General features: G+C 47.6%; 1 protein-coding gene across 1 annotated transcript; it reads right to left on the bottom strand.

Annotated features, from left to right (window-relative positions):
• Positions 1-26,653: 26,653 nt before the first annotated feature.
• On the bottom strand, positions 26,654-104,046 carry LOC8043944. The gene is made up of 9 exons (XM_042290953.1): positions 104,043-104,046; positions 103,749-103,850; positions 68,814-68,911; positions 59,578-59,738; positions 55,542-55,696; positions 45,050-45,128; positions 40,130-40,280; positions 35,841-35,991; positions 26,654-31,445 (listed from the first exon to the last, which is right to left on the bottom strand). Exons 1-9 carry the CDS (start codon positions 104,044-104,046, stop codon positions 31,270-31,272), a joined length of 1,077 nt encoding a protein of 358 aa, XP_042146887.1. The 3' UTR covers positions 26,654-31,269.
• Between the last annotated feature and the right edge of the window lie 40,133 nt (positions 104,047-144,179).

The raw sequence follows: 144,179 nt of genomic DNA, 5'->3' as shown, positions 1-144,179 counted from the left end.
CTGCAGTTGTCGAAGCAGCCGTCCTTGAAAGGAACGCCCTCCCGCTCATTCTGGGAGAAGACTGGTTCTACGCAGCCCAAGCGGAACTGCATTTCAAGCCTCCGCTCCTACCTGTGATCTGCCAACCGTCAAACAACATTATCGTGCAGTGTAAGGAGGAACTCTTGCCAAGAATGTCGAATGCAGTAATCTTGACAACTTCAGCGTTGTCACGTTTTGACCCCCCGCACTCTACAGCAGAGCCACTCCAAGTCGAGCACGAGCCAGATGAAAACGAACCCTTGTGGAGCCAACTCAACAAGGCAACCTTGGCTCAGGTGGACACAACTCGCTCCACGAGTCACCTCGAGACAGGCCCCCCAAGACAGTTGCCTCCAGACCAACCTGCTATCATTCTTGATGACAATGTGACCGATATCTGCCTAGGAGCTCAGCTAAGTCACGAAGAACAAGAAGCCGTAAAGAGCATTGTACAACGCCATGCTGGTCTTTTCAGCAGCAGCCCTGAGGATATTGGCCTCTATGAAGGCATTGAACACGAGATCAAGCTGATGCCCGACGCCAAGCCCTACGGTCGACAGCCATACCGCTACACCGCCAGTGACAGACAATTCCTCGAGCGTCAGACAGCATCTCTGCTCGAGTATGACATCATTCGCCCATCCTCTGGACCATGGGGATTCCCAGCAATTGTCGTGACGCAAAAAGACAAAAAGAGGCTATGTGTGAGCTACATACCTCTAAACCAGATGACAGTAAATGTCCTGCAGCCACTCCCCCGAGCTGATGACATTTGTGATGACCTTGGTGGAAGCTCCCTTTTTGCGGTCTTGGACTTATGCTGTGCGTACTGGCAGATAAGAGTGAAAGATGAAGACCAAGAGAAAACCACATTCATCACTCATCAAGGGACTTTCAAGTGGACGCGAATGCCTTTTGGCTTGAAGAATGCACCGTCCACCTTTCAAAAAACGATGCACAAGATATTTTCTCAGCTGAAGCCCCGACAGTCCAAATCGGGTGTGCGCACATACCTGGATGACATCATCATCTTTGCCGACACCTTTTCGGAGTTCCTGGATCTTCTCGAAGAGGCCCTGTCTCTCCTGCAGCAGGCCGGCTTCAAGGTTTCCTTGAAGAAGTGCAAGTTTGCAGTTCCTTCTGTGAAGTTTCTTGGATTTGTGATCTCTGAACAAGGTAAACAACCAGACCCTTCAAAGATCGAAGCCCTCCTGCGAATCCCAGCGCCAACAACGTCGAAACGGCTGCTTTCGTGGCTCCAAACGGCCAATTTTTACAGACGCTTCATATGTGACTTTTCGAAGATTGCAGCGCCTCTTCAAGCCGCCATTCGGAACGTCGAGTTCCACTGGACACCCGAGTGCCAGCAAGCTTTTGAAACTATTCGCTCTGCACTAACGTCATCACCAATATTAGGCCACTTTGATGCTGACGCGCCTACGACAGTCGCCACAGACGCATCTGCTACAGCCCTTGGAGCAGTACTCGCCCAGAAGCAAGACGGAAAAGAGACTGTGATTGAGTATGCCAGCCGATTGCTCACGGAACCTGGACGGAAACTGCACAGCAATGTTTGGGAAGCCATGGCCGTGCATTGGGCCATCACAATGAAATTTCGACATTACCTATTGGGACGACGGCTCCATCTTCTGACTGACAACTGGTCAGTCGCCTGTTTGACCTCGAACTTCAAGCCATCGCGACGCTTTACAGGAATGCTGCTCGATCTAGCTGAGTTTGACTTCTTGGTTGAGCACCGACCCGGACTTCAGAACCACGTGGCTGACATGCTTTCACGATACTCATGTGCCACGGTGTCCCAGGTCGACACACTCATCGCAATGCAAGCTGAAGACGAAACATGCAAGGCCATCCGTCCAAAACTTCTGTCAGGACAGGACACCCAGAACTTTGTTGTGGTCGACAAGACTTTGTGCAGAGTTGTAAATCCAGAACTGTGCACAATTGTTGTCCCGGCCAAGATGCAACAGCAGGTCCTTGAACTTGCTCATGACGCCAATGGACACATGGATGTGTCAGGCATCCTCACAAAGGTCAAAGACCGTTATTGGTGGCCGAAGATGACGGCTACTACAAAAGAGTATGCCGAAGGCTGTCAAGTTTGCCAAGCGCACAACCGACCCACCACGCGATCAGTTGGCACAATGTGTTTCATGCCCACTACAGAGATCCCCTTCAGTGCAATAGCCCTTGATCACATCACAATGCCAGGAACAGAAGAGAAGTACATACTCGACGTCATCGACTTCGCAACCAGATACATCGTCCCAGCAGCAGTGCTTACAACTTCAACAAAAGATGTGCTGAAACATTTGCATTCGCTGTTCTACAGATTCGGAGCCTGTGATGACTGTCTCTCCGACCATGCCAAGTCATTCGAGTCCCACCAGTTCAAGAGCTTCATGCGCATGCATGGTGTGAACATGCACTTCTCAGTAGCATACCGTGCTGCCAGCAACGGACTTGTTGAACGTGCCAACGGGACGCTTGTGACAGTACTTCGGAAACTGTGTGACGGTGATCAGTCACTCTGGGTCGCTAAACTGGAAGAGGCCGCCTTTGCTGTGAACACAACCCGCCACCGAAGCACCGGATTTTCACCCTTCGAACTTTTGTTTGGGTTCATACCAAAGCTGCCACACCAGAAAGTCCGCCCACATCAAGCCTCTGACCTCAGCGAAAGACTTCTAGCACTACCAGACCTGCGAAGCGAAGCAGTCAGTAACTCTGAACAAGCTCAGGAAACACGGAAAACGATATATGACAGGACCCACCGCGATGCATCTTATGACATCGGTGATTTTGTATGGATACGACGACAAGAGCCTATCCTTCAGGGATCGGAGAAACTTGCTCTTAAATTCAAAGGATTATATCAAGTCACACGCAAGAGAACTCCAGTTACGTATGACGTGCGACGTGTGACAAACTCGACGACGACTACAGCAGAGTCCCGAGTCGCTCACGTAAGCCAAATGAAAAAAAACCGGCCCCCATATTTCGATCCAATTCTGGCCGAGTCGACCACTGAAGATCAAGCCCCCGCACACAACTCCGTGGGACTTGAAGCTGAACCTGACTTGGTGCCTTTGCCCCAAAGTGAGGACCCAGGCCACCCTCCAAACCAAAGACCGCAGCGTCATCGGACAAAACCAAAGCGACTACAGGACTATGACCTGTCGCTGCAAGATTAGGTTGTTCTTTTGTTCCAAGAGGACTTGGACTTGCAGGTGGGGTGGGATGTGAGCTGAGGTGACCTCCAGACAGCGGACACTGAGACCAGGTCTAACAACCTTGGGCAGCCCAGCGCAAGGAGCGTGAAGAGCCGCCATGAGCCTCGTGTGTTGACGAACTTGTAACCCAGCCCTTTTCTACCAAATTAAAGCCTTTTTACCCCTTTACGCCCGCTCCACCGCTCACAGGAGGTTCACGAACCCCACTCTAAGAGGTGTAGGTTCTTCACGCTTGCGTCTCTGTCGTCTGCGCCTTACTCTATGACCCCGCTCCACCCTTTACCCGTCTTCAACCACTTGGGATCGGAGTGGGCCAATGCCCCCTACCACTGTTCCCTGTCCCTCAGCTGTTGACGCACAATCTCTGTCACCATTGCCTGCAGGGTCAGTTGGGGACAGCGTCGGTCCACAAACTTGCCTGGTATGTTGCGTTGGTGGCACTTGTGGTAGCATCTGCGTGATAAACCCCGGGAATCCGCCAGCTTCTTGTCGCGGTATTCTCGGCGAACACACTGACGCCAGTTGGTCCATCAGTCTGGGGTGCGAGAATCCTTCCGGAGGCGGAAGCCCCTCTCTGCCAAGAAAGTGAGCTCGTAGCGGCGCTGCGTACCCTAGAGCACTGCACGGGCCGGAATTTCTAGGCCCGGCCCGACCCGGCCCGGTAGAGACACGACCCGGGCACGGCCCGAGCCCGACAGAATTTTTAATTTCTAGGCCCGGCCCGACCCGGCCCGGAAAAGACACTCCCCGGGCCCGGCCCGAGCCCGACAGAATTTTTAATTTCTAGGCCCCGCCCGACCCGGCCCGATGGCTGTAGCCCGAAACAACCCATTCCCGTTTGAACCCATCCCGTTTAGACCCGCTCCCGAAACGAGCTCCCCATTTGAACCTCGTCCTTTTTCGACCCATTCTTTAAACGCCCTTCCCATATGAACCCGTCCCGTTTCGACCAGATCCCTAAACGCCCTTCTCGTTTGAATTTGTCCTGTTTCAACCCATTCTCTAAACGTCCTTCTTATTTGAACCAGTTTCCGAAACACCCTTTGCGTTTCAACGCGTCCCGTTTCAACCTATTTTTATAAGGCCCTGCACATCGCAACCTCTTCGCAAAAAGTCTCCATCGTTCTAAGCCTGGTCTGCGCACCTTTTCTGTTTAAGAATATGTTCTGAAGTAGCTTTACATGTCAACGCGTTCTTAAAATATACAACCCTTTCAGGCAACCTTAAGTTTAATATATTCCTACTTAACCCCTTTAAACGTTTTTTTTTTTTTCAGGATGGTTCCCAAAACGTGCAAGCGTGGAACGGACTATGTACACTGCGCGACACTGATACCGCGAACACGACGTTGGCTCTTTTTTCGAATTTTACTTCGAAATGGTGTTAGTAGGCACCAAAATACACCGCTCAAGTCTGTGGCCCAGATGAGCACTTCTAAAGACACTAATAGTTTTGAAAACAGCGTTTTGATTCTGAGATAAACATAAAAACACGACGATCGCTTGTTCGCGCTAATATAGTGTCGCGCTCTGTGCAATAAGGGAGTCTTAGAATAACGTACTCAAGCACTTTGGGCAATCTAAAATTAGCATCGCCATAGGTTTTACATCGCAACGCTATTTTTACGGTACCCAAAGCGTTTGCGTACTTTTTTCTAAACCTTCCTAATAGTGAACTAGATATTTTTGAGAGTGATGAATCAGACAGGTTGACAAGCATATGACTGGGACTTTATTTTGTTTACAATTTATAACACTGAACCCTCGCTCACACGGAAAAAGCTTGAAGGCTTTCTTGCTTCAAGACGTCTTTTAGTTATTATTTTTAACGACGCTGTAGTGAATTTGCACTTCGCTTTTTTTTTTGTATTTAATGAACCTAAAAGATTAATGAGCAAACTTCTTGCTATCAACAACAATTTATGATTTACAGCACAAAATTGCCCAGGCACGGCACGGCCCGGGCCGGCCCGGGCCGGCGCGGCTTGAGAGCTTTTTCGTTCAAGCCCGAGCCCGACCCGGGCCCGAGAATATACGTGCTACCCGGCCCCAGCCCGGCCCGCGGGCCGGGCCGGGCTCGGGCTTTCGGGCTGGCCCGGGCCCGTGCAGTGCTCTAGCGTACCCATCTGCCCGGGAACAATCTGCTGAGCCGATGTCCTGCATCTGATGTCTTGGCCGTGGAGGCGCTGGCAATGCGCCCGTTGTAGAGAGGAAGAGAGTGCCATCCGGCACCCTTTGTTCGTGTAATAGAACCGGAGGCGTCCACGACATCGGTGTGATTCCTTGATGCTGCCATCTTTGATGGTGAGGCATTGTCTTCGACTGATCTTGTGCACTCATCCTGCCTCTCTACGTCTCGCTGGTTCCATGCTCTTTTCCTCTTTGTTTTCCCGTATCGGCGTACCATCGCCCTCTTCGTCTGTCTTAAAAAAGGCTTGCCATCTCCGCTATGCGATGACTTACTAGACTAATAGCCTTATGCCCATAGAGCAGTCCGTCTTTCTGTAAGCCGTCGTTAGCAGCTACGTCCCTGCTGAGGTCCACGAACTTAGCATGAATCTTTTTGCATAATACTTTTAGCTTGGCGTTTAGCAACATCACGCTCGCTTGCACCACCTTGCCTTTGCTGGTGACTTCTGGGACAGAACAGATAGCCAGGGATGCTTTACGCCTGGTCCACTTTCTTCTGATGATTTCCACAACTTGGTCAGGTTGGTCTCCTCGCAGTATGTCATTCAGGCCAACGTGCAAAATATACATGCGGGAGATCATCCGCGCCTGGCGTTCGTATCCGGCAATCATGCTGTGGGCATCCTCAGTTGTCGCCTTACTGTTGAGCAACACCTCAACGCTTCGCTTATCGTCCATCTTTTTGATAAAAGCTTGGGCAATTCTCTCCACATTGCTGTCCCCCACAAGCAGGACTTCTCGTTTAACTCCGCGAGAAGGTCTGTCCTTCACTTTTCCAGCATTTGTCGTTCCCTTTGTCGCCGGGCTGCTTTTATTGCGCGAGCATGAGTTATCCTGCACTTCCTCTGATTCTCCTTGTTCCGAAGTTGTGACGTTTTCTGCACTTAGTTTGCAGACAGTCTGACTGCAGTCATCCACTATTTCTGAACGTGTCCTGTTCACTATGTCGTGCTGTTTTCCATCCTTCCTGAGCAACGGCAAGTCTTTGTACTGTGTCAAAATTGCAAGGTCCTCCTGATCCTCCTTTCTTCTATTGTCTCCGGCGTCACGTTCACTGTTCTTTTCACAATTCACTACAGTTGTACTCAAACTAACCCTATCAAGAAGGCTGTCCAAGGCTTTTTGAAGCTCTTGCACGCGATGTTCTAATTCGTCCACTCGGTCTTGAAGTTTTCGGATTGTGGTTGTTTCATTTGGTTCACCTTGAGGAGTTGCATCCTCTAACCTCTGGATAATCACGTTCACACTGTCTGCCAGCTCATCCATCATTGTCCTGTGTGACTTGTGTATCTCATCTATGGCCTTGCATGTTCTGCAGACGAAATGAGCATCTTCAGCCTCTTCATGAGTTTCAAACTCAGTCTCTGAAATGTAGGCCCACCGTCCACACCTGTCACAGCTTATGAGGAGATCCTCGTTCGTCGCATCTTTCCGCCCATTTAGTTGTGAAGCCTGCTTGGGGATCTCGTCATTCAGTCAACGCTGCGTAACCTCGACCATCGCCCATTCTGAAGTAGATGAAAGCGGTCTGTCCTGAATCCCAGCAGAGGTAGACATTGTCTCTAGGGGTGTTACAAACGCTCCCTCACAGTCATTGAGCATGCTGGCACCAGCTTTGCCGTCGGTTGAGGAAGGCAGAAGGCACACCGGCAGCACCGCATCTGCGCTCAGCTCGCCGTCGCTGTCCCGTGATGTCTCCTCCCACTGTACAGCTGTGAGCAGATCGTTGGAGATTTCTGTGGAAGCTTGTAGTCGCTGTAATAGCTCGTTTTTAGAACCAACCGTTGAAAGTCCCCTTGCTTTAAGCTCCTGTTTAAGATCTGCGACCTTCATCTTCATAGAATCTCAGCAACTCGCAGTGCCATCTCTCAGTAGCTATATGAAGCAATTTTCATGTTTTGACTCGCCGCTTAAGGGTGGAGCTGTAATCGTATCCAGTTTGGTCTAGGTGGACGCGAACGGTTCGGGTTTCAAGGGTGAGTTTCCCAACCGAGTGTTTTAGCAACGTTGGCGGTTATAACCGAAGGAGGATTCTTCGTATTCATATGCATGTTTAAATTTCTGGGAGGGCTTAGTGGACTGCGAAGCACACCAGTATTCAACCAACACTCCGACAAAACAATTCGTGGAAAGGAGGTTTGTGTAGCTCATTTTGAGCAGGTCAACTTCACGAGCCCGAAGAGAAACCGACTCAGGAAGAACACGCGCCCCTCTGTCACGATTCTTTTTCCTGTCATGATTGCTTCACCTCTGTACGTCTGCTATAGCGTACAACTGTAAACGCGCAATAGGATCGTTAAGTCATCGTATTTGTTAAGATGGATAACTCTCACGATTGCTTCTTTTTTTTTTACCTTCAGTTATTGGGCACTTGCTGAGACATATTTTTGTAAATGTGAAATCAATCTTCGAAACCTTGCATTCATAAACATGTATAGTTCGTTGTTGGTTTTTTCACCTCTTTCCGCTTGAAACTTGTTCGTTGTTTCATACTCGTGTAATTCCCCTGTTCTGCAGGCACGCAAGAAAGGCCGTCAGAACGCACTTCTTCGAAGAATCAGCGAAAAGCTAAAGGAGGTAGGCGATCTTGGTTCTAATTCTCCGATTCCTTAGAGCCAGGAGTTCGTTCTGAACGACTTTAACGTGCCCTAAAATTGCATATGAGTGTACATATTTTGTCCTGTTATACTTGAATCGTTAAAAAGACAACGAAGTGCTGGTTTGATACGGATGTTCGACGTGCTGACTTTCATTACGTATATATATATATATATATATATATATATATATATATATATATATATATATATATATACGGAACAGCACCTGGGAACAAAAGACGGCACTCGAGAGAAATATGCTCAACAAAATATTAGCCCTTAAAGGAGTTAGCCGAGGAGGTTGCCAAAAAAGTGAGATTGATGAAACGTTTCGGGCCTGGTAGGCTCTTCGTCAGTCAAGTGAGAACACTTCGTTCTGCTTTTCTTTCAATCAAAGAAAAAACGGCCGGAAAAAAGAAGTTAATTGGAAAAATGCTTACCGTTTAGCGGGTACCTTTTCAACTAAATTCTCGCTTAAAAGTTTAATATATCCCGATATCAATGCAATAAATACTATGGAAATAATTAAATATAATATTATTACTGCCATTCTTATCATAAAACCAGTTTTGGGGACATGTGGTTGGGTATAGCCCAACTATACCTGGTGTCATGTGAAGCCAATGAGAGGCCCAATGTTACGCGTTTGCTCGTGTCACATTAAACAATAAAGCGAGAAAAAAAAACCAGTGCGGTATTGATTAGAAGATCTCAATTAAATGTCCATAAAAAAAGACGGCAATGATCCTTTCGAACTGTTAAGGCCCTTCGGTTCTAAAGTATTAAATCTATAGATAAAATCAGATTCTTTATTTTTTCGATCTCTGGTGGTTCGAAAGCCCCCCTGGAGTATAATAAAATTAAAATCAGAAAGTCCGTTATGTCCTGCGGAGTTTAAGTGACGGGAAGCCGGTCCGGCAACGTGTTTACGTATATGACTTTTATGTAGATTCATGCGTTTTCTTATGCTTGTTTTAGTTTCTCCAATGTACCATACTTAATCCAATGAATTAAAGAATCCAAGTTTTCAGGAACCCGCCGAAAGCCAAAAAACGGCGGAGCCAGAATTTGAACTCTGGGCCTCCCAATGTCCGGTCGGGTGTGCTAACCACTACACCACTCCTTTTTTTTTTTTTCTTTATTTCCGGTTAAGACAAATTGAAAAAGCATACAGTCATTCACATACGTACAGTTTGTTCAAGAGCGAATCAGCACTTAGCGGCGGTTGCCAGCACATTAAAATCTTTTTAAACATACCAACTCATCTAGTATTGGCAGCCATTCAGGGGGTTCAGGAAGTGCACGACCTCACGACTATATGCCACACTTTCAATGAAATTTTCTCTTACAGTTTTGGTATTAACATCAGCATTATTAACACTCATTCTTGTCCTCCAGAGACTGTGGAGGCCGAGGAGCATGAACATATCGTAAGGAACTTCCCCCTCGTTTTCCAGGGGCAAAAAGCGGATGCCGTGCGCAGTTAAAGGTAGATCTTTCTTCAGTGTGCGCTGAAGAATGTCCCAATGGAACACGGCGTCCCAACACTTAATAAATGCGTGCTCTATCGTCTCGGGTTTTTTGCAGAGGATACAATTTACTGACCACGGTACAAATATACCTTTCTTTTCTAACCACACCTTTAGAGGGAGTACGCCGCAGTGCAATTTAAAGAAAAAAGATTTTACCGAAGATTTCATTGGCATTTTCTTTACCCTTTTAAGCACATCTAGCCCTGGACGTTCACAGTATAATGACCTATAGAGAGGTATTGGCAACAGTACATCTATTAAATCTTTATACAATCGTTTTCGGGTAACTGAACTAAGATACTCTAAGGAAAAGCGCACCTTGAGTATTCTGAAAGAAAGCACAACTTCACGCAAATAACCTTGTACACTGGATCGCATTTGACTACTAGATGACACCACAAACTCAGGGAGTGCATACTGCAGTCGCACTTGCATAACAGTACGCAAAAATGAATCTTTCTGATCGCGTAAAAACATGAACCTAGACACAATTTGTCTTAGAAACAAATGGGACAAACCTAGACCACCATTACCAACAGATCGGAACAAATTGGTACGAGCAGAACGCTCCCAGCTCGAATTCCAGATGAAAACAGCGAAAACTCTGTGCAGTCTTTTCACGTTGAGGCGCGGCATGCACAGCACTTGCAAAACGTACCAAATTTTCGGAGTTAAAAATAAATTACAAACGGTAGCGCGTGCAAACATGGAGAAGTCCCTACCCCTCCAGCTCTCCACTTTAGCCTTAACCTTCTCCGTCTCTTCACTCCATAGTTGCTTGCTGTCGCGGTAGTGCTGGAGTGGCACCCCGAGGTACTTCGCAGGTAAATTTGTCCACTGAACATTCACAAAGTTACCGGGTGCGGTAGCCCAATTACCGTGCCAGAGACCTACGCTTTTGCCCCAGTTGAAAGCACTACCCGTTTTCTTACAGAAGGAGGAAGCATTGCTGATTACCTCACGAACGCTGTCTTGGTCTACACAAAAAACAGCAACCTCGTCTGCATAAGAAAGCACTTTGACTTCGCAAGAGTGCAACCTAAAACCATGTATACTGTCATTGTTAATCTGTTTTAAACAAAATGGTTCTAAGTAAATTGCAAACAGCAAGGGAGACAGTGGACATCCCTGTCTTACAGAAGATCGAACCTGCACACTTTCACTGACGTTCTTATTTACAATGATGGACATCGAGCAGTTTGCGTACACCATTTTTAAACCTAATATCACAGACCCTACATTAGCATGCTCCAAATTAAGAAAAAGAACCTCATGCGACACACGATCGAATGCTTTCTCCAGGTCTAGCTGCAACATAGCAACTCGTCTGTCAGAGCCATCAAAATATTCTAGAATGCTCCTTACTATATGTATGTTAGTTAAAATGGTGCGGCCTTTAACACCGCAGGTCTGATGCGGTCCCACAAGGTGTTTTATAACATTTTGCAAACGTCTAGCCAGGACTTTTGTGTAAATTTTGTAGTCGACATTAGTCAGACTTATTGGCCTATAAGAGAAAACAGACAATAGTTTTACAGGGTCATCGACCTTAGGAATGAGGACAACATGGCTTTTCAAAAAGGATGGCGGTAACTTATGTATGCAATACGCTTCTGTGACTACCTCGTACAAAGCGTCCGCTGCCTCCCTCTTAAATGTTTTATAAAATTCGGCACTGAGACCACCCGGCCCGGGCGTTTTTCCGGCAGTTAATTCGTCTATGGCATCTTCAAGCTCGCGGACGCTGATCGGCGATTCTAAACTTTCTCGAACATCCTCTTCAAGCGTGGGCATAAGCGACAAAAACTCGGTGTCAAAACCGTTATCCCTTGGTAGGCTGTGACCCATTAAATCGTTAAAATATTCAACGAACGCTCGCTCGATCGTTTTCTTATCGCGAGTTATCGTATTTCCGTAGCGAATTTCTTTTATTTCGTTTCGCTGCGCATACCTTTTCTTGTCGCTCAGTGCTCGCTTCGAAGGTCTTTCGCCCAACCATAGCCTCTGGGACCGCGCACGTACAATAGCCCCTCTGTATCTTTCACAGTCGATCACTTCAAGTTGGTTCTTGATATCCCTTATCTCTTGTACAAACTCACCCGGTTTCGCGCTTTCTTCGATCAAAGAGAAATTCAATTGGCGTCGTAGCTCTTTTTCCTTCTTCTGTTTTTGATAGTTAAGACTGGTGCTCCTTTCAATTGCGTTAATTTTTACCTCTTCTTTGAAAAGTTCCCACCTAGCACCCCACATTGTCCTCTCGTCTTCGAAAAATTTCCTAAATAAATCATCTACGTTAGATTTAAAAACGTCATTCTTCATGAGGCTAATGTTCATTTTTCAAAGCGACCATTCCCATCATGCCTTTTTTAATTTTTTACCGAGGGTGAACATAACTAACGCATGATCGCTGAAAGAAACAGGTTGAACGGAGTAGTTGTCGCACAGCGGGACAAGACTAAGCGAAACGTAAGCCCTGTCCAGTCGAGCTTGACTAAGGCCCTGAAAGTGCGTGAAATGAACGCTACTTTTGGCGGAGACGTTTGCGACGTCCTCTAACGCATTTTCAGCGACAATGTCATTCAAATAAAGAGCACTTGAGTCGCGAACCCGGGTTGCATTAGCACGGTCCTCTGGTGCGCAGACGCAATTGAAATCTCCGAGAAAAATAACAACTCTTTCACTCCTAAGGAACTCACTCAGTCCCTCAAAAGTTTGTCTACGTTCACGCTCGTTAGTCGGAGCATAAACAGAAATAACGCGCCAGTCTATACCTGAAAAAGAAAAATCGCAGAACACAAAACGGCCAGACGCACAAGAAGCCATGGCCGTCTCAACGACGCCTAGAGACCGGCGGAAAAACAAACAGCAACCGCCGGAAGTTCCAACAGCGTGTGAGACACAAACATTGAAAAGAGTTCGAAACGGTTGCACCTTGCGGTCTGTCTGCTCTAGGCTTTCGATCTTCGTTTCCTGCACGGCCACGATGTCTATCTCGTTCTCGGCTAATAGTCGGTTAAGTTGATATTGCCGGCGTCTCGCCGTAAGCCCACGGACGTTGATCGTGGCGACACGTAAAGGAGCTTCTAATGTCACCGCCATTCAGAGGGAGAGGGACCCCATGGTGCTTACCTCGGGTCGTGCGCCCATCTGTTCCGACAAGCGCGATGTTGGCTACTGCACTTTGATTGCACAGACTCCGAGGCCCCCGTCAAACTCCGGCTTAAGCTATCACGGGGGGGGCTTGGCTGTCTCCTCGTCGTCCACAGTTGCATTCGCATTGACTGTTGACCGTCGCATCCAGAGGGGGCCCGGCTTTGACGGCGGCTCTTCCTGCTCCGAATCCTTGGGGCCTGCGACGTTTTCCTCCCGCGTCCTTTTCGCCGTTTTCTCTGCGTCGTTCATGGGAACGTCGACTGCCGGCTGCCCGTTGACTTCATTGGAGTTGATACCCTCCACACCGGATGGTGTAGGCGCTTCCGTCGCCACCATCTCCTGCTGCCCAGCGTGCACCGACTCGCCAGCACTTGGCGATGCATCACTCATGTTCGTCTCCGCCACGTTCTCGGCCGTGGGGAGAGCGTTCGCTACAGGGCTTCTTTTGTCTGTAGAACCCGCGGCAGCCTCCTCGGCGTCGTCTTCGTCCATAAGGAGCTCGGATTTCTCCAGGCCCCCCACAGGCGCAGCAGCCGCCGCATACGTTCGGACGCAGTGAGCGCCCTCGTGGCCGAAACGACGGCAGACGTTGCATCGTGGAACGCGACACTCCTTGCGGATGTGCCCCGTCTGCTGGCACCGAAGACAAAGCGGAGCTCTTCCAGGCACGACGACGAGAGCTAGCTCTCCGCCCACCCGCAACTGGTGCGGGATGTCGTCGCAGGTGATGCCCGCCTTCAGCCGAAGTACTGCCGTGCGCGTCATGGTGCCGACGCTCTGGCAGCCGTCGACACGCCACTTTTCTCTGGCCACTTCGATGACCTTGCCGTACGGCGCCATGGCCTCTCTAACATCACCGTCGGCGACGCTAAAGAGCAGCCAATGAAGTTTGACGCGAACGTCCTGGTGGCTGGGGTCGATAACGATGCATCGGCGACCTTTAACTGTCAGCTCCGGCGTTCCCAGCATTTTCTTTTTGCCTTCGTCGTTCTTAAACGTTACTGCCCACACGTGATTCATCTGGTAAGCCCCGAGGGCCAAGACCTCGGGAAGCAAAGCCAGACTTATCAACGCGTCGCAAAAGTCCTCGACGCGGTACGGCCGCCCCTTCACGTCCGCATGAAGAAAAACGGTGTTTAAGACCACTGACCCTGTTGGCAAAGGAGGCAGGATGACGTTGCAGTCCTGGGTGTTGTCTTCAGCCCTGTTACCGCGGCCGGCGAGGGCCGCTGAAACCGCTTCACGGGAGCTCATGATGCCACGTTCGCTCGCCTCGGCGTTCGAAAATGGAATCCCTACACCACTCCACCTTGGCTTTCTGGCGTTTCCTACCTGTCTTATTAATGCACAAGAAACGAAATGTATCCAATCGGAGGTGCTCTGGAAACACACGCCGCCGCGTGGGACGCGGTACGACGATTAGTGTCACGTGGTACGTGCTCGTTTGTGCTCCAGAAATCCTCCCACTGTTTGTCTCGCCCCGTGTACATGTAGCAGTATTCTTTGTTTATGAGCTTTAGAGACACGGTATCATCATCATCTGCGAGAATCAAGAGCCACGTTATTGAATATACAACACAGGCACTTCACATCATTGTACGTGGTCTCCGAGGAGGATATAAACGAATTTGTGCAGATGAATGAACCATACTTAATCCAATGAATTAAAGAATCCAAGTTTTCAGGAACCCGCCGAAAGCCAAAAAACGGCGGAGCCAGGATTTGAACTCTGGGCCTCCCAATTTCCGGTCGGGTGTGCTAACCACTACACCACTCCAATTTTTTTTTTCCACTACACCACTCCACCTTGGCTTTCAGGCGTTTCCTACCTGTCTTATTAATGCACAAGAAACGAAATGTATCCAATCGGAGGTGTTCTGGAAACACACGCCGCCGCGTGGAACGCGGTACGACGATTAGTGTCACGAGCACGTACCACGTGACACTAATCGTCTAAAGGAATGGGTTCTTCCAGACGGCACCCCCGAGCACAGAAAAGCAATTTTAGACTCGCTGATAGAGTTCATCAGGTCCGCCGGACTTGATATTTACATTTAAACCCAATCCCTCCTTCCCCTCCCCCTGTAGCCAATGACGAGTTTCAAGGGCAACAGGTACCCCACCTGAAAATAAAACATTTTCTCACTCACTCACTCCGATTGGATACATTTCGTTTCTTGTGCATTAATAAGACAGGTAGGAAACGCCAGAAAGCCAAGGTGGAGTGGTGTAGGAGATTCCATTTTCGAACGCCGAGGCGAGCGAACGTGGCATCATGAGCTCCCGTGGAGCGGCTTCAGCGGCCCTCGCCGGCCGCGGTAACAGGGCTGAAGACAACACCCAGGACTACAACGTCATCCTGCCTCCTTTGCCAACAGGGTCAGTGGTCTTAAACACCGTTTTTTTTCATGCGGACGTGAAGGGGCGGCCGTACCGCGTCGAGGACTTTCGCGACGCGTTGATTCGTCTGGCTTTGCTTCCCGAGGTCTTGGCCCTCGGGGCTTACCAGATGAATCACGTGTGGGCAGTAACGTTTAAGAACGACGAAGGCAAAAAGAAAATGCTGGCAACGCCGGAGCTGACAGTTAAAGGTCGCCGATGCATCGTTATCGACCCCAGCCACCAGGATGTTCGCGTCAAACTTCATTGGCTGCTCTTTAGCGTCGCCGACGGTGATGTTAGAGAGGCCCTGGCGCCGTACGGCAAGGTCATCGAAGTGGCCAGAGAAAAGTGGCGTGTCGACGGCTGCCAGAGCGTCGGCACCATGACGCGCACGGCAGTACTTCGGCTGAAGGCGGGCATCACCTGCGACGACATCCCGCACCAGTTGCGGGTGGGCGGAGAGCTAGCTCTCGTCGTCGTGCCTGGAAGAGCTCCGCTTTGTCTTCGGTGCCAGCAAACGGGGCACATCCGCAAGGAGTGTCGCGTCCCACGATGCAACGTCTGCCGTCGTTTCGGCCACGAGGGCGCTCACTGCGTCCGAACGTATGCGGCGGCTGCTGCGCCTGTGGGGGGCCTGGAGAAATCCGAGCTCCTTACGGACGAAGACGACGCCGAGGCAGCTGCCGCGGGTTCCACAGACAAAAGAAGCCCTGTAGCGAACGCTCTCCCCGCGGCCGAGAACGTGGAGGAGACGAACACGAGTGATGCGTCGCCAAGTGCTGGCAGGACGGTGCACGCTGGGCAGCAGGAGATGGTGGCGACGGAAGCGCCTACACCATCCGGTGTGGAGGGTATCAACTCCAATGAAGTCAACGGGCAGCCGGCAGTCGACGTTCCCATGAACGACGCAGAGAAAACGGCGAAAAGGACGCGGGAGGAAAACGTCGCAGGCCCCAAGGATTCGGAGCAGGAGGAGCCTCCGTCAAAGGCGGGCCCCCTCTGGATGCGACGGTCCACAGTCAATGCGAATGCAACTGTGGACGACAAGGAGACAGGCAAGCCACCCCCGTGATAGCATGCGCCGGAGTTTGACGGGGGCCTCGGAGCCTGTGCAAGCAAAGTGCAGTAGCCAACATCGCGCTTGTCGGAACAGATGGACGCACGACCCGAGGTAAGCACCATGGGGTCCCTCTCCCTCTGAATGGCGGTGTCGTTAGAAGCTCCTTTACGTGTCGCCACGATCAACGTCCGTGGGCTTGCGGCGAGACGCCGGCAATATCAACTTAACCGACTATTAGCCGAGAACGAGATAGACATCGTGGCCGTGCAGGAAACGAAGATCGAAAGCCCAGAGCAGACGGACCGCATGGTGCAACCGTTTCGAACTCTTTTCAATGTTTGTGTCTCACACGCTGTTGGAACTTCCGGCGGTTGCTGTTTGTTTTTCCGCCGGTCTCTAGGCATCGTTAAGACGGCCATGGCTTCGTGTGCGTCTGGCCGTTTTGTGTTCTGCGATTTTTCTTTTTCAGGTATAGACTGGCGTGTTATTTGTGTTTATGCTCCGACTAACGAGCGTGAACGTAGACAAACTTTTGAGGGACTGAGTGAGTTCCTTAGGAGTGAAAGAGTTGTTATTTTTCTCGGAGATTTCAATTGCGTCTGCGCACCAGAGGACCGTGCTAATGCAACCCGGGTTCGCGACTCAAGTGCTCTTTATTTGAATGACATTGTCGCTGAAAATGCGTTAGAGCACGTCGCAAACGTCACCGCCAAATGTAGCGTTCATTTCACGCACTTTCAGGGCCTTAGTCAAGCTCGACTGGACAGGGCTTACGTTTCGCTTAGTCTTGTCCCGCTGTGCGACAACTACTCCGTTCAACCTGTTTCTTTCAGCGATCATGCGTTAGTTATGTTCACCCTCGGTAAAAAATTAAAAAAGAGAAGATGGGAATGGTCGCTTTGGAAAATGAACATTAGCCTCATGAAGGATGACGTTTTTAAATCTAACGTAGATGATTTATTTAGGAAATTTTTCGAAGACGAGAGGTCAATGTGGGGTGCTAGGTGGGAACTTTTCAAAGAAGAGGTAAAAATTAACGCAATTGAAAGGAGCACCAGCCTTTACTATCAAAAACAGAAGAAGGAAAAAGAGCTACGACGCCAATTGAATTTCTTTTTGATCGAAGAAGGCGCGAAACCGGGTGAGTTTGTACAAGAGATAAGGGATATCAAGAACCAACTTGAAGTGATCGACTGTGAAAGATACAGAGGGGCTATTGTACGTGCGCGGTCCCAGAGGCTATGGTTGGGCGAAAGACCTTCGAAGCGAGCACTGAGCGACGAGAAAAGGTATGCGCAGCGAAACGAAATAAAAGAAATTCGCTACGGAAATACGATAACTCGCGATAAGAAAACGATCGAGCGAGCGTTCGTTGAATATTTTAACGATTTGATGGGTCACAGCCTACCAAGGGATAACGGTTTTGACACCGAGTTTTTGTCGTTTATGCCCATGCTTGAAGGGGATGTTCGAGAAAGTTTAGAATCGCCGATCAGCGTCCGCGAGCTTGAAGATGCCATAGACGAATTAACTGCGGGAAAAACGCCCGGGCCGGATGGTCTCAGTGCCGAATTTTATGAAACATTTAAGAGGGAGGCAGCGGACGCTTTGTACGAGGTAGTCACAGAAGCGTATTGCATAAATAAGTTACCGCCATCCTTTTTGAAAAGCCATGTTGTCCTCATTCCTAAGGTCGATGACCCTGTAAAACTATTGTCTGTTTCCTCTTATAGGCCAATAAGTCTGACTAATGTCGACTACAAAATTTACACAAAAGTCCTGGCTAGACGTTTGCAAAATGTTATAAAACACCTTGTGGGACCGCATCAGACCTGCGGTATTAAAGGCCGCACCATTTTAACTAACATACATATAGTAAGGAGCATTCTAGAATATTGTGATGCCTCTGACAGACCAGTTGCTATGTTGCAGCTAGACCTGGAGAAAGCATTCGATCGTGTGTCGCATGAGGTTCTTCTTCTTAATTTGGAGCATGCTAATGTAGCGTCTGTGATATTAGACGGTTTAAAAATGGTGTACGCAAACTGTTCGATGTCCATCATTGTAAATAAGAACGTCAGTGAAAGTGTGCAGGTTCGATCTTCTGTAAGACAGGGATGTCCACTGTCTCCCTTGCTGTTTGCAATTTACTTGGAACCATTTTGTTTAAAACTGATTAACAATGATAGTATACATGGTTTTAGGTTACACTCTTGCGAAGTAAAAGTGCTTTCTTATGCAGACGACGTTGCTGTTTTTTGTGTACACCAAGACAGCGTTCGTGAGGTAATCAGCACTGCTTCCTCCTTCTGTAAGAAAACGGGTAGTGCTATCAACTGGGGCAAAAGCGTAGGTCTCTGGCACGGTAATTGGGCTACCGCACCCGGTAACTTTGTGAATGTTCAGTGGACAAATTTACCTGCGAAATACCTCGGGGTGCCACTCCAGCACTACCGCGATAGCAAGCAACTATGGAGTGAAGAGACGGAGAAGGTTAAGACTAAAGCGGAGAGCTGGAGGGGTAGGGACTTCTCCATGTTTGCACGCGCTACCGTTTGTAATTTATTTTTAACTGCGAAAATTTGGTACATTTTGCAAGTGCTGTGTATGCCGCGCCTCAACGTGCAATGACTGCACAGAGTTTTCGCTGTTTTCATCTGGAATTCGAGCTGGGAGCGTTCTGCTCGTACCAATTTGTTCCGATCTGTTGGTAATGGTGGTCTAGGATTGTCCCATTTGTTTCTAAGACAGATTGTGTCTAGGTTCATGTTTTTACGCGATCAGAAAGATTCATCTTTGCGTACTGTTATGCAAGTGGGACTGCAGTATGCACTCCCTGAGTTTGTGGTGTCATCTAGTAGTCAAATGCGATCCAGTGTACAAGGTTATTTGCGTGAAGTTGTGCTTTCTTTCAGAATACTCAAGGTGCGCTTTTCCTTAGAGTATCTTAGTTCAGTTACCCGAAAACGATTGTATAAAGATTTAATAGATGCACTGTTGCCAATACCTCTCTATAGGTCATTATACTGTGAACGTCCAGGGCTAGATGTGCTAAAAAGGGTAAAAAAATGCCAATCAAATCTTCGGTAAAATCTTTTTTGTTTAAATTGCACTGCGGCGTACTCCCTCTAAAGGCGTGTCTAGAACAGAAAGGTATATTTGTACCTTTGTCAGTGAATTGTATCCTCTGCAAAAAACCCGAGACGATAGAGCACGCATTTATTGAGTGTTGGGACGCCGTGTTTCATTGGGACATTCTTCAGCGCACACTGAAAAAAGATCTACCTATAACTGCGCACGGCATCCGCTTTTTGCCCCTGGAAAACGAGGGGGGAGTCCCTTACGATATGTTCATGCTCCTCGGCCTCCACAGTCTCTGGAGGACAAGAATGAGTGTTAATAATGCTGATGTTAATACCAAAACTGTAAGAGAAAATTTCATTGAAAGTGTGGCATATATTCGCGAGGTATACCGTGCACTCCCTGAACCCCCTGAATGGTTGCCAATACTAGATGAGTTGGTATGTTTAAAAAGATTTTAATGTGCTGGCAACCGCCGCTAAGTGCTGATTCGCTCTTAAACAAACTGTACGTATGTGAATGACTGTGTGCTTTTTTACTTTGTCTTAACCGGAAACAAAGAAAAAAAAAAAAGTGGAGTGGTGTAGTGGTTAGCACACCCGACCGGACATTGGGAGGCCCAGAGTTCAAATCCTGGCTCCGCCGTTTTTTGGCTTTCGGCGGGTTCCTGAAAGCTTGGATTCTTTAATTCATTGGATTAAGTATGGTTCATTCATCTGCACAAATTCGTTTATATATATATATATATATATATATATGAGTAGTCGCAAAACATCGACGTAAAACAAAAAAAAGTTTTGAGTGGCGCACGTTTCAGCGAGCGCGCGCCCGGGAGACATATCTAGCGCCATCTAGCGAGCTTTCCGAGAGGAAAAAAATAGGGAGTTTTAGAATAGCGCACGCTAAAGCTTGGCGTGCGCAAAGGATAGCGTCGTCGCCACTGCGCATGCTCCGAACGCAAACCAGGTTTTGCGCTTTGCGTGCGCAATTTTACCGCGCGCTATTTCTCGGAAATAGCGTGCGTACGCAAAGAATCTTTGCGCTTCTCCAAGGAGGATTCGTGATGAGAAGTTGGCTCAATCCAAGACGAGCACAGTTAAAAAAAATGGCGGCTTCCAGGATTATGTTGGCGGCTGCTTTGGCGGCGTCGTGAGTGCGACGTCGGCGGCATCCTCGCGACTGCAATTTTCAATACGGGACGACATTGTACTCGGTTTGGCAGCGATCACCGGCAACTTGATGCTTGCGACGCGCGAACATTTCACGGCGAAGGAACGATGTGCGAAGGTCAGTACACGAGACCTCTCTTGCCGAGGCGACGCAAGCGGACACGACCGGTCAACCGCTCGCGTCGCGTTCTCATGTTTAAACAAATTAAAATGCTACTCTGGACCAAAAAATAGTTTTTTTTCTAAAGTTACATCATTTCGTGTGTGAAATAAAAATTTTTACTGTATCTTGGTGCAGAGCCGTGTATTGTCTTAGTGGCGTCGCAAGCGCCAGATGTTTGGGCTTTTGCGTCGCGGCGGAGAGACGCTATTCTAAAACTCTCTCGCGTCGCATGCGCTAATACAAGCGCTAAATTTAGCACTTGCGTGCGCTAAAATTGCGTACGTTATTCTAAAACTCCCTAATGTCTACATTATATGCGTCACAAAATTATCGTCAAACGATAATATCACGTGTCTGGTACGCTTCGCCTGGGAAGGCTACGGCTGCGCACTCCTACCCAAGTTACCCAAGCAAGCGAACAGTCCCGATGAAGAAACAAGACGGGGCTATGTCCGCCACACGGCGGCCAAACGCGCATGGAGACCCATTTTTTTAGTTTCTCCCGACGAATGGAACGGCCTGAGAAGAGCCAACACCATCTAGAAGACAAGGCCGCAGTGCTGACATTTTTGCGTCCCCGGCGAAGGCCAACGCTGGACACAGATTGGAAATCAGAGTTGCGCTTGCGCTCGGTTTCGTGTGAAGTTTGAGCCGAAGGGCGTCACTATCAGCACTACGGCTTTGTTATCAATTAGGTGTTGGGACGGCCCTACGCGCAATATTCAAATGCGTGACGAAGCCCCGCCTCCACAGCTGCTCCTCGGTCCGCAGCACGCAAAGTCTTGGAATCCTCGTTCGTTGGAGCGCATCTTGCAGCTGACCGTCGGAAAAACAACGCACCCATCGTGATCTTTTCTCACCCATGTGCGGAGTCGTCCGCTTCTTGCGCAGGAGTGGCGGTGACGTCAGAACAACGCCGAGCTCTGATTGGCTTTAATAAAATGGGTGGGTAGACCTCAATGCTGAATGCCTCGAGGTCTACCCCCTATTTGTTTCATTCAGCCAATAAGAGCTCGGCGCTGTGACATCATCGCAATAATCGCGAACAGGGCCGCAAGCAGACGAAATTGCACTTCGCGTAATTCGCCTTCAATTGCTCGAGAACGCTTTTGGATGCATTTCAACAGGGATACTTACATATCAAGGGACGTATCTGTAGGATTCTTCTTCCTAGAATGATGATAGGAAGAATTGCGGTACCCGAAAGCCTGGTGGAAAGTGATCGATAAATTTTATCCAGATACAGTATTTTCTACTCAATTGAGCTATCAGCCTTATTACGACTAACATCGCTAGAGCAGCGATTGATCCAGAAAGCGGCATTCAAAAATAAGCATAAAACAAACAAAGAAACAAGTGTTGAAACACAAAACCAATGAAAGGTTAGGACATCTTTATTATTTTTCACACAATATGTGTCTTTTCCTTTTGTTACTATATTATCTCCAACATTAGAAATATGTGCATTAGTAACGCAAACCGCGGCTCTAGCAACCGTGTTCTCACATTGTTCCGTCGCCGGAATATTCTTGGCCTTAGGGTCGCGTCCCACTCGAGCGAAATGCGGCAAACATCGCCCGCGGAGCCGACAAACACAGCTCGTCGACAAACTTTGTTTTGCTTTCGAGCGTCGCCAGCTGTCCACAAAAGCGTGAACATGCGGTGCCGCAAAAGATTGCTCGGATCGCAAAAAAATAAAGAAATAAAAAAGAGAGCATATAATTTGTCATACGAAAGACAAAAATCGATATTTCGTCTCGAGGGATTACGCCCTATAGAACACACCTGGGAAAGGATGAACAATATTGTGCGGCCAGATGGCCAGATGGTCGGGCCAGCCTGTGAGAACACAGTTCGCATATGACTCCTCGGGTGAAAGCCAGTGGAAACAATAAGCTAATTAAATAGGCTATTCATTCAGACATACAAAACACAATAAACGCACATGCTTTTTTTTTATACATACACAATCCAACAATTGAAGTACTGGAGCAAGTTGGGCGCAGTATTTGACCTTTTATTTGAACACTCAGGCAGGTAACAAACAGATCGCGAAGGTAGATAAATCCGGTAAGAAGAACTTGAAAAGCAACATCCTGGAAGCCTCCTAGTAGCAGCCCAGTTTTGGCTAAAAGACCGAGCATTTTCTAGGCTTTTAGCGAAACCTCACCTACCTTTCTATGACATAATGAGAAACAACGGAAAAGGGACAGGACACAAAGTAGAAGAAGGACACAGGACATACGCTGGCTTATACCCCATTCACACCGCCGTAAAGGTACCTTTAGCTAAGGGACCTTTATTCTCTGCGGCCACTCAATTCACGATCTTCCGCACGTGGTGTGTGCTCGCGACACAAGAGCACGGGCTGATTCGCCGATAGCAAAGGGACCTATGTTAAAGGTACCTTTATGTTGACCGTGTGAATGCGGTATAACAACCAAAGGTTTACTATAACTTCCACGCGCGCACAGTGGCCCGCGCAAGTACAAGCTCTTCTTTCTCTTTCAAAAGAGATAAATGCTAATAAAGAAAGGAACAGCGGCACTAGAAGCACGTTGCAAAACGCGTGACCAGAATAAATGAACCCTGCTCCACAGAAACTCCGTTGCAGCACCCGCCGTCCAGCGGAACTCGTACCAGCGCTGCACCCCCGCGGGGCCGTTACCACACAACGAGAAGCAACTGACTCTCAGCCACTCTTGGTAGTATATAGTTATAGTATATAGTATAGGTTATAGTAAACCAATGTTGGTTTACTATAACCAAAGGTTATAGTAATCTTTAGGTTGGTAGTCAGCGTATGTCCTGTGTCCTTCTTCTACTTTGTGTCCTGTCCCTTTTGCGCTGTTTCTCATTATGTCGTTCAACCAACCAGCCCAGCAAGGTATCCTGTTACCTTCCTATACTACGTTTCAGCTTAGGTCCATACGCATGCGAAGCTACGAGGTAATGGGAGCAATCAACCAGCGCCGAACGCGCAGGCCACTAGGGATTTTCTCTTTATGGTTGGTTCAGCGATACACGTACAGAAACGTGACGAAGACCATGATGGTGTGTTTTTGAAGCTCTCTTATTGGTCCCATCCGCCTGAAGCGTCGACTGCGTCTGGATTTAAGGGAAAACGAAGTAGAGACGCGTCCGGTAGGTTCCCTCTCCAGTAAGATACATGTTGATTCCTGCTCCACGTGCACTTCAAATGACACTTTATCGAAGGCCTCTCGGGAGAGTCGGCGAATCAGCTGGCGATCCCGACTCTACGTGCTACTCGGCATGTGCCGGTTCGCCGTCTCCATAAGCCCTTGACACAAGTACCATTACAGATCGCCGTGAGACGAGGGTTACACTGAGCATTCGGCACCTTTCATAGATCGTAAGCTGCGGATTGCGGGTCTTGCGGGCGCGTGCTCGGTCCACGCTCAACATGTAACGACACGAGCTCCCGCTATCAAGGAAGAGCTCTTGCGAACGATCTACGGAAGGTCCCTGTTAAGCCGGGGTCACACTGCTCAACCATCATACGAAAGGCAGTCTGCAAACACGAGTCATCGCAATATCCGTGGTTCGAATGCCGCGTACCATGTTTCTCCTTGAACTCATTGCCATCCGAAATTTGAAGCACGGATCTCGCGGTGACTCTCGTACGAATCTGTATGCAGACAGTCCCTTGTATGATGTATAAGCAGTGTGACCCCGGCATTAAGGCCCAGTCACGCTAAGGTCACAGAGCACCGTTTCTTTACGTTGCGTTATGTTACGAGAGCTTACGTCTGCTAACGTCGAGAGTCACCGGGAAATCCGTGCTTCGTGCGTAGCAGCCAGTAGACCGTTTGCAAAATCACCCAGCCACCAAAGAGCATGCTGCGAGTGCAGTAAAACGCGCTGCACGTGCTGGCGTCTGCAGCACTAACTGTTCTAAAGCAAAAGCCTAAAACAAATTTTATCTTGCACGAGCGTTCATCAACGCCTTTTTTTTTTTTGGTTATTTACTTTGATTCTTTTATACGGGGAAGGTGAGCGCGTGCGGAGCGCAGACCTACATTCCCGGCATTCTCCTTGATCCTTGCGTAATTTGGCAATAGGTATAGTGAAGAACAATACCACGTGGCATACAAATCTCGGATGTTCCGGTGACTCATAACGCAACTTAAGAAAGCGTAAAGAAAAGCCCCTGCGTGAATGGGCCTTCATTTGAGAAATACTATACATAACCGGAGTTCTCTCACAAATCGACATTTTGACTAAAGCGTCCCTCTTGTTCAAAAGTATTCAACTGTAGCAGAAGTTTCAGCTTAGGAAGAAAAACAACAGGAACTGCGTTTGGTTTTGGGAAGCACTACGTCATATATCAATGTGGCTTTGGGACATTTTACAAAAATAACCAACTTCAGTCACACTGGGATGTCCTTTTGACACTTTTCTTGGTTCTCAGTACACGAGCTGCCGCGGCAAATCGAAGTCAAAATCCAAGGTAACCGAGAGCCGTGTCTCACCAAGCGAATGCCTCAATCAACTGCGGACGCAGACACGTAAGGAACACCTAGCATGGCGATCCGCGTGTTCGGTCAGGTTTTGTCTGTGCCGTCTTTTTGACCAACACGCTAGTGTGATTCGGAATGGTGACGCTGAAGGCCAGTTTAGAAACTTACGTTCGTTGCATTCACAAGAACTGAAACGACAGCGACGACGAGTCACCAGGATCAGAGTAGCTACTTCCAGAGTACCCGAATCAAAATAAACCCTTTTGGCAAGAGTAATTGTTATCCGCCATTTTTCTACCGAGAAGATACTGAGGTCGGCATCGGCGCTGCCGCTAATCGTTCTACCGAAACAAAATGGAGGTGTGGTAAGAATATTTATTAGATGAGTCGAAGGCGTTAGGAAGATTTGGCATACTTAAAAGTAGCATGGTGGTTTTCGCACAGAAATTACATTGCCCTGGTCTGTTCCGAGTAAGCGCAATAGATCGGAGAATACGTGAGTGTTCGGATTTACTTCGCTGTCATTCTACACGACAATCTTTTCCACACTATCCACGAAACGTGCAAAGGCGTACATCTTTTTTTCGCTCATATCAGCCGCAAAACTGCTGCGTTAAGCCGGAGTCACACTGCTGATACACTATACAAAAAATAGTCTGCCCACACCAGTCACCGCAATATCCGTGGTTTGAATGCCGCCGTGCAAAGTTTCGTCCCTGAACTCAATGCCATGCGGTATTCAGAGTACGGATCTCGCGGTGACTCGCGTTCGAATCTGTACGCGGACTGCGTTTATGTGTCATGTATAAGCAGTGTAACCCCGGCTTTAAATTTAGCGAGGAAGGTCAAAGGTCAAAGCTCAAAGATAAAGCTGAGCTCCTCGTCACGAAACGTCTCGAGGAAACTTGCCATGTCTAGGCTATAAAAGTATTCGACGGGCATCATGTGATTCTAATATGATATCGTCGTCACTGCCGTTTCTGCTGGTGCGAACGCAACCATCGCAAAGCTTACAGGGCAGCCCGTACTAAAGCGTGAAACATGTAAGCAAAAATCGCGGCACTTACCTGTACCTAGCGGCGTTACCATGGCAACCGCCATGATGCTATGATGTAGCCGAACACAGTGCCGCCATATCACAGTGTCAGTGACGGTTAGTATGGAAACGCCTCTTGGCAGCGCGACGCGAAGCAGTTTTCGGACACATGTGGGCCACGTTCAAAGGCAATAGATCGCGGCTATGGAAGGTGCTTTCGCGGCACGTGTGTTTGCTCTAGCAAGGCATGTTCTAAGGCAAGAAGCCCGCGCTGGCTCGAGCTTGTAGCCTCGCTGCCCTGTCAGCTTACATGTAAAGCGAGTAGGGTAACGAAGCGCCCGAACTGGATTGAGAGATCGCACAGTGAGACACGGCTAATCAAGATACGCTGGCAGCACGCCCACATCAAAAGGCCAGCCCGTGCATTGAGCACCGCATATGGAATGGCGGTTTCAGATGACCGTGTCAGATTATGACGATGAAGATGTGTTGTGTTCATGGCACATTTCTTTTTTCTTTTTTTTTTTTTAGGATCGCTTGTCTAAACGCGATTTCCTTTCCATGAATTATAACTGCTTGTGTCTCTTTTCGGCAGATTATGACTGCCAGCGAAGCACAGTTCAAAACACCTCGAACAGCAATGCAAGCAGCACCTCATCATCAGCACGCACAGGTCCCATTCAATGAAACCACACAAGCTGTGAATCGCGCTACAGGCTTGCTTGGAGCAAATAGAGCAATGGAAGATGTGAGGCCGTTTCAACGAGAGGAATGCTCAGTTGCACGCGCACGTGGGAACTGTCTCCTCCGTGCTATTCCGCGTGTGCCGAAGTCAACAGCACTCTACTTGTCGAGACGTTTTTAAGTTCGAACTTCGCTGATTTCAATTACGGGCCGATTGGACCACATGTCACTTGCAAAACTCGCATTCCAAAGAAGAACTTTGAGAGCAGTTGCGCTCAGCTAGAATAATATAGCTGTCGAGCGTTCTAATAAATATTATAGAACTTGGTGAAAGAATTTCGCCATTCAAAAACCATAAAATGAAACTCGAGCTTTACGAAACTGTTTCGTGGAGTATCGATCCAACCAGGACCTTAAAATGCCTCTTACTCAGTACGCGCCCGAGGTATGCTGAAGACAGTGCATACGGGCAGTCGTGGCGTCTTTGAGACAATGGTTGCATCATTCGTCCGCAAAACGCGTTCCTTAAAAAAAAAACGTTTTTCTTTAAACTTCGAAAGCGCGAAGGATTCAGAAACTTTGACCTTTCTTTAGGAATCAAGAAACACGCGCTCTGGAAACGGAACCTCGGTACCATGACAGGTTTACGAAATTATCGTGGTGCAAGAGGTACGCCGTAAAAACAGCTTCGGCGGCACCACGTTTGAGCGTTATACAAAAACTGTACAATGTCTTTGCCTGTATTTGTACACACATACGCACCATGTGGATGACTCGGAAAATAAAAAAAAAGTGCTTAAGACGAGAACGAAATCAACGTTGGGACCCACAAAATAGGGAAGTTTAGTAGATGACGTTTGCACCCTGATAAAAATACCCAATATCAAAACGAAACAATATATCTATATATTTCGCTGATACGCCGGGCAGCAAACCCTGGTGGAGACATAACGACTGTTCCCGAAACAATAAAGAGCAATCTATCGTGTGATAAGATACACTTTCAACCAATCCCTGGATATGAGAGGGGCAAACGTTTCGAAACCAACTCGGTTTCTTTTTGAGAGTTGAGGGCTTCCCTTCTCTTTTCTAGGGCCGTGGCTAGAACCACCGAATAAGCCACGTTCCAGAGTAACAGCCGCCTTGTTGATTAAAACCATTGTTTCCGGTTATCTGAAGATTGATCTGGAATTGCTCCAATTGAAAGAAACGCTTTTCTGTCCTCGAGAAATGTAAAACAGTCTGCAACACAGCAGGATGGTGTCGCCTGACCTACGCGACACCGCATGTGAAGCACAAGAAGTAGCAGCCATTTACTCGCAATGATCGCTTAAAACACCCAGTGTGCACTAGAAAACAAAACGGCGGCGCCCAACAGAAAATCTGGAGATGAAGTATCAATACTTTATAGCGTACATTATTTAGTGGTTCTAGTAAGGAGTATGAACGTTCAGTAGCGGCACCAATATTTTCTAACTTCGTCGGTTTCGAAACGCTGGGTCCTTTCACATTTAGGGAGTGGTTGGAAGTCTCTGTTATTCTAATTTTCACCCAACCAGAAAAACATGTGTCAAATACGCATACGTCTAGGAAGAATCTAAAATGTTTCCAATGTCTAATGTAAATGATCTCACTGGAGACACGACGAAAACAAGATACGTGATCAAATGCTTCTGCAAGATTGTCCTTTTAGAAAATATATGGAAATGCAAGCTACAGTCAAGCGTCAGCTGGAGTCGGCAAAGCTTCCACAATCCACAGCAGTCTCCCGATAGTTCCGACATCAAGACACGGTGCTGCCGAGAAGTATCGCTCGCCCACGTCTCCCCGCTCAGGATCGATGAAATCGGTGCGGTATCGGATATCGTTAGTAGAATGCCGAAACGATCTATTAAAACTCCCTAATGAGCCACGCGGATACAGACAAAACAAACTCTGGAAGAAAGTAATCACGAGACACAGACCACATATTAGGACGTTACTCTGTTAAAAATACGTAGCTGCCATCGTCAGCTCGCGGCGGGTGGGCCACGAAACGATCTGGAGTATCGCAAGTTCTCGTTCGACAGCAATCGTGCGCACTGCTACCGAACGAAGACGGCGATATGACTATAAAAGCAGTTTGTTACCAACGAAATCGCGTGTTGGAAGTAGTCTGTGCTCAAAAACTACGCTAAGAAATAAAAAAAAAAAACGTTCCTCAGGGAAATGTTGTACCGAAGATGGACACGCGTTCGTCTTTGCATGATCCTCTCGGTTGTGTCAACCGAGCCAGTTGCTACTTAAGGGGGGTGTCCTAAAACAGGGGAAGGCTTGCGGGGAGCTCCGGTTCGCTTATACGCTTGGCGTGGACGCGCACCGTGCAAAGGCGAGACAAGCGCCGTTCTCGGTGGGGGTCCACTAGCGAACGCGCATTCACTCCATGATATCGCAGAAATTTGGGAGCCAGCGCGCAGCGGTTCACAGCGCAGGGGGCTTACATGCGGGATATTCGATATTTTGAATGCTGAACGACAATGCGACAGATTATTGTCGATCAAAAGCCTCGTTTTTAAACGTGCGTAGTGAATAAAATTGACCATCTCCGGAAACGCGAGGTCACAACGATGGCATAACGGAATCGACAAACAAATCAACAACAGCAAAGCCCACCAGTTTTCGAGAAGCGTAGCTCTACAACCTCCAAGAATGTGGGGCCAGTCACAGCACTCCCCTATTCTATCAGTACTAGCGTGATACTTTGATTATTGACCTGCGTAATCCATGAGGGTTTTCAAATAACCTTAGCACGTTAATTCTCTGTCTTGTTGTGCTAAATATAGAAACGCCACAAACAAACCCTCCAACCATCTCGTAAACAACCGTAAAATATTAATATTTCTGTCCCGCTTGTGGAAACCAAAACAGGTAATGTATTTAGTACGTATGGTTTTGAGGTGGAGCGTTCTTGGAATTATGAACCGGGCCAAAACCTGTAAACTTGGTTCCATAATTACATACACGCGACACTCCTCAGCCGTTCTTGCTCGTCTATGCTTAGCAGTCGTTTTATTTAATCAACGCGTTTTTTTTTTTTCAATTGCTCATTTTCCGATGGTTAGCCAATTAAGGTAAATAAATTACCAGCTTACCAGCAAGAAATACTGCAATAACACTAAGCACACAGCATAGCCCCATTACACCAAATAAAGATGTACTTCCATATAAACCATGAAAACTCGATCACCACCTGTTTAACCCGCGAGAAAACTCGTCACCGGCTAAGAGTGACCATGCGACAAACACAATTGAGTCTAAACAGCGGCTATCATGTTCCACGTGAGCACGTTATATACCTTTCCGTGTTCAGGCGACAATTAAAAGTGATCTTATCAAGCCACCCGATCATTATGCTGATAGTATTTTGTGTCGTCACCTTTTTTTTGCAAGGTCAAGCTTCTTTTTTTTCGTGACGCCCAAATATTGACAATATACGGAGTGAATTATTCAATAATCTTGATGACCCATGGGTGAACCCTGCACGGAAAATGTAAAGTACCATGACGCGCCGAAGGAAGGTATTTGTAGCTATCGCCAGCAAAATTTTAACTATGAGATAGAATTAAATATTCCCTAGGCCCAAAATGCAGGTTGCAATAAACATAACTTCCAACATCAACGCCAACGGAAATTATTTCTTTTTTTCTTTAGTTGTAACACTAAGAACTTGTATCGCATTCGAATAGCCCCGGCTTTTCCCGGACTATCCCAATCCCGAGGTTGATGCAGACTTTTTGATAATGATTCCTTCAGGTGGGAGAATAGAAGGATGCGTTAATCTAATGTGCGATAAACCCTTCTACAATACAAAAAAACAAACAAAAAAAACGCTGGCGGTTTTGGTTTGTTTGGTCTCCTCAAGAGGAATTGTATTCTCTCTTGGAAATGCTTTCACGTAGGCTGCCTCAAAAAGCACTCGGGGAACGCAAAGTATTGGTTTTCTTTAGTTTGCTTAGCCAATGAAAAAGGCGAACGGTATCAATTTTCGAAAGTCAATCACTCTCAGTGCGAAGTGGCTTCCGCCACGTTTGGACACTGGATAACGTTCGCTTCTCAGTTGCTAAACTGATTAATTGGAAAGCAACAATTTGTTTCTCCGAGTTCGTCGCGGTGCGGCGTAGACTCGGAGATAACCGACAGTGAGTAGCCAACTGCACTCTAACGCAAATCAAAAACATAAAATCCAAAATCGGTCAACATGAGTCGTCAACATTGTGCGTAAACGGTCCAGCACGAAGTCACTCGCAGAAGCGAATTTCTCTCTCCTGGTCATGAGGGCTAAATGCCAAAAAGACGATGCTTCTTTTTTTCTTTTTCCTATCTTTTTTCCGGCTTGCCAGGGTGGCGTTTTTGGTGAGAGTCTCTCAACTCGCTCAACCAGATGGCAGTCCTTGAGCGGCACCGTGGACCACGGACTGAGCGCGTTCAGAGGACCCTTCGCGCTACCATAGCAACCACAAGGAGCGCGCTGGACAACTGGGCCTGGAGGTTCGGCGCCGCACTGGTCTCGAGCAGGAAGGACGGGTCGCCGTCGATGGTAGCCGCTTGCTTCAGCGGAAGCTGGTTCGCGTGCCGAGTGTCGAACTCTCCGGATATGGAGCCTGGAAAAGGAAACGACACATCACCGGTTAAGAATTCTACCACTTGTGACTTTGCAGAAGCATACCACTTCGGTTTAACTGCGCGATGACATCTTTACAGCCATTCGCGAAGTAGTTCCCCTTAGTTCAAGGGAAACTGAACCGAAATTTGGAGCTCGCAAAATAAGGCTGGAGCGATAGGCGGGGACCCTGCAAAACCACAAAACACCACTCATACAGCGATACCTCTAGCGAATGGCCGTATTTTTCGAAAAGAAATGCGCGACTGAACACAGCCGACAAGGCCGACAAGACATGTGACGTCACGATAGTGGTGCGAAACTATCGACAGCACTATCGATAGTATCGATAGTCGCCAGAAATCTGACTATCGATAGTAAAAAATCTATCGATAGTCGACTATCGAGTATCGATAGTCAATTTATTGATAGTTTCGCATAACTACGTCACGATTCTCATCCCCTCTCCCCCTCGCTTCGTCCCGTCGAGCGGTCCAGCTGGTGAATCGAAGCGAGGAGGAGAGACGCAAGGCCGCTTCCCCTCATTCTCAACTGTTCCAGGAGAACCGGGACGTCGGAGTCATTGCTTGATCGCGCCCTTCTTTCCAAAAATACGGCCCTCCGTCTGAGATATTGCTGAATGAGTGATGTTTTAGAATTCGTAGAACCCCGGTAAACACTTCTGCGGCCTTATTTTGCAAAATCCAAATTTCGGTGCTATATGCGTTTAAACGGGCAAAAAATTTCTAGATTTTGCGCAGCTCTACTCAACCGCTTATTCCGGAACAAAAGTGAAATCGATTAGATTTTAAATAGTGATGTATGCCACAAAACAGTAAAGACTAACCGGCGCATGAAGTAAGACAATGTTTGTGCCATTAGGAATAGGCATCGATGACATTTACAGGTGCACCGTGTCTAGAACTAATCCCCAACTTCTTTGTCCTAGGTTCAGATCTTTTAGATTCGAGGTTTTTGGTAGACCTCGCAACAAATGTCGATTCCTTATTGTTACGGCGTGCTCGTTGAGGTCGCCTGTTCCTACAAGTTGGAGTGGTTTGGCGTGCACCGAGGTGTATAGAGGAAGACATCCTATGTAGTTTGCAGCAAACTGTCGCAAGCACACACCTTCGGAGGCGCTGAGCGTGCGCTTGTTGTCGTAGCGGGGCTCGGATAAGCCTAGCGTCCTACGTGGTGTGCTCGATCTGGCTTGATCTGTTCCTTTGCGCGTTTTGATGCTGAAATGTGTGGGTTGCCGTAAAAGCGGCTCAAATACTAGCGAGTTTTAGTCGACCGTGTTTCCCCCTGCGCTAAACCCCTCCGCCAGCCGGAACTCTACAGCCAAGGCCATCGACGCGCAGGCGCAGTGGCGGTTTCTTCGTAGCGGAGGGTTAGCGGAAGGGGAAACACGGTCTACTAAAACTCCTTATTCTGAGAATCGTGCAGCTCTTCTGATGGTGACCCTGGTTTCAGTACTGAGAGGTAACCTACACAGATATGAATTTACGAGCCGTTTGGCTGAAAGAAATCGGGTGGTCGCCTCGCGTCCGGTTTGGTAAGGTAATTTTTTGCTATTTCGCTTCGGAAGGCACCTAGTTCTCATATTTTAAGCAGCACAACTGACTTGCAAAAGCTAATATTTTTAGGTCGCGTTTTAATTATTCGTAATGACGCTCGCCCACCTTGCCAGGCAAAAAAAAAAAAAAAAAAAAAACACGACAACCATCGCTTTTCTCAATTGCTAAACTGATTAGTGGAAAAGCCACGATTTCTGTTTCTCCGAGTGCGTCAGAATGCAGAATACAAGATCTGCATATTTATTTTGTTGATTTTTGTTAGTTATTTCGGTCGTTATTTACCGAACGCCGTTTCATGATGGCGTCTGGCGATCGTCGGAGACAAATTTAGACGGGGGCCTTCCCGCGAGCTCCACGGAAAGGCGTTCACCCGCTCGCGCACCTCCAGAGTCGACCAATGCTGTGCACGGGCCCTCTACGCTTCCGAAAGCCCGCAGAAAGGTGACCCCGAGAATGGAAGTTTCGCCCATCGTTATCTTCATCACTGTCGTGTACTCGCTCAGAAAGAACCACTGAACCAGCGAGGCCATTGTGTCGTCTGCTAGCGAGGCGAAACAGGTTGTGAGACTTTAGTACGTGCTTTTGTCATCACTTTATGGTACTGAGACGATAAAAAAGTCTTCGTGATTAGATATTCAGAAGACACGATGTTTACAAAAGATCATTTCAATTTTTTACCGGACGATTTGTAACCTCACGGTGTCCGTTACAACGGCCCTAGCAACGGTTTGTTTGGAGCGGAGCGCCATATTGCGACGTCTTCCCTTACGGGATCAATTAAGCTCGCAAACATCTTTAGCCGAGCAGCCGTGCCAATCCAGTATTAATGGGTGTGGCCAGCATTTCGAGGGGCGGGACCAAAAGGGGGCAGTGAACTCCACCTAAATTGAGCCTAACGCAATAAAAATCGCGCGCAAAAGTATAACAAAAAACTTTTACGAGGAAAATTAAGAACAAAATACGTGCCCCATTTAATCCCGGAAAGAACCAAAATTGTTTTTCTTTTCATTAGAGCGTTTTTTAAGCCGTTGTGCCGCTGCTGAAGCGTCTGCGGACACTGTGAGGCAGGTATCTTGCCTGTATGAAAGCCATGTGACAATGGGCATATAGAAACTGTCCGCGGACATGTCCGGAAAAACTTTAACGTACCTAGGGAGTGTCCTTTGTCATTTTCTTTGCATCGAACACCGATTCTTTTGTACCATGCATGAGCAGTGGGACTGCTCAACCAGAAAGCTCATACATGGCTCGGATATATTTTATGTATAATCATACATAAATGCATAAGTCGCCCTATATGGCCGTCATAGCCATTTCAATGGGGTCATATATGGCTAGGGGCAAATCATATATGGTACCAAATATTGCCACATATGGGGAGGGCCTAGGGAATCTGCGAGACATAAAACTGTTTGCACCTAACGCCCTCCAAGAGTGCCAAGGGTAGGAAGATGTTTGCTCCAGTAATGAGCTGCTGGGTGTCGGAGGGAAATCCACAAAGGCGTCCCTTTAAGAGCGATGTCTTCTACAATAATCTTATTAATAATAACACTAATAATAACAATTTATTTCAACAGACTAGCATATCTACGTAACGACTCAGATCCGTCAAAGCCATCCAGGGCTGGTGTGAATGAACCTAATACAGAAGTAAACTGACGAAAATAACTAATCCAAGTACTGAAGAACCTTTGAGTCAATTGCAGTGCGACTCGTGACACAAAAAAAATAAGCACAGGGAAAACACAGGTATGCTGACACCTGCACACAGACCTACTCACGCAAAACAGTCAATTGTCACCGTTGAAGATGGTCTTGAGACGTGTCATGTTCATAGTGTAGCTAAAGAAACGCAAAGAATTGTTAAATAAAATTTCGAAGGATTATAGGACGTCGTCGGGAAATGAGAGATGGCGAAGCGCTTTTTTAAAGTTTCTTTTTGGATGTTAGGTCAAAGTCAGAAGGCAAGGAATGGAATATCTAAAGGACATAAAAACACCGCTAGTTATTGCCATAACAGGTGTAAGAAATGCAAGGAACCGTGAAAACGTTCGCAGTTATCGTGAATTCGATCGAAGTGTTTTAAAATTGTTTGTCCAATATTAAGTTCGTACGACTGTTTTTAAAACAATGATTCAAAGTTGGGCACAGAGAAGGTCTGAGAAAGATTTACACTAGAGGATGTAGGTTTGGTATTAACCTCATGTACGATACTTTTTTTAAAATACTATTTACTGATGTGATAATCTAGAGCAGGGGTGCACAGCATGCAGCCCGCGGACATGGCACTGAGAGATGTGCTCAAAACGGCAACCAGTGCGATGATGATTGCTATTGTAGACCTGTCTGCCAGATGTTGAAAACCCGCGCAGTTTCCAATAAACATCTTTTGGCCCACTACATTTTTCAGCTCTGCACGCCTGATCTAGGGCATTGGCCGAAATCTGTTATGCCATGACGTAGTACACTATATCCTAAAGAGTAGGCTAAGGGCTTCGGGGCGCCAAATGGTAAACACGTCTTGATCTTGTGGGGTAAGTATAGGACGATGCTTAGCTTTGATCATATTATTGTCAGATGGGAATTCTACGAAAGGTCAGTACGACCGTTAGCCTTTGTTATTTAACGTGCATCGGCAATCAGTGACACGCGGACGCGAGCCAATAAGCTCATCCGGATAAAAAATGGGTCCTGGGTACGACCTAGGTTTCCTGGGTTCTGCAGAGCGGGCTTTTGTTTAATCCGATAAATGACACCTATATTACTTTGGCCCCATGGGCCTATGCATGACGTCGGAGAGTTGCTTGCCAGGAACTCACCTTTCTTAAGCGTGAAAAGCTCGTCCCTGTACTCCACTTTGAGGAAGGTGGTCAGCTCCACCTCGAACACTTTGTTGGGATCGTTGGGCAGCTGCGGCGGTATCGCCCGCTTTCTGCGCCCATAGCCGTACTGGTCGTTTCCGCACGGAACCTGCGAAAAAACAGCCAAATTCAGCAAACGCTGTGACGAAACAGTCTGCGCCGAAGAACCTATAGCCGCCGTCACACTTCTAACACACCATACCAAAAACAAAAAGTGTGCAGACAGTGTCTGAAGCAGTCCTTGTATGAGGTCACATTGGTCATACAAAAACTATCTGCAGACATGTTTATAACACGTATATTGAAAACGTGCTTCGAGAATTCTCCAGGCGTGTCCGCAGATGTTATCGCGCCAGCAGCGAACAAAGTCTCTTTTCTGGGATGTATGAGCAGTGTGAAAAAAAATTGGGTTGTGTGTGTTTATACAGCCTAGAACTTGGTCTGCCTCACAGGGGCGACGAGTCTCCCAGCTGTAGATGAGCAATTTAGCCAGTGCGGTACAGCCGCTAGCCTGGGGTCTTTAACGTGCATCACGCAGTAGTGATACACGACCGCACGCCGGTACGATGCTCATCCAGATCGAAACGGGCAGGGGTGGGGCTCGAACTATGAGCAGTGTGAGTGCGGCTTCATAAGTAAATACTCCATGCACAAACTTTTAGCGTGAAACGTTCTCTGGCTAGTTGCTGTGGATTTCGCGGAGCCCCATTTCGTGCAGCCGTGGCCTCTCACGTCCACAATGCAGCGCGTGCAGAGTTCCATTACGGGACGTCGCAGACCTACGCACCAATTCAGTTTATCCGTTAAAGTTTGCGGGGAAGTTGAATTCGTGAATAGGTCACGTGACATCGGGTCACGTGACGTTAATGTCCCCGCTAAATGTAGCGATAAAAATAACGACTCGTGACCTACACACCAATTCGTTCTCCCCGTTAAATTTAGCTGGGAAATTGACGTCGCATGACCTGATATCACGTGACTTATTCGTCAATTTAGTTTCCGCTCTAAAGTTAGCGGGAAAATAAACGTTACGTGAACTACACACCGATTCGGTTTTCGCGCTAAATTTAGCGGGAAAACTGGCGTCACGTGACCTGATGTCACGTAATGCTAGAAAGTTTCTCGTATGCAACACAATTGCCCCACCAATTTCCGTACAAAATATATATATATATATATATATATATATACATATATTGAATGTTGGTATAAGCACCGCAGGATCGTCTAATCGCTTTTCTGAGTTCCCTTTCCTCGGTGCCTAAGATTGCAAACACATGAATCATCGATTGCGTGTGGTATAAGAAAACGTGTGCTATATATATAAATATACGTACAGAGACACAAGGATCAAGTTGGTAAAAAAATAATAAAAGTAGCGGCATACTTGGAGCACATTAAAACGTTTGACCTGCGCTCTAATGTATGTGCGTAATCTATGGTCATCGGCATTATCTAGCAATGGTAAATTATCTTTGACATTAAATACCGCTCGGCTTACAACAGTGGCGTAGCACGAAGTCCAGAAATGCGATAGTTTAACATCGATTTTTCGGAGGGAATATTTGGAAACCTGAATATCTTCAAGAATGCCATACTCGGCGATCTCTGCGCTGACGAATGAAGGAACGTTTTATTCACGGTTTCCACTTTCAATTATTGGTAGTGTTATGGCTTTGTGACACGTCAGGGCACCAGACTAACTGATGTTTTTATTGGAAGCTAATATAGGACGTCATATGTCTCTAGTGGCTATTTACCTTCATCAACGTAACGATTATGAACTGAAAAGCTGCGAGTCTGACCTACTATATTACATGCAGCTCCAATCACTCGTGTTCCGCTTTGATTAGTTTAGCGAGTGAGAAAAGCAAGCGGTATCACATTCAGATGGGCATGTGGACTCATTGGTAAAAAAGTTGACCACCACTTTTAATGCGAAAGCATTAACTGCTACATGGAGCGAAGCCGGCGTTGTCTGTGAAAATCTGTAGCAGCGAAACGGCAGCTAAACTTCCATCGGCCAAAAGCACAGCAGTGCAGATGCTTCGCAACGGAAGCCGGCGGGGCGCTCAAGGTCAAAACGAACGCGCCTCAGAAATAAAACACGAAGAGAAGCACAGCAACGCAGATGCATCGCCACGGTAGCCGTGGAGCCGGCGGAGCTCGCCGCGCCTGCGCAGTGGGAGTGCGTGATGTCACCGCCGGAGCGCCATGTGAAAAATAAGACGTGGCGCGCTGCTTGTAGGAATGCGCTGCGCGTAGGGATGCTTTCGCATTCCTACACGTAAGCACTCTTGAGTGTCTCTGCCGAATTCTTTTTCGATATTAGCTTCACGGCATGCTACCGATAGCTCGTTCTAACCGACTAGAAAGAAAAATACAAATGAACGGCGACACTCGGGCACCGCGGGGATGTATACAACGATTAACGTTTTAGGGTGCAGAAGATAAGGCCTGCCCTATTACGCCATTGTCAGTAGAAGTCCCCAACCCGCCACATTAGGTGGCAGGAGCTCGACGAAATTTACGCGATGAAGCGGCATTCGTCAGTAAGCCGGCGTCGCAGCCCGACAGCATTGTTCCTGTTGTGAAGAGATGCCGCCAACGCACCTCAAGAATGCACTCGTGGTGACGAACATCCGAGTTTAGACAATGCCACCTAGAAGACAAGGCCTGTGCATCACGTCATCGTTAGTGGATCCCACCCCAAGACAGGCTGAAGTTCGACGACAGTCGCCGCAGGGCTTCCGGGAGGGGGGGCGGGGAAGGGGGGGGGGGGGGAGGGGGGGGCGGGGAAGGGGGGGGGGAGGGGGGGGCGAAGGGGGGGGAGGCTTTTTGTTTTAGGTAGGGCTCAGAGTTATTTCGCTTCTCGTTTTGTTTTTGTTTGTGACAACTTTAAATATCCTCTCTCTCTTTCGCATCTAGATCACCAGCAATTAAAGACGGTTCTCACATCTTCAGTACTGAATCTTTGACTCTAGTCCGTTTCCGTTTGAAAAAACTACCATCTCTGCTGATATGATGTCGAGTACACTTCTACGTCTATACGGAAATAGGAAGAGCACTCGAAGCACGACACAGAAATGATGTCGTCTACAAAAGCCACGACGAGCGTGCATTCATCAAAAGAAACTCGGCGGGAAATATCGAGTGCGGTCGGTATGCCATTAGTGAACCTCTGCTTTGGGTCCGTGAAAGAACTTGCTAAAAGTATGTATAAAAACGTATTTTTGCGCTCAAGCCCCTCTAAAAAAAAGGATCTTTTTCCGCCTAAAAAATTGCATATATACGTATATGGAGAGTGAGAGATAAAGAATATATATATATATATATTGTTACGAAGATGAGCGGCCGGCAGCAAATGACATTGACGCGTCCACTCAATGAGATAGCAAGGATTTTTATGGAAGCCAGGCCGTGCGCGCCGAGCTTGGCGCGTGATGGTCAGGTACGCTACCGCCCCTGCGTCGTCGTCTTCGTCACAATATATATATAAATAATAAAGAGCCACTTCAAAAACTTAACTCATTTACTTAGACGTTTCGACCATGATATATATTCCAGACTCGAAGTTAAACTGGCCTGGAACGGTTGGTAAGAAGAATAACCTTTTATTTAGTTAAGATAGGGCAGAAGAGGAGAAATATTCTTTGTAGTCTGGTGCGATTCTTTTGTCAAGTCTCCCTGTGCAGTCTCTCTACTGTATTCTTGTGCCGCATTCTTGCATACCCTCGTGCGTAGTGTTACCTCGCGGTGGCGTGAACTGGCGAAATCGGGAGGCAGCACGACAACCAGATGAGAGAGCAGTTTCAGCGGCGCGATGGTGAGTTGAGTCATGAGGTTATTATCCAATATTAAGCGATCTGGAGATCGCGCGGAACTGATGCAAGCTTGCGGCAAGTTCCTCCGACGACGCAGACCCTGAATAGGGTGTCGTATACATGCATATTGCGTCCTTAGATGCCCCCAGTAACACAAATCACTGGAACACAAATCATGAGTTTAGCCAAAGTGGAGAGCATCGCATTATCGCTCGTAAACATTCTGTTACGGTGGCAAAAAAAAGAAATAAAGCATTTATTTCTTTTTTTTTTTTGCAAGACTGCACGGCTATTCAAGGGACCATAACACAAAAACAGTTTTTTTTTTTTTTTTTCAATTGTTTCCTACTGCTAAATAACGGTCTGAGGGTTAGCGCGGTTTGAAGTGAGGGACTTGTGGGATTGCAGGGGCGGTCGACGTACCCCTTTGCACTCCTTGATGCAGATATTAACGGTGCCCACGAAGAGCACGTAGTTTGATTCCGGAAACTTGAAGGCCCGGAACTTGGCGGACAACGTGTCGCCGCCGTCCAGCGTCTCGAAGTTTCCAAAGATGTAGGGGTCGATGGAGCACCTGTGGGCACAGAAAAAGAGAAATGAAAAAAAAAAACTTTGATCATGGTCGTCCAAATATGCAGGCTGGTTCGTACACCTACGTTTGCTTACAACCGAGTTCTTGTAATTTGTTACGGCGAGAGAACAGACTGGCAGGCGGGCGCCCCTTATGAGGGGGCTGTGGAAATGCATTTCACTAGGGCGAAGATCGTGCAATATTTCTGAGATCAAATGTACGTAATATCTGTGAGGAATGTTCGAATGTAACATTGTGTGAAGATTTTCAATACAATAGTGAAAGAATGATGCGCGAAAAAGAGAGGTAAATAGGCAAAAATATGAGTTGTTCTACGGCTACCCGATAGATGGCGCCAAGGCATTCTCTCGCCGTAAGAGATCACAAGAGGCCGTACCGCACTCGGTCATAAGAAGTCGCAAGTGTGTGAACCAGATATTACGTCAGGTTAACACCCCTCGCTCTTATACTCTTTCAAAATTCCCGGAGTGCGTTGTGCACTCCTACGCAATGGTAGCAACGGCCTTCCAATCTTCGGCTCGATCAATGAGAGGTTCTAGCGGTATTATGCTTCAATGGCCATTTCGATGTATGTACACATTATTGAATAAAAAGTAACTCAATACCGTTAGTCGTTATTCATTTCTGTTACTTAAGTACATTACTCGTTAGAGAGGTTCTAAAAAGAACGTGTTCTTTGTGGTTACTCTAAAGATGTCGTTTTTCTGTAGCAGTAGCCGGCTTCCAGCGTTTAGACATGGAGATACTGAACTCTAACATCATGCAATATGTTGCTTGAATAACCAACTGAGGGTTTGTGTTACTGAAGTTGTAACCATATGTAATGCAGGTGTGTGGAAACGTAGACGAACCTATATATGTCTGAACTCTCTTCAATGTACTGGCTGGTTGCGGAAACTATCTGTTTATGTTTTAGAACACTAAGATCCATAGGTTGAGCTCCCTTCCTTAGACAAAAATCAAACTGCGTAGCTTGTGTTGTACGCGTTCCCCTCCACAACCATTCCACGTTACTCCATCAAAAAGAAACGAAAGGAGGTTACTCGTCTCTTCTCTCAAAGAGTAACTGAGGCGTTACTTCATTACCGCTAAAAGGGACTAGATACATGCAGTGTTGGCGGTAACGCGTTACAAGTAACGGCGTTACCGCTAACGCGCTACTTTCTCCGAAAACTTAGTAACGTACTCGCGAACTTTTAAGGACAGTAACGTGTAACGTACTGACGTTACTTATTTTGAATAGCGTGTAACGTGGTTACGTTACTCGTTATTTATTCTTCCCAAAAACGTAAAAAAATTAAACTTAATTTTTTTTTTCGTATTTTTAGACACCAAGTTATACAATTTGAACATGATTGTAAACCTGAGACTCGGATAGAAAAGAGAACACAACAGAAGGTAGAAAAAGAGGAGGCAACGTCTTTCTACCTTCTGTTGTGTTCTCTTTTCTACCCCAGTCTCAGGTTTACAATCATGTTCAACTTACACCAGCTCGCCTGCACTCTGACTATTTTTTCGTTATACAACTTGTTTTTTCGTTTTTGCGTTCTTTTTGCGTTGTTTTCTTTTGAGTGTTTAGGTGGGACCGTATAAGATATATGATACTAGTGTTCAGTTTTTAGATAAACATACTGTTTCTTTAAGTAACAACAAAGGAAAAGACGTTAATTCAAAATGAAAAAAAAACGCAACGTGCGTTACTTTTTGCGGTAACGTAACGGTAACGCGTTCCATTTATTCTCAATTAACGTAGGTTAATAACGCGTTCCTTTTATTTGCAAGTAACGAGTAACGTATTTCGTTACTATTTTTTTCGGTAAAGCCTACAACACTGGATACAAGTAACGCGTTACTTGTACAAGTCTGGCTATTTCCTGTTGTTGGCAGAAGGAATGTAACTTTTTTGCCGCCAAGGCTTGAAAGCTATCGACTCAAAATACAATTCACTATATTCATTGACTGTACTGATTACAGGAAGACAAATGAGTGGCGTTACGAGGAAAATATAGAAATTCACGAGACTTCAAATTTCAAATGTTCAAATGATAATTGCTCATACACCTCGACTTCAAGGAAGACAGGTCCCCAAGTGACACAGACCGTAAACTAAAGGATCTGTCAAAGGCATTTTGTTAGAACGCGCCTGGTGTATCGACAGGGGACTCAATTACAATAATTAGTAATTAAATTTTAATGACAATTCCGTAATTTCTTTAAAGCACAAACCCCTATCTTTGTTTCTTTCTTTTTTTTTACAAAATCAATGCGCGTGAAAGGAGGCATTTGAGGGTAGCCGCGTTTTTTACAGTGTAAGCCAAATAGACTCGAAGAAGTTATCGAGCGTACAGTGCATTGCCTTGTACATGAAACACCGATCAATGTTCATAATGCTACCACACTGTCCTACACTTAATATCACAAAGGAGCGTGCAACCATTATGCCAATTGAAATCGCCTTCCCATTGGAGCATGACAACCAGTTTCCTTTCTCGGTATACGATTTCCGTACATGGAGATAAATGAGTGGAGTTTTGAGTGAATCGCGGTAAAGAATGCAGGCCGGAGATAAGTGTAGACTTGCTTCAGTGTACCTGCATCTCCAATTTTCCAGTTAGTATGGCTTAAAAGAGAAATTACAGTTTTAGAATATGGTACCCCCAGGCATTGGGTCCCGACCAGCTGGGGACTTCGCACGATGCAAGCGCAGACGTTCTGAACATGTGCATAATTTCTGCGCTTGAAAGTGCCTTTAGCTGCTCGGGGAACTATGCTTAATCTGCATTCTGTGCACCCACAAATACATTTGCAGAATTTTGTTTTGTTTTGTTTTTTAGTATTTTTAATAAATTTCTCTCAAGCGTTGCTCAGACTTTATGAAACTGGTTGCGTTAAAAAATTACAAACCCTTTCTTTTTATTAATTGATAGGATAAAAGTCCCATTAGCGTTTAATTTAAAGGCTTCTGGTGACAGCATTTTTGTGTAATGCTACCTGTCTTTCATTTAACGTATTAGGTAATTGTTTTACAATCAGCTTGTTCTCTATATTGGTATAACTTATCTACCGTATTTTACGAGGGCAGATTGAAACGTTTCCGGAATGAAAAATAAAATATTATAAATGTGATTAAAATTATACTTTATATTTTGACATAATCCCACCAAAGGTCGACGCACTTGGTCCACTGTTTTCCCAGCACTTGATTCCCTCCCTGAAGAGGCTTTCTTCGAGATCCCAAAAATAACTATTCATATCCTCTATCATTTTTCATTCAACAAAAATCTCTTTCCAGCCAGGAAGATTTTGAGCTTCAGGAATAGGTGGAAGTCCGAGGGAGCAAAATCTGGTAAATACGGTGGATGCAGAAGCATTTTGAATTTCAGTTCAGCCAGTTTTTGCAGAGCGAGTACACTTCAAATAGGCAGGTGCATTGTCGTGGTGAAGCAGCACCTGTTTCTTAACCATTCCCGGGTGCTTATTTTTTAATTACTTGTTTTCGCTCGTCCAGAAGTGTTGCGTAGTATTGGCCAGTAAGATTTTTACTCTTTTCAAGACAATCAATAACCAAACTTCTTTTGGCGTCCCAAAAGACTCATGCATTCACCTTGCCAGACGAGTCAATGGTCTGCCTCCTTCGGAACCGATTCACCGGGCACAGTTCATTGTTTCGATCGACTTTTTGTTACTGGTGTTTAATGGTGGACCGAGGTCCCGTTCATAATTACAAATCATCGCTTGAAATCCGTTGGATTTGCCTGAAACATGTGCAAACTGACGTCTGACATTTGGGTTCGAATGCATTTTAGCTCCGGATTGAGCAAATGCGGCACCCACCTTGCAGAAGGTTTTTTTAATTCCCATTCATTGTGTAAAATATGAACAACTCGTTAAGGAAAAATGCCCACTGCTTCCTCGATTTTTCACGCACTTTTATGTGGCGGTCTTCCAAACCCAAATCATGAATTGTATCCACAAGTTTTGCTCGGTAGCTGTTTTTGGACGTTCTGAACGTGGTTCATCACTTGTGTCCGTACGACCGCACTTGAATTCGAAAACCCAAAAACTGATGTTGGAAAACAAACTATATTGCATTTTCCGCGGCTTTTTAAGTTTTGTTCCGTAGGGTGTGTACATCTTTAATCGTTGGCCTTTTTGAATGTATATGTATGCTTTCTTTCCACTACTTCAATGACCTCATCGAGGTCGCAGTATTTCAAAATAAATAAATTAATTAAATTTGATGAAGCCCCAAGACCAGCATTCAATCCGGATTTGATTTCCGTCGCAGTTTTTCCTTCTAAATAAAAATAATTTAACGACCGATGTATTTCGTTTTCATGCATAATTGAAAATGTTCATGGTTGCTCGATAAAAATTCTTGTCAAAGCCAGATTTTCTGAGATACCAATCTGACATTTGTGGTCATTTCATACGGAAGGTTTGCCAACGAAGCGACATAAAAATATTTTGGAAAGAAAAGCCTCCTAGCGGCGATTTCAGAAACATTTCCATCTAACCTCATATATTCGCGAGACACTAGTGGGTTCACTAAGCGTAAACAAATAAAAAACCATAGTATAAAATAATACGCGAGATCAGTCTCAAGACTCTAATAGCTCGATAAAACAGAACTTGTGTGAGAATTAAGCGAGGAGTTTGGAAATAACATCAGCTTATTCGTATTGTACTAAGCCTGATCTAATTCTTAACATTGTGCGGCACCAAGTTTCTTGGGAAACATTCATACATACCCGTTCATGACGATGATTTCCTCTTGGTTAGAAGAGCTGTCGGTCACCTTGAGGTAACTGGTGAGAATGCCGTAGGTATCTGGAACAAAAATGTAGATAATCGAACTTATCCAAAATGCAGAAAAATAATTATTAACTCGCTAACTACATTAGTATATAAAACCATAAACACAGTACAGAGCTGACCACCACTTTGCAAAAAGATCCACTCTCAAAAGGAATCGACTATGCAGCATTCGGAATGCCAATCATTAAGTCGCGGTCGTACTGCTCCCAGTCCAAATGTAGAGTTAAAAAACTGATGTCATCACCGGCGAGTGATTGTCTTCGAGACGAATCACACAGGACTCCCAGTAAAGCGATTTAAATCTAGTTTACAAAAAAGAAGACGGACTTCACAAAAAACGACACACGACGACCAAGAGAGAAATACAATAATTATACGATGACTTTAATCACTCCTGAGATATACAGACCTAAACAAAAGCGTATTCTAAGTATAACGATTTCGTCTGGAATTAACAAAGTGCTAATGGACTCGTTCAGTTTGTCCAGCAGGCACGGCATCTGCTGAGCCATCGAACCAGTCAGCCTACTTTCTGCAACACAAGAAGCTCATCATTTTGAACGTAGAGGAAACTGCGTCTTCCGCTTCTATTCCCGTTCATCGGAGGACGCCAAAGCGCCCCAGTCCAACAAGATCGACAACAAAGATTCCCACGCCAGCTTTCGGAGTATCCCATGTCACAACAGGGCTGCATGACCTCTAAGGATGATAACGCTCGCTTTTCTCATTGGTTAGACTTACTGATGTGAAACAATTATTGCGAGTGCATCATGGGGGTCAGTGTGCGTGTCGAAGCTTCTAAAAATGCACACTCGCCTTATCCCTTGTCATTCGTGACAATACTAAAAAAAAAAAAAAAGAATCTGGCCGTGCTTTTAATAGTCGTTATTGACCGGAATTTGCTGAAACGCTAGAAGAAATAAACAAAAATAGAAAATAACTTTCTCGAACAAGCGCCACGAAAGCGAGTTCACTAATGAACCGGCACGGACTGCAAAAACCAAATGCTGAGGGCACCGCTTGGCAGCAATCACGGCTGCATAGAATCGCGAGCGAATCATACCGACGATCACTTAAACAACTCGCACGGCACATGTAACCAACCCCCCCTTTCCCATACGCTCACACACAGACACTTACGCTATTTAGATGACTGTAATTACGGCAAAAAATATCGGACATGCTGCAGGCATGCGGGCCCGCCGCTCACACCCCGCGTCGAAAATGAACCGACGCGGGCTCGAATGAAACCAGGCTCGAATCACGGAATGCGCAGTAGGAACGAGGACGACGGTGGTTTCGTCCGTTTCGTTCATCAATTTTCGCGCACTAATTGTTACGGCGGCCTAACGCGCACCGTTGCCGCGCCGCGTAATAAGGGAGGTGCGAGATTAACGACGTGCCGGAGGGACGACGGGCCCAGACGAGCCGACAGACCGGAAGCCGCATCATGGCGCTACGCAGCGCTCTCCCGAAAAACGCGCCATACCAAACGATTTTCTCCGCAAGCATGGTAGCATCGCCGAGAATCATCAATTACTAGGGGAACCGAAACATTAACTGGCGCAAGATTAGTAAGACAGCAATAACTAAGCATGGGCGATTGGTTTGGGTAAAAATTATATTAATACTTTTTTGGGGGGGGCACTGTAAAAAATAATTTTTGAGGTGGAATGATGTTTGAAACAAAGTTTATTGAGGTGAAATGTAATCAAGCTACAAACGTGTCTCACTGCAGCTACAAAAAAGTAACCCAAATTGCGTCCCAATCACTTTTCCGCTGTCCCACGTTATCGAGGTGTTCTGCGACTGCTGACCAACACATCATTCACCAACATGGAAACGAGGGGTTGTTAATTATATCGATGCGATACATCCAATAACAATACCCGATTACGATACTACGCTTGAGCAAAGGCGGTGTTTAGGCTATTATAATTATTCGAGTTATCGCGACAATCTGCTAAAACGACTTATTGGCCCAGTTAGCTCCTGCTTCAGCACTTCAGTCACCTTAGAGTATAAGGCGCCGTGACAACATCGCTTGCGTACAGATTGAGTCAATATAAAGTTGTGCAGTTGGCCACACTGTTTTTTTAAAAATAATTGAAACTGGATGAAGATACGTGTTACCCCAAAAATGTTGCGAAGTAAAGGTTTCAGTTACTAAAGTTTCAGTGTAACTTAGAAATCATTTACTTACATAAGTTTCAGCAAGTTACAATAAATTGATCTAAGTAAGAATATTACTGCACACAGCTCTGCTCGATATTGGCAGGAGGAAAAATATGAGCGTGTTGTTCCCAGCTCATCCTCAAAACGACTACCCACTTTCACCAGCAAAAAAAAACAGACCCGGGGCCCTAAACTCGTCAAGCACAAAGTTGGATCCGAAACTTCGCGGAGCGTGCCGACTGGACGTCGGCGACAAAAACGCGAAGTCATCGTCGTGATTGCCCAATCCGTGCGTTTCCGTCAACTTCGGCCCCAACTTTGTTTTTGACGAAAAATGAACGCTGCGGACACGCTGCGAAAGGCTTGCCGTCACGACACGCTCAACAGCAGCAAACTCAAGCATCACCATCGGTGAATCACTCATTGCGTCGTGAGTAAAGAATAACAGAGTTGGGAGATTAGGATTTTTTTTTTAGTGATTGTATCCACATCTTTTTAAGTGTCAAAGCATTTAAAGAACAAAGGTCAAAAATCTTCTTTTCTTCCTTCGTTTAAAATAGTTTTGGTTACGTTTTTAAGGTCGTGAAATATCCGCTAAGTATTTCATTATATCTTCAACTGCAGCGAAGTCGAATAAAAGTATCCGAACTCTTATTAAAAGGGCGATGCAACGATATTTGTACTTTGCGCGAACACTGCTTACCACACGCAATCGAAGTCGCAGAAAAAAAATTAAAGAAAAACGAGCAGAGTTCACCGCCTTAACTCGCAGCCGGAACAAGCGGTCACGTGATCTGGAGACGACTATTTGCTGCCAATGTCGATCATAGCCACGCGCTGGGGTTGGCAAGGCTTAGGACGCGCTGAGTTCCACACATCGTTATGGTTCGGCTATTGTCATCAAGGCAGCGATTGGACACGGGCCATTACCCCGATGCTTCTCGAGCTATGGATTATCACGAGCCCAAATCGAGTGCCCACGCAATGCTCGGGTCCAATCTATGAGCCGCATTCAAATATCGCCACTGGAGGAGACTGCGATCCCCCAGTTACGTCATCAAGTTCTGCGAAGAAGATATTGAATGAAAACGCTCACCTTTGTCCTTGAAATTACACCGCAACAAGGACTCCATTCGCGACAGTAAGCTCGTATAAATAGAAAAATATTCCAATTGAAAATCGTTGCACCGTCCCTTTAACTGTTTTGGCCAATACCGTAGCTAGGGGATACTATGCGGCTCGTGATCAGTACCGAGAAGTATTTGCGAACACGCCCAAGCCGCTTTCGGCCAAAAGTACTCTCTCATCTGACTCTTAGTGATCCGAATAAATGGCCAATCCCTCTCTCTTTCTCTCTCTCTGGGGCTATCACTAGCAGGCGCCATATTTCTCGCAAGTTGCGGCTGCTTTCTGAGCTCCTGCTGCAGAGACGCGTGCAACAAGGACGGCATTTCAATCAACCGGTGACAATCATTCGAATAAACTCCAAGAGTACACAAACCAACAGGAACCGTTCAGGGGGGATATGCAAGCTGGCAAGGCGAAGGGACCGGGACATCGCCGTTTGCTGCGATTGCTCGGCGCCACGTCGCTGACCAATCGCAGCAGGCAGCGATGTCCCGGTCCCTTTTGTCCCGCTTCGTCCAGCCGTCTTGCATAGCCCCCTGGAAACCGCAAATGGCAACCGTCAGACGGTAGAAACCTTTTTATGGCTGTAGGCGCCCATCTTCCCCAAACAAGAAGCGCGCATAAAAGGGGCACTGAGACATTAAAATCATAATTTCTTTTATTATCCGAAACGATTCAAAACGATGCCGGGACATTACCCTCAAAACTCGAAACTTGGGAATTCAATATTTGTGAAGTAAAAAAGCAATTTCCGAGTGCCGAATTCGGAGTTCCTACGCGATCCGCGCCAGCGCGCTGACGTCAAATTTTGCGTTCTCCTGCGAGTCGACGTTCTCTCGGACCCCCGCTCCACGCTACAAAGCGAAGCGCCGTTGCCGCCTTGACCCGAAGCGCCGCGGCGGACCGACCGGGAAAAAACCTGCTTCTTCCTCCGACTCACCGATCATCATCTGCTCGAGCGCCGCCAAGTTATCCGAGGAAGGATACAAATCCAGGAAGCGACATCGCACCGGACTTTGATTTTTGGTATTTCAAAAAGAGGGGCCGTAGTGCGCTCGCAATTACGTTAAAAAACATGTTTTACGATTGCCGTTATTAAATATTATAGAAATTTCGCCTACACAGCTTCAAAATTTCATGATTTTGGATGTCACGAATCAAAAGAAGCGAGGAGGCGAAAAGCGGGAGAGGAGGGTGCCAAAAATAAAAAGGCGCGCTTGCGAGTGGAAAAAAAAATTTTTTCTTTTTCCCGATGCGTGTTCTTTTTTTTTTTTTTTTTTTTGCGTGTCTATGACTACAACGTGCATCGTTTTAGACAATAAAAAAACATACGACCTTTGGGCTGTCCGTGCCTTTTTTTTTTAGTGGGCACAGTGGCAGGGCCGCCAACAGGATGTCACTTAATCCACTTCTTCTGTCTATGCAGCTGTTGCTGCTTCTTGGTATCCCTTCCACAACCGGTCAGCACTACAAGCTCGTCAACGGCAATTTAACCTCTTCGTCATGTCTGCAAGATTGGGCCAACACGTGGAATCGGTTTATCTACAAAGAAGCGCCTCCCTTTTCGGAGTTTACCGTCCCTTGCATCGACGCGTCAGGCCTGGCCTTGGCATCATCATCATCATCTACAGTATTTTGGGCGCATATAAAGAAACGACCGTCGGCGGACGTCTTCAGTGGGCACAGTGACAGGGCCGCCAACAGGATGTCACTTAATCCACTTCTTCTGTCTCTGCAGGTTAGTAAATACAACGTCTCTATGTTTCGATATGATGATAGATGCCTTGTTCTGCTGCTGTGCCGAAGCAGTGTGTTTTGTTTTTTGTTTGATCGTGCCAAGTTGTTACTATTGCTTGATGGGGACGTTGAATCTAACCCGGGTCCCCTCACGGAATCTCAGGAACAGCTTATGTTGCAGAGTCTGGCTATTCTTCCTCAACTACAGGCGGGTCAAACAGAGCTTTTTAATGAGTTAAAGACAATAAAAAATAACCAGAACTCATTAGACGAAAAAATGGGAGAATTAACGAACAGACTTACGGCTGTCGAAGTCAATTTGGCTTCGCTACCACAGTTACGGGTTGATATGGATCACCTTAATATCTCTACGAGCCATATGGCCGCGCAATTTAAGAGTCTATCCTCGCAGTGTGATAACCTCGAAAGTCAATCAAGGAGGTCGAATTTCCAGTGCATTTCACAGTGTATCGTAAAGACAGGAATGTTTCAGGTGGTGGTGTCTTTTTGCTTATTCATGAAAGTTTAAAAAGCTGCAAGATTGATTTCAATGGCTTATCTTGTGAAACGGTTTGGTGCCGCGTCTACCTTGAAAATGGCAACTACCTTTCCGTAGGCTGTTTCTATAGGCCGCCAGCAAGTGATGCTAGCCCAGTTTTTTTTCTTTTTTTTGTATAATGCTTTGTCAGTGGTCGAAGACGGTTTTGTTGTTATTGGTGGTGACTTTAATTTACCTGAAATCCAATGGATAGATCACCGGCCTTTAACTGCTAGCTCTTCTGGTATATACGCAGCATTTATTAATCTCATTAACGACTACAGTCTTAAACAGTTTGTTAACGAGCCCACGAGAATTTCTCCCAGCCGCTCGAGTCTTCTAGATCTTCTTTTCAGTAATTACGATTCGGCTATTACAGCTGTAACAGTCATTCCTGGAATTAGTGACCATATGGCTGGGGTCGCTAATTTGGCTTGTTCTTTTAAACATGATTTTTCGTTTCGTCCTAAGAAAGTGCACTTATTCGATAGGGGTGATTATACCGGCCTATCGAATAACCTAAGTTCATATTTTCCGGCTTTCGAAGAATTAAGCGTATCGGGTGACGTGCATTTATTGTGGAACATTTTTAAAACGAGATTATCAACCCTTGTTGAAACTTTCGTTCCATCTAGAATTCTTTCGTCCAAGCGACGTCGTGACAAACCATGGTTTAATTCTGAATTGCGCAAATTAACAAATAAAAATAAACGTGCCCTGAAACAATACCGCACACGCCATGACTCTGCATCTTACAGAAAATTAATTGAGATAGGAGCTGCCCTCAAGCATGCGATAACTTTGTCCCGAGCAAATTACTTCGCGACGCTAAATACTAAGCTTAAACAGAACCGGAAGGAGTTCTGGAAGATCATTTGATCAAATCGTAACGATACCTTTGAATGTCAGTGGTGACATTGTCACCGATGACAACTTAAAGGCTGTCACTTTTAATAACTACTTTAGGTCTGTATTTTCCGATGTCATTACGTGTGATTATGATCATTGCGAAGTAGCGGTTAATCCTGTGGTTCGCGTGTCTGAAATTTATTTTGACGTGCATGGTATTTTTAAGCTTTTAACCAAAATAAAGCAAAGTTCAGCGTCTGGTCTCGATGATATCCCGAACACTGTTTTAAAGTCCTGTGCTGATGTTATCTCCCGTTACTTGACCATTATATTTACAGTGTCTTTGGAGACGTGTATTACCACATGACTGGAGAACTGCAAATGTTGTCCCGATCATATCCACAAAATACGCGAATATTCCACCAGGACGGAACTGTGCAAAAATTCTTTCTTTGTTAGGACTATTAGGGATTGGAACAATTTAAGTGTTGAAACTGTTTGTGCCGCAAATGCAGAAATGTTTTTTTCTATGTTGTTCGCCCCCTGCAATAATGCCTCAACGGCGCTGCAGGAGCTACCTGAATAAAGAATAAAGAATAAAGATTCACAAGTCTGGTCCCAAAAATCTAGTCGTTAATTACAGGCCAATCTCTCTTACGAGTGAATCTTGTAAAGTCATGGAACACGTGATTTACACCAGTCTCATGAGTCACCTTGCCCAAATCAATTTTTTTACTCCAGCTCAGCATGGCTTCCGTTCTGGTTTATCCTGCACTACTCAGTTAACTGAATTCTATCATGACTTGGCATTGTCATTCGATAGGGCAAAACAGGTCGACTGCATATTTTTAGATTTTAATAAGGCCTTTGATGTGGTTCCACATGCTCTCCTCATGTTTAAGCTTCGGAAACTAAACATTGATTCAGAAATTTTTTGCTGGATAGGTGACTACTTAAGCTACAGGAAACAGTCTGTAGTAACTAATGGGATTCAGTCCCCGTCAGTCCAAGTTACACCTGGTGTCCCACAGGGATCGGTACTCGGACCTCTCCTGTTTTTAATTTTCATTAATGATCTGGTCCAAAAAGTTCCTTCTAAAATAAGATTATATGCCGATGATTGCGTTTTGTACGCAGATGTTTCATGTAATGCTGACGCCCTTGCTCTTCAAAGTGATTTGGACAGGATTGAAGCTTGGTGTCTTCAATGGCGTATGTCTTTGAATATATCGAAATGTGTCTATATCAGGTTCACAAGAAAAACGAATTTCTTCCCTTCTTTATACACCAATGGTGGATTGCCCCTCATCCTTTTAAATGAAACTAAATATTTAGGAGTTATTTTTTCGTCATATTTAAGTTGGAATAAACATGTTGACCATATAACCGCCAATGCTAGTCGATCGCTAGGTTTCATTAAGCGTAATTTTAGATTGGCCTCCTCGTCACTGAAAGAAACCCTATATTTTTCACTTGTTAGATCAGTTCTTGATTATGCGTGTACAATCTGGGACCCCTATAGGTTCAACTTGGGGGACCAGATTGAAAAAATACAGAACCGTGCTGCAAGGTTTGTTACGGGAAATTATGATTTCAGGACAAGTGTAACTGAACTGAAGTCATCGCTGGACTGGAGGCCGCTGAGGCACAGACGTCAGTGCCTTCGTCTAAAACTTCTGCATAACATATTCCACAATAATACTGGTATATGTTGTGGGAACCCTCTCCCTGGCTCCTCCGCTCTCCGTGACCTTGCCGGTCCCCGCCGCCTTTCTGTCGGGCGCTCCTTCGTTCCCTGTGACCTTCCCGTTTCCAGTCGCCGTCCGGTCGCGGAATGTCCGAGCTCTCCGGGAGGAACGGGGCAAGCGCCCCCCTCACCCAGCGCTGACGTCGGAGGATCGGCTCGCGGCAGGTTCCCGATTGGACGGTCGGCGGGACAAGGACTTGGGAAGGTCTTAAGAAGGGCAACGGAGACAAAGGAAGAGGGCTTGGGCTGCCGACTTGACAAGGGACCGGTCATGGAGGCGAGCTCGGACGGCGCTGGACGCTGGCGCGGGGGAGTGCGGGCACTACGTCGAGTGGCGGACTCGACAAACGGACCGGACAGCGACCCTGGACGACGACGTCCCCATGTCGCGGTGTGGACGACCACCGCTGGGACTCGGAGAAGCTGCTGTGGCAGCGGGCTATCCCCCGGCCTCGCTGATGACCGTCCCCCGATCCCGAAACCCCCCAAGGCAATCAGTGAGTGAATAAACCCTTTTGCCGAGAGCGAAGCATTGAAGTGTCATATTCATCCGGAGACAGGGTTTGTGGGAATCGGAGCTGGAAGATGCCCGCAATGTAAATCAACACATCTTCTAGAACCTGCTTATGTGTCTTTAAGGGTTGACAATTCAAAAAAGATCCGTCCGTATAAGTGCAGAACTGATGTTTTTAAATTCTTTTTTTCCACGGTCTGTTGAGGATTGGAATAAGCTTCCTAATGACATTGTAGAAACTTTGATGCCAGAGTTGTTTTTTGAGAAAATTCAGTCAATTGTTTAAATTTTCATATGATTTAGTCTTTATAAATGTAGTAGTGTTTTCTTCTTTTTTTCCTGTATAACGATGTACATTTTGCATGTTATTTTTGTGCTCCCCCCCCCCTACTGTAATGGCTTCTAGGCGATGTAGGTACTCTAATAAATAAATAAATAAATAAACTCTAAACAGAATGGAAAAAAATCTGTTATAATTATAGTGCAATTAAATGCAAAAGTGCAAGCGAGCTGGACAAGAATGACGAAAATAATCCCTGGAGAAGGGGAACAAGAGGGACAAAGGATAAACACCAATCTCCAAACACAGCTAGGTGACTGGCGAGCGACCGAAAAAATCCGCCTGGTCCGGGTATCGAACCCGGGACCTCTCCATTACAACTGGAGCCCTCTACCACTGACGTCTAACCAGGGGTTAGACGTCAGTGGAGCAAACGGGTTTTATCAGCCACCACCAGTCTGACACCAACAAGGGTGAAGCTTGCAAATTCAAGGTTATAATTATAGTGCAATTAATTGCAAAGGTGCAAGCGAGCTGGACAAGAATGACGAAAATAGTCCCTGGAGAAGGGGAACAAGAGGGACAAAGGACAAACATAAATACCCGGACCAGGCGGATTTTTTCAGTCGCTCACCAGTCACCTAGCTGTGTTTGGAGATTTATGTTTGTCCTTTGTCCCTCTTGTTCCCCTTTTCCAGGGATTATTTTAGTCAAAAAATCTGCTTCGAACATCTAAGCGAAGAAGCGGTAGTAGTCAAGCTAGCAGACGATGCCTGGTAAAGAGTACTAGCAGTCTGGCGTTCTTGGCAAACTGAAACGTTAAATAATAAAAAAAAGAAGTAACGGTGCCGAGGTGGAGGTGCTGTGTTCTGAACTAGATTTTTACTGTTGCTACACACGTCCAATAAAACAGTCTGAAGGAGAGGGCAAACATTTCGCGCTCTATGTCAGCCAATAAAAAAGGGAGACGCGAAAGGGAAAAAAAAAAGCTGACCTTATGCACGCAGGTGCTGCAGGTTAAAATAAGCAGGACAGGCTCGCCCCGCGAAGCCCTCCTGCTTTTCCACTTTAGCGGAGCGAACCCCGGAGAGCAGGCGAGTCACTCTCCGCATCGTCTCGCCTCCTCTCCGGCCTCCCCAATCAGAAAGGGTGCAGGAGGTACAGTAACCTACACGGGAAGTGGGTGTAGAGGAACCTTATTAGAGGCATGCCGTCATAGCTGGTCTATACTCCGCGAAAGCTAACGGAAAGCCGGGCGAGTCGTAGTAGGATTACATTTTTCGCTACGTGATTCGTTCTTGGACATTTCTGTCAGCTAATGACGCCATCTGATTGTCTGCGGAGCATACGACGACACGTGGGTCTGGCCACGCCCTGAACTTCTTAGGCCTGCAGTGAAGACATACAGAAAGGATCGCTCCCGGCCCGAACGTGGCGACGTGAGCGCGACCGTGTACCTCTGCTCTTGGGGTCCAGGAAGACGAGCATCTCGAGCGGGGTCCCCGGCTGCACGTTGAGCGTGGTGTCCAAGACCCGTCCGTTCTGCCGGATGGCCACGTCCAGGTACGGCACCGGGGCTCGGGCCTCGATGTACTCGGTGATGTTCAGGTGCCTGCGACAACCCGTTACAGCTTACAATGCACTCTCGGAAGTTTCTGGAGATAATACAGCCCCGAGACGCATTCGGAACACAAATCGTTGGTCGTCCCTCAGCTGGCTCTACGAGTGAAAGGGGCAATCTAAATCATGCTCCAATGGCCACGCTGCGGCAAAGCGGCGATGCAACAATTTTTGTACTTTGCGCAAATACCGCTTAGAACGAATCCCTGACGTTAATGACCTATGAAACACCCGTTCGTTTTTCATCCTTTTTTTCTGGGACTTGTCCCAGAAAAAAAAAATTAAAGAAAAAGAAAACGACCGCATCTCCTTGTGGTGAATGATGTTGATTGGGGCGAAGCTCTGGTAATGCTTCTCTGCGTAGACGCTGAGCCGCAGCATGCCGAGCCTTTCGTTCGTTTTCATCCATGTCAGAAAGAGAACGTGTTGTATAGAACGTGGTTATATACGTATTTGAGCATTTGACCGCAGCGCCCTCTCGTCTATAAACATTGAGCCAATGCATGCAAAGTTCATAATTACTTACAGCGCGACAGGGACAAGGGTAGACAGAGGAGAAAGCACACAGGACAAGCGCTGAACTAAGTTCAGCGCTTGTCCCGTGTGTTTTCTCCTCTGTCTGCCCTTGTCCCAGTCGCGCTGTAAGTAATTATGAACTCTTACCAACTCGCCCAATTGTCCATTTTGCATGCAAAGTTTAACGAGATTATATACGAATTTGACCGCAGCGCCCTCTCCTGTATAGACGTTGAGCGGCTACATGCAACGCTTCATCCATGACATCCCCAGCTCTTGAGTTCCTACCACATCTCAGAGCCCCCTACTCGTCCCGCAGTCGTGGCCGAGTGGTTAAGGCGATGGAATAGAACTCCATTGGGGTCTCTCCGCATAGGTTCGAATCCTGTCGACTGCGCCAACATCCTTTCTGTTTTTTTCATAATTTTTTTTTTGCCTTACACGAGCACGTCAGCTCACGAGCACGAGCACCAGCAAGATCGATGTGAGCACGGACGCCGGACGGACGAGGCTAGACCCTAAGGAGCTTCGCCCCTAAAACGAGCAGCGTTCACCTTCTAAACTCGCATTCAGAACAAGCGGCCACGTGATATGGAGACGATTATATGAAGCCAATGTTGATCATAGCCACGCACTGGGGTTGGCAAAGCACAGGACACGCGCTGAGTTCCAGATATTATGATGGCTCGGCTATTGTCGTCGTTGCAGCGATTGGACACGGGCCACTATCCGAATGCTTCTCGAGCTAGTAATTATCACGAGGCCAAATCCAGTGCCCACGGAATGCTCGGGTCTAATCTATAAACCGCATTCAAATATCGTCATTGGGGTGTACTGCGATCCCCACGTTACGTCATCGAATTTTGCGAAGGAGAGATTGAATGAAAGCCATCTCTTTTGCCCTTCAAATTACACCGCAACAAAGGCGTTTCTTGGCCAGTGGCGTTGCGTGCGAGTATCCTTGAGTCCCACTAGTGCTAGTAAGCTCGTGTAAAGTGAAAAACATTCCAATTGAATATCGTTGCATCGGGGGTGAAAAGGCATATCCGAAGCCTTTTCACCCCCGAGACCAATGTGGTATCGGTGCCAAAAGGGCGCCCAAAACTTTCGCGACTGCGGCAGAAGGGCCATTGCATTGTGACACCAAACGATGCGCTCACTGAGTGAACCGATTCAAGCGAGAACAACGATCGGTACGCAGAAGGCCCAATGTGGTGGTAGACACTACACACCCGGGGACTTCGGAGAGCCCAGATATGCCGTCGTACGGAAGTGGCTAAATTGCTCCTCCATAGGGTGGAACTGGTGGCACCATACCTTAGAGGCAGATTCGCTTTTTGTCTTTAACAGTTACTGACATTTACTTTTGCGATTCAGAGCAAATTTGCACGACCGACAAACACGCCTCCCCATTTCTGCGGAACGAGGCGGTGGGGTTAAGTCCTCGAAGGTCGAGTCTCAGAGCCGTACCGCAGCCATAACTCAAGCCGGCGGGAAGGTGCATAATGCGGGGAGACAGCGAAAAAGAATTACGCAATGGGGACGAATAAAACGCCCAGAATCCAATTAGGCGCGAATAAACGAGGCGTGCCTGCCCAAGCAAGGTCCCACAAAGGGCAACTCGACTGCGTCTCACGGCGCGGGTTGAGAAAAGGAACACTAAAGCTGTCGCGTAATTGCCCGGACTGCAAATGTCTGGAGACCGCGCACACGCTGGATGCTTTTGCCCCCTTAATATTCGTGACGATTATTAACGGGAGAAGCGGCGCCCTGCAAACTAGCGCTACCTTTAAACAGTGTTACACCCCGAGTCCCAAAAAACAAAAAAATGCACGCGCCTCGTATGCATATTTCTGAAACTTCTCGCGACTTCAAGGTAGACTTTGTCGTGGCAACAGTGACACTTACTAATTAGGGTAAACTTGGGAATAAAGTTAGAGCGGAGTGGAGGTGTCTGAGAAAGGTAAAACTAAAACGCACGCCTCGACTTTGTCCCTGTAATTGAAGGCGTAATTCAGTGCGGTTGTCGGAAAACTTTTACCGAATCGGGACAATAGCTTAAGATGTTCGTAAAGTCGGACGCGGTGCACATAAAGAATACGATTGTTACCCTGAGCGGATCGCTCATCTGAAGGTTTGGCAAACTTTACCGAAGCAAGACTACCGAGCTGGAAAACCTAAGTATTTACATTGGCAAAAAAAATTTTTTTTTTTTTTTTTATATTTTACTTTTATAAACGAAAAAAGCACACTTCAAGTGTATTTCTAGATTGCTAGTATATATACTTTCATTATCCGATGCGTATCCTTACGTACTTTTAGTGTGTTTTTCTTGTTACAGCGGTGTGCTTAATCCAATCTCGAAAGTAAGATATAAAAACTGAGAGTAAATGTTTAGTCTACCTCTAGGAGCCTAAACACACACCATAAGGTGTTACAAATCCAGGGGCTTGTTCACGAATCTGCGGGAAAAACCGGCGCGTACTCGGAACGAGCTCGACCTTTCACCAAGGGTATATTTTAGTTACACATATGACCATGTGAGTTTTCACGGCGTAGCTCGGTTCCTGCGCGTAATTAGAACAATACCCTAGACGTTATCAACGGGGGGCCGGCGGTCTTGGACGTAGACGATCGAACTCACGAAGAGTTCTCCTTGTGGCGCCATCTGCTGAAACGCACAGCAAGCACTCGGTTGAAAGTAGGCGACCCCCTGCTTTGCTTGCGTCGGTTCTCGGGAGATGGCGCCATAAGTGCAACTCTCAGATAATTCGGTCGTTTGTGTCGGGGACCGCCGTCGAAAATGTCAAGAGCTTATACAGTGTGTTTCTCGAAACGCTGGCCAAATCATCCTGCGAAAAGTTCTCACTGCGCAGAAAAACAGTTAGGTGTATTGGTCTTTGCCAAATAGCTTAACTGAGAAAGTTATTAACGAGCAGTATATTCCGTTTACTAATTTATAGGGAGTAATTATCTTTTAGTAATTAATTTTAAAAAATATGGTTTCAATACGAAACATTCTAGGCATCATCGCACACCACTAAAGACGCAGTTGCACTGTTCGTATACCTCATACAAGAAACACGCTGTTCGCTGCACATCACGACTTCATATATGCTTCGAACATGTCTGCAGGCAGTTTTCGCACGACCAATAGGACCGTCATATAAGGAATGCCTCAGACAGTGCCTTTTGTATGACGTATTATCTGTGTGACCACGGCTTTCAAGAAGAAACCTCTGGAGCCCACAAAGTGGGCTCGTTTTTCTTTCGAAGCGCGCAAAGTACGGCCTGGAGTCGTGCCGGCCGGCGTCTAAGAGGCGCCGCGACTGCGAGGGCGAAGGGGACTTGGCTCACTCGGGCTCGATGAGGTCGAAGGGCAGCGATTGCCTCCGCGAGCGGCTGCCGGAAGTTGAGGTCTGGTTGAAGCCGCCCGGAAGCACGCACTTCGCCAGGATCACTTCCGTTTCCTCTCCGGGCGTCTCGATCATCACCCTGTGGTAGAAGATCCTCTGGCCCTGCGCACCGAATTGGACCGCGCCCAGTCAGCCCGTCGGTTCGTGCAGGCACGCTGCCTCGAGCGCTCACCAACGTGGCACGTAGCGTGCACTGTGGTATCTTTGCGCTCGCTTCGTGCTATCGCTTTCTGAAACCCACAGAGGCACGATCGTGCACCGCAGAGAAGGCTATACTCGGCGACAACTTTTCTTGGCAATGCAGTGGAAGGTACAGGCCCGCGTTCCCTCTCCCATTTTGAGTGTGCGAGGGCTCTCCTTCTCTCCCCGGAAATGGGGGAAGAGGAGAGCCTGCGCACACTCAAAATGGGAGAGGGGACGCGGGCCTGTACCTTCCACTGCATTGCCAAGAAAAGTTGTCGCCGAGTATATATGCTTATTATATTGCCAGTAACAGCTTAAAAAACACAAGGCGTGGCGAGTTACGGGCCTACAATTATATGACCACTTTCTCTAAGGGTTCGCAAGGGAGAAGTGTGCGTGCATTCTTCGTTGGCTCTCAAGGTGAGCGAGTGTGCCCCCGCGTATTAGCTCTTTCTCGCGTGAGTTGAAACGTGGTGGCGCCAGTGTGCAAATAGCCTCCCAACATTTCCGGTTCTGAACAAGACGCCCAGTTTCAAAGTATTTGCGAAAACAAACATTTATGCCATCTTCTGCAAGTCGCAACTTACAGCACTGTCAGACTTAACTCATTCTTACGATAAAGGAATGATGAGTACAAAGAATAGGAAATATGCGTTAACCGGAAGTGTGCCCGAGGCTACCCGATAGATGGCGCGACTGAGTTTGTTGCCAAACAAAAAAAGGGCGAAGGCTTTCGAGTGCATTGTCAAAGAAAGGTTTCATTTGGTATCTATAGTGTTTACGTTGCGCGCCGTAACCTAACAATGCCTCCTATACTTTGTCTCATCCTACAATGGACTAAAGGCCAAAGCCACGGGCCGCCAGGTCCAATCACGTTCTACGCTAAACTATGACATGCCTACCTTTGATTGGGGGTGGACGAATAACTCTCCGAACCGAAAAACGCTGCATCATTTCTATATCTTCGACGCTGCAAACAGCCTGTACGTCGCGGCTTTTTTTCAATGTAAAATTGTTGAGTCACTCACTTCTATTCGATTCGAACCACTCTCCGCCGATCCCCATCAGTGATCCGAGACGCGGGCTGATGCGTGCATCAAAGCGCAATACCACGCAATTTCTTAGTGGCTCGTGATTGGATCTGGCGGTCCGTAGCTTTAGCCCTTAGTCCATCGTAGGGTGAGACGAAGTATAATAGACCCTTTTCGACATTAAACCTGGAAACTCCCATCAATATCATCGTCTTGGTGTATGTACAGGGCACTGTAGTGTATGGCGTCTGTGCCAAACTAATGGAGGTCATTTGAGGCTTATGAAGAAAGAAGTTCAAGGTACAATCACGCGAAGGATATATGAGGATTGCACGTTCGAGACGCCAGTCCAGCATGACGCATAAAGTAGATACAACGGCGGCGTAAGAGTTCATTTCGGAGTATGGTTCAATGAATTGCATGGCGCAAGTGTAAAGGCCTGTTCACACATACAGCGGAGCGCTAAGTTAGCGCTACAGGAGCGCTCCAAGGAGCGCTCATGTGGCGCTTCCTAGCGTGTGACTTAGTTCTAACACAGCGCGCGATTAGCGCTTCTGTAGCGCCTTGTTAGCGCTTCAGTAGCGCCTTGTTAGCGCTCCAGTCGCGCCTTGTTAGCGCTTCAGTAGCGCTTCTTGTACCGCGGTGCTGCGGATTAGCGCGTGCACTGCGGTTCCGGTTCCTGTGGAATTGGGTGTGTATCACCTGCACCATGACTGACATGTGGGATGCTGAAATAGAAATGCGACAAAAGCTCTTTGATACGCAATTAGTGCATATGTGTGTGGACGGCTTGACGCTCAGAAGAGCCTCCTGGGTGCGCGAAATCTTTCGCCACCAAGATACCGACGGGTACCTGGTGAACCTTGTTCCTAGGCTGAGGGACCGAGACACAGAGCTGTTAAAAAGGCGGTTATTTTTAACTGCGTGTCTTTGAAACCAGGGTCACGCATATCGAATAGAAAGCGATGAGGTCGTACCCAATCAATAAGTCGCTCAATGTCCATGACTCTGGGTCGCCTGCCCGAACCTTTGCTTGGAGAGCGGCTGTTTTACTTCCTCTTCTTTCAATGCCAAAGGAAAAACAACAACAAAGGAATCGCCGTGCACGCGCTGCTCCGCAGCAGCAAGCACGGCACAAGGAGCATGAAAGCGCTAACAAAGCGATTCTGTAGCGCTAACAGAGCGCTAACAAAGCGCTTCTGAAGCGCTAACAGAGCGCTACTGAAGCGCTAACCGAGCGCTACGTCACGCGCTAGGAAGCGCCACGTGAGCGCTCCTTCGAGCGCTCACGTAGCGCTAACTTAGCGCTTCGCTGTATGTGTGAACCGGCCTTAACTCTAAAGCCTTTTTTTGATCGGGGAGATTTAGTCGAGAAGCTTGTGGATCGCCGCTTTCAAGTTCTTATGTTGATACCATCAAAGCTGAAACAAATCGAGAAATAATAACGAGCTAATCAAAGAGCCAATTCTCATCTGCCATTGATGTGCCAAAGCCACGGTGCCCGATGAGATATAGTTTCAGGACTGCCATCACCCTGTCGAAAGACTGTGAAACTTCTTTTCGAGTCACCAGGCGACACTGAATTTTAAAAAAAAGGCGTCTTTGTGCCCACGAGAGTGAAAAAATTTACACTTTCGTAGGCGCCTTGACTTCATCTAGAAGGAAATATAGTTTCATAACCTCAAGGGGAAAGTTGTAAGAAAGCTGATAAATTCAGCCCAGCGAAGGCTCTCAAGCGATTCACCGTCTTTTCCTGCTGGGTGAAGCACGTTGAAGGCCTCAAGTAAGCAGTCGTAGTGCACTGACTAAATTACTCATTTACAACTTTGGACCGCCATATACCTCAAGGCTAGACCCCGGCCTCTCGTTGTCAAAACCTTCCCAATCTGTCCTTTATGATTTTTTTTTTTTGTTGCTCAAAGTATTCAAAAATGACACAGCGCTTATACATAGTTCTGCAGCTGAACTTCACCGAGACCGCGAAATCATCAAATTTATCGCACTTAGGTGCCTACATTTGTGAGAAGAACAAAACAAATAAGAGTTCTGGAGGTCTACGATGTAGTTTTTTCTTTAATTTGTTTTCTTCCACTGACGAGAAACGAGAGGTTTTCCCCGAAACATCCCGCAATTACATCCTCCGCTCGTTGTCGCAAGCACCGCCTACATCCTTAACGTTGCCCTTGTCTTTAGGGTACTTTTTATCGGACGTAACAAACCCACTTACCACAATTCATTCTCCAATCCTGGGGCCCTAAGCTGATCCTTTGGCGAGAATGTCGGCGAGATTTCTGCCCGCCGTGGTTGGCCAGCGCTGCGCTTGACCTTGGGGCTGGCCAATGGCGGCCGTCACAAATCTCCTCGAATTTTTCGCCGAGTGTCCAGCTTAGAGACCCTGTGCTCTGTTTCACTTCGAGCACCATCTGACGACGCCAATCGAGCCGAAGGTGCGTCGGCACGGTACTCGCCGCCTTTGTGCGTGCTCCGACTCAACCTAATCAGGCAGAGTGAAGGCTTCTTTTTTTCTACGCGAGACTGGTTTATTTGGAGATAAGAAACCCATAAAGACAACGGCCGTCGTGACCATGACGATACACTTTTCGCTTTGAATCATGGTTGATCGTCGCGTCGGCTCCGGTCCAAATGAAACGGAGTATCGAAGTGTGCCGGATTTTCGATTATATATCGGCGGAATGGAGAGCAAAGCGCTGGATGGCTTCACTTCTCCAAGCACCGCCATCGTTTGATCCTGACAAGTGCGCTCCTATTGGATGCCGGCGACGCGTCGCCATTTTTGGGCTCGTGGCACGCACGCTCTTATTTCTCTCCTGTGGCTGCCGGTGACGCACGGCCGCTTGCGAGCACGCTCCCATTGGCCCCCTGCAGAGGCCGTCGCCGCGCAGTCGCGCCAAACTAGACTGGCGGCGACGCTTCGTCGTTTTTGGCTCATGTGCGTCCCAGCATGCACCGGCTTGGCAGTACTTGAATCCGTTCAGCGCTTTAACTGAAAGTGACGACGACAGCCTGCGCAGTGAGCGCGGCTCATTTCGGAACCGCAATATCCTTTCCTTTTTTTCTTTTTCGTTCGTTTTAGTTTTCAAAGGGCAGAGTCGAATTTACGTTACGGCGTGTGATTTGGGCAGCCCAATGTCAAATGTCTCCTTTCTAGGCCCGAAGGCCGCAACCTTCGATAAGTACAACTGTGCGCGTGCCCCACATTATTCCTAAACTGTCTGGATATCAAAGCGAGAGAAACGCGCCATGGTGTTCGTAAAATTAACCGCTGCCCCACGCGTGCGCTGTCTTCGTTATCCTGATTGCCACCGAAATCGAATCGGCCATCCGCCGGGTTAAATTGGCTTTAGTCCAGATGCAAAAGTCTGTATGTTTTTTTGTTTTTTTTTATCATTACGCCAGTTTCGCCACGAGCGCATACAGGCTTGCATAGGAGAATTTATCACCCGTTGTTGCTCCGAACATATTTACCGTTTTGTTCTCCGGCTAGAAAGTAACACGATGAGAACTGTCATACCTCTTGCCACTAAGGCAACAAATAAAAAAGCGCGCGCGCGCGCACGCGCGCACGTACAGACACCCCAACCAAGGGTTCAGCTAGAGCCACTAAATGAGCTGCGCTTAGAGTATCGGCACTCCGTTCCCCGACATTGTTGTGGGCGCCGCCATTTTGGGGCTTGTGCAGAACAGACGCAACTGCCGATCGTCATGATTCAAAAGTGCGACCTCCTCAGCATTAGATTCGGTATTAGGAAGCTCATGTAATATTGCTTTTCTCTGTCGCGAACTGTTTAAACATTTGTGGAGGACGGAAAAGCGTTTCTTGTGATTTCAGATAAAGCTTCAGATAACTGGCAGCCATGATTTTAAGACACAATATGGCCAAGTGTCGTTACTCTGAAGCGTAGCTTATTTAGTGGCACTAGGTTCAGCCGGTCTTTTAAAAAGAAAAAGGGAAATAAAAATGCGAACACCGCAGCCGTACTGTGATTGTCTACTCGGCACATATCGAACAAGCGGGGCTCCTAACGCAGCGCAAACACCGGCGCCCACTCAGACCAAGGGCCGCGTAATCAAATTTTGGATTGACGCGAACTCCTCCAACGGTAAAAGCGCGGGCGCCGTTGATCAATAAACCCCCCGGCGACGCGACCCCGACCGTGTGCGCGGTCGAGAGGAAAAACAAAGGGAAACAAAGCAGGGAGCGGCCGGGGGACCAACGCAGCGCTGGGCACCTCGGGCCCTGCGCAGGTTAGCCCTTGGCGGGGGCGCGAGAGGCGGCCGCGCCTCTCACTGCACCTTCCGAGTCGCGGCGGGGACACGTACAACAGCCCCGGTGCCCCCGACGACAAGCCCACCCGGAACAAACGCGCGCGGCGGGAAACACAATGGACCGTTTGCCGAATTACTCGAGCACAAAACAGACTCGTACGCGAGGCTTTACCTCTGTCTGGTCACCTTTTCCGGTAACGAAGTAACGAAGTATAGTTAGCGTTCGAGAGAAGAAACGCGTAACGTATTTTCGCTACCCTTTGACGGAGTAACCAGGAACTGTACATCGTTACTTCTGAAGGAGATCGTTTGCAAGTCAAGTTAGCCTGTGTGGTTCTCGCCCTGGCTCGCGCTTTGGCCTTTCACGGCAAAGAAGCGCCCACGAGAAAAGAATAAAAGGACGCCTAGGAATGCGTAAGAAAGCAATACCGATAATTAAGGGCACCGAATATCGCGAGGTGACTCCCTCTGCAGAACAAGCGACACATTCAAAGTAACGAGAAAGTAACTTGTTACTATTTAATCTCTATAACGAGTAACGTGCTTAGTTACTTTTGAAGCGACTAACGATATCGGTATCAGGTTACCTTTTCACTAACGTGTACATGTCGGGCATCAATGAGAATGATCGGAACGTAAATACACGTTTGCATTCCCTCGCCTTATTTGTATCAAAGATTCCAAGTAAATGTTCAGTCAGTAATTGACGAGCGCTCGTGCAAAGTGCCATTTGTTTTAGGTTTCTGCTTGAGAACAGTGCATCTGCCCACGCCAACACTTGAAGCGCGTGCAATAGACCGATCTCACTAAGCGTTGGGCGCATGCGTAAAGCAGCCGTAACTTTAGTTCACAGGAGGCAGAAGGCCGTGCACGCGAGGGCTCGTGCCTTCTCGTGCTCTACACGCGAAGAGCTCCAGCGAGGTTGTCGCACGTGCAATAAGACTAAAGTTCCTTCAATGCATCGCGACAGCGGTGGCGTAGTCAGACTGGCTGGTGAGATCGGTCTATTGCGGTCGCAGCACGCTCCTTCACGCCTGGGAAAACAAGACGAGTTTGAAGAAACGCGCATTAAAAAGGCTTTCACACCACAAAAAGGATACATATATAGATTAGCTTGGTCGAGGCGCTATGTTATGATGTTTAGACAACAATAGTTAATGTTATTTCGTAGAGCGGCGTATTTCCTGAAATAAATTATCAAAATTGAAACCCTCGCCCAGAGACCAGGGCGGATAAATGGGACGTGAGAGACGACGAAAGTCCCTGGAGATGTTTCACACCCTGCGATAAGCGTTCTAAAGGTCTAAAACAAAACAATGTCCTCAAAACTACGTTTTATGGGTTCACATATTTTTATTAGTTTACGTGTCACTCAGACGGCTTAATATTTTTCAAATATTGAAATTTCAATATCGTCACTGAACGTGGATAAAGAGTGGAAAGCGGAAATGCCACGAACGGCTGGCTGCTTCTCGACAGGCAGTATTGCGGCAAAAAGCGGAATCCTAAGTCGAGCGGATTTTTCTTTCTGGGAACATTTAGTCACGCGCCAATGCATTGTTAGAGGGCCTTTAAGGCTATGCTTGAATACGCTGATGTGGATTACGTCGAGGTACGACTGGCTGCGAGTTATCATGGCAACAGAGAGTGCGTCATTTGGTTTCCGTGGCAACTCGCAATCTTCTTTGGGCGTACGCCCCCACAACGTATTCGAACGTAGTCAAAAGATACCGCGCGAAGAAAACTTTACCTGTAGAAGTAAGAAAGCGTAACGACCTCGGGAACTAAGTGCAGCCAGGGCGAACGTCTGGGATTGCAATAAATCGTAATTATTAGCGAAATAAGTCACTAAAATTTACTAACCAATGTTTCAATTTCCGAAGATTAACATATGGTTACGATTAGAAACCTGCTGACCACTGAATCAACTAAATTTAAAAAAAGAATTATCAAGTAAATAAAACATTTACAGCGACTCAATTTGGACGCATTTTTAGCCTCGGTTTTCGGTCGGAGTGTATCTTTGCGATAGCGGTCCTGCCCTCTGGTGTAGGTTTGTGCGCGGCAACGAGGGAGGCGAGGCGGTAGCTTCGCGCCGTGGTCACGTGGGGACAGGTTGGGCAGGTGCGCTGGAGCAAACATTCGCTCCGATAGGAAACCAAATCCCAGAAACGCGACAAAATAGAGCGTTAATTAGGAACGCCGTAAAATGCTGTACACACCGTACATATTTCTAAAAAATAGGTTGATTTGGTGGTTTTTAATGGTGCTCAAAAAGTTTCTGATTGGAACCATATGTTTATTTTTACTAATCAAAAACGTAATTAGTTGAATTTAGCTAATTATTGTTGTTCTAGCTTTATTCTGTGACGTCAGCTGTGGCTGAAAGTTCCCAGAAAGCGTTTATTGCTCGCTCAAACACCCTATGTTCCGCTATTTTTAAAACACTTCCTCGGAACCCCCGGTGTAGTAAAGGTAAGCCACGCATGGCGGATAAAATCACGTCAGTGACAGCTACCTCGGGGACCGATGGTGAGAAAAACCTTTCAAAGCAAGTAAAGTTTACGCAAAAGACAACAAAACGACGCGAGAGCGACCCGTCTCGTCTCGAGGGTTTTAAGTACGGACCATTCCATTATCTCCTGTTTGTGAAGCGTCAAGCGCGCGTCAATGCGACGCAAAACAAGAAAGAGATACCAAATACTTGGATATCCGCGCGAAAAAAAGAAAAAGAAAAGGGAGCATCAACAAGGTTTTCAAGAGTGCCGATGAAACGCTCGCACAGTGTAAGCCCCTGGCGAGACGGAAGCCCACTTTAGTTTTATTCAATCTGGAGCTTCGGGCAGCTCTCGGTGGGTACGCTCTTGTTTTTCGGAGGACGCGCGACGGCGCGGCCGTCACTGGAACGGGACGCCGCTGACGCTTCTCCCGCAAACCCAATAAAGCCGTCAACAAAGCGCGAGCTGCTTCGGCAGCGGTACGCGTGTGTGTGTGGGGCCTTAATGCGACATTGGTAAACACGCTTTGAGATGCACCAACGACACACATGCTTGCGCTCCATGCGATAAGTATAGCTTCAACCAAACCTGTACGCGATACTTTAAATAAAAAGGTAACCAAGTACCGTTACTCGCTACTCGTAAAAATTGGAACGTTTTTCTTCACGGTGTCTCTGAAAAGAACGCTTTGCTTGAGGCTAGACGTAAATGGTTTTGCTTATCATGTTTAGAGCGCGGTGAGATGTAGCCTCCATTGATCTTCTACGCCAAAGCGCAGTGATGGGCACTTTCAGCGCCGGCATGTCATGTCAGGTTAATGGGCTCAAAAGACTCTTCTTCGAAGCCTTTTTGAATTACTTTGTTGGCAGAAGTATACGTAACGCAATACGTAGAAGTTAGAGCCTGCGGCTTCACGCTTTTGAAGTTGAAAGTATATTCATTTGTACGAGACAATTGCTATGGTAACGGAGTGTATATTCGATTCACTTGGATTCTGTGACTTTTTTTTCGACACCTCCATTATCAAGATTAAAAAAAAGAGAAGAAAATCTCCACGAGATTGCGCTCAATCGCTGAGAAGGCGAGTGGAGAGGGGAAGTCAGGTGCGTTTCTTTTGGAACATCTTGGACTCATTGTACGACAAGGAATTGGGCACAGTGGTGCCAAAATCGCCTTACGGTGATCTTGTTGTGCATCCGCGTGGTGCCGCACGTGTAAATATTGTCCAGGGGCAGGCGGAAGAGAGCCTTGCCCGGGGACAGCTCCGGTTGACAGCCTGCGAAGAGGGGAAAAAAAAGGGGGGGGGGGGGGGCATGTGAATATGCAAGTCAAGTGAGTTCGAGAGATTCACCCCCACAAATGATATTAGGCGACTGGTAGAATAGGGGATGAGATTACGAACACCGCGACCCGGTTTAGAAACACTGTGTGGACGGGTGAGTCGACCCCCTATGTTTAATAGCAGCTGGAAGTAGGGCGTACCATTCGACGCCACATATGTGTTCGTTGTTCAGGGCAGATGCTCAGAATGCCTTCGTATCTAATAGATAAGAAGGCGTTCATGGTCTTCATCATCCTCCGCCGAGCAGCGGTGGACCGATTTCAAGTACGCCTCTTGCAGAAAACAGAGCAAAAAAAAAAAAAAATAGACAAAGCACGAAAAAAAAAAAAAAAAAAAAACCGAGAAGGAAGTAAGGAATGATTTGATTCAAAAAATACATTTTTGCGCCAATTGTGTTCACGATGTTTATCCAAGTAGCCGAAGAGTACATTTTAATGAGTCCTGGATATGCATACGTGGCTTTGGTGATAATTGAGAGCATCACCAGAAAATGTGCCCTGTTTAGTACTAGCTATGCAAATAACAATAATAAGTCAAGCTCTAGTCGCCGACTCTGGGCCCGTATTGGACACAGCGTTCGATGTCAATTTCCTTCCAATTGTTACGTAGGCAAGCTCGTTGATTTCCGGACCAGGGTTCATATATATATGCGCCTCTAGTTTGAGAAGCCAAAAACATGACGCTGGTCAATGTCGTTTGATGGAAGTTCACAAGACGTCTAGTGTTTATACAAAACACATTCGATCGAAATCTCGCCATATGACTTCTGAAAACGCCTACTGTCTGCATGCTGCGAACTAACGTTCGAAGTGATTTTCTTTTCATTCCGTCTTAATTTAACCCTTCTGAGTGGCCTTGTAAGAACGATGTCATCTACTTCAGTTCTAAGCCTCGGGCGAAAAATGTGAAGGGCGTGAGACTAATAGCTTCAGTGAAGCGTCATCCTCATCTCATTTAGCGGTGAGAGTTTCCGGTGCTGTTACTCACGCCTGCACAGACTTAATGCAGCGCATAACGAGTAATGCGTTGCCGTTACTCATGATTTGTTATTTTTTGTAAGAAATAAAAAAGAAGGCGTAACCCTTTGCGAAGGAGGATAATCGTATTTCAGTTACTACTTCAGGAGCAACAATTTAGTAACTTTCTTTTTGCCGGGAAATGTGTTCAGCTACCAACATTGCCCTCACCGATTTTCTCGTACTCTATTTCATTACGATCTCAAAGTTCAAACGTACACACATATACACACACACATACACGCACACAAAGGCACATAAGGACAATCATTTTTAAGGAAGAACAGCGACGAACATTGCTCGGTCGAGAGTTCACATTTTTTTTGTGTGATAGGTATGGTCCGCCACCAATTTCTCCCCCTCCCCCCCTAAAAAAATATGAAATCTACAAAACTCAACGAAGAAAAAGTATCTAGATTTAAGCTGAGGTTACGCGTGCTTTTTGTGATTCGATACCAAATAAGTAACCAAGTGATTAAGTAGCATACCTGATTACATTTAACAAGTAACTCTACTGTCTCCAAATATTCTGGATCCGTGGTATCGCTATCTTTACCTTAAAGATCAAGAAAATTGGCCCCCTTTCATTCAGTACAGCCGATGAGAAGAGATGCGATGTACCAACAGCCATGAAGTCACTGTGGAGGGAAAGGATTGAGTCCACCCCTTTTGCCGCTGAAACATGCATTACCACTGATGCATTCTACTAATTTTGTTGGTGTGACTGTTGATAAAAAAAATAAAGACAGGTGTTACTAGTACATCGTGAAGCAGCGTACACTCAAGGAGCTCTTTCAGAGTGCTTACTCAGTCGCACTTTTAGCAAGGCGTAGGTTAGTGCCCTGTCAACAGGGCTCCTCCATTCCGAGACAGCTTTTTCTGGCATCTCCGAAGTAAAGATCACGCGAGCACAGCGGCGCTCAATATGCACGAGCACCCGGGTACGCATAGATTCGGCTTCGTTACAAAGAAAAGTTGTCCCCAAGTATAGATCCGCCGTCCCGTTGCTAATGCATCCTACACAAGACGGTCTGCAGACACTGGCTGAGGCATTTCTTGTATGACGGTCACATTGGTCTAACAAAAACTCTTTGCAGACATGTCCGAAACATACATGTGTATGGTAGGGTTGTTCGAATATTCTAAATTTCGAATAGTAGTTTTGAATAATGTACTTTTCGATATTGGCTTCGAAAAGGACTGTACTATCCGAGTCTTTTCAATTGCTGATTTCGGCGTGTTAGCCCCATTGAGGGCGCTTCTTACTGAGCACCGGTGCACTGCGGAGAACCAATACCCGCGAAGGCGAGCTCCGGGGGGTTGCTTCTCTGCATTACATTCGTGCTCGGTAAGAAGCGCACTCAATGGGATAGCCCGCCGCGAGGAACACTTGAGAAAGTATGAATATCGCAATTGTATGCTTGAAAGAAAACCATACATTCAAAGCGGGATGGTGCACGCGTGCCGGCTGTCTCTGGAAGAAAATGGAAACTTTGCCAATGTCTACATTGTAGTAAAAGTATCAAAATTAAACTGACTGTTATGCAAGAGTATAATATGTTAGACACGGATGCCCTTACAACCTGCGTTCATCATGCGCGATTCATTTTTTTTAACTCGAGATTAAAGAAAAAATATTTTATATAGCAATATTTGTAAATTCACTCAATTGCGTATAGTTGGCCATCTGTATAAAATTCATTTTATGTCAAATTCGTCGTTTACCTGCCATCCCAAGACATCAAATCAAACCTTCTGAGGTAACAGTTCATAAATATAGATAGCTGAAACTGAGCTTATAAATGAACAAGGGGAACAACCTTCACAAGTTTTGCTGGTTTCTCGTCTAAGCATTGTGCTATGGTAGTGAAAGACGTGGAAAAACTATTCGATATTCGAATAGAAAATATTCCGCGAAAACCACTAATCACTTCGAATTCGCTTCGAACTCAAAATCCACTATTCGCACGAGACTAGTATGAAGAAAACACACTTAAGGCCCGTTCACACAATTGCGACCTCTTAGAACCGGGTGCCCTGGGACCTCTTAATATCTGTTACAGCGAGAGGAAACACTGGCGCTATCAGTGGGTAGCTGTGTAAACTTGGCGGTCCGGCAAATTTTGTATTTCTCTCGCGCATTATCCTTTCTTTCTCGGCTAGAAAAACTTTAGTCAACGTTATAAACAAATCTTTCTTATAGGTATTACGCACATTTCACGTCAGAAATTCCGCAAAACCTTCGCTCCTGTGAAATGCAGTTCCATTGTCACCGCATAGATGGCGCCAGAGAGCCAGTGTGTTCTCTAGTCCTAAGAAATTTTAAGAGGTTTCAACAGGTCTCGTCTCTCTCGGTCGTACTCGGTTGCAAGAGTGTGAACGGGTCTTTAGAATATGCTTGAGACCTGTCCACACCTGTCACCATGCCTGCAGCGAACGCTGTGTTTTTTTGTATGAAGTATGAGCAGTTATAGTGCGCCTTTAGAGTATTTACTCAGTCGCACTTTTCGTAACGAGTAGGCATCGACCCGTCGACCGGACTTCAATGACAAAAAGTAAGGCCGGGAAAGAGTCAGTCTTCCTGTCGTCAAGGGGATACCCAATCCGACGCAGCTGCGAGGCCTCGACACATAAAGGCGCGGTCATTGCCAAATGAAGCCCAAGCGACTCTGAACACCGTCCAGCCCCAACCCGCTTCGTTCGAAGAGCCTGGCCGGAGACGGCAGCAAAGAAGGGGCTCCGATGGGAGGCAGACAGGCGACGCAAAAAAACCAAGTCCCGAAAGCCGCCGCCACTGCAGGAACGGCCGCTCTTCCTTCCAGGCCCGCTGTTGACACGTTCGCTTTAATGTCCCGCCGAGGATTTTCTCGGAGGGATTACCGCAACCTCGTTTCGCTCTGGGGATTGGGCACTTCGTTTGCGAAAGTTGGACGCGGCCCAGCGCTTCGTGTGAGGCGGGCGCGCGAGCGCAGGACCCAATCAGGGAGAGGCACAATCCGAAACCCCGATAACGACGGAGAAACTGTTGCCCTCTTTGCGCCTGGCACAGCAACCTGTCAACTTCACGCGTTAACGAGGTGAACCGCGCTTATACTAGGATATCTTCGGAAATACTAGCCGCAGTCCCGTTATAGCCATCCAAACTTCGATCAACGTGTTACCGAATAAGAGGCTCGAAAAGCGGGCCACTTAATGCTTTCCCACTGCAGAAATTTAGAAAGCATGAACGAAAGTTGACATCCCGCCAGAATGCAGGACGCTAGAGGTTGGAAAAAATATCACAAAGTTGGCGAAATTTACTGTTACCGGAGTACAGCGTAAAAAACTGTTTGCACACGAGGGCACGCGATCGGGCTGCACAACTTTTCTTGGCAATGAAGCCAAAGTTAAAATAATAATAATAATATAATTATTATTATTATTTATTTGCATACAAAAAACTGATCCTGGGTGGCGTGCACGGCTGTGCAGAAAGGTTAAAACCCGTACGCGAGTGGCCTGCCAGCCCGCCACCCGGGATGCGCTCGCATCCTGGGTGGCGCTTGCCGTTCAATGCGCTTGCGCACATTGAAAGGCGATCACAGTTGTGCCTGCGCGGTCTTCACTCCTTCGGAAATGCCAGAAAGCGTTGTCCCCAAATATAGACGCTTTACACACACGCCAGATTGAGCCGCCATAGCCGCCCTTCTCTTGCCTTACCGAGATGCCGAGCCACTGAAGCGGGCGTTGACGGGTCTTCACAAGGGCCTATGCTGGGCACAAGAACACGGTAGCATCTAAAATGGCAATAACCTGTCCTGCTGTGGTAATGAAGAAGTGAAGCGAACGGAATAAGAGGGAACAAAAACTGAAGGTCGGTTATGGCGGCGCCCATGCACAGCTGCTGTAAAGCGTCTATAGATGGTGTGCGTTTCATTACTGATGAATCTTTCACGGGGATCCTTGGCTGAGTGGGCTAGCGCACACCAGCTCGGAGCACGTGGAGCGGAAGCTCGCGCTGAAGAGCCCAGGGACCCTGGGCCCAATCCCTCCCCCTGCCCGTTTTTATCTGGCGGAGTGCGGTCGGTGTATCACTACTGCGTGGTGCAAGTTAAGGACCCCAGGCTGGCGGTTGTACTGCGCTGGTTTAATTGCTCATCTAGAGCTGAGACACCACACTCTAACAAAAAATGGAGGAAAAAAGTAGCAACGGCGCGTCTTCCTCCCTTCTACTGACGCGGCCCCAAGCTGACACGAGAAAAAGGGAGGAACGAAACGTTTTTCTCCTTCTTCAGGCAGACGGGAGAAAGCCCTTTCGACCTCCCGACTCATTTTCTTTCGACTTCGTTTTTCGAGCAGGTCGCGCACGTTGTTCAATAAATGCTGTTGCGTTGATTGAGCTTCAGTGGCAGCGAAGGCCGCCTGCAATTCCGTCTTCTAGTCCAAACGTGCAGAACATCTTGGTTGCATTGACGTTTTTATCACTAATTTCATCAAACGAGCAAACGAAGCCGCTAGAAACAGCAAAGTTCCGGAGCAGTGCCGGCAGCGCCACGTACACTGGGTAAGATTGCCAGCCGTCTCCGGATTGAGGGACTCACGCGGAACTACAGTAGCGAAAACACGCGGAACCGTGTCGACGTTGTCGACGCTATGGAAATCGCAGGAACTGCGTCCAAGACAGGCACGCCGATCGACATTAGGTTTAGTTTCGCTGAAGAGACGTGGAGCTTCGTGTTGTCCGTCCGGCTTTTCGCACTACCCCTTGGTCACCACGTCAGTATTCAACCAGCTCGCCGGTACACTAGTTACAGTGGCTTGCCTTGTCTTTGAATCAGTTACCGCCTGATAAAATAACAAGAAAAGTAGTATATTTACTGCATCGCATGCACATGTAGGTCAACCTATGAAGACTCGGCGAGGTACGCTGCGTTGAGGGGGTTGGTGCAGGTCCGCGGTGTCCGCTTGTGGCTGTTCACGGCCCGATGGAGGAAACCGAAACAAAAGTCTTCGTTCGCAAATGTTTCCCAGAATGCACCTGAGCCGCTAGGGGCACCTCGGTTTCGCACATTGTCCATTGAGCTCACACGATTCTACTTTTTTTCAGAGATTCATAAATATAAATCACATCTCTACATCTTGGTGGAGCAAATTCTATTACACACGCATACCACTATCACTCAATATCTTTTGCTCAAATTTGCTCGCAGGCGTCCACAGAAAGTCGTGGCTGATTCACCGAACGCGTCTCGACGTTCCCTACACGAAAAAGTACCTGCACCTTATAGTACAGCAAAGCAGAATCCACCCTGTGCCAACGTTGTTCGTTGCTTCATACCCTCGAAGGAACACTGTACCCCTGTGGAAATTTTAGATCTAAGAAAACATTTTTGAAAGCGCTTTTAACCATCTCTGCCAATGACCAAACAGCTACGGTGACCTTACCAGGTCCGTGGAAATCGTCCGCGAAATGTCTGAAGGCTACTAAGGCACTGGCACACTTTATACGAACAACTGGTTTTGAATAACCAGTTTAAAAAAAAAAAAAATGAATATTTTTTTCCTTGTGCGCTGACTAGTCTTTTTTTATGTAGTATTTTTTTTTTTATTTCACCGCAGTCAATACAAAGTAGCATAACGTGCTAATCTGAATTATTTGTCTTCCATTTCCGCTTCTACTTATTTATATATCTCTAAACTAAAAATAGTGATGCGGCATCCACCTAGTCTCTCCCGGCATATCCTGACACTGTCCTTGCTCTCCTTGACTTTCAGAACCCTGTTCCGCTCGGGGGCTCTTTCCTACTTGGTTTCTAGGTCAACGCTGCACGAAGGAGAGAAATGGTCTTTCCAGCGTTTTGAAACCAGAAACTGGCGCTATGTTAAATCGTGGGTAATCAGGAGCCGAATAGCTAACAATAATACTGGACGTTTATTGTGGCTGGGCCATGGCGGCCTTTGTGGATCGGAGCGTGCCGAATCGGCGTGTGCACGCGCTGGCACGGCACTGTATATAGTCTTCGAGTGAACAGGACGAAACCCGCAGTCCGCCGAGTGTCCCGTGGTACATAACACGATGCCTCCCCGGAGATTCTCTCGATACCGAAGGGGAAGGCCGTCCTGGGCGGACAGGCCCTACCGATCGCTCCCAGCGTGAACCCGGTGCTTCGTAAATCAGCTGCCACACTGCTCGTACATCATATACACAAGACACTGTTCACTGCATCCACGATGGCAGAACTTTCTGTGGACACGCCTCAAGCTGGCTCGCTCCATTCATTCAGGCATGCTTCGAACGCGTCTGCAGACATTATGACCAATGTCATACAAGGAATGCTTCAGGCCCTGTCAGCAGACTGTCTCTTGTATACGCAGTGTGACCACGGCTTAAAGAATCGCCGACACGTCGTGCAACAAGGTGCTTCGATCTTGGGACTTCGGGACGTCGGTTGCTTCTTCGAAGCTTCCCGCAGACTCCTTTTCGGGGTCACAAGTGGGATCGTGTCACGTACCCCGCTTCGACGATGCTACGGGTCAAGGAGGCCGTAGCGTCCACGCGCTACCGGGTCATCCTGAACTGGAGTATGCCTGGATTCCCCGCTTTACCTCATTTGTTTCCCGTATCAGACTGCAGACCTCGCACATTTCATCGTCCAATGTGCTCGATATCATCGCACTCCTTCGCTTCCTCTGTCAACGTCTCGTCCTCAACTACGGGAGTGATCGACGCCTATGACCGGGCTCTATTGTGTGTCCCGACTATATAGTATCAAACTCTCGAACGGATACGCATTCAAACGTAAATAAAACAACTCACACACACACAAAAAAAAAAAGTCTCTTTTTTGGCGCTGCCAAGAACAAAGAGGTCCGATAGCTACGAAGCAACGACAGCTAAGGCACCCAGCTTGCACTCAAGGTACTGCCTCCCCACCGCCTTTTAACACGTCACCGTAGCGACGAGCGCAATCAAGATTCTCCAAAGGCAGCAGCGCTGGACGGCGCGTGGCTCCCATTTCAGTTCATTAGACCGGCACTTTGGAAAAAGCAAAGGACCGAGGGTCCGAGAAGGAGTCAAGGATCGCGAGCTAATTAAGCGGCTAATGAAGTTTACGCGCCGCTCCGTCTGTCTCGAGACGTGTCGAGCCGATTGGAATCCGCCCCTCCTTAATTAATTTAAGACGGTCTCTGTCTCGGTTGCAATTACAACCGAAGAGGGTGGAAGGAGAGACGGACGCAGGAGCGGGAGTGCGGACTCGGAATAATTGGCTGGCTAATCTGTAGCGAAATGGCGCCGCGAATTAGGCTAGCGCGACGCCGAGAGAGCATTACTGTCATTTCTCAGTGTCAGGCCGTAACGGTCGCGTTCCTGCCGGGAGGAGAGCGGCCCGTCGGATCGAAAGATTGCCTCGATGGGACTCCCTTCCGGAGGCCCCCTTCTTCGAGGCCCGTCCCGCTCGTTTTATCGCGCTATCGGCGACTGCGCGCTGACAAGCGACAGATGAGGAGGGGAAATGGGAAAGTGGGGATGATGTTGGTGCCTATCAACACATTAGCGGACGATTGCAGGAATGAGGCGTGTCTATTTATACCTAACACCTTGCAAGTAAACGCCCACTCATACAAAACCGTTTGACGTCTGATTACGTTTGTGAGTGCGTGTGTGGTTACTTTGAGATACGGCTCGAAGTTACCCTGCTACTAGCCGATCGTAGCGTAGCTTGGTTGCGGAGCTAAGTGGCTCGATGCAGTTGCATCTCGATGCTAGCCACCGCGAATCGCAGCGAATTACGCGCGTAGACGATTCTGAGGGGAGTGCCATAACTCGTTCACGCTCTGCATGAGACGGCTGGGAGTCCTCAGCGTGCATCAAGCGCCCCCACGCCGGTACAATTCCCGTTCAGATCGAAACGGGCAGATTTTCATCCCAAGATCTAGGGTTCCGCAGCTTGTCCTCTATGTGCTCCGAGCTGTAAGCCGCCGCAACAGAGTCGAACATAGAAGAAAGGTACTGCGTAAATGGGCATCGACGCGTATCTCGGTACTTTGTTTGTTAACAATGTAAGTATACCTTGTTACGTTCTTGGCGGATAATAATGTAGCTTTGTTGCATATTTTTCTACAAAGTTGTTTTTTTACCCAAACACCTACAACCTTATCCACAATTCTGCCGCCCCTGTTTGTTTGCTGTTTTCTTTTTGCTTTTTTTTTTTCAATTTATAGGCGTTAAAAGCGGGAAAAACGGAGCAGTCCGGTCCCTATTGGCACAATTTTTTTCTAATAATTAACATGAAAGAATGAAAAAAAAAAAGTTCCATCCAGGTTTTTATTTAGCTACTATTCTATGTATTTATTTATTTATTTATTTATATGGTGCCTCCGAAGACGTTTTCACAGTTTATAAAACCCATTGTGCGCTTCCCTGCCAATCTAACAACTCCGGGTTTGGTTTCCGAGTGCAAAGTTGCTTGAGCATGAGCCAAATGCCTGCCTCCCGCGTCGTTCGTTAACGGCCAAATAGCGAAGTTTGCCGGCCGAAAAGATGGCAAGGCGCAGCTCTGATAGCGCCGTCCTGTTGCGCCTGCGTGATTACATCCAAGTTCCTCCACCACGTGCGCAGCTGCCGCCGCATACGTGGGAGTGCCGAGTTAGCCACCGGATAGAAGCGGGAAGGCGAAATGTTTGTCGCGGAGCAGCAGATAATTGCGGTAGATCGGCGCTAACACACGCTCGTTTTCAGAGGTCACGGCCATGCTCCAAGTCGCACAACACGTGTGTTACTTCCGTCTTGTCCCCGATCTTTACTCACGGCCAAGTCGAGGGAGCGCTCTTACCACGCGTTATGCGACAGTAGCGTGTAACATCGCCCAACCAAGACCAGAGAAAACATGCAGGTTTTTTTTTTTTTAAACATAATATTTAACTTTAATGGAATTGAAGTTGACCGCGGATATATAATAAGCACCATCTACGCTGGGCAGCACGGCAATCCATTTCTGCACTCATCATCAGTGTAGAAGGTAAAATCTTCATTTCGTGCAGCGCACCCCCACCGGCAATAGAGTAAAAACGGACGGACACGTGTAAAAAGTGCTTTGCATGCACACCTTCAGCGCGCGTTAAAAAACGTTTCGGACATTTCTCGACCAGTAAGTCTCAAGAGAGGTTGCACACGCCTCTTAGGGAGGTTTTGTTTTGACTCGAGAATTAGGTCGTTTTCCGTTCTCTGCTTGAAATAGGAGAGTTGGCACTGCTTGAAGATGATATTGCCGCGTGCATGGCCGAGAGGAAAGGCTTCTCCGAACTTCTAGAAGGTTCGCGCTTCCCGAGTGTTATACATAAGAAGGCCAAGATGACCTTGGAAAGTCAGTCACCCGAGTGTTCGACGCTCCAAAATTTTAGACCGAATACTCGAGATACCGAGGGTAATGGATAAGGAGCCCAGTGCGGCCTTGCCGACACTCTCGTCCTCTCGAGCGATAGCCGGCTGTCACGCCGACCATTCGACGCTTGGCGCTGCTTTGTCGACGCTCGTCCTTCCCTTTGTTAATGGCACAAGTTCGCCAATTAAACCGTCATTTTCAGCTATGAGCTCGTCGACCTGTTTCCACCCGCGACAAGATAAGTCAGTATTACAAACAATGTATACCGTACAACAACTGAACGCGAAGGGATCCTTCACCAATTCCTAACGACGGCCCAACCTATTCCGGACTGAGGAATTCACCCCGCTCGTTGATATTGTGGCGTGGGACGCACAATCGTCAGTGCGCGGGACTGCGCGCTGCTGGGGCTGGCACACGAGACTCGGGCAGCGCGTGCTGATCTCGACCAGGAAACAACCGGCATTGGTCTTCTTCTTGAAGCGACCGAAAACACCCTCACAACCTGGTGGAGGTGCGGGGTAGTGTTTGAGTTCGTAGCTCCAGGTTGGTCAGATGGGAGCGGAATTGAGCCGGACGTACTTTCCTCTGGAGTTTGGGAAGGAAACCCCGGCACCTCTACACGGTAGAATTCATAGTCTTGCCAAAATGTACGTTCGACATTATTCTTGGTTGTGACTTTCTTTAATCTGCACATGCCATCATTGATTACAGAACTTTAGAATTATCGACAGACGCAGATACGTATGCTCACGCGGTTCATTCAGAACAAGAAAACAAGCTACGCCCCATCGAAGATATAGAACTTCTGCCTCACCAGACGTCGTTTCTTTCCTTGACGACACCCCCTCACTTGACAGCCCTATTGGAAAAACCAGCATGAAAATCAAACTGGTCAAGCTGGTAATTAAGGTGGTCAAGCTGGTAATCAAGGTGGTCAAACTGGTCAATGTGGTAATTAAACTGGTTTAGCTGGCAATCAAGCTGGTTTAAGCTGGGCAAGCTGGAATTTAAGCTGGTCAGTCTGGTCTAAGTAAAAACCAGCATGGTCTCACTCGAATCTGGTTTTAGATTCAATCTGGTGTAGCTGGGAGCCAGTCTGGTCTTAACTGGTCAAACTGGTTTTCCATGGAGCCAATGTGGTCAAGCTGGGAGACGAGCTGGTCATGCTGGGAGACAAGCTGGTGAATCTGGTCGAAATAATAATCGTGGTGGTCAAGCTGGTCATGCTGGGAGCGCGCACGCCAAGGTCGGCTAGAGATAGCCGAACTGGCATTGCTGGGAGCGCGCGCGACAAGGTCGGCTGCTGGAACGAGGCCACGTCCTGTTCTTTGTCCTCTCGTTTTTGGTAGACCACCGGGCGCGTCAGGCGCGCTGCAAGCTACCTTTGTGTGCGAGAAAAGAGAGAGAGAGAGAGAGAGAGAGTGGTAGAAACGGAGAATCGAAGACGCGTTTGGATAGCTTGGGCAGAGGGCAGATCGAAGGGACGGCTGTGTGCGCGTTGTTTGGAGACTAGTTGAACGACGGTGCAAGCGAAGCGGGTTTTGAGGAGACAGCGAGCGGCAGTCCGTTCAGTGCGGGAAGATGTTGGACGTCCCGACTGAAGCGTCGCTTCCTGTCTTTGAACGTGTGTGTGCTCGTGAATGACGGTGGTGCCGAGGAGTATCGCCAATGCCAGCCAAGCCACACGGATTTCCTCGCCTCTGCCGACCACGCAAGTTGCCGCTTCGGCCCCATCACTGGCGGGACCCCAGGTTCGCTTCTCTCATCCGAGTAGTTTTTTCTTTAGCTATGGCCTGTTTTCGGCGTGTGTCTAGTATTTTTTGTGGTGAAAGATAAGCAATCTGGTTTTATTAACATTGTTGGCTTTGCACCGAGAACCAGTGCCTGTGCGTCGGTTAGTACTGTGTGAGAGCCGAGGATATGTAGCATCACAGTTCATGTGAGGTGGCCGCAAGTACGAAAATAATAAATTGGATGCCGAGTTGGCTTTTCTGAAGAGCTTGGCTTTTTATCCTGTGCATTTATTTAAACAGTTTAAACTGGTTGGGAATTCCACCAGCATGACCAGTATAACCAGCATGACCAGCATGCCAAATTGGGCATGCTGGGGCAAATGACCCAGCTTGAAGCTGGGACCAGATCAACCACCATGACCAGCATGCCAAGCTGGGCATGCTGGGGCAATAACCCAGCTTGAAGCTGGGACCAGATCAACCATCATGACCAGCATGCCAAGCTGGGCATGCTGGGGCAATAACCCAGCTTGAAGCTGGGACCAGCCTAAGCTGGTTTTTTCAATAGGGAGGGGATATTCTCCTGGCACCACACCACCAAGTCCTTTTGGGAAAGGGAATAATTGTACCCTATACACTCGCCACTGTTTCTTTGAGGCGTGTTACGCTCGCCGCCACCAACACGACAAATCAAAGCGTACTCTTACCAGTCAGCTTTCTCTTGCAAATGTTGAGTCTACTCAGAATGCAACCATCGCCACGCTCATTGAATAGGAAGCTGCGACATCGGCTAAAACGCCTTTCTCGCCATCTACATCAAACCTAGTTCAGAAACCAATTGATTGATCGCTATCCAGTGCAGAACAACACCAGCTATTTACTGTATTGAACAAATATACAAGTATATTTGACAACTCACCCCCTTATCTCGGAAAAACCAATCTGGTAGAACACCGCATTGAAACCGGAGACTCCGCAACTATCTGACACCGACCATACCGCGTTTCTCTCAGCGAGCGTAAGATAATTCAAGAACACGTTGACGAGATGCTTCAAAGAGGTGTTGTACGATATTCGTCAAGTCGATGGTCATCGCCTGTAGTTTTAGTCCGAACAAAAGACGGGTCGGTACGTTTTTTGCATTGACTACCGCCGTCTAAACAAAGTTACCCGCCTGGACGTTTACCCGCTTCCACGCATTGATGACGCCCTAGATTCCTTACAAGGTTCCTTATACTTCTCATCACTTGACTTACGATCGGGATGTTGGCAAATTCCAATGGCCGAGAAAGACAAAGAGAAAACTGCCTTCACAACGCCAGATGGACTTTACTAATTTAATGTATTGCCTTTTGGACTTTCTAATGCACCCGCCACATTTGAAAGAATGATAGATGCAGTTCTTCGCGGCATAATATAGAAGACCTGTTTGTGCTACTTGGACGACATTATTGTGTTTTCTGCTACGTTCCACGATCACTTGCTTCGACTGCCCCAAGTTTTGTCATGTCTCACTAATGCGGGTCTTCAGCTCAACACCAAGAAATGTAACTTTGGTGAAAAAAAAGTGAAAGTTCTCGGTCACATCATCAGCGAGGCAGGTGTTAGCCCACATCATAAAAAAATTCTTGCAGTTACCCATTTCCCTTGCCCAACAAACGTGAAGGAACTGGGAAGCTTCCTAGGCCTCGCTTCCTATTTCCGTCGTTTCGTCCGAGCATTTGCAACAATCGGAGCACCGTCGCATCGGCTGCTTCAAACAGACGTGCCATTTGTATAGACCGAACCTTGCTCAACTGCGCTTACTTCTCTTCAAGCCATACTCACATCACCGCCTGTTTTGAGCTTCTTCGATCCCACGGCCGCTACAGAATTCCACATCGACGCAAGCGGACACGGATTAGGCGCTGTGCTGGTGCAGCTGCAAAACAAGCCATCTCTAGAACAGGCCATTGTATATGCCAGTCGAACCCTAACGAAACCAGAAACTAATTACTCAACTACTTAACGAGAATGTCTTGCCGTAGTGTGGGCAATAAACAAATTTAGACCTTACCTATACGGCCGCCACTTCAAGGTACTAACCGATCACCACGCTCTCTGCTGGCTTTCGTAAATCAAGAACGTCTCCGGCCGTCTCGGGCGCTGGGTACTTCGTCTTCAGGAACATGACTTCGCGGTAATACATAAATCAGGGCGTAAACACAATGATGCTGATGCACTTTCACGCTGCCCTGTTCCACCAAGCACTATGCACGACGCGGAAGTGTCGACCACCGTCCCACCTTCGATTCTCGACACCATTTCATTTCACAACTTTCTCTCCGCCCGACATTCTGACCCCTGGATAGATACGACCAATACTTCAACACCTCAATGGAACCGTCCCCTCTACTAAACAGAGATTTATTAAGAAGACGCAAAACTTCAGTCTAATTGACGGAATTACATGCCCGAAGGTCGGCGGTGGTTACTGGCTGTTCCATCCGAATTCCTTACCGGAAATTCTTCATCATTTTCATGACGACCTCACTGCAGGACATCTCGGTATTTTCAAGACCTATGCTCGCATCCGCAATCGTTTCTTCTGGCCCGCTATGTACCGCACAATTTGCAATTATGCCCGTTCCTGCCCACAGTGTCAACGTTCATCATCGGCACCCACCGGTCTCCCGCAACCACTAACTCCACCGTCCAAACCTTCCGGCGTACTGGGCGTGGACCTTTTTGGACTTCTCCCCTCCTCCACCACAGGGAACCGTTGGATCCTCGTGGCCATCGATCACACCACTCGATTCGTAGAAACGGCAGCTCTTCCCGATGCAACTGCCAAGTGCGTTGCACGATTCCTTCTGCACCACATCATCCTATGACATGGCGCCCCCCAGGTCGTAATCACAGACCGGGGACACTCCTTCCTGGCACAAACAGTCGAAGGTCTCCTCCAAGCATGCAAGGTGGACCATCGCACGACATCGCTTTACCATCCACAAACAAATGGCCTCACCGAGCGCTTCAATCACACCCTAACAAAAAGTATTTCAATGTATATCAATTCGGACCATTCCAACTGGGACACTATTCTCCCCTTTGTTACGTTCGCATACAACACGGCAGTTGAAACAACGACTGGATTTTCCCCATTTTATCTGCTCTATGGCCGTGACCCATCCTCAACCCTCGACACAATCCTACCTTAGCCTAGCGAACATCCCGACAACGACCTCATGGCCCAATTCACGTGCAGTTCCAAAGCTTCTCGTCAACTTGCACGATCTCGCACACTGCAACATCAAGACGCATCAAAACGTCGTTACGACGCCGAACACCGTGACGTACACTACCTTCCAGGGGATCTTGTTTTAATCTTCTTGCCGTTCCGTCAAACTGGTCGCTGTGAAAAATTTCTCCCGAAGTTCAAGGGCCCATACAAAGTCATTCGTCAGACCTCCGCGTTCAACTACCTAGTTGAGCCTGTCAACCCACCATCTGATCGTCGAACCACCGGTCGACACATCGTACGTGTTGGTTGCCTCAAGATGTTTTATCCGCGCCCCCCTCCCTGCTGATCTCCTAAGGCCAGGATGGCCTTTTCTTCGAAGGGGGCATTTGTGGCGTGGGACGCACAATCGTCAGTGCGCGGGACTGCGCGCTGCTGGGGCTGGGACAGGAGACTCGGGCAGCGCGTGCTGATCTCGACCAGGAAACAACCGGCATTTGTCTTCTTCTTGAAGCGACCGAAAACACCCTCACAATATACCGAATAATCGCAAAACCAAGGGTGCCCTCACCCCTCTGGGGGAAACTTCGTGAACGCATTGGAAGAGGAAGTCCGCGGCTATCAAAATGTGCTGCGAAACCTTCCGCAGCCAGAAGGCGAAAAAGTAAAACACAATGATTGAGTCGCGAATATCGAAGCTGCGACACGATAACCAACGTGTAAGCGAGTGCCATTGTGTTTGGGTCCTTTTATTTTATTTCGCCGGACACATTCTTGAAGTCGCCTACGAAGCTCGGAGGGCACGAAGGTTTTGTTTTCGCAAGCTTGTGTTCACACCGACTCCTCGGCATCGGGGGTCTCACAAGTGGATTGCCGCGCCATGAAGACGAGGCTGGCTGGCATCAGGCCGGATGCAGCATCTGGCTACAGCCAGGCGAGACCAAGCAACACGAGAGAAGAACTATGCGGTAGTCTGAGTCTACGTGCGGGACTCAGAGCAAGACCGTTGTGCGATGGTGGTACGCGACCACCATAGTTTCCATGATGTAACCTAAATTTGCACTTCCGACTATATTAAACACACTGTTGTTGTGTTTTATTGCCAAAAGCCCAGTTGTCAAGACCTCGTATATTTTCCATAACATATTTTACATTGGACTATTTTAACCAATGTCCCCTGGCTACGCTTCCAAATGCTCTAACGCGACACACACTTTGTAGGAGCGGTCAACCCACGAGCTTCGTTCTTTCTTCCTACCGCTATCCTCTACGCTGTCCTCCCTCCACCTCGGGCGCCAGCATTTCAAAGGAAGCTCTCTCCATAGAGTTCGTGAAACGCTGCCTAATGTCGCAGCCACACTGCTCATATACATGGTAAAAAAAAGACAGGGTATTCACTGCAGACATAACGACAGAATGGACCTTTTCCACATACCGACGGCATCAGGCGTGGCTGCACGAACTAAAAATCGAGGAAGTGACCTACCTGCGCTACCGATCGATACCAGGAGCTACGCTACCAGTTTCTTCGCTCTCCGAGCTGCGGCGCGTGCCCAACGCGAGCTTAAAAATGGGCATCCGTGGCGTCCACCCAATCGTTGTGTTTTTGCTTCCGTCCACTTTCTTTTTTTGTGTAACCCAATTATATATATGCTGCAATCACCTGTTCTACTCGCTTATCCACAGGCTCATTCCGAATTTCCTCGCTTTTTCGTTCCGACTTCCGCCGCTTGGCATCGGGCGCTCGCGCGTGCGCAGAACGCTTCTCGGGGAAGGTCCATTGACTGCGGACGTTCGAAGCAGGTTCCCTTCATACATCTGTATCTTACGAACCTGTCTGCAGACCGTTTTTTGCGCGACCATTCCCGTACGAAAATGTCAGATATGGCCCTGATATATTTTATATACGGCCATATATCATAATATAAGGAGTCAAATATTGCCATATTCCGAAATACGTGGGAGCAAATAGGGCCATATTCCGCCATATAAGTGGGCAAATACTGCCAGATGTGGCCATATAAGTGCGTAAATAGGGCCACATATCGCCATATACGCGTGCAAATATAGCCCCTGATAATGATATATGGGCCCGTTCCGGTCGTGCAAAGCAATAAGTCCTATGTACTCGCCAAGTTGTGACCAGTTTACAAGGAACATCTCAGGCAGTGTTTGCCAACTGTCTTTTCTACGATGGATATTAGCGGTACGACTGAAGCTCAATTCTTGGCTTCCCAGCGGGTCATGGCGCATATGGGGAACACGCGCTGCTGCGCGTTCGGAACGTCGTCCGAGACGTTGGAAGGAGAGCGGTGGAAGAGCCGACACCGAGCTGAGCCGCGGAGCAGGAGGGAAGCCCCGGGCGGCCCGTTCCACCGCGGTCTCTTCGGACAGAAGCCGCCCGAATAAGTAAGGGCCGATTTCGGAGCGGCGTGTTCCCGCGTACGACTCGGCGATCCGAAGCAATGCGGGAGTCGTGCTGAGTGTGCAGCGCAATCGCAAAACCAGCTTAAAAAAGAAATCTGGAACGCTGGGAATGTTAACGGCAAGATTTGGGATCATTTTCTTCTCCGGGGTTTTAGCATTCTACACGAATCAGCGAAGGCGTGCCGTATGCACCTTTGTGAATAGTGAATAGAGCGTTCGCAATTTAATGGCGGACATCTCCCGTGCAGATTAGACGCACACGCGCGTGCCTTGCGTTGGCGCGTAACAAGGAGCAGCGCGGATAGAAAGGCGGAGACGCTTGCGGGCGATCAGCGCCTTCGCGTCCTCTCCCCAGCTCGTATTACGAACGCGGCCCATAAATCACGTGACCCCGATCGAGCAGTCGCAAACACTTCGAAATTCAGGCGACCTAATTCAGGTTGGCCCAACGTTACTACGACAACTCAGCTGGGAAACTGCCATAGAGCCTGCTTCGAAAAAGTGGCTCCGGTCCGTATTTGAGAACCGAACTAAAGGCGATCGCAACGCCGCCATTTCTCCCGCAGCGGCCACACCGGGAACTGCACGGCAGCCCGTATTGGTTCAGGTCGAGTTGTGCAAGGGCCGGTAGCGCCATCTTGCAGGGCCATTTCGCAGTAGCTATATAAATTAACTCTCATGTTTTGACTCGTCGCGAAAGGGCGGCGTTGTTATCGTATCCAGTTTGGTCTCGGTGGACGCGAGAGGTAAGGGTTTCAAAGGTACACGAGGTTCTCCACGGAGTGTTTTAGTAACGTTAGGCTGGCCAATACTTGCGCTGAAAGTGGGGTGCGTGCCACGCGCTCGCGGAACAAACTAACAGCGTCCCTTTCATCACCTGACACCACTATCTGCGGTATATAGCCTCCTCTATACTGAAAAAGCCTGGCAGATCGTCACGAGACGCGGCCGCCGAAAGTGAAAAGGTCGTAGTAGTAGGTTGTCGTAAAGCGGTTGCGTTCGCATGCAACCGAGACGACTGTAACGACAAAGTCACCGGGACAAGTGTTCGCCATACACAGCATGGCAAGTGATGCAAGAGGTAGCTTCGCGAAGCCATCCACGAGTCACGGTTTTTACGGTGTTTTGGTCGTTACGGTCGTTTCAGTTGCATGCGAACGCAACCGTTGCAAATGTGTGAACCAGCCCTAAGGTGAAAAGGTTAGTCTCGCAGTGGTGGGGTCAGCTTTCTCGCCTTGCTAGGGGGGTAGGAGAAACCAAGAATGGTTGTTGGAGAGGTGGCGCAACAAACACTATGATACACTATAATACACCATGATATACTATTTACAGTGAGATACAATAATAAACAAATTGCGTGAATAATTATGATATCGCGTATTACAGGCTGCTATAGCCTGCGGATTTTAAATAGTCATAAGGTGAAATATGTCATAAGTCATAAGGTGAAGCAAATAGTCGTAAGGTGAAAAATGTGAAACATCATAAGGTGAAATAGAGTATAACTGAGGTAGTCCAGCTCAGTTGAACTGAATGATCGTTGGCGGCTCAATGACACTTAGCGCCCCCGCGTAACTCAGGCCGATCGCGATTGAGCCAACTCTCGTTGGCTTAATGACAGTTAAGGGCGCCAGTGTATATCCTAGTTTCACTAGCGCTCTTAACTGTCACCAAGCCAACGACAGTTGACTTAATCGCGATCGGCCGGAGTTGCACGGCGACGCCGACTGTCATTGAGCCGCTAAACATATTTGAGTTCATCTGAGCTGACCTACCTCAATTATACTCTATTTCACCTCATGATGCACCGCAGGAAAGGCTACAAGAGAAGCTCCTTGCTATAGGGCAGTCTCGACAATACAAGCTCTCGAGCATTAAGGGCAGCTGCGACGCTAAGAGCTAGGGCTTCTAGCCTTCGCGGCGGTATAGACGCTTTACACACGCGCCAAATTACAGCCGCCATTGCTGACCTTCTCTTGTCTTACCGAGATGCCGAGCAACTGAACCGGTAGTTGAAGATCCTCTACAAAGGCCGATGCTTTAGAAAAGGACACAGTTGAATCTAATGTTGCAATAACCTGCAGCCTGCTATGGTGATGATGAAATGAAATAAACGAAATAAGAGGAAACAAAAACTGAAGGTCAGTTATGGCGGCGTCCATACACAGCTGCTGCACAGCGTCTATACAGCATAAGGTGAAACGGAGTATAGACCAGTGCCTGAAATCCCAGCCCCCAGCGATAAAAATGGGAAATAATCATCTTAAACGCAGGCTCTTGTGAAGAGAGGCACTAAATAAAAATACTTTTTTTTTTGCTTTTTACAACATCCTTGGCATCGGTGTTGTTTTTCGAGCTTCGCAACTGTGCATTTCTGACGTTATTGCACTACGATATGTGCGAAGGTTTCTAAAAAAGCGGAGTCTTGCAAAAAGGGCAGTGACTCTACTGTGTCATGACGTCAGCATTAACAAACATGGCGGCACCCATGGAACACAGCAGGCACTGGTCTTATCCCCAATAGAGCTAAAGATGGTGGCGTCCGTCGCATTGCCGCCCATGGCTAGCGCCAGCGAAGCACTTACTTTTGCGGAAGATTAGGGCAGGTATCTAAAAAGTATCGTAGCGAAAAATACTGTCGGAAGAGGTAGGATTCGGGGCCAGAGCTGCCGCTAGAAAGACCACGGCACGTCGCGGAAGTCAAAGATCGGCGATGGCGGCCATTATGACGTCGATGTCGATAAGTCTGTGCGTGTCTCTCTTGCCTGTATTCGTGTGAAACGCTCTGATTATCGTTTCTTAAATTAAGCGAGTCTAATGATTGAAAAGAGTGCATATAATTCATTTGTATCACTATATATTTTTTAAGGTAATGTGGCCTCGGTTTTGGTTTCGTTTCGGTTTCAACTGTGTCCCGCGACGCGCATCTTAACTAGGTTTGTTAGGCCTATGTGCCATGTAACACCAGACAGCTTAGTTGAGTTCAATGACAGTTAGGAGATGCCCATGATCGCTGGCTTAATTCCAGCTGAGAGCGCTATTGTAACGAGGGTATTATTCCAGAACTCGAAGCGCCTCATCGCGGTGTATTACCACGTTATGCAATGCGGGAATCAACAGGAAGCAAAATTCATACGCGTCCCGCTCCTGGCTCACAGATACCCAGAATGCAACGCGCGCGGTGACGGATTCATGTAAATAGTCTTTTTCCTCAAGGCCTTTCCAATAACGGCTTCTCGCCGGTGCCATCTTCAGCGTTCGTTTGTCTGGTCTGTGATTTGCTTGTTATGAGAAGCCACGAACATGCACGTGCTGGGCTCTGGATATCGCACGCTGGGCTGTAGATATGCAAGAATCGACATGGCGTATGCCAGCCCAGGGCGGACTCGGAGCCCTTTTATTACTTGTCTTCCTTTAATCAGCCCTGCGAATCTGAAAACCTAAATATAGATATCGCGATAGTTCAAGTGGCGAAAGGGGGTGGAAAATTTCTGCCATTCAGGTGTCACGAAGGTTGCTACACGATGACCCTCGCCCTTCTCTTTGTCTAAGCTGGTCAAAGAAAGACCAATGACGAAGGGGGCTCCGAGTGCAATGCGGGGCGGCATGCACCGGTGAACGTCCGAGAGTGCAGTGAACTCTACCATTGCTGAGCAATCCGATCAGCAAAAGCCTGATTTAGAGACCGCCAGAGTTGGCGGACAACCGTTTGCTCGAAGGTACCCTCCCCCTCCTCTTTTCGGACGGAAGACGTCTCTTTTTGGCAGATCAATCTTCGTGTCACCTTAGAACGCACGAGGTTCGTACCCGCAAAACGAATTGCAAGTAAACGACTCGACCACAAGCCGCGCATCGTCAATCATGGTAAAATGGACCGTTCTCGGACAGAGGAAACACCTGTCAAAATATCTCCGAAGCAAACACAAAAACGCAGTAGTACCATAAATAATGCAGAGTTGAGCCCGGGTCCCTTATACAAACATTAGCCGCGGGTACGATATACCCACGGTTTGACAGCGACCAACAAGGGATGGTCCAGGCGACGGCCACGTCCGACCAAGTTTTTTTCTTCTTTTTTTTTTTTTTTTCTTGCCCCGGGCGGGAATTTATTCCGATCCATAAGTCACCGGGGATCTCTAAAAATACGAAATCCGAAGGGAGGAAATCGAAAGAGGACGGCTTCGCCCGTGGCGGGGGATTCGGTGACGTCGAATCGCGTCGGACCAGCGACGCCGGGATCCTCGGATGAGCGATGGTTGCACGGCTCGCTAATCCGCAACGAGAGGGCGCACTGGAGCACCGCCGCGATTCTGAGGCTCGCGCAGAACGGCACAGAAACCGTGGAAGCGGGCTCCTCCTCGCGGAACCCGGACGTGCCCGAGGAGTCTTCTCGACACTGCGACCGTTCCGGGTCACCGTATTCGTGGCACGTAGCGGCAGGCCATCTAAATTTACGTGAAGACGGGTCTGATTTCCCGCGCAGTCCGTGTGCACTACCGTCCAATCAATCGGGACTCAGGGCCGAGACTTGGAGTGCTTCCGAATACCCCCCCCCCCCCTTTTTTTTTAATAATTTTGTTTTCTCCTGGAAAGTGCAAGAAAAGGGCATCTGGGGAAGCTACTACCAAAATAATTTATCGATGCAAACGGAGTAGAACATATGACAACCACGAGACTGCAGGTACGCGAAAAACGACACATACACAAAAAAGTCTCGCTCGCTGAGATCATTTCGTGTGCCGTTATTTGATTTGCTGCCGTCTCAGGTTTGCGTTATGTATCAACTTCCCCAGCTCCTTTAAGCCATAACTCGCTCTGCGCTAACCAAGTCGTGTATTTGCTGAGTTAGCACGGCAGGCGAAATGAAGTCAGAGACGTCGCGGAGGTAACGTGGGTTGTTTGACTCCCCTAGACTATACGTGTTGGAACTGTTGTATAGGGAAGCGTACTTGTTTTTTTTTTTTTTATGGCAATTTATTTTATGAGGTTATAAGATGTGCGTTTCTTGGCGCGGAAAAGAAGTCGGGTCTGGAGCCTCACAAATATATGTTCGTAATAGTTGCACCTTATCGTAGGTCTCGTTTCGGTAAAAAATTCTACAGGCAGGCGTACGTGCCTCATCAGGAAAGCTCCAAAACGTGTCTGTTTGTTAACATCTGCGCGCATTGGGAACACGCTATAATGGTATTTAGCGTCTGTCCTGCGAAACAACCTCAGTACCTCCCTACCGTGGAACCTGTAGAGCGTGTCAAGGGTTGTCCAAACAGGACACTTCAGAACTCGCGAGTTGTCAGAACTCCGTCATATGAAGTGGAAGTCGGGCAGTCCGTTTTCTGTTTGCACACCACCAGGCAAACATCACGGCTTTCCTCCTCGCTTCCTCCGCTTTTCGGTGACTTCGGTCCTCGTCAGATTCGACGCCACACGCCACCTGCCAATGGTGTGACTGTTGCCTGCCCATCTGTTCTGCCACCCCCTCGCACTTTTTCCCTTTCCCGTATTCGGGACTTCAACAGCAGCGGAGGTTTTGAGCGATTGACCGACTGCCAGCAGATCATGCGAGTGGTTTACTGGACCCACGTGATCGGCATGCTCAAGGCTTCTTTGAAGGACACAAACGAATTTTTATGAAAAAAAACACTCCCCACGCAAAAAAAAAAAAAAAAACAGACGGAAGCAGATGTTTGCACGACATATGACGGAGCTGTGTCGCTTCACGATTTTTGAAGTATTCTTTTTGAACACCCCTTCAGAAGAAAGTTTGCACGAACTTTTCACGGCAGGCAAACCATGTCTCAGCCATACTCGTATAAGAACACCCCTTTGCATTTAATTGCATTATAATTCAAAGAATATACACTTGGGTGTGAAACTATTAAAGGGCTACTCCACCGATTTTTTCATTGTCTCCGATTTGCTTGCAATTTTGCTAAACTAACCAACAAACATCGCGAAAATAGTATCCCCAATATTAGGTCAAAATATTATTTTTTCGCGAAGTTATTGAATTTACAGTTTTGGTCCTCACCGTGTTTTTCAAGCTCGAAGTCTCTACTGGCAACAGTGAAAAAGTGACGTCAGTGGAAGGCAGGGGTTCACTCTTTGGGCTGTAGATATTGTTTTAAACTGATTCGAAGCAGTTTCATGGTGTCAAATGAATGCCTGGGAAGCTCGCTGCAGTACCCGCGCTCCAACACGGAGCAAATGATCGGCATATTCTATTTTTAGGCTGCTTGCTCGACTGGCAAGCCTGCCTGCCACTGACGTCACGGCCCTGAAAAGCGCGCGTATATTTGAATGTTGGTTTTTGCATCATTTTCATTTGCCGATTTCGCAATAACTATTATGAATTTCGCGATTCTGAATAGCATACCGGAGAGAGTAAAGGCCGGGGAGTCAGAAAATATAGTTAGTTGAGGTAGCTCAAAAGATCGGTGGAGTACCCCTTTAAGCACGGCCGCCTGATCCGAAACGCAGAAGTGCGGACCCTCCCGATGCACCAGAAACGGCGAGACGCGCCAAGGAAGCACCCCAGGCGCGTCTCGCCTACCGGTCGATAACAGCAAGAGAATGTCAACCGTAGGGATAGTTGTGCTCCCAGAGGTCCATCACCGGCGCTGGTTGGTTTGTTCTGTGGTATCTCTCACTGATCACTATCTCTTCGCTGCTGCTCAGCAGCGCGCGTCCCCGAAATTGCCCGAAGCGTAGAAGATTATCATCGCCAACGCGGCCACTAGTGTAAACTGATCAATCTCGCCTTCGCCTATGTACGGCGGCGCGACGCGGCGGGCCGTAGCTTGTTTCTGATCGAGCGGCCGTGGATTAAGGGGCACAGGATGGTCTTGGTCATCTTATCATCCTCCACAGTCAATGAGGCTATAAGATTAGCCGGTCACACCGCGGAAAAAACAAACCAAGAAGAAAAATTCGCAAACATAATAAATCTCGACCTGCGTTCGTTATGACCCCCTTTTTGGGACTTCTGAGGATAGTGCATTGTCACATGGTTATGGTCCTCTTCCCGGTGAATTTCGTTATATTTAATACCTAGCTTAGTGTCATACGGTTGAGGCTTCTAGCTGTCGGTAGACACTTTAGATTACTAAATACGACAAACATTGGGGCACAAAATCTGTACCGGATCACGTGACCAATCGTTCTGTATGTAGGTTGTAGGGGTGAAGGCTACGTTCTTCTACAGTGTTTGCTGCGAATGCAAGTGAGTCGAATGTTTACAATAAGAGTTTGGTTCGTGCTAGTTTGTACATATCGATTAAAAGGCACTTTTCTTTGTCGTGCCTGTGTCTCTTTTCGTCCTGTTTCAGTGCGCCTCGTTCAACCTTTTCATACAATGTTTACGTGTCTAGGCTGTTAAGCGGTATTCTCGAGAGGTTCGCGGTGGAATGTGCATGACGTCCTAAGCCGGCGCAATTTCAACCTTTGTTCCGTCGTTCACATCGACGAGGTGTCGGTGGAAGGGATGCCAGCGTTTGAACTGCAGTTGAGCGGTTTTCCCTCTGCATACCATCGCAGACAAACTTAGTGGTCTCTAGGATTGATGCAAAACTGTTGAACAGCAAGATATTGTTAAAAAGTAACTTATCGGCGAGCACACCGGGATCGTTTGTTCTGTCCAGACATCTGTCCCTCCCTCTGGCCGGTGCGTAGCAAAAGCCTGACGCGAACAAATCCCGGGGATTTATCCCCGGGGAGCTCCTACAGCGTCCACGGGCAAATGCATTTCTTCAGGAACGATAAGCTGGTGCAGAACCCACGGTAGCTGAGCTTTGGCTCGCAAAACGCGGACTAAAAATGTTTTCGATTTTGACACACCTATAGTGCTTCGAGCACGAATCGCTTTTGTTTTCGCGCAGCCGCCAGCCGTTTAATAAAACCTGCCTGCAAAGCAGAAAAAAAAAATATTTCACGTGGGCGTTTTGAGCTTCATTGCCATAAAAAACAAACACGTAAAAGAAGAAAAAAGAAACTCTCCACGAGGGAGCCAGGGAATCTGTGTAGTCTGAAACGTAAAAAAGAAGACGCACACACACGTACACGCACAATCGGACGATCGCGCTTGCCTCAAGTGCTTCAACAGTCTTGCACAAGCCAGAAAGCGCGCACTTACATTCAAAATGCACCTGCCGGCTTTCATTCCTCCCTCCCAAATGCATTCCTCTCGGTGATGTGTGTATACTTACTTTAGCTTCCTAACGCCATCGAAACCTCCTTAACCTCCCTCCCCGAACAAACCCCTTTTAGGAAAGAAAAACAAGCGGCTCCTTGCTGCACGCTTTCGCGGAGACATGCGTGTCGATAGGCGGATTGTTGTTATTGCATTTCGAAAGCTCATTTCTATTTTGTTTCGAAGTTTCATTTTCGAGCTGCTGCTCGCGTAACGGCGTCGTATTTTCAACACCTTTTTTTTTTTTTCGTTTATAGGGGGTTTTATCAGAAGCACACAGACAGAAATGCGACGTGTTTTCAAAATTGCACGGACGAGCTCCTTCGCAGCCTCTTTATCTTGGACACGCAGCTGCATCACTTGCCCCAGAGGGATCCTGAAGGTGCTTCGTTTGGTTCTTCGTCAGCGCTGGCCTCTATGTGTGCACGCGTGCGTCTGTGTGTGTATGTGTGTTCGCGTCTGCACGCGTCTGTGTGTTTGCGTGTCTGTCTGTGCATGTGTGTGTGTGTGTTTTGTATTAGCTTTTCGTAGCGTTGTGTTTGTGATGTAGCCAAAGTTCAAACATTTTAGACTGTATCCTAAGTTCTATGTGCTCCATCTACCTGAAAACCCGTGGCGTTTTTGAACATCTGATGTTGTTTCACGCGGAAAACGAAGTAGAGATGCACTAAAGCAAATAATGTGTGAAATAAAATAATTCTGCAGACACAGTTCGACGCCTGTCGTCCGATGACTATTTTTGTTTTTGCATCTTCTTGTTTAAAGGGACCATGAAACGATTCTGAAATCGAATTTTATCCACCGGACGTCGTAAAAGGTGTGAAAAGAAACACAAAAATAGGGAGTCAAAAAAATTCTTTGCTATAGAACTTTCAAAAGAAAACTGGACTCTTTTGCGCCTTCTTTCCTACAAAAGCTCTCCGACTTTTCACTGCTATGCATCCGCAGAACTGCAGCACGTCAGCCGAATCCAGGTCGCCTATTGGGTAAGCGCCTACCTCACCAGCACCGCGATCATAAACAATAAATAGCCGGCAAATGTTTCCTAAAAGTTTTGTTAAATAATATTGAAATCCACATTTTGTAGCGTAATTATAGATGTGTGGCGAAAATTGCGAAATTTGATAATGCTGAGAGCCAAGCGCCATCTATTGTGTGGTAAACGAAGCAAGAAAAAGACCGTAGGGCCGACAGCGTCGCTCAGTTACAAGTCGAAACGGCCAAAGAACGTTTATTTTTGTACGTGTTCTTCTCGCGCGTCCCGACTTCGAGCAGCAAGAAAAAAGTAAAAAGTACTTGAAACCACGACGAACAAGAACGCTGGATCCACAAACACCCGAGAAAAGTTACGACGGTCACAAATCCACCGATTCCGACCAAGCGAGCTGCGCAGAATATAGGCCTAGCAGGCACTCTGACTCGGCGCAGTTTTGCTTCGACGGTACTTGGCCAAGACAGCCTGCCCACCACCGGCTGGCGTGCTGAATGGAACATGCCCGCGCGACCCTTGTGGACCCTTCCCGTATTATAGTTTGATCGCTGACCTCAATTTTAGATTAAAAGGTGAGGTCAATCTCTTTCCCTTGTCATCTTGTTTTCCGAGGCAGTGTTGACGAACACTGTTGTCGAAAAGGGACTCTCGTCGATTCTATCGTCTTGTTTTGTATGATATAGAGCTCGAATAAACGCCGTATGGATTACCTTCGTAACACGGCATGTACACTTTGTTATTAGTCTGCCATTTTTATTCTGACATGACTGCACGCCACTCTCGAGCTATAACAGTTCGTGGGAGCTACGTGCAATGCCGGGCCAACCTTCCTTTGCCGAGTGCCACGTCAGTATCGAGTTGCAATCGTAAAAGATCGGTCTTGAAGCGCTCACCAACAGCGCGAATACAGTACTTCCATCAAACGCGCGCGTCCGCTCAGAGTGTGAGCAGGTATTTACGTGGCTCTTGCTGACACGGTCATAGTTCAAACGTATCTTTTTTAACGTCGGCTCGCTCCTGCATCTCCGAGGCCGCGAAAAACACCGCGGCAATTTGTTTTCATCAACGTCGCTTTGCAAACGACTGACACGGGCCGCCTTTTACCAACAATGACAGTTGGGTTGACTTCTGGAGTCTTCACCGGAAGACTCGCTGCACTTTCCAACAGGCATACCGGCGTATGAGGCTAGTCCCATGCTGTCGCTGTAGCGCAACATATATAATTGAATTTCGCTCAGCTGCGACGTGTCCATGGCTATCGCAGCGATGATAGGCGCCGATTCAGAAAATACGTCGGTGACATCAGCGCCATCAGCGCAGTAAAACCTACCGGCGCACCCCCAACTCGCCGCCGCTAACACTCCCATTCTCCTACTGCCGAGAGAACTTACGGTTCCTGTCCCAGCGTACGTCACGACCGTCAAAATTACGCCACAACTTGTTTTGCGGTCAGTTGGAGAGAAAGAAAAAGTCGATATTTCATTTTTTTTTGTGTGTAGAAGTTAATGAACCGAGACGAAAACGAATATCTGTTCGGCATTCAGGAAACGTTGAAGAGTTAATGTAAAAATTATCTGGCAAAAGTAAAACCGTCATTTCATGGTCTCTTTAACATTTTTAGATTCAGATCTCGCCTCGTCGAACATGGAGAAGTTCTTCAAACATCTACATTCGCACTTAACAGTCACAACAAGGAACGCTTGCCTTCTTTGAAAGCGGAAAAGCAGGCGACGTACAAGATCACAGCTGTCCTGACCGGAATGGTTCTTACATAAAATTCGCGTCATGGAACTGCCATGAGATAACGTCCAACGTGAATGAAGCTACTGCCCTCCCCTCAAAGCTGGATTGGGGTTTCACAAAGGCCAAACTCTTTGCCACAAAGAAACGCGGCGTGCCACACCTACGCGAGCATTCGTAGAATTCCTCTTTTTGCACGGAAAACTCTGCGTTTCTTAGGATTTCATTAGAAGCTTAGTATTTTGGTGACTGCGCAGTGGAAATATTCATTCACGCACTTATCTTAACCACCTGCCTGTTTTCTTCCGCGAAGTCAGAACTCCAGTTCGGCAAAGTAACGCAGACGACAGCCTTTCGAACTACTGCTGCCAAGGTTAGGGTTCTCCACGTCTCTTGAGGTTCGGGCAAGCCAGCGGGCACGGAGAGAGTAACTAAATATCAGTGCGTCATATTTTAACCGGACGACGCGGAAAGCTCCTCCACCGACGGGGGCGACCCGCGGTACCGAAAGCGCGCGATATGTGACGTCTTTGGTTCTGGGCTTGCTACTGGTCAGAGCTGCTAAAAGCTTCTTTTTAGTCGAAATACAAGGTATAAGTGGCGCGAACCCTTTAAATTATGTATGAAAGTAGTTTTTGTTCAGTATTTTCGATCGGAAAAGAAACAAATCCAGTTTATAAAGTACGAAAACAAGAAATGACCCGTCGACATACCCGCCATCAAGCGGCGGAAAAGGCAGCGCATACTAGAAAGGAGTAGTGGGATCAGGCGCCAATACGGAAAGGCCCCGGATGTACGCGGCGGCGCTACGGTCGTATGCACAGGAGGATCCGACCGGCTCCGAGCGTTCCGAAGGCCTTCGGCGGGCAGCTTTGTCTGGCGATTTGGCCATTTGGCAGTATGGCAGCGCGAGGGGACTCCCGTTCTGAACTGATCTTTACCCCGTGTTTGCTGTCGCTTGTGGCCAATGAAGTGTCATGCCGAATTAGTGTTTAATCGCGCAGCAAATGCAATGAGAGCCGCCCTGGCCGCCCGCTGCATACAGCCTATCCAGAACATGCTTTAGTGGCGCCCCCTCGCGCCGTCGACACGGAGTGCGGCAGCCCGTGAGCGCTCGCTAAGCTCTCTACCCCTCCTCTAGTTCATGGCCCCTCGAGGAACCAAGGACGTCATGAAGGAGGCTGTTTTTTGCTTATTTTTGTAATTCTAATTTGCCTATAACTTTTAAAATAAATCTAGGCTCAAGAAAAGAAAAGTTTTATTAAGTTACTAGGTTCGGTGCACTCAGGTCCGGTGCAAATTAAAAATTAGTAAAAAAGTAATTGCAGGGCCCCTTTACCGGACAGCGCAAACTACAGGGGCATTTCTCTAGCTATCATCATCATCGTTTCTGACGTAGCGGGTAGCAGGGAGAGCAGACGGCGCTGCAGGTTCCTCGGCTTGTTAGCTTGTTTCTTCTGTTGTTCGGGCGACACACCTGTTTCACCCGTTTTTCTTTTTATATTGTTTTGTGTATGAAGTGATATTTGTGATATTCCATTATATGGCCTGAAGGCGTGGCACGCATATCGTTGCGCTACGCAGACACGTTTGCTGCTGATTTGTCGAAGCTCTAGGGTTGTGATGTTTTCTTCTGTATAGCAGTGTGGAGAATAAAGATAGAATATCCAAAGGTTTACCTCAGTACAACGCCTACCGCAATGAACAGAGTGTAATTTCTCTTGTATCAGAACGAGAAAAAACCTAGAAAGAAAGAGCTTACTAAGTTTGTGGAAACCCTCTCCCTGGCTCCTCCGCTCTCCGTGACCTTGCCGGTCCCCGCCGCCGTATTGTCGGGCGCTACTTCGTTCCCTGTGACCTTCCCGTTTCCAGTCGCCGTCCTGTCGCGGAAAGTCCGAGCTCTCCGGGAGGAACGGGGCAAGCGCCCCCTCACCCAGCGCTGACGTCGGAGGGTCGGCTCGCAGCAAGGTTCCCGATTGGACGGTCGGCGGGACAAGGACTTGGGAAGGTCTTAAAAGGGGAACGAAGACAAAGGAAGGGGGCTTGGGCTTGGGCTGCCGACTACACAAGGGACCGGTCACGGAGGCGAGCTCGGACGGCGCTGGACGCTGGCGCGGGGGAGTGCGGGCACTACGTCGAGTGGCGGACTCGACAAACGGACCGGACAGCGACCCTGGACGACGACGTCCCCATGACGCGGTGTGGACGACCACCGCTGGGACTCGGAGAAGCTGCTCGGGCAGCGGACTCTCCCCCGGCCTCGCTGATGACCGTCCCCCGATCCCGAAACCCCCCAAGGCAATGAGTGAGTGAATAAACCCGTTTGCCGAGAGCGAAGTATTGCAGTGTCATATTCATCCGGAGACAGGGTTTGTGGGAATCGGAGCTAGAAGATGCCCGCAAGTTGTAAAAGGGCGCAAGAAACTCGAAAACCTATTCCGTAGGTAGTAAATGCTCCACGGAAAGCGACTCCATGTACCCTAGCTTTTGGTTCTACTCTGTGCTCCGAGTGTAGGCCTCATATTAGTTCCAAGCTTATTGGTTTCTGTAGTTTGCGAACCAATAAATATGATTTCTAAAAAAAACTAGCTGGAAGAGGCGGTGGGTGGATCCTAGAGTCGTTTCAACTAAATTTCTTTTTTTTTTGCCCGTTGGACGAAACAAAAAAACAATTCGCGCATGAAATATGTAGATTGGTGAGTATATGACACTTGGGCGTCCCGAAATTGAGTTATACATCGGTTATGGATAACGACTGTCTCTATGTTTGTTTCAGAGGACCCAAATAATATTTATGCAGAATCTGTGCCGTGCTTCTAAGCGAGAACTGTTCTTAATTTATATTCAATCTTAAAGGAAAATATAGGAAAACGAATTAACCACTCTCCCTGACTTGCTGGGCCAAGCCCGGAAATTTATAAAGCTATGAAAATGTCAGCTTTTTCATCGAGCAGAAGTCGTGACGTCGCAAACTCTTTTGCCACACATTCCATTCGGGGAAAAAAGCGCTACTGTAAAAATTATCACTTTGACTTAGTCCGCACAGTATCGTAAAAATAAAGAATACTCGGCAGTAATTGTCGCATCACACAAGGACGCAAGCGTCGGTAGCGGCAAGGTCCATATTAGTCAAAACGTGTACTGCGCCAGGCAACAAAATGTCTCTCAGGTCCTATACTTTGGTGATGGCGAAATTCAAAGTGTTAATAAGCAATTCTTCACCAAGAGAGTAACAGACGTAGATAAAATTACGAGCAGCAGCCTCTGCTGCTGTTCACAATTTTTGGTACGTGTGATGGCAAAGTCATTTTTTTTTTCTACGGGAGTTTCTCCAGATTCAACAAAGCAATAACCAAAGACGCCGTGAAGCACGCTTTGCAAGCTGTCATATCAAGCTCCATTCTTGTCTTCAAACATTTCAACAAATTGTATCTTTTAAAGTGGGCCTGGAGACGCTATAATTCGATGCAGAAACACTCTTTCGCATGCCATACACATTTTCTTTTAAAAGAAATGAAGAGTTATTAACAGATATAAAAGTGAACCAGCTTAACCACTCCGTGCGATAATCGGTACGTCGTCTGCTCGAATCACACTCGCTACGTCACAGGAGAGAGCCCAAGTTGGCACCAACGAAACATCTCGTCGCCAACACCAAAAGGGGAAAGGGAATTGTGACAGAGACCACGTTCCTAATAGCCGTATTAAAGAGCACCTGGTCGCCATTCTGTCTCTTTGGAAAGCAGTGACAGGCAGAATGCGTGTATTCTGAGCGAGTTGTGATTATCCTTAAATATAACCTCATCCGTAGTCATAAATAAGGCAGGTTCACACACTTGCGACCGCTTACGAGCGAGTGACTTAAACGCACTTAGGATCTCTTAAGAGGGAGAACACACTGGTGCCATCTATCGGTTAGCCGTGGAACTCGCCAATGCCGTAGAATATAAATGTCTCAATTTTCGCAAAAATACAGTTTTCGCGAATTTCGCGATTTGAATATATATTTAAAAAAAAAATAGATAACGCGAAAATGTTTCTCTACGGTAACAAATACATAGCATACCACTCACATTCGAAAAATTTTTTGTTGTCAGGAAATATTCCTGAAAATCACACTTCGCTAAGTTTGCAAGATATTGAGCCCGCGAACATATAAAGTCGTTTACAGTAGTTCCTGTTATTTATTCCTTCGGCGCATCGTTCATTTTTCTGGCGCGAAAAAGTTTTGACAATGTTATAAAGGACCATTTCTCATAATTAGTATGTACATTTGATCTTGCAAAGAGTACAAAGCCTTCGCCCTAGGGAAATCAGTGCTGTGATTGGTCTGAATTATTAGGGAGCAGCTATTGAAGAGGCCAAAAGTCTGGTTTTTGCGCAGCAAAAAGTATTTTTGGATCATAAGCACATTTTTCATTTTTATTCATAACAGTTCGAATATCATGTTAAGATACATGTGTTTATGCGTGCTTCGCCTTCCTGCTTTTCTGCAACCTTTTGATGGCATCAACAGCATGGCAGGTGTGATTCCGTAGCTAGCAGTTTAATTACGCGTAGAGGTGCGAGACAGGGTAAAACGATTACAAACTGCAGTGCATGGTTAGTTTAGGTACCAAATCAAAAGTAAACCAAAGAGTATATTCCACTGAAATATGTAAGAATATAATAAATTTAAGCATCCAAATTAATGTTTTTTGTGGTTCTTTTAAGCACTAAATGTTGTCATTAAACAGAAATTCTTAATTTTACAAAAAAAAAAAAAGCTTTGGGCGTTTGATTATGATCTTCCATTTCATTTTATAAGTAGAATTATCATTAAAAACACGTAAAAATTAAGTTAAAAAATTATTTCCAGTTTGTTTAGGTAAATCACATGCTTGCAATTACTGCTCCAGCTAATTTAGTTTTCATTTACTGCATTCACTCTAGGACCGAACGGATGAAACCCAAATAAAGGAAGTGACTAAACGACACTTGACATAAAATTAAACATATGGAGCAGTCCATAAAAGTTTTCTCGTAGTACTCAAGTCTCCTCGATGACTCTCGAATGTGAAAAAAATGTCGTCGGAATATCGCAGTCTATCAAATATACTGTTCAGAGACCGTGCGTAACGTCCCGCTCTGGAGGAGTACTTTCCGCTCAGCACGAAGGAGCGCTGCGGCGAAGCAAGATATGCATAATGGCGCCGCCTACGACGCGGCTGTTGCTTCACTGCAGTGCATCACTGCACGGTGACAAGCGCACTGGAGGATGACAGATATCAAGCCAAAACAAACAACAAGCATGAGAAAAAAACAAAAAAACATTGCAAAACGTCTGAGTGTTGACAATTTTTCATAAAGAGATCAAATGGAATAAGACGTTATTTGAGGCGATAATGAAAGTTTTGGAAATACATTCAAGCCTGCCGTAACGATACGGCCATGTAGCGGGGCCTGATGTATTCTATTTTGAGCACTAATATTGCGAAATTAAGTTTTGGCGCAATGTTGGCGCAAATTCGTCACATGTGGGCAAAATGTCGATGAGTAAGCGTTTTGGCGCAGTTCGATGCATAGGGCGCGGCAATCCCATCACCATGAAATGCAGTTCCGGGGTCACGTCACAGACGGCGCCACCGTGCCAGTGTAGGAGCTCACAAGAACTGGGTCGTAAACAAGTTTGTTAATGGGCTTTAAGCGAGTTGTGGTTAGCCCGAAACATTCCATCATCCGTAATATGAAACCGCATGTTCACTGCAGCCATGATGACGGACGCATCTGCAAGCATCTTAGAATCATGTTGGCTTCCTACATGCCTGCAGGCTATTTTTATTTGATCAATGTGACCGCCATGGAAGGAAGTCAGTGTTTGGATACCGTCTTTTTTGCACGATGAATTAGCTGTGGGACCGAAGATTTTAGGTTGGGTTACGGATTCGCGTTCTGAAAATCTCTAGCTAAGGTGGCATTACTCGGTTTCAAACGTGGTCCGCGCATCGTATTGCGCCGGTCTCTCCAATGATTGGTTCGTGCGTTGCGAGCTTTGCGGGAAAGAAGACGTCGCAGGTCTGCGCACAAAGTGAGGCTACAGGTTATCGCTGCTTACCTGGATACCCCTTCAGCTTTTCCAGGTACACGACGGACTCCGAGTTGTTCACGAACACCGCCACCTTCAGCTGCTTGCTCGAACACGTCACGTCGTACTGAACTGCAGAGAGAACGAGGAACAAAAAAGACAAAGCGAGAGTCAGTGCGCAAGTTCAGACGAATGATCGACATCTAGATCCCAAGTAACAATAGTTGCAGATCCACGTAATTGTACGATCCAAGAAGCACATAAATAAAATGACACTCGCAAGAACGCTGCCGCTCACACGCACGCGCACGAATGGACACAGACCCATACCTACCACACGCGGACACTCTCACATAATACACGAACGCAGGTGACACGCACGTACAGTGTGCACTAAACGAGAACGCGAACGAACACAAGCGCCGTGCGTAACGTTGCGCCTTCCACACTGCGCGTACGCGAAGCCCGAACTGCGGTCTTGGACTGGCGCATGGGGGCGATGCGCATGCGCAGTGTGGAGCACGCAGAACTAACGCAAACGCACAGTGTTGGCGTTTTCTCCTATACGCAGCACTAAAACTCTCTCTTAGCTCGAGTGATCGACGGCCGGAATGGTGAGATCGAGAGGGACAAAGTGGTCGGACATTTCCCGCCGTTCTGCTTCGGGGGTGCTCGCAGAAGACACTTATCGTTGGCTGCAAATTTTGTTTTACAGCGATCGCTGTTATCGGCTCTTCCCACGATTGCAAATGGCGCTCCTTGTGGTTACCGTAGTAGTTGTCGTAGTATGACATAAGGCGTCCGTCCTATATACTGCCGAATGCTCGAAAAAGATCTTGCCCGCCGCCGCGGGGCTTCCAGGATTCAATCATTTGTCCGCAGCGTGTGAAGCGGACGTCTTACCACGGAACTCCGCCACTTTTTGTGTTCTTTTTTGCAAAGCTACGCCACTTCTTTCTTTCTTTTTTCTTGATTACACAGAGGCCATACTCTGACAATTCGCTTTGTATACGGCATTTGTGGAGCTCAGATGTGCGCATGAGTCTCGTACAGTGCCCGCTAGATGGCGACAATTGCTGTGACGTCGCGATAAAAAAAAAAGATGTGTCGATCCTAATTTATTTGCAATTTAATCGGAATTAATCGTTCAAGTTAATATCCTCCAATGGGAGCGAATCAGAGTGCGGCGTTCTGACGACACCACAAGCCCCGCCAAAGAAGCAGACGAACTTGAGCTCCGCGTTGTTTTGTTTCCTTCACGCTCCGCCTGCTGCGTCTCACACCCCAACCGGCTCGGAGGAAATCGCATTTACACCGCGACCGCACAAGATGCCACACACAAATAAGACATGGACGGAGCGCTCGTACGTGTTTACTTTGCAGGACACAGGGCCCCCCACTTAGAACCATCCATTTTCCTCATGGGTACGCAGTTTCTTCGCACCAGCACATCACAATCTGTCTTACCCACCGCCTCTGCCACGCTAGTATACAGCAAAGGGACGACTTAATTTACTTGGTCGATACTGTCATCTAAGATCTCGAGATCAGCGTCTTGGGTGGCGAGACACGCTAACGCGTGTTTCTTTGGTGATTAGCGTCAAAAATTAAGTTTCGGCGGAATTTCCTGGAAAAACAAACATTGTTGCACCACCCCTTTAAATCTGAACCCAGACAAAAAAAAAAAAAAAGATGTACATGAAGCATTTAGAAAATTTTCGAGAATATTTAAAACAATATGGCATAACATAAGACACTAGGAATTAGTAGCGCTCTTCAGGAATTAGAGAAGCCATACACGGTCAACCGTAAAAACCAGAATGAGATGGTAAAGAAAAAAAAAAGAAATTCAGATTGATGGAAAACAGTTAGTGAAAGGGGATGCCGGAGCATTGTTTGGGGTCCGGCTCTGTTTAATTTATACGCAAAGAATATTATGTATGGACCTCTATACAGTAGGTTTTCTTAGGTTTGCGAAGACTCTATTGTTCTATGGAAATAACATCTACAAGCTTTACTTGAAATGCAAGACGATATTAACAAACAATTACCTGCACTAAAATTCAGATAATCGTAAGTGCAAACAAATTAACGTGTTTTAAAACTTCAAGAAATACCCGTGGAAGCGGGTATACAAATACACACAATTCTGCTCCATGAGGGATTATATATTTGTGAACAACTTAGTTGGAGCCAAGAAACTGACCAATTTCAGAATGCCTAACATCCCCGACAGCTCACCGTTATCTTTAAAAACAATTTGTGTCTCAATCAAATTTAGGGACCCTATACATCCGCTGAAAATATCATTACCAGGGTGTGGAGGAGCCGCGTAAGGTTAATAGGCAAGCAATACTTACAAAGTAGGATAAGTTTAATACTAAACAAGCAGAAAAATATACGCTCTTGTGATTGCCTTCGATTTACATTTATAAACAATTGATACTCAATCAAATTTAGGGACCGTATACATCCGCTGAAAATATCATCACCAGGGTATGGAGGAGCCACGTAAGGTTGTGCAAGCAATGCTTACAAAGTAGGGTAAGTTTAATACTAAAAAAGCAGAAAAATAAATGCTCTTGTGATTGCCTTTGATTTACATTTATAAACAATTGATACTGAATCACTTTATGAATTGTTCAACCTTAATGTTATAGAAAACAGCATTATAGCGACATACACAACAATAATGTACAAATCAGAGAGTGCATACCCCAAAAAAGTGTTCGACGAACCGTTTGTTTTAACCAAGTACAGTAAAGTTACTAGATTATACACTAAACATCCAAAAGAGAGGAAGTGTGCTTATGGGGAAAGACAAGAAAATTAATGACAAGGAAGGGGAAGGTAAAATATGGAAATAAACTTCCTGTTGTCCTAGTGTAGAATTGTTTATTTATACTTGAAAAAATTTGGTGATACAATACGTAAACCTGTATTATAATATTTATATAAATGGGACGAATGAAACATATGGAACTTATCTGTGTAACCATTATTTTATTTTGACTTGAGAAAAGTCTGGGGTAGAATACCTGAGATGACCAATGAAACTGTGTAAATGTGTAAATCTGACGAAACATCTCGCATTCATACGCAAAAAGCCAAATAGAAGAACGCGAGGAATAACATAAATATGTAAAAAAAATGTGACTAACTGTTTGTTTTTATCGTTATTCTTTCGTTGAATTATTGTAACGAACGAATATTTTCGAGCATGAAATGTTGGGATAAGCAAATAATTTTAAGACATATTTCGGCGTGTTGATTATCTGGCGTATGCTAGTAGAGCATAAAAATAATCCGGAATTATTAGCGGCGAAGGTTGCCACTAATGCCCGCCGCTGTATCCCTCCTTCGATGATTCACGCTGGCGCCGGCAGTTCGAACGTTCTCAGCTGCGTCAGCGCTAACCCTCTACAGCTCACAATTCCTTCTTATATAAGAAATCTCCTCCTCGGTGCCGTGCCCCCGAAGTACCGCGCTCGAAGTTACACCCTCTGAACGAGCGCCCGCCCCCCTAAACCTCCCGACCGCAGCTAGTCTTGGTTTTCAGCCATTCCAATTTCCTCCTGTCCGGCTCGGACCAAGTTGGTCGAGAGAAAGTCTCCCTCTTTCATGTAAACACGCAACGTTTCCACCATCATGCACGCGCACATAAAGCGTTCCAAGCTGCCTAAGCGAAATGGCGGAGCATCTCCAGTACATTTCCCCTATACTTTCAGCGGCGGGCACGCACATCCCTCGTGCGTCGTAAAACAGTAGGGAGTTTTAGGGAAGTGTTTTTGCACATCGACACGGTACGACCCCTGATACGAACTGCGCATGTGGGAGCTGGACAAGCCCGGCCTGCCGCGAAACGACGCCAATGAACCGGCCGACGCGAAGAAGGACTCCAGTCAACGCGTCTCTTTTGCGTCAGTGCCCTTTTCGCGTTTCCCTTCGGTGTCCTTCGGAATTCAACTGCGCAGACCCGTTCGTCGGAGAAGGCGGACGGCAGACCGACACAGGACGCAAATGATTGGTTCCCGAATCCGTTTTGCCCAGATGTGGGTCATGAATTTCCCCAAATTACGTCCCTCCTAATGGAAGTAATCTCTTTAATCCGTTTAAGGGGCACCCATAAGAGTCTCGCTTGTCCCGCATTTGAAAGCGAGTTTCCTCGGGAAAATTGTCGGCGCTCTCGCAGTCGCCGAGTCCTTTGAAAAAATAAATAAAATATTATAAAAGAAACGAGCACAGACGTCGCTTGCCTTCCCGACTCTTGTACCCGTACGCGGAACATTCTTTGAAAAGAAATATATATATATATATATATAGATAAATGCGCTTTCATTTAGACTAGTTTATAAAAAAACTCCTAAAACAAAACAAAAACCAAAAATAAAACCTAGAGAGAGCGAAACGACAAATACTGCATTCGTGGTCGAGTGAAAGACTTTTCTAAGAGCGCCTTATTTTTGTGTTGTTCCAAATTGCATACTTCAGAAATAAAATAAAAAAGAGGGGAGGGGGGGGGGGGGGAGAAGCGTAAAGGCAAAGAAAGGGGAGCACATTGATTTCATTTAAAACATAAACCACAAGAAACTGACGTCGCGAACATTGATTGGCCTTGAAGGACGTTGTTGTCGTTCTGGGCGCGCGCCCTAATGATGTAAACACTTTACTGAGCCTCCAATCCCCGTCCTTGAAGGGGACAAAATATCCGTACACAGGGAAACGCATTCCTCGGCGTTTACTTAAAAGCCACCGTTCCGGAATTCGACGGCTCCTCTAGAGTGAAGGATTATATAGCTGACCCACTCCAAATCCAGGAAAAATTTCGAGCGTTCTACGACTGTAATTTATCGTAAGAATGCGTGGATACGGTGTGTGCATTTGTTTTGTACAAACACAAAAGTTCCAAAATATTGAACTGAGGATTGTGTAAAATGTTAAAAACGAACGGTTCAATGAAACAATATTATGAGATAAGGCACTATAAAGAGCGTTATTCCAAGTTCTTGCGCGCCACAGTACAATCGAGTTTTGCGGCAACATTGACCTTCTTGCTGCTCGCGAGCAGACGCGAAAAATAACGTCACTATCCTTTTGCACGGAAAGCGTCCGGAACCGAGCACCCCAGCGAACTCTCGGTGTTCCCAACAATCACCGCTATTTTAGTATCCTCTAGACGCAAAGCTTCGCGGCCTCACATGGAAATATAAGCTCGGATACAGTCGGCCAATGTTCCCAGAACCCCGCACATCCACTTTGCGAAAGTGACGACCCAACTGAACTTTCTGGTTTATTTATTTATTTATTTAAGGGCCACTAGGGCATCACAAAGGGGAGGGGCAAGATAAGGTACAATATTTAGTAAAAACAAAATCAAATACAAACGATGTCAAACATGAGCAGTCAAAGTTACCACCAACAAAGAGGATTGGTTATCGCACTTCTAAACAAATCATATGATCATATTGTCACGAATGAAGATGACGAGACAATGAACAGTGAACTAAAGAATAAAGGTTTAATCGGCGTACTTGTGCCAAAAAAAAAGTAAAGAACGAGCGTCGAGACAGTAGCAACGGCGGGCGGCGATTTGGCGGCGTAACAGCAAGTGTGAGCGAGACTGACTCCATAAGGTTCCGCGAAGCTCCTTATCTATGCTCTGTTTCACCTAGAGCCACTAAATGAGCTGCGCTTAGAGTATCGGCACTCCGTTCCCCGGCATTGTTGTGGGCGCCGCCATTTTGGCTCGTATGCAGAGCAGACGCAACTGCCGATCGTCATGATTCAAAAGTGCGACTTCCTCAGCATTAGATTCCGTTGTGGAAAGGTCACGCAATATTGCTTTGCTCTGTCACGAACTATTTAAACATTTGTGGAGGGCGGAAAGGCGTTTCCTGTGAATTCAGATAAAGCTTCAGATAACTGGCAACCATGATTTTACGACACAACATGGCCAAGTGTCGTTACTCTGAAGCGTAGCTTATTTAGAGGCACTAGTTTCACCTTATGATGTACCGCAGCAAGGGCTACAAGCACAAGCTCCTTGCTCTGGGGCAGATCTCGGCGGCACAAGCTCTCGTGCCGTAAGGGCAGCTGCCAATGGTATGAGTTCGCGCGTCTAGCCTTCGCTGCGGTACAACATAAGGTGAAACGGAGTATGGTGTACGTGACTATCTCGAAAATTGGGCAAAGAAGCTTCGAGCGTCGCGCGCTCGGGGTGAGAATGAACAGACACTTTCGTGAACAGGAAACTATAGTCGGTTACAAGTCAAGAAGGTAGGAGAAGCTCCTCCCACAAGCGTGATGCGCCCGTTTCAAATCCCTCCGCATTCGAAAGAATAGTTCACTGGAAACGCCCCTTGTTCCGCTTTAATGGATAGATATTTGCCACAGAGTGATGCCAACTTGTCTTCGACCCCCACTTTTTAAAAAAGCGACCTTTGTATTCATTAGAGAGGGAACCGAGCCCCTGAAAGCAGCCTTTGTATCCATCGGATCCCCGAAACTCGTATTTGTTTCCATCGGAGGAAGAAAACTCTAATCTCTTTCTAGTGGCTCCCATAAAGCTAAGTCAAAGTTGAAAGATAAGGCAAATATTTACAGGAAGGCAAGACCCTCTTCCCGCGTTGGCCAAGACGTCACGGAAACGATGGGTCGCTATTGGATGCGGAGGTGGCGGAGAGATATATGAATCGCTTTGAGGGGCAGTTGCCGCTACCTTCTTGACTTGTAACTTACTATACGACGAAATGATAGAAGTCACGCCCTAAGTAAGAATTAAACGAGAGTGTTCTAGAATTCCGTGACGGAGCGTCGCTTGTTCGGCCCTGCGCGCGGCAATATGGACACTAAAGATGCGATGAGGTGGTTCCACTCGGGAGACGTTCTGGATATGAAGAGGTCGATGTAGGCGCTGGTACGACACTGATGAAATCCTACATTGCATCGATGGTCAAGGCGAGCAGAGATATGCGGGGGTTAAAGGAGAAACGTATCGGGTTAGAGTAATACATTTTCTGAAAAAGACACATACGAGAAGCTTTGCGACGCAACGACATAAGCGGCAGAGACAAGTTAGTTTTCATAGACAAGTCACTAGCGGTACGATGATAATTAGCGGACATAGGCCATGTTACCGACAGGGCTAAAAAAAAAAAAAGTCAAGAAAAACCAATAGAGTACGCAAAATGTGCACACACGGGTGTTATCCGCACGATAGATAACTTCTCACGGAAGGTAACACGCTAGGTCTTGTTTTATCAAGAAGCCCGCATTCAAGTCCGCAAGAAGATAATCATATCCCGTTTTCCGCCCTCGATTGAGTTCTACGGTGCCGTCATATTGTAGCTAGTGCGCTTAGATATTGCCGCGCGCAGACTTGCAGAGGGTTCTCGTTTGTTCTTGCTGCGAACATAACTTCTATCGTTCTTGTTGTTCTAGAAAGTGCGTGTTCATTCTCGCCCCAAGCGCGCTACGCTCGAACGTTCCCCGCCGAATCTTCGAGATAGTGACTCATTCTAGATAAGAGGCCGCCCGCGACCTTGTCGAGTCAGTCTCGCCTCTGCGCTCGATCCTGCGGTTTCGCCGACATCGACGCCCGCGACGCTCTGCTGTTTTCTTTTGTACCCTTTTATTTTTGGCACAAGTTCGCCACATTAAACGTTTATTTCTTCTCGTTCAATTTCTGTTTTCTTTTGGTCACCGCCCGTGACATTTTGGTTAAGGTGCTGGGTAACCGCATGCCCGTGCAGCGCTCTCCTCCTAGTTCCCGCAGTGCAAGTCCGAACCCACCCTCCCGAGGACCGAGCGAAGACCAGATCGAGACCCGATCCAGTCGCCGCACCCAAGGTCTACCCCCGGAACACGGACTTCTGCCACCCCGGACCAGGCAGCCAACGAGGCCGACGATGGACAACCAGTCCTTGCAGAACCCGTCCGCCGCCGCCGTCGTATACCTTCCCGTCGCACCCCGGACTCCGACGCCATTCCACGGGGAGGTCCACGAGGACGTTGAAGACTGGCTGCAACATTACGAACGAGTTGCGCGCCATAACGCATGGACACCGGAGCAGTGCCTCCAGAACGTCTACTTCTCTCTGGAAGGCACGGCACGCACGTGGTTCGAGAACCACAAAGCGTCCATTGCGTCGTGGGAAGAATTCCAGGCCGAGCTGCGACGGACCTTTGCCAACCAGCACCGACGGCAGCGTGCCGAAGAACTCCTGCGAGCGAGAACCCAAAGGCCGACCGAGAGCGTCACAAGCTTCGTCGAAGACGTTCTTCACCTCATGAATCGCGCCGACCCAACCGCTCCCGATGAGAAAAAGCTGCGGGTGTTGATGCGCGGTGTGAAGGAAAACATCTTCGGTGGCCTTGTGCGGAGCCCGCCTACCACCGTCGAAGCTTTCATCGCCGAAGCAACCAACATCGAGCGCGCGCTTCAAGCTCGTGTTTCCCACTACCAGCGACATCCAGGCGTCGCTGCACCCACACTGCTTAACGGCGAAAACACTCTTGGCACACCGGACATCCGAGAAATTATCCGAGAGGTTGTCCGGGAGGAACTGCGAAGGTTGCTGCCAACTACCAGCCGTCCGCCAACCCTTTTCATCGCCGAGGCTGTCCGAGAAGAAGTGCATCGGGCGCTCCAACCAGAGGTTCCCGTCACCACGGTGGCACCGGAGGAACCGACGTTGAGCTACGCCGCGATGGCCCGACGACCGCCGCAAGCTCCCCGTCAAGCCACGTCGCCACCCTGAAGAGACGCCCCAACGCCGCAGTACCCCCGACGACAGGAAGATCAGGCGCACCCAGAGCAATCTGCGCCGAGGAAGACAGACGTCTGGAGGACGGCCGACCGACGCCCGCTGTGTTACCATTGCGGGGAAGCTGACCATGTGTACCGCCGATGCCCATACCGACGACTCGGGCTGCGCGGGTTCCACCCGAACGACCCGCGACCCCGTTATGGTGAACGCCCTCGGGAAATCGACGAGTACCTGCGACGACCTCAGTCCCCCGAGCCTGCGTTCCGCCGAGAGTTCCGGTCACCTTCGCCACGACGTCCAGCTTCGCCGATGCACCGACCCGACGTGAAAGCCTGTCGCCCCTCGCTCCACGCCGGGGACACTAGGCGCGGCAACCCCTGGAGGTGGAGTTGCCGAAGACGACCGACGCCAAGATCCTCCACGAACGTCGGAGGGCCCCCACTCGAACGCTACCAGAGACCGAAACGACGCCCCTGCAGCGGTGTCCAATAACCTGAATGTCGTCATTGACGGCTACGACGCATCAGCACTCGTGGACACCGGAGCAGACTACTCGGTCTTGAGTGGAAGGCTCTTCCGCCGCCTTCGCAAAGTCATGACGCCGTGGGATGGACCCCAAATACGAACCGCAGGAGGACATCTCATCACGCCCGTCGGAAGGTGCACTGCTCGCGTCGAGATTCACGGCGAGACGTGTCCGGTAAAGTTCGTCGTTCTGCAAGACTGTTCGAGGGACGTTATTCTCGGAATGGACTTTCTCTGCGAGTATGGCGCCGTCATCGACCTCGGAACAAACCGGCTGACGCTACGAAAACCTGCTCCACCAGCGGAGGAACCCCAAGCGACGTCACCCACGGTCCGAGTCCTCGCAAACCACGTAAACCTACCACAGCGGTCGAGTGTTTTCGTACTTGTCGGGATCGACGAAGCTTCCTGTGGCGAAGTTCTTCTCGAGGGAAGCCTCCAATTGCTCCTGGGAAGAGGCATAGGCGTCGCAAGGGGAGTAGCTGAACTTCAGGATGGGCGGACTGTGGCCCTCATGACGAACTTCCGAAACGAAACGCAACACCTCACGAAAGGTGCAGCCGTGGGCCACGTCGAGAAACTCCGAGACTCCGCCGAAATCACCACGATTACTGACGAATCCTCGCCGCCCCAGCAAGACAGTACGTCGCCAACGCAGCTCGACATTGACCCTAAGCTTCCGGACCCTAAACGGCGTCAGCTGGTTAACCTCCTCGCCGAATACCGCGACTGCTTTGCGACGTCGTCGAAGGTGCGCCAGACCGCGGTTGACAAGCACCGCATCGCTACCGAGGACGACGCGCGCCCTGTGCATTGATCGCCGTACAGAGTCTCCGCTAAGGAAAGGGAGGTGATCCATCAGCAAGTTCAAGAGATGCTGAATGACGACATAATCCAACCTTCAAGCAGTCCATGGGCCTCTCCAGTCGTGCTGGTTAAGAAGAAGGACGGAACTCTTCGGTTCTGCGTGGACTACCGGCAGCTCAACACGGTTACGAAGAAAGACGTCTACCCACTCCCCCGCATCGACGACACTCTAGACCGGCTGCGCCACTCTCGACACTTTTCATCGATGGACCTGAAGAGCGGCTACTGGCAAATCGAGGTCGACGAACGGGACCGAGAGAAGACAGCCTTTGTCACACCGGATGGGCTGTACGAGTTTAAGGTGATGCCCTTCGGACTATGCACGGCGCCAGCAACTTTCCAGCGTGTCATGGACACCGTACTGGCAGGACTGAAGTGGCAGAGCTGTCTCGTCTACCTCGACGACGTCGTAGTGTTTTCCGGCGACTTCGACGAGCACTTGCGACGACTCCGATCTGTTCTCCACGCTATACGGACCGCCGGACTCACCCTCAAGCCGTCAAAGTGTCGGTTCGCCTATGACGAACTGAAGTTCCTAGGTCACGTGGTTAGTAACGAAGGCATTCGTCCAGACCCAGAGAAGACTCGCGCCGTCGCAGCATTTCCAGCACCAAGAGACAAGAAGGCCGTGCGAAGGTTCCTTGGGCTATGTGCCTACTATCGGCGCTTCGTTCGAGATTTCGCAAAAATTTCCGCACCGCTCACAAACCTCACGAAGGGCTCCGAGAAGTTCGAATGGGCCGAGGAGCAGCAGCAGGCATTCGACGAGCTGAAGCGACGACTGCAGACTCCTCCTGTCCTTGGACATTTCGACCAGGATGCGGAAACCGAGATTCACACGGACGCAAGTAACGCAGGACTTGGCGCGGTACTGGTTCAAGTACAAGAGGGCACCGAACGAGTCATCGCCTACGCAAGTCGGACATTGTCCAAGGCGGAGCGAAATTACTCCACGACTGAAAAAGAATGCCTTGCGGTCGTCTGGGCGATCACGAAGTTTCGTCCGTACTTATACGGAAGCCCGTTCCGCGTAGTCACGGACCACCATTCGCTCTGCTGGCTTGCGAACATCAAGGACCCGTCAGGACGCCTTGCGCGATGGAGTCTCCGACTACAAGAGTTCAACATGACCGTAGTCTACAAGTCAGGCCGGAAGCACAGCGACGCCGACTGCCTGTCCAGAGCTCCCATCGAAACACCTTCCGACAGTACACTCTAAGCCCGGTCCCACTTAGTAAGAGGGACATTTCTTCGATTTTTTCCCACTTAACTTTAAGGGGGTCGACAGACCTCTTAATATTACATGGAGATGCTCCCTCTTAATTAAGTGAGACACCACCCCTCTTAAAGTAAGCGAGGCGGCGTCTCCCTTAAATTTGAGGTCAGAGTCCCTTAATTAAGAGGGACAGTTTTTAGATATTTTCTTCCTTAACTTCGGAGGGACGGTGGCCCGCTTAAAATGCAGGGCCGTAGTCCCCCTTAAGTCGGGGTCACGCTGCTTATACTTCATACAAAATACATTCTGCAGACATGTTCCGAAACGAGTCGCCTCGACATCCGCGCTTCGTACGCCACGAGGTAACCAATCAAGAGGTTACTTTGTCACGTGGCATACAAAGCACGGATGTCGCGGTGACTCGCATTGGAACATGTCTGCAGAATGTATTTTGTATGATGTATAAGCAGCGTGACCCCGGCTTTAAGTTACCTCTGTTATTGTATCGTACAATTTCTGCTCCTTCGTGTTTTGAGTGTAAGCTGACATGCTGCACTGCACTTCTCGCACTTTTGCTGATATTGTTTAACCAAAGTTATTTTGTGCTGCGTAGCAGAATTGAAATTTGATCTGTATATCTTGTTTGATAAACGGAATCAATGTGTTAAAGAAAACAGTAACAATCTTTAAGAGTAAACACTGTTTTATTTGCCATGACACAAGAAAATATTTTGATATGTCTTCATCAAAATAATAATTCTATAACGATGTTCTGGTAGCTTTTACGAATAAAAAAAGACTTAGAACGACGCCAGAAATCGGCGTTTCTTGGAAGCTATCACACAAAAAATTTCTTGCTGCAGAGTGACTGATTTTGCCTATCATAAACAACAACAATACAATCGTGCTGGAAAAAAAAAAAAAACTTTTTTTAGCGGATAACACAAAAAGAAAAGTACATTCTAAAAAAAAGCCCGTGCGTCTACTTTCCCGCGCAACACTTGCAAAGACAATCACCATAACTCTCGGAGGCAGCTCAGCGAATGTAGATGCCGAAACATATGATTATACCAAAAAAAAATGAGTTGCGACATTAAGCACAACAAGCGTGATGTTTTGCATTGGTTAATGTCACAACTTGGACTGGCTTTTTTGGTCTAATCTTATGTTTCGGCATCGTGATTCGCTGAGCTGCTTCCGTGAGTTACGGTGATTGACTTTCCAAGTGCTGGCTCGGGAAAGTAGATTCCTGTGCTTTTTTTTAGAGCGTAGTTACCTACTTCATAGCATTAAAAACTAATTATTCGGCGTCTCTTACCATCAGCAGAAGCTCAGAATTTCTGTTGTTTTTGAACGGCCATAAGCGATTTTCTGAGCTTCTCCGACATAAACTGAATCGAAACACTTTATTTTCAACGAGCAGACCCTGGAGGAGTCCAAGGGTTTGTCCACATGCCACGGGGTAGGAAAGTCCCGTTATGTGATACACCCATAAGCACATGACTAGTGCCCCCTCCATAGTCGTGCTAGCGGTGAGTTTCACTGACCAGTTCCCAGAAACGATCCCTTTCTCCGAACCGAAGAAAGTCTTGGGTCTTGGAACTTTTTCGTCAGGGGTAAAATCGTCCTGCAAGCAGCAATTCCTAAAAAAAAAAAAAAAAAAAAAAAATTGCGTCAGCGTCAAATTTAGATTTTTATTTTTGCATTCGCTTTTTCACATACCATAGGTGATGAAAGAACTTCTGGCCAATCGAGACCGGAGGATGGTCTTAATGTTCAAGAATGTTGTTGGGTTGTCTCCGCAGAAGGCCCCTTTTACCTCCTCCAGGTTTCCCAGCATGGTGACGATCGTGTTATGGAACCGAAGTTGTGCATCCACCTTTAGCTGAATGAAAGACCATATTGTTTTCCTTTAGATACAGAGGGTGGGAATTAGAATAAAGGTAATGAAGCGCTTTCACCTGTTATCAAGCAGGCGATAGGAAACAAATGCGAAAATAAAGTGCAAACAGTTCAAAGATTCGGAACCCAATCTGTATACGATGAAATAGCGAGGGACATTAGCTTATGACGCAACTTCTGCTACTATTAATTTTTGGTACGAGAATAGACTGCAGTTTTAATTAATTTACGAGAATCAATTGTTTCTGTATTACCAAGACAAAACGAAAACGCATTTAGTAGTAGATGAACTTTAGAAGCCCCATGTGCTTTGGAAAGCAAGGATTGCATTTGCGGCTCGAAGCTGCAGAAGTGATCTAGTGCATGTTTTAGAAAGCAACATAATCAAATAAAAAATTACATTTCTGTAAATATTTCGCCGCAAGCCATTCGTTTTTTTTTTTTTTTTTTTTTCAGAAGCAGTGCATATGCCAACAGAACGTAAATAGAGCCTACCTACATACCGGAATACAAAAAGTTAATAATTACCGAGTTCGTTGTGAACCGTGTGCGGGTGGCCGCAGTAGGCTCACCACTCAGGGTGGTGCGTTCCACCGTGCAGAGGGTCCCGGTAGAGCTCTTTGCACGAGCAATCCAAGCGGAACCCCCGCCTGATTCCGTTCATGTCAACGTTCGTTGCCATTGCCTCACTCTGAAAACAAGATTGTTAATAACGGTCAGTCATTTAACGCCCACAGTCAACCTAGCCCTAAAGCGCATAAGAAAGAAAAGAAAAAAAAAAGCAAACTTCTGTTTATATATTTTTCGCGGGTGCACGACACAGACAAAAAAATATTCAGCCAGCTACAGAAAACAAAGAACGTAATAAACATCATAAATAAAATCTCCAAAAACAAAAACATATGCGGCGCCAAAAAAAAAAAAAAAAAAAAAAGCCGGTAGCTGTGCCGGCACGACCGTCAAAATATAACGAACAAAACAGTACGCCAAAGAAATACAAAAAAAAAAAAAAATGTACGCCCTGGCCGCCGCTAGACCCTTCCCCCTTTCCGCAGACGCCGCGACGCCGACGCAACGCGAACACGCGAAGAAAAAAAACCTTTATTTCTTCTTTTTTTTTTGTGCTCGTCCAATCCCCCTGCCCTTTTCACAAACATACACACACATTATGGGTTTTTGCTTGCCGCCCACTTGAGAAAAAAATGTTCATAATCACTGCAACGCTAACGATGTCTACAACATAACGTTGCAGCGTAAATTGCTGTAATGAATTGTGAAGGCAAACAAACGCAAAATCGCCAACATTGTTTCTGTCAATCAACGCTCTCGGGCGGTCAACCTCAAGCATTTAGAGTGCACACCGAGAAAGAAATCGGCGAGCCAAGCTTACAAACACTAACTGCCCCAGCTAGGGTGCCTTTATGTTGGCTTTGCCTTAGGGAGGGTGATGCAATTCTTTGTAGTACTCGATGCCGACAGTGTACGCTCACGGATAAAATACCAGGAAATTGCCGGTAATAAAATGCCGGCGTAGCACTGCCAAAGTTGGCAGCTCGAGCTGGGAGAAGAACGATCGCGCGTTCGAAATTGAAAAGTAGACAAAAGCGTCGGACAGAAAATGGTCTGATATCACCAGCTTAAGACAGACGCGTACACATTGGGACACCCTAACCCGCTAAAAGTGTTTTGTGCGAAAGACAACCCTGCGGCTCACGGCAGGGCAAACGATTAGCGACGCTTTGTCCTAGCTGAACGAGCAGATCCAGGAAGCGACCGCGTCCGCGGACTACAGCTGAACACTCTCACTCTACATGCAAAGCTCGTGCATCTCACAGCCAGCGTGAAAATATTGATGGCTCGTTATTCCCACCCGCAATGCACCCAAAACAGAAGCGCCAATATGACAGGATTACTCACCCGAAGGAAGTCAAACGAGCAGCATGACGCTTGCGACTCTCCGGCAACGACCGTTTCCAGCTCTCCGTGAATTGGCGCGAAGCCTTAGCACCGTCTGAACTCTTTGCCGTGAATTAGTGCGCCTGCCCCCCTCCTCCTGACCGAACTACATTGGTCCAGTTAAGAGGGACCGGTCCCCTCTTAATATGAAGGGACACGCGTGAATCTTTTTGTCGGTCTTTCCTGTTCAGAGGGACTAACGAAACGGTTTCCTTGGTCTCTCTTAATTTGTTGGTGTCCCTCTAGATGTTGCTATTTTATTTTTCAATTTCCCTCTTAAAAAGGGCTGTCCCCCGGAAAGCATTGTTGTCCCCTCTAAAATCAGAGGGACAGCGTTTTTTATGAGGGACCGGTTTTAGAGTGTAGCGACGACGATAACGACGAGTGTTTCCTGGGCGCAGTGAACACCGACCACATGGCCCGACGTCAACGAGACGATCCTGAGCTGCGCGCACTACCGTAATAGAGCACCTGGAAGGGCGTGGGAGTGCCATACCACGTGTTTTTTCACGAGCCCTGTCGACCTTCGCCATTAGACAAGGAGTTCTCTACAAAGAGAACTTCGGCAACAACAACTCGATGTGGCTGCTGGTAATCCCGACCGACCTTCGAGAGGAGATCTTCCAAGCCTGTCACGACGACCCGACGTCCGGACACCTCGGTTACAGCCGGACACTGGCCCGTATTCGTGAAAAGTATTACTGGCCCAAGCTCCCCAAAACGGTCCACCTATACACACGATCATGCCATGAATGCCAGCGACGAAAGAAACCTCCAACGAGGCCGGCCGGACTCCTGCAGTCAATTCCTCCGCCAACGGCACCCTTCCAACAGATCGGGATGGATCTACTTGGCCCTTTTCCACCGTCGACTTCGGGAAATCGCTGGATCATCGTCGCCACAGATTATCTCACGCGGTACGCCGAAACGAAAGCCCTTCCTTCCGGAACTGCTGTGGAAGTTGCCAAGTTTTTCATTGAATCCATCGTCCTCCGGCACGGCGCTCCCGAAGTCCTGATCTCAGACCGTGGATCCTCGTTCATGGCCCAACTGACACAAGAAGTCCTTCGTCTCAGCCACACCAGCCATCGTCGCACCACGGCGTACCACCCTCAGACCAACGGGCTGACGGCAAGACTCAACAAGACCATCGCCGACATGATTTCCATGTACGTCGACGTGGAGCACAAGACATGGGACGAGGTGTTGCCGTACGTCACCACGGCCGTGCAAGAAACCACCGGGGTTACACCCTTTCAACTGGTTCATGGTCGCAAAGTGACGACAATGCTGGATGCAATGTTACCCCACGAACCGGCTGTCGACGGAAGCAACGACGCCCAGGTGGTTGCCCAACGGGCAGAAGAAGTCCGTCAGCTCGACAGACTCCGAATTCAAGCCCAACAACGTATCGACACTGGCCGCTACAACCTTCGTCGCCGGGACGTCCACTTCCAGCCGGGAGACAGGGTGTGGGTCTGGACACCGATCCGCCGCCGTGGTCTCAGCGAGAAACTCCTGAAGCGCTACTTTGGACCCTACAAAGTGCTTCGTCGACTCGGGGATCTGAACTACGAGGTGATGCCCGACGGAACACGGACTTCATCACGCCGCCCTCCAAGACCAGAAGTCGTCCACGTCGTGCGCATGAAGCCGTACTACGCTCGATAGGACTGTGGACCTTATGTGTTCCAAATGACTCTTTAGTTTACCGTTATTTCTGTTTGCTTTGTTTTCGGTTTGAGCTGCATCGGGACGATGCGCTTTCAAAGGGGGGGATAATGCCGCGCGCAGACTTGCAGAGGGTTCTCGTTTGTTCTTGCTGCGAACATAACTTCTATCGTTTTTGTTGTTCTAGAAAGTGCGTGTTCATTCTCGCCCCAAGCGCGCTACGCTCGAACGTTCCCCGCCGAATCTTCGAGATAGTGACTCATTCTAGATAAGAGGCCGTCCGCGACCTTGTCGAGTCAGTCTCGCCTCTGCGCTCGATACTGCGGTTTCGCCGACATCGACGCCCGCGACGCTCTGCTGTTTTCTTTTGTACCCTTTTATTTTTGGCACAAGTTCGCCACATTAAACGTTTATTTCTTCTCGTTCAATTTCTGTTTTCTTTTGGTCACCGCCCGTGACAATATTAGAATGCTTCCAACTGTTCGATCTGGGTTACGCGGTTTATTTGGGTAGAGAAGCTGTCGAGCGCCTCCGAGCTGTGCTCGACCTCTCCGCTCGCTATCCTCCCTGACACGCGACAACGCAGCGCATGCGCACCAGCGACCAATTTGCGCAGGGGGAGTCCGCCATTAAATTTCAAACGCTTTCTACAGTTTGAGATGCTCCCTCTGTCAGATTTAGGTTCTCTAGGTGTAACTCGGGAGCCTAGATTGGACAGAGGGTCCATCACAGACCACGGGGAGCGTTTGCAATTTAAAGGGGCCCTCCGGGGTGTTCTGCGGTGGTCTATTTATGGCGGTAACTCAATCTACAGGCCCTAAGGATCCTAAAAATCATAAAATTACGGTCATACGCCGCGGATTTCCCTACTAAAATTGCTATCAAAGTCCCTGGCACGCCCCCCTTTCTGAGATGACCCCGGAAAACGGGAGGGGCATCTCTTTACGCGTCAGCCAATAGCAAGCGAAGGATTCCGGCGTCACTGCGCGTCACCAACGCGGCCGACCGCCGACCCGCGGAGGAATCTCTCGAACACGCGCGGACCGTCGTCAAGGGACCCGGACTTTGTGCTCGGCAGTCGTCGTTCGTCGCACCGCGCCGTCGCGCTGCTACTGCAATACGCAGTCGCATCCCACAGATGACAAGGAAAAGTTTGACTCGTTGACGTCGAAGGATCGCAAAGCTGGCTTTGAAGTCGGAATCCACGGGAAGAAGGAACATGTGTCCCGCAAACGCACGCCTGCAGACGCCCCGGGAAGCAGACGAGCCGACGCGCCGACGCATCACCCCCTAGCAACAAGCATGCGGGGAGAAAACATAGTTCGCTGGTTTTGGAGCGATAATTGCGGACAATGTTTCCCGCACCACAATCAGTTTACGTTTCTCTTAAACTCTATTTTACAACAAGCTTAAAAAGTGTAGCATTAATAACGTTCGCATTCACCGCGAGATGCAGCATTTCCATTGGTCAAGTTTTAGCGAGGGGCAGGGAATGGGGAATTGTCTTCCAAGAGAAAATAGTCCCGATATATTTCTTCTGCCATCTGCTTAGTAAACGGTTTTGTAATCTAAAACTTTGTATACATATTAACTTGCACCTGCTACGCAATATAACAACATAAACAGACGATCGCAGAAAGCTCCGGAGGGCCCCTTTAATGGTGGACACCTACGGCGCAGATTGGCCGCGAGTGAGCGTGCGCTGCGTTTTCGAGTGGCAAGGAGGAAAAGAGGTTGAAAGGCGGAGGCATTCGCAGACGACCAACAGGTTCGTCACCGCCTCGCAGCTAGCATTGAAACGCGGCGCCGAAACCACGTGACCCAGATCGTGCAGTTGGAAACTCTCTGTAATGGAGGCTTTCTGACTGTAGCCATCGACTCGAGCGCCGCGGTGCGGTCTCAAACAAAACCTGGGAGTTTCGGTATTCTGGAGACATTCTGTGGCCCTAGCCGAACAGTGCCTATGGGCCTCGAGCCCAAACTGAATTGTGTGGAAGCGTGCTTTTGTTTATCCATGGTTCTCTAGGAGGCACATGGTGATTCCGTCTGTCCATAATGCGGGTGGAGAGAAGGCATCCACACTAACGGCACAGAGCCCGGGCAAGAGTACACAGCACAAGCTCTTAGCAGTTAATTCCAGGGCGCGAGCGCTGCATTGGCGCCTCCCATGGCTTCGGCCTCGCGTGCGTATAGCATTCGTTTTGCTCCAGGTAAGTGTAAAACAAAGCGTAGTTCTGATTTTCACCACATGAGCCGTGTCGATTGAATCTAGAGGCCTTATAGGGCAACTCCGCTTCATTTTTGATATTTAGAAAACTATGTAGCCCTCTTTAGTATCATATAGCAAGACTCCATGTCAAATATTACGATCTAATTCCGTTTATATATTAAATAAACTGACCAGCAAACCTTCAAGCGAGCCAAGTCGCCGAAATCTGCCAACTCTAGCGTGCGGCGCGAGGCGCAATCATCAGCGCAGTCAATGCCACGGAGTTGGAGCGGCCAACGTTGAACCACTACGTCAGAGGCATGTGTACGTCATTCTCACGTTTTGTTTGTTTTTACTTCTCAGAGCGAAATTGAACGATGACGTCATGAGTTTCTCCTCCCGGTGTTGGCTGACCGGGCGTTCACGTGATCACCGTAACGCGGATGCGCTAGTTTGCGCTGCTCTGCGCGCTTATCGGTCTGTTTTTCCGCTCCCCTTCTCCTCTTTCGTCTTCTCCCCTTCCGCCTCTCCCCCGGGCCATCACCGTCCACGCCATGCGAAGCGACCTATCCGCGTCCAATAATAATAAAAAAAAAGACCTGCTCGCGTCGCGTGTCCTGTTTCTCGCTCCCTCCCGAACGTCACAAGACCACGTGGTTCGACGTCACGTGACCATGACTCTGACGACCCGAGACCAATGTTGCCTGACGCAACCAAAGTTTCGGTTTCGGTATCTGCTGATGTTTAAATTAGGATTACACAAATAATATTCCACATTTCGCGAATCCGAAGACGTAGAGTTGTTTGGTAGTGCTTTGTGAATGTGAATCACATGGAAGCCTAAATTTTTCGGAATTGAGCGGAGTTGCCCTTTAAGCTGAGACTACAGTGTACTAGTACTGAGACTGCAGCCAATAGCACAGGCACGAGAGCAGGAGCTCCCTGCTTCGAGACGTTCTTCCGCAGACATAGCACTCGCGCTAGAAATGCACTTCTCAAAGCCAGGAGCGCGGGCTACCTCGCGGTTCTGGCGTTGGCTGTAGTCTCGGCTTAAGAGTCTATTGACGACGTGCGCGCTCAAAAGCGTCGATGTGGTCGGCCTTCCACGATTGTACGAATGCTGACAATGACGTCAGCAAAGGTTTTTCATCGACAGAAATAAGAGTAATGTAAGAACTTCAATTTTGACGGTGTTGGCACTGTTGCGTTAGAGCGCATTGATCTCAAGCTTCCACCATGCTAATTATAAACACCGTCGAACTTGTTGTTCGTAAGGTAATGACGTCACAAGAGGAAACCACAGGAGGGCGCCACCAAAACATCTCGCCGCTAATAGACTCTGATGGTTGTGATGCTGGGTTGTCAAGAGGGAGCGCGGGGCAGGGATTGAACACGAGTGCAGAACCGTTTATACTGAAAGAGCCTGACAACCACAGCAGCGTAGTCTGATAAGCGGGGATGACTACTTCCATCCGCCATCTTGTGTCTCTGACTCGTAGGAACTCTCTGCGATTTCTCAGGAATAAACGAGAAAAGGAAGCAAGGCCATTTTGTGTTATCGCGAAATCCGCTGGTTCTAGAGGGCAACAGGCTACGCCCATTGGCCAAATCCTCTGAGTATAAGCGGCTCTGCACGAGTGCTGCGTCAGTTCCATGCTCGACTTCACTGACCGAGTCCCAGCTGGACGCCGACGTAGGAAATCGGGTTATGGCTGCTCTGGGCTGAGGCTCAGCCACAAACGCCCTCCGCTTCCAGTAAAACGTATCCCTCTATCAATATCCTGAGCACACATAATAAAAAGAGTAAGACATTTGCACGCGTCACCGAAACATCTTGTAAGAACAGGCCGCTCCAATTGTGCGAGCTGAGTCTAGCGTCAGCGAAGATTGCCTGCTTCTGTCGTTCCGATCGCCCACCAAAACTCTGCGATGACACCCCAGGGACTCAACTTAGGAACAAAAAAAAAAACCTCGCAGATATTTATCGGTGAAATAATTTTCCGTGACGACGTCCAGAATCGGGGAACTTTACTGTTTTTAACGTTTCATTTGAACGGCCTTTTTGTTTTTCGTTTCTCCATCTGCTCACACGTTGCTTTGCTTGTGTATCGTGGTTTTCTTTTTATCGTGGAATAACAAAAAGTTTATTTTGTGTGTTCTTTAAACGGGGAGGAGTGTCAAGTGAGCAAACAAAGAACATTAGGGGCGATATGGGACCTCAAAAAGAGCTATAGTATACGCTCTAGAGAAGCACAGAGGAGACCAGAAGCAGGAAGGAGACAACGACAACAAAAACAGGTACGAGGAAACAACAGAAAAAGCGAAGCATTATTTGCTGCATCCACCAAATACAATGGGGCTGTGATGCGCAAGAAACTCCGAAGTGGCGTCGCTCCCGGTTGTCGAACAACGGTCCGAACCTCTTCTCTTTATTGCCTCGCCGCCCCCTCCACCGCCCACCGTCGGCGTCCCCAATACGGTCCAACGTTCGGTATACGCTCAATCAATTCCTTATGAAACCGGAATTCTTTCGGCTTTATAATTTTATTGCTCGGATACCCGATGTCGCGTCGTGTGCGTTCCCTCGCTGTTTTGAGCAGATTCATTGTCAACCAGCGAGAAAGACGACGATGAAGGGGAGGAAGAAGAGGAGTTTCAAACAACCGACAACTTTTGGGTACTTCTTTTTTCTTCATGTCGTCTCTTCATTTTATTGCGACAAACTTGTTTCCTGAAAGTTCGAACAGACAAGAACTTCAAGAAATAAGCGACTGCCCTTGTTAAACTTTACAATACCCCCTTCGCACTATAGTGAACTTTAACCGCGGTTAAAGTTCACGATAGAGTACGTAGGGGGAATTGTAAAGCTTAACTCGAGCGGTCGCTTATTTGTTGAAGTTCTTGTCTGTTCGAACTTTTCAGCAAAAAGGTTGTCGCAGTAAAAGAAAAATTCCACATAAAAAAAAAAAGTGGTCTGAAATTTCTGTCTTTTCTCTCCGTCATCGTCGTCATTCTCCCTTGTCTCAGGGTTATAATTCACCGTGTTTAATGATCACCAGCTTGTTTGCGCCCAACCATTCTGTTCGTTTCTTTTTTTTTTTTTTTTAACCGGCGTGCTTATTTTGGTGAAAAAGGAATTACAAACGCGGTTAACATTATTGCGTATCTGAATGTTCCAACCAGGCCGTCACTAAATGGTCAACAAGGGACTAAGAAAATAAGTGTTCATAACCACAATTTACAAATTAACAAAACATTCGTGGCGGCAAAAAGTAACACGGCCATTTTAGTAACTCGTTAAATATTTAAAAAAAGAAGTTATTACATCGTTAAGAAACTACGTGTATAAGAAGTGACGAGCTTGTTTTAGAGCACGCACTTCAAGACGTGTGAATCCCAATATGGCAGCTGGCCCAACTAGCGGAGCGTTATCAAGTACTAGTGGGAAAGGACGACGTGTCCCAGCGAGTAAAATGAATGGGACGGTGTCGCCACAGCGCTTTTCATGGGCGTTTTTCCGTTAACCGCAGTGAAGCTGCCCGCATATCATACAAAAGACAGGCTGTTCCCTAGACACATGATGAGAAATTACCTGCCGCCTCAAGTGTCTTGAAAGCCTTCATGCACATGTGCTTCTGACATGCCTGTAGAGAGTTTTGTATGGCCAATGTGACCGTCCTACAAGGAATGCCTCAGACGCTGCCTGCAGGCTGTCTCTTGTGAGCTGTGTGCATACCTCGGCTTTAGAGAGATGGTTTCTGAGAACCGTGAAGTGTTCTCCAGCTCGCAACTATAGGTGACGCTCATCGTCCCCTTGCAACCGAGAGAGTCACTTTGGTGTCCGGTTAGTTTCTTGTCCCCACCAAGTTGCGCTTTATTTCGTTAGAATTATACTATTCTGGCCCTATTTTTGCACAAAACGAGAAATGACAATACAACGCGTTCGAGTGTCATTATTCATTTTCCGAACACGATTAACCGAATGTTCTACTGTAAAGCTCCGCGGAGGCTACGACTCAATCCAATGCTTTAGGGGCGAACAAATTCGAATTGTGCATAAAAACAAACCAGCTTAAATGAAGAGAAAACTGCGAGGAAAGGAACGTTGATGCAAAGGAAGGGAGCGCGAGAGAGGAACAAGTTTGTAAGGCCCGCTTCAGACGGAGCAATTTCACCCAGCAATTTGACGTCGCAACACCAGCAACACGGTCCGCCCGCGTTCACACGCAGCAACCGAATTGCTCCGAGTTGCCATCATCATCATTAAATTTGATTATTTTTTTCACTATTTAGACGCCCAGCTACGCGCTAAAAACGCGTTCTTATATCTTTGAACGGCGTTGAGAATACTAACTAATTTTTCTGAAACTGTTCATTTCCGAAAACGATCCATACCAAACCAGAACTAAGTCTTTAGCTGTCATCATCACCACCACAGGGGTGTCACGTGAAAATATCGCGTCTCTGATTGGCTGCAGCCGCTTCAACCGTCTTCGAATTGCTCCGAGTTGCTCGCTTGTTCGAGCCGGACCCGATCTCAGCAATTCGCGTCGATCTAGGGAAAGCTAGGGAACAACCCGCCAGCAACCTCAAAATTGCTGGAAAAGTTGCCCCGTCTGAAGCGGGCCTAACGAGCTCATCTGCGGAGGCGGCATCCCGTCGAAGAGACTGCAGTAAGTCTCAATGCTGAAATCTCGTTGGGGGACCGGAATTCACTGTGCGCCGAGAGCTTATGCGCCTTGCAAGTGGGCGCATTTCGGTGTTCAGCGCATGGGAAAGGAGGCGTGAAGGTGGGAGAGGAGGTTATACTAAGCTCCGCCTCCTCGAGGGGGAGTCGCGGATGTAAACATCTCGGCGTCGGTAATGTCGGGCGTGCTGTAGCAGCTGTGGCTGAAGCCGTGAGTCCTTCGCGTGGTTGCTAGTTTAAAAAGAAAGAGACAGAGAAAAGAACGTTCCGCTTCTGTCCTGTGTGATTTCGAGGTCGGCTCCGATCAGGCGCTCTCCAAGGGGCAGTGTTACCGGGGGAAATGAAAACGTGCTGCGTCCTCGGATGTGGTGGGCGCAGTCACAACGGTGTGTCGCATTTGAAATTTCTGGGAGGACTGACAGATTGAGCTCTTTCTTGATTCGGTGGATGGTGGTGCATGTCCGTTCTTAGTTGGTGGAGGGATTTGTCTGGTGAATTCTTATAACGAACGAGACTCTAGCCTATTAAATAGGTGCGTGGTTCTCTGCACCTTGCACACTTCTCAGAGGAACAAGCGGCTCCTAGCCACTTGAAACAGAGTAATAACAGGTATACGATGCCCTTATATGTGCGGGCCCCCTTGCGCTACACTGGAGGAAGCAGCGTGTTTTTATCCCTGTCTGTTAAGACATTAAGCTTAGAAAAAAGTGGCTCGAGCAAATACAGAGGGCTAATTGAAGTACATCGGATTGCACCCGAAAAAGTGTTAGTCTGTTAAAATAACGGGGCATAGAAAAATAAGATTCCGTAAAATTTCGCCAAAAATAGAAACAACAATTACTTTTTGGTGTCAACGAGTCTACGACGTAACTTCCGCGATACGCTCAACGCCGCACACGAAACGAGGGAGCTGGCGGACGCTAACCAGCCTCGTTCTCGGTTGTTAGCAAAGATACCTCGGAGCGTCGGCCACCTCGCCCGAGAGTCCTTTGGCTTCGCTCCTTAATACGTGTCTGCTAGTTGTCAGACGAAAACACAACGTGCCGCTTGAGCTATTTCGTCTGTCCTCTCTGAAAGGCCAAGTCGAGCTCGCTCGTAAAGGTACGACGGCTGTTGACGTTGTACCTTTACGGACGACTGACGTTGTACCGACGCTACCAAATTTCACGAGAGGCTTGATAGCCGAGTTGTACAACTCATTAAAGTGGTTAATGTATGTGTGACTGACTGCAAAAAACGTTATCGGGGTTTTCTTGGCTCAACTGAAACACCTGTGCGTTTTCTTCTAGTAGACTTTGGTACGTACTTTAGCTGCTTAATATGTTATATCTCACCGTTCTCAAGCACCTCGCAAAAGTTGGCGCAGTTAGTACGACGCCAGCGCGCTGTGCGTCGAACTGAGGTTTTGGGGTGTCGTATATGTGACAAGGGATGTAACGTCTACATCCCCTTTTTTTAGAGTGTAGAATGAGGTATATACGTAAAGACAGGGGTCGGGACAACACATCTTTCAACTTTCAACAAACAAAAAATCTGATTATGTATACTACGCAGCACAGTTAGCTCGAACGCGACATCGGCACATTTAGCACACGTGTCAGGCAATTTCTGTAAACACCGAGGACAACTTGTCCGTGCTGACCGTGCAGTGCTCGGCACGCAGTGAGTACGCAGCGGTGCGCAGTAAGGAACACCTTACCCGCGTACGGTGGAACTGAAACTCTCGACCAAAAACGCTCGAAATCTTTTTCCCGAAAGTGTCTTTGCAAACACCGCATTTATGAGATTCACGTTCCTTTACTTCCTCAAACACTCACTTTATCTTGACTGGACAACCAAACTCCCCAAGAATCGTTCGCAGATGTTTTTTTTGTACGATGTATGAGCAGTTTTAAACGCGAAACCCATGTACGACGAAACCGTCCGATCCGACGAGCGAACTGCCGAAATTACCTTCGGGGGCGAGGGTTTTCGTAGCATCGGAGAGCGTTGAAAACCCTCGCCTCCGACCGTCGTATTGCCTGATCGGACGTCGGATCGGACGGTTTCGTCGTACATGTGTTTCGCGCTTTACTGCGGCTTAACGTACCAATCCAGGAAACGATGATCTCTTGGTGACCGATTGTCAGCTCAGACGCACTTCCCAAAGGGCGGATGCTGAGGAGGTTGGAATGCTAATCCCCAGTAGTAAAACAACAACGAAAATAACGAAAAACAAAACGGCGCAGTTAACAACCGAATCGCATCGCAACAAGGTGTTCCGAGGGGGACCCGGGTCCCACTATACACCGTTCCAAGTAGGTCGATGCAGAAAGGGAAAAGTACTCTCGAAGCGCTGCGCCAACGCTCCGCTAACCCTTTCCCTCGAAGGCTCGTCTGCTTCACGGAGTGGACTGTTAGAAAGCACGTGCGCAGTGTACGGAGGCAAGTTGTTTCGACAATGTTAGGCGCCGCTTTGATATTATAGCGTGTTTTCGCGCGTGACATGGCCTATGCAAGAAAAGAATCGACCGGGTAGCACTGTGCTGTAATTGGTCGTACAAATAACCAAAAAAAAAACGTAAAATAAACGCCGATTCAGTGTGCGAGACCCGCGCTGTCTGAATGTGAGTGCGGCATGTTAATGCTGCACCGGTTCCCTGTTGCTCCGGACCTACGACGCCAATGGCTGGCGAATTTAAACGGGAAAGACTTCTTGCCATCGAAGAGCAGTCGTGTGTGCTCGGACCATTTCTTGGACGGCCGGCGAACCGCGGAGAACCCGGTCCCGTTCCTTCGCCTGGGCTACGATCGAAAGGTGATCGGAGGGCGGATTAGACATTGAAAAAAGAAAACAGTTGCGTGACTCCTGGTCTACTGATTTAATGGTACACGCCGCAACATAGTTTGCGCACAAATAATTCTGACGCGAGGCGATTACCGAGAGGCACATCAATGTGCCAATATTGTGACTGTGGATTCCAAATCAGAAAAAAAGAAACGGATCCATCGCACTTGCTATCTGTACTCGGTATTTATTTATCGATTCATATTTAAATTTGAGGTTTCTATTATTTCACTTAAAGCAGACGTGGCAGCGCAGGTCTGAGCCACTAACCGCGCAGTTAGTTCAAATTTTTCCAGTGCCCCCAAGCTGCGACAACTCGAGTTTAGCGCAAATTCCCATGCCGTAATTCGTGCCATCCTGGCTTCGTTCAATCCTCAATTTCACTAGCGATCCTCAATTTCACTAGCGATCCTCAATTTCACTAGCGATCCCCAATTTCGCTTGCGATCGAAACGCCGAGTTCGGTTTGTTAGTGTCGACTGCCTCAGAACCGCGCTAAAAATTCCCCACAAAAAGATGCCAGGAAAGCAGGATGCACTTTTCCCCATGCCTGACATACAAATGGGGATAGTGCTTTCCTCCATGGACGAAGACGATGAGCCGAGGACGCCGAATACGGCAGCCGTGCCGGCAGAAGCAGCTGCGATCGGTGTGACTCGGTGAGCAGGGTAACAGTCCAGTAATGGCGGTCGGTCATTCGGGCGGGCTCAGATTCTCCCAAATGCCCGAATGAGGGTAGGCGGCGCCACACTCGTTAAAATGGCGCCGGCTAGGAAGCCCAACTTGGAACGGTGTATAGATTTCTCAAATGGCGCTGAGATTGTTATTTTTATTTTTCTGTCAAAATACGGGCATGCTTTCCAAATCCAGAACACAACATTTGCGGTAAATTCGGTAGTAATTCGGGAAATAACGTGCTACTCTAACTTTCCTCACCACGAGTTTGACTGTATTTAGGCGATGGCTCACTAACAAAGCTAGAATCGCGTGAGTCGGGACTGTGACACAAAAGCTGGCGACTGGCAACCGGACCCTCCTCCTCTCAGCGCGACGTATAATTTTATGATGCCATCAGATACGTCTAATGGTTTTAGCATTTTTCCTTCTCCCTCGTTCTGTTTATTTTTTTTTTTTTTCAGCTTTCCTAGCTCTGACCTGCGTACACAGTGCACCAGAGAAAATATCAAAGCCACCTATCCCCTTGGGTCACCCGGAAAAAAGGTATACTATAGGTGCAATACGCGATTATTCACTTGCCTATCCACATCGTGTCACGATAAAAGGGCTCCATTACGGCTTCCACGGATCCAGAAAGCAAGTCCCGATAATGTATTACTCCAGCGACGCCTGGCAACTTGTTCGCCTTTGGCACCGAAGATATCTTGAAGGAGAATGACGCCTTCACAGTTAAAACAGCGCGGACGAGAGACCAGGGGTGCTATGTTACGCTTTTTGGACTCCCAGGAGACTAGGGAGAAGGAAGTGACGTCAAAAACGCAGCAAACGCAGATTGGGTGTTGACAGAAGAAAGCGAAATCAACACACAATCTGCGTTTGCTGTGTCGTTGACGTCATTTCCTTCTCCCTAGTCGCCGTCGGAGTCCAAAACCTGCAACGCAGGGCCCCCGATGAGGAAAGACACAGATAGTGCTCCACCTGGTCTCTTTCTTCATCCAGTCTCTCGTCCTTTGCGCTGTTTTAAGTCTCAAGTACGTAGCAGCTGGCCGAAGCTTCAACTTTTAGGATAACGTCCCGCAGAAAAGGGAAATAAACATGACTGACAGACTGAAGAGGAAGCAGTTTTCTCTCGGACTCAAACCCATTCTCGTCTTTTTTTTCCTACACACGTAGTAGCAAGTCGACGTCCCACACCACCCGCTTAAACATTGTCTTTCGCAATAAACTAATTATCTCGTTCTGCCTCCCTTTCGTTCAGTGACAGAAAAAGCTAATGCTTGCGCAGGCTCCCATAAAATCATTCGAAACTCAGCTTGCATTCACGGAACGCACGCATTTCAAGCTTTTATTCCTTTCAAATGTGAAAGACAGGGTAACCTTTCAGCGGTTCAGCTCGACGCTTTGAAAAAACGGCCTTGTTTACTCGTAGAGCACTCAGCGCCCCATCACAAACTTCGCACGCCATTCCCGCTCGGAATGGAAGAGCAGAGAAATGAAAGAGAGAGGGGGAAATGGGTATTCTTTCGCTCGGGTAGATAAACACAAGGCGTCCAAGTGTAACGCGGCATCATCAATCGCTTGCCGCGGCCGCCGCTGCCCCGCTCGATACGTGAATTATTAATTGGGGTGGGCTGGTTATCTGCAAAATGAATAGGATGTCGGCGCCGAGATGATTCCGAAAAAGTGAATAACTGTCGCGATTACAAGAGGGGATAGAGGGAAGGGAGGCATTGAAAAAGCGTGCCTCCGCTAATAGGACTCCATTATGCATTTTGCAGTTTCGACGCAACGAGTATCTGCACCGAGCAGACGTTTGAACACGCGTGGGACGCAGTCAGGCGACGAAGAGACCAGCTGTTTTCAGCTGACAGTAAGAGGCATTTTGTCTTTGGCGTGGAACGCCACCAGTGTTGACGAGTGATTTTGTTCGTTCATTTCTTCCAGTGAGCCATGTGCCGATTCCAGTGTTCGCCGTATTATTACTGCAAGCCACTCCTGTATGCCTCACGGTGCAGTTCGAACACCAATCGCTGGCCTTTGTATAACCAGTTTAGCCAGTGCTTAGGGCGATCGGTATCACACTTGAACGAGCGTATACGGTCCGAGTGGCAAGACAAGGCGCCCACTCCTTTTGTCACCGAGTCCGCATGAGCGCTGGAGCTGCTGGAGCGTGATGCCCATCAATCCTGTCACTGGTCGGCCGGCCTAAACGAAAGTCGGTGGTTGGTGTTCCAAGCTGCTGGCGGTAAAACGTGAAAGCAAGGAGACATAAAGTGTAGCAAAGGCACAGATTTCGGTCAGCACGCGATGAAGGTACAACCCTCGGTCGCAGTTATGATAGCCCGCACATAATCTCGAGGAGCCATGTTTGTTGCGAAGGGTTAGGGAACAGGGAGTTATGTCCCCGTTGTAAAGGCAGTTATAGGCCTTAAGATCGCCGACTTTTATTGGAGCGGTGAGTCAGCTCGCGATTCAGACTGCGCGTACCCTCTTGGCACGCTCTGGCTCGAAATCCTTGGGTCTGAATGCTCTTGAAATACCCGTTAAGCAGGCAGACCCCTCTTCTTCAAACGCCACCAGGCGGTTCAATAGTCTGACGCCGTAGCAAACTTCCGGTTCATAAACAAGAATGAACAAGGCGCACATTAACACCGCTGCTCGAAACGTCCATGGAACATTTAAACACCGATTCTTCGGGGGAACGCCAAAAGAAGCGAGGAAAGAGGAGAAAGAACCGAGTTGTCGGTTGCAGGATATCAGCCGTTTTCAGGGGAGTTTTACGGCCCACAGTAGCTCAGTTTCCGCCTTCTCTTCAACCAACGAGCACTTTTGGGAAAATAGATGGTGGTTCTCATCCAACAGTAACACTCTAAAATTGATAAAACATCAATAGCGTATATGTCATTCTCCATGTAAGAACTTGCTTTTGTCACACAACAGCCGGCTGTTCTACAGCACGTACGCCAACACTTCAAAACCCACCTTCGACCGGCGAGCGAAAATCGGTTTCTCAATTTGTCGCAATGCCGCACGCGGTGTCTTACAGTTACCGGTAAGTGCAACGCTCGACGAAGCACACAATTTGTGGAAGAAGAACCCGACGTCCTTCCAGTTCCTTCTGCTGCTCTGCAAGCCACCTTCCTCTTCCCAAAACCTTGCCGCGTCGCGTTATTTGGCGCCGGGAACAACGTATACTTCCTCTTAAGGAGCGCGTCCGTTATCATGGAACTTTAAGCAACGCCGCCTCACCGCACGCAAGCGCCAGCAACGCCCGTCGGTAGCAGAGTCCGCCCCGGCAGCCGAGTCGTTATTAATAATACCCGCATCGCGCCAGCTGCTCCTCGCAGAGGTGAGCAAAGCGTGGAAGAATCCACATGAACGCGCGCTGCTTCTCTCGACGGAATTAATGGAATCTCCAAGGCAGGACCGCAAGCGGCTTGCGCAGACAGAGCCGCCCCGGTACATCCGACTGCAGCAACATCGTGAAAACGGCCTTCTTCTCCCCACTTGATACATGCTCCACTCAGCATATATATGTATGCTCTCGAGGGGAGTTCACCGACGCGCCGTGGCCTCGTTCGGCATCTTTCTTCGCACTGAAGGGGGAAGGTCGGTCCGTGATAGCTGTTGTCCGAGAACTCTTCTCGGAGGCATCCTTGCACGTTTCACAGTTCTTATGGTCCGCGATCTTTCTTGGGGCGCAACGAGCGCGCGTTTGTATCCGACAACGGGATTCGAGGCCCGCCCGACCGCGAAACTAAAAAAGAACGAGGACAAAAAACGAGACAAATTTACGCGCATTTGTTCGAGAGTGTAAGGAGGGGGCACGAAAAATAGCGGCGATGCCCGGCACAGAAACGCGAAGTTTTCTGTTGGACTGCGCTAACAAGAATTTCTTTTGTGTGTATATGGGCGTGTTTTGGCTTTCGTTTTTTCACGCTCCTTCAACAGTAATTGTAGGGTACGGAACCATCTTTCTGAGGTGGTTGTATCGCTGCCGTAGGGTCCTCGTCTGGAAGGGGTAATCCGCGTTATTATATCAATTCCTCACGAGATACAGGGCCCCCTCTCCTGTCGACGTTCGCACCAGAACCGCGACCAGAGAGCATTTGGTCGACACGTGCCATGCGTGGTCAATAACACTTCCTGTAACTCTCGAAATACTCCAGATTGTTTTCGGTTTAATTAGAGAATATATATCACAAGTGTACACTTTCGTATGCTCAATACGCCGGATTGTTGCTGCTATCATTGAGCATATATGAGTCAGAGGGAAAATTGTTCATATCAAATCAAGACCCATAACGCATCTCCGATTTCAGATTAATTATAGATCCTTCAAATTTCCCGCTAATGATCGACGCCTAAATGAAATAACACGTAAGACTCGAGTGTCTTCTTTTTGGCCCTGCATGAGTTCCTCCTGCATATGAAAACAGAATCATCATCTGGAGAAAGACGGAAAGGAAGAGAGGATTAGACAATTCTTTTGCGCTGAGTCTCAAAGTTTAACTTACTTTAGCAGTAAACTTTTCTCTTGGCTCAGAGTTGCTTGGGATCCTTCAGTTCCGAACTATTTCAACGTGGATTGTTTGCATCTCAAGACACCGTCCAGCTTTACCAAAAACTTTGGCAAATGCGTACCGCACACGCCGTAGAATGTCGTTTCTCGAAGGCGAAGAAAGAATAAAAAAAAAGGTTTCTCACGCGATATCGGAGCCAATCCGAGTGTCCCAAAAGTAAAGGGACCGAAGGCCAACGCAGGGTTCCGAAATCTCGATTCAATCCATCACGACCTCCGGCGGAGCAATCGAATCTCCACGCGATGAGTAAAAAACACGCAAACAAGATTGGTCTTCGTGTGCTTGCGTCTCTTTCTTCTTGGTTTTTTTGCGCGCGTGTCCTTGTCTGAGAGAGAAGACGGAGGAGAGAGATGGGAAAGAACATGCACGCCCAACATAGACATCCGCTTCGAACCACTCTGAACAAGATTCCCTCCGCTGTAGACTTTTTTGCCGCGGTGCTCTTTTAAGGCCGCAGGTTCACTGCTCATAAGTCGTATAAAGGCGAGGTGTTCGTTGCAGGTATTAGGACAAACTAATCGGCGTAGAAACCTCAAGCATGTCCGAAGCGTGTCGGCTTCGTATATGTGTTAGCTTCGAACATGCTGCCAGATAGTGTTTGTATGACCAACCTGACAGAAACGCCATACAAACAAGTAACACGCCTTAGGTATTGTCTGCAGACTGTTTTTTTTACAGCGGAGCTTTTAAGGGCTAGTTTCCCCAGGATCTTGTCCCCCGCAAAGAAATGAAGACTCCGAACTCTGGACATTAACCTCTTATGGAAACCATCAGAGGGCGCCACCGAAACATCTCGGCGCTCATAGCCCAGTTCGTCCATGGTAGCGTGGAGGAGCCCAGCTCGTCGTCGGGGGAAGCGGTACAAACAGTGCGGACGAACCCAGGTCGTCCATGGTAGGGAAACGGTTAAAACACCTGAAACTGGGTGTGAAGAAACCTGAAACAACCAAAAGAAGAAGAGACAGGGAAATAAGTCATGTCAGGCGACGTCTGAAGTGACCTTTTCTGGCATATATGCCTACGAAAGAAGTTTGTTGACCCTGAGCTCTTTAGGCACCTGTCCACATCTACTATTTCATGCTTCACCAAGTAGAAGAACGCTGTGGGGGCAGGGACGGAACAAGTCAAATGATTCTGGACGTTCGAAACGCCAGTGGAAGACTGTGGCTTTTTTTGCTGGGAAACGACTTCAAGCGTTACAGAGACTATCAACAATGGAACGACGTCAAGAGGACCCTCTTCAACACGAATCGGTGCGTAAATCGGAAGCATGTTTTAACAGTGATAAGACGCTGAACACCTGTGGAAGCGAAGTTGGAAAGATATTGCATGCAAATGTTGGGTGGCAGAGGTATGAAGGGTTTGTTGATGTTCCGCGCGTAAGCGATTGTTTGAATGTGGCCCAATCTTATCTTGTAAACCCGCGTAAATAAGCCATATAAATTTAGAAAGACTGAAGAGCTTTTGGGTAAGGGGCCCAAGTTTCGTTTAAATGTAAAGCCGTCAAGATTGGATGTCTTATGATCGATTCGGACAGTTGCGTAAGTGTTCAGTCAGGATGAAAAGGCAGGATTCGTGGATCAATTGTGGTAGGTCGGGTGGAAAGAATATTGTGCAGAGATACCCAACAGCAAGAAGGAATTAAAGAAAAGTAAGAGCGGTAAAAACGAGCTGGAAGGTAAATCGTTACAGTTGGTTTGAGACGGCGTCTGACTGACCTTATGATCCTGTCTCTTCCACTTTTGGTTGTTTTAAGATTTCCAAGCCCAGTCTCAGGTGCTTTAAGAAAATGGTAAACTTACACAAGGTCGCCCGTGCCCTGACTGTGCTTTCGTTATAAGTGTGAGCTCGTTCTGACATGCCCGTTAACAGAGCACACAAATATGGCCTGCAGTGAATACCCCCTGTACATGTTTCTGAAGCTGAAGAAAAGTCCATCTTGGACCCATATTCTGAATTATCTGTTCTAGGGACAATACAAGCAACAAATATCCGCCGTCGATTTCAAGCTGGAAATTCACTAGGGTGTCTGCTCTGCAGATGGGAATATTAAAACTCTGAGCTGCGCAAGTATAACAGGTTATGAACAAGCGGGCGAAGAACCTTCTAAACTATAGGCAGCTTCAGCATAGCGTAACTGGAGGCTGCACTACGAAACGATATTGCCACTGTGAGCTCGCGCTGTGTCTTCGAAGAATGCTCCCTAGAGCGCGCGAGGACCCCACGGTAGCCTGCGGTCCTGAAAAAAGTACGTATGTTATCGGAACACGAGAAAGTGCAGAATGTACCAAAAAGTATTTACAGGATGTTTTTTTCTTTTCTTTCTGAGCAGTTATTTTCTACCCAAATGTAGTGGTAGAGGTGCGAACCAGATGCCGAAGTTTCAAAACTAACCGTTATCTTATATAAAAAAAGAATAAAAGGTACAGCTGATTTTTTGAAAATCTCAAAGGGAAAGTGGCGACCGACAAATCCCGCACATATATGAAGCAGAATGACGCCAGTTACCAAGAAGCTTATTTTTCCATTGAAATTCTCGAAAAATCACACAACTTTTGCATAAAAAAAAAACGGGTCTTTCTGCAAATTCGGAACCCTGTTCCGACCGCTAGCACTACACTTGGCTGGATAATTAAAGTTAAACGATGCGTACTTTATTTTGCATTGTAAAAAAACAAAACAAGACAAAAAGGTATATTTATAAGGAAAGGGAGGGGGCGCTCTACGTAGCGCGAGGCTGTTAGCTTGAACGAGCGATCGCTGAGCCAAAATATAACTTCTTCTCAAGAGGTAATCCGCTTGCCGGAAGTGGATCAGAGAGCCCCGTAAGTAGCGCAACGGGCGAAAGAAGACAGATCAATCGATGGCCGCTTCGGAACGCGACGCGTGCCATTCGAGGGACCCGGTGGAGTTTATGGTGAAGGGACAACTCCGGTCGAAAACGAAACCAAAATTAATGACTGGTACCGCTTTAGTGGCACGAAATATGATCGAAGCTGAAATATTACGTCAAAGTGAAGCTGCGTACTCCACTTAAACCGATTTGAAAGATGCGACCAGCTGCACTTTAGCGGACGGCAAGCGGGTTAGCTTTTAGCCAAGCAACACTGCAGCAGCACCCCCGTGACGTCACGTCGCGGGCATACAGCTGGTGATCAGTGTTGCTATCCCTCAGTTAGTTTCAGTTTTGCAGTACACGCCCAAAATCTGATTTTGAGCCGTGACTTTTATAGAACTACTCACAATACAATATATATATATATAAATAATTCAGGGACACTGCCTGAGCTAGAAACAATCGTGATTTCAAATTCCAAGATGTTGACCGGAGCTGCCCTTGAACTAATCGCGCGCGAAAGAAAAGGGTCATCACCAGCTCCCGTTTCACAGTTCCTTTAACCTAAAACGTAACAAGAAAATAAGCTTTTTTGATAATATGGTACGGTCTTTTTAGAGAAACGGGAACGAGTAACAATGAGGAGTGTTTGCAGATTTTTCCGATATTTTCGATAAGATACCCGACACTCAGCCGACGCCTTTGCGCAGGCATCGTATCGTTATCGGAATCGTTATTAGAGACACGGAAATGATCTACTAAAGCCCTCTGGTATTTCGTCACTCCTTGCACGCGACTCCGAGGAATCATTAGGTGCATGCGCGGCCGACGGAATGGCGTTGACGGGCACAGATGATCAATCATCCTCGCTTCGCGTCAAGCGAGGTTTATCCGCAACTTCCTCTCCCGCATCACTATCGTAAGGGATCGCTTACACACAGCCGTGCGTCAGTCGACGCGGAGGTTTCGGACGAATTTGTTTTCTTAGATTCGCAAATACTTGTTACGTGAATGCCTCCCAGCGGAAAAGCCACGATGTAGAAAAACGTGAAGCGCGCGTCGATCTAAATTCAATTCAATTCAATTCATTTTATTTACTCCCATTTTTACATATGGGTGACGGAGACAGGGAAAAAAGCTGCAAAATGTGCAGCTTGACAAAGCCCCTGCCCCCTATCGGCAGATCGGCAGACAGGAAACGTTAACAGAAACATTTTAAAGGCGAAAAAACAAAACAGGCAGTTCTATGCAGGAGAAAAAAGTTTAAAAGTTAGAAGTGAATATTGTGCGTATTGTTTTCTTATTTAGTGCATCAAGACAGACATGGTTTTCTCTTAAAAAGTTCAGTAATGTTGGCAATGTATGTTGTAACATTTGAAGCCCATAATTTGTTCTAGGACGAGGTACTCTCAGGGACCCGGCGCTACGTACTCCGTATACCGTATTTTTAACACTTAGTCTAGAAAACCGCAGTAATGGGAGGTTAAAATACTTAAAGGAGCTATGCAACAATTTTTGTACTTTGCGCAAATACCGCTTAAAACGGATCCCTAACGTTAATGACCTACGAAACACGCGTTCGTTTTTCACCCCACGCAATAGAAGTCCCAGAAAAAAATTTAAGAAAAACGAGCAGCGTTCACCCCCTCAACTCGCAGCCAGAACAAGTGGCCACGTGATCTGGAGCCGATTATATGCCGCCAGTTTTGATCATAGCCACGCGCTGGGGTTGGCAAAGCGCAGGACACGCGCTGAGTTCCAGACATTGTTATGGCTCGGCTGTTGTCGTCGTTGCAGCGATTGGACACGGGTCACAACCCGAATGCTTCTCGAGCTATCAATTGTCACGAGCCGAAGTCGAGTGCTCACGCAATGCTCGGGTCCAATCTATGAACCGCATTCAAATATCGTCACTTGGGTGTACTGCGATCCCCGAGTTACGTCATCAAATTTTGCAAAGGAGAGATTGAATGAAAACGATCGCTTTTGTCCTTGAAATTACACCGCAACAAAGGAGTTTCTTGGCCAATGGCGTTGCGTGTGAGTATCCTTGAGTCCCAGCTGTGCCAGTAAGCTCGTGTAGAGAGAAAAACATTCCAATTGAATATCGTTGCACAGCTCCTTTAAGGGATGCGCAGCGAAAACTGGTGCGGCCTCGGGGTTCAAAAACTCAAAAGAGAGGAAAGTGGGGATCAAATACGTATGACCGTTGGAGTTACGAATTGCTTCCTACTAGGTGTAAGGTAGTGTTTTGTTGACCTAGATGAGTGATTCTCAAGGCAACAGATATGCACGTTACTAAATGTAACTAAGTGACGTTGCTCTTTAGTCTTGCGCAGAATAGGAAACAAAATACGTTACTCCTTGCCGAGATTTTATTCTTATTTTTCGCTTGCATTTGAAGTCAGTATAACCAATAGCCGACGTGAAGCTAAAGATACAGTTAAACAACTGGGCAATCTCCTAAATTGCCGATACCACAAGACCAGTTTACTTTCTGGTCATAATTCTTAAAAAAATATTATTAGGAACTGCGAAAAATAAAATACTACACGGAACAGCCGTCTGCGGTCCTAGCCACCGCGCCAATTCACAATTTTGGTTAAGTTTCCTATGGTCTTCAGACATCATAATTTCTTGTTTTGGGTGCATGTGTTATAAATAATAACGTTCTGGGTATGCTTATAGAGTCGGAAGTTAGTCTCCTCAGTGGGCGACTTATCTCTCAGCTTTAGATGAGCAATTTAGCCAGTGCAGTACAACCGCTCGCCTGGGGTTTTTAACGGGCATCACGCAGTAGCGATAGACCACCGCACGCCGGTCTGATGTATCCTGGATCCAAACCCCACCCCGGACAGCGGTGGGGATCGAACCCAGGATCCCTAGGTTCTGCAGGGCGAGCTTTCTCTCTTGACGTGCTCCAAGCTGGTGTGCGCTAAAATTAAGCCGGGGACACACTGCTTATACATCATATACAAAAGACAGTCTGCATACAGATTCGAACGCGAGCCACCGCGATATCCGTGCTTCGAATACCGCATGGCAATAGGTTGACACGCGGCATTCGAACCACGGATGTTGCGGTGACTCGTGTTTGCAGACTGTCTTTTGTATAATGTATGAGCAGTGTGACCAGGGTTTAGTGTGCGCTGTTTCTTTGTTGTTGTTTTTTCGCACCGTGGGAAACAGCGATGAACGAAAAAGGCTGTTGAAGACCGCGAGATTGACACGAACCTTATTTCCAACCGTCTGCGCCCGCGATAAGAGCAATATTTGACCCGGCAGTTTGGCATTGGTCGGGTACTACAATGTTGATTCTCAACTCCTCTTGGTGCCTCAAACTAGCTCATCTCGTTCCAAGTTTTTTTATCATTTTTATGCGTAGTTTTTAACAGAACGATAGCAGCCGCATGCAACAAAGAAACTCCGCAGACAAAAACAAAATTCTTAGGTCGTGCTAAATTGCATACGATGCGTCGGAAGAGGACTTGAAGACATGAGGGTCCCTTGTGCACATTGTGGCATGTCCGCTAGGAGACCGATTCTGACGAGCTCTTTTCTTGGCAAATCATTTTTTTTTTTTTCCCCTTCTCCTCTTTTAACTTTTTTATACAAGGCGGAATAAAAAGCACCTTATTCCTATCTCGGCCATTTTCTAAATTCCATCGAGTGACTGTGGATCCGACACGCAGGTATGAAATACCTCTCAAAATGGTCATAGAGGATATGAAGCGAGCGAAAGTGAATACAATACTTCTTTAATAAAACAAAATGAGTTTAAAACGACAAAGTTTCGAAAGTAAAGTTCGAACCTCTGCGAAAAGGTCTTTCAAGGATGCGAACAAACGTCGACGACCCAAAATGCGCGTCGTCGACTAACAATCCAATATCTGCATTCCCCCTTTCGTCGCGACGTGTGCTTTGGGTAAGGGAAGCCGCGCGGAGCGAAGACATTAGTACGCAGGGTCAGAGATCGGACACGAAGGAACAAGCGTCCGTGGTTCGGCCATTGTTCCAAGAGAACAAACAGAGTTCCCAGGGGCTCATTAGCCGCGAGAATATTCCTCGGCACACTCGCTGAGCCCGGTCCGGGGTTTCGGGTCAAGCGCAGCCAGGCTCGCGTAATTCCGACGGAGCGAGTGCGGGAAATGGGGTCGAGTCCGCTGCCATCATTATACGCGACACAACGCGTGCGTCGCGTAAAGCAAAGTGACTCGTTTCATCTGGCGTCTTTTAGGGGCGCCCCATATATGTACAAAATGTCCCCCCCCCCCCCCAACCCTTTTCCAAAAAAAAAAAAAAGTATCGTTTAATTTTTTTTTTTTTTACTCCCAAAACTAATTACGCATAGTTAAACTGATTCTCTCCCCAAATGTAGACGCTAGCGGCCCGGTTATCTAATTCAACTAACGGTTATCCAATTAAAAATGTTATAAGTGATTTTTCGAGTATTTCAGTGGGAAAATGACGGCCGCCGGACTCCAATGCATGGAGCTGAGCGGCTCCAGTTACCCAGAAAGGGCTCCATTTTTCCACGAAAGTTTCAGGAAATCACTTCTAACGCTTTAATCGGATAACGGTCAACCTGAGTTTTGGAGGGACTATGACCTTTCCGAAAAATCCCAAAAGGCCCCGCTCAATTCCAGATTGCATTGCGTGACGATGGGATTGTGGGGCTGTTCCGATGTACGGTCCGGATGACTCGAACGTTTCGTGTATCCTAGAAATGGAACGATCCATGCTTTCTTCTTCATTTGAGTTCGGAACGCGAAAAAATAGAACAAAAATAGAAAGAAATTCAATACCTACTCTTTTTATTTTTCCTTTATCTACATGGCCTCTTTGCTTAGTTTTGTTGAGTGCGGTGGTGACAAAGTTAAATACTAGAAAGAATCTTGTACTCATATTATTTGCATTATGCAATTATAAAATGTTTAACCGACATAAAGGTATTTTGTCATCTGTAGTAATTAACATGCTGTACTCCGCTCGCCGGCAGCGCGGATCCGCCCGAGAATTCGCAAGTGTAAACGCACCTTTACATGGCAGGTTAGATGATTGAACGCTGGTCTAGCGCACACCAGCTGGGAGCACGTGAAGCGAAAGCTCGCGCTGCAGAACCCAGGATCCTGGGTTCAATCCCCACTCCTGCCCGTTTTGATCTGGATGAGCATCGTACCCGAGTGCGGTCGTGTATCACTACTGCGTGGTGCACGTTAAAGACCCCAGGCTAGCGGTTGTACCGCACTGGCTAAATTGCTCATCTACAGCTGGGAGACTCGTCGCCCGTTGAGGCGCACCAAGTTCTAGGCTGTATAAACACACACACAACCCAATTTGTTTTTATTGAACGCTGGCATATTTACGTGAAGTTCGCAGTTCTATTTGCCCGCTTACGTTTGTCTCAACACGGCAATGACTCCCGTGTCTCTCTCTATTTTACGGCTAAACTGCGAAACAGAGCTGGGATACATCGTGGCTGATACGACAGCATCCTGTATTGACACGCATTGAGAACACATCTTGTGAGCAGCAGCCGGACAGAGTATGGAACCAGCAAGCTCGCCTGGCGAGAGCGCAACAATAGAAAGAACAATGGGGACGAATACTCAGCCTCCGTATAAAAATTGCACGCCGATGCGTTACATAAAACTAGCGAAAGCTTCGCGCAAAACAATTTTGGTACTGTGGTTGGAAATTTGGAAAAACGAGCGGCGGGCCACACCTGAAAATTAA

Source organism: Ixodes scapularis, unplaced genomic scaffold (assembly GCF_016920785.2).
Source record: "Ixodes scapularis isolate PalLabHiFi unplaced genomic scaffold, ASM1692078v2 PGA_scaffold0__279_contigs__length_252992795, whole genome shotgun sequence".
Lineage (NCBI taxonomy): Eukaryota > Metazoa > Arthropoda > Arachnida > Ixodida > Ixodidae > Ixodes > Ixodes scapularis.
The sequence above is the reverse complement of the archived record's forward strand: the minus strand, read 5'-3'. Positions and strand labels throughout refer to the sequence as shown.

Bases quoted from the DNA above. Each gene is read 5' to 3' on its own strand.
- LOC8043944 (XM_042290953.1), bottom strand. The intron at 68,912-103,748 runs GTAAGCAGCGAT...CCCTCTTCGCAG, and splicing joins AAAGCTGAAGGGGTATCCAG to GCTGTCAACCGGAGCTGTCC. The intron at 35,992-40,129 runs GTACGTCGACCG...GTTTTTTCGCAG, and splicing joins GCATCAAGGAGTGCAAAGGG to GTTCCGTGCGGAAACGACCA.